At 38.8% G+C, this 114,683-nt stretch overlaps 1 protein-coding gene across 1 annotated transcript; it reads right to left on the bottom strand.

Annotated features, from left to right (window-relative positions):
- Positions 1–29,275: 29,275 nt before the first annotated feature.
- On the bottom strand, positions 29,276–87,494 carry ZNF782 (zinc finger protein 782). The gene is made up of 5 exons (XM_055310510.1): positions 87,345–87,494; positions 85,049–85,104; positions 80,559–80,685; positions 38,281–38,376; positions 29,276–32,542 (listed from the first exon to the last, which is right to left on the bottom strand). Exons 1-5 carry the CDS (start codon positions 87,433–87,435, stop codon positions 30,672–30,674), a joined length of 2,241 nt encoding a protein of 746 aa, XP_055166485.1. The 5' UTR covers positions 87,436–87,494; the 3' UTR covers positions 29,276–30,671.
- Between the last annotated feature and the right edge of the window lie 27,189 nt (positions 87,495–114,683).

Here is a 114,683-nt window from a genome sequence, read left to right as displayed (position 1 = left end):
GAACGTGAATGGGCTTAATGACCGCATCAAAAGGCGCAGGGTGTCAGACTGGATAAAAAAGCAGGACCCATCTATTTGCTGTCTACAAGAGACTCATTTTAGACAAAGGACACCTACAGCCTGAAAATAAAAGGTTGGAGAACCATTTACCATTCAAATGGTCCTCAAAAGAAAGCAGGGGTAGCCATCCTTATATCAGATAAAATAAAATTTACCCCCAGACTGTAGTGAGAGATGAAGAGGGACACTATATCATACTTAAAGGATCTATCCAACAAGAGGACTTACCAATCCTCAATATATATGCCCCGAATGTGGGAGCTGCCAAATATATCAATCAATTAATAACCAAAGTTAAGACATCTTTAGATAATAATACACTTATACTTGGTGACTTCAATCTAGCGCTTTCTACACTTGATAGGTGTTCTAAACACAACATTTCCAAAGAAACGAGAGCTTTAAATGATACACTGGACCCGATGGATTTCACAGATATCTACAGAACTTTACAACCAAACGCAACTGAATACACATTCTTCTCAAGTGCACATGGAACTTTCTCCAGAATAGACCACACACTGTGTCACTAATCAGGTCTGAACCAATACCAAAAGATTGGGATCGTCCCCTGCATATTCTCAGACCATAATGCCTTGAAATTAGAACTAAATCACAACAAGAAGTTTGGAAGGACTTCAAACACGTGGAGGTTAAGGACCATCCTGCTAAAAGATGAAAGGGTCAACCAGGAAATTAAGGAAGAATTAAAACGATTCATGGAAACTAATGAGAATGAAGATACAACCGTTCAAAATCTTTGGGATGCAGCAAAAGCAGTCCTGAGGGGGAAATACATCTCAATACAAGCATCCATCCAAAAACTGGAAAGAACTCAAGTACAAAAGCTAACCTTACACATAAAGAAGCTAGAGAAAAAACAGCAAATAGATCCTACACCCAGCAGAAGAGAGTTAATTCAGGTTCGAGCAGAACTCAACAAAATGGAGACCAGAAGAACTGTGGAACAGATCAACAAAACCAGGAGTTGGTTCTTTGAAAGAATTAATAAGATAGATAAACCATTAGCCAGCCTTATTAAAAAGAAGAGAGAGAAGACTCAAATTAATAAAATCATGAATGAGAAAGAAGAGATCACTACCAACACCAAGTAAATACAAACGATTTTAAAAACATATTATGAACAGCTCTACGCCAATAAATTAGGCAATCTAGTAGAAATGGACGCATTTCTGGAAAGCCACAAACTTCCAAAATGGAACAGGAAGAAATAGAAAACCTGAACAGGCCAATAACCAGGGAGGAAATTGAAGCAGTCATCAAAAACCCCCCAAGAGAAAGGAACTAGGGGTGGTGGAAGGGAGGAGGGCAGGGGGTGGCGGTGAGTGGGTGACGGGCACTGAGGGGGACACTTGATGGGATGAGCACTGGGTGTTATTCTGTATGTTGGTAAATTGAACACCAATAAAAAATTAATTTATAAAAAAATAAATAAAATAAAATGAAAAACAAAACAAAACAAAAACCCCCCAAGACACAAAAGTCCAGGGCCAGATGGCTTCCCTGGGGAATTCTATCAAACGTTTAAAGAAGAAACCATACCTATTCTACTAAAGCTCTTTGGAAAGATGCTGATAGTTTCAAGGGGTCTCTCTTGTAAGAAGTTGCCTTTTTTGTGGCTTTTAAAATATATATTTTTTACATTTGACAATTATAATGTGTATTGACTACCTTTAAAATTTAATTTGGAGACCTTTGACTTTTAAATCTGTGTAACCATTCTCTCTCCATGTTTTAGAAGTTTTCTGCCTTCCTTTCCTCTGCCCCCCTTTTCTTTCCCCATGAAGGGGGGATTATGACTCGAGCTGAAGGCAAATGCTTGACTGAGCCCCCCAGGTGCCCCACGATTATTTTTCTTTTTTTATTGGAGTTCAATTGGCCAAAATATAGCATAACACCCAGTGCTCATCCCTTCAAGTATCCCTGTCAGTGCCTGTCACCCAGTCACCCCCACCCCTCACCCACATCCCCTTCCACCACCCCTTGTTCATTTCCCAGAGTTAGGAGTTCTCTCATGTTCTGTCTCCCTTTCTCATATTTCCCACTCATTTTTTCTCCTTTCCCCTTTATTCCCTTTCACTATTTTTTATATTCCCCAAATGAATGAGACCATATAATGTTTGTCCTTCTCCAATTAACTCATTTCACTCAGTATAATACCCTCCAGTTCCATCCACGTCGAAACAAATGGTGGCCATTTGTCGTTTCTAATGGCTGAGTAATATTCCATTGTATACAGAGACCACATATTATTTATCCATTCATCTGTCGATGGACCCCGAGGCTCCTTCCACAGTTTGGCTATTGTGGACATTGCTGCTAGAAACATCGGGGTGCAGGTGTCCTGGAGTTTCACTGCATCTGTATATTTGGGGTAAATCCCCAGCAGTGCAATTGCTGGGTCTAGGGAAGATCTATTTTTAATTCTCTGAGGAACCTCCAGACAGTTTTCCAGAGTGGCTGCACCAGTTCACATTCCCACCAACAGAGCAAGAGGGTTCCCCTTTCTCCACATACTCTCCAACATTTGTGGTTTCCTGCCTTGTTCATTTTCCCCTTTCTCACCGGCATGAGGTGGTATGTCTTTGTGGTTTTGATTTGTATTTCCCTGATGGCAGTGATGTGGAACATTTTCTTATTTGCTTTTTGCCATGTCTATATCTTCCTCTGTGAGATTTCTGTCCATGTCTTTTGCCCATTTCATGATTGGATTGTTTGTTTCTCTGCTGAGTTTAATAAGTTCTCTATAGATCTTGGATACTAGCCCTTTATCTGAAAGGTCATTTGCAAATATTGATGATTGTTAAGTCCTCTTGCTGGATAGATCCTTTAAGTATGATATAGTGTCCCTCTTTATCTCTTACTACAGTCTTCGGGATAAATTTTACTTTATCTGATATAAGGATGGCTACCCCTGCTTTCTTTTGAGGGCCATTTGAATGGTAAATGGTTCTCCAAACTTTTATTTTTATTTTCAGGCTGTATGTGTCCTATGTCTAAAATGAGTCTCTTGTAGACAGCTAATATATGGGTCTTGCTTTTTAATCATTCTGAAACCCTGCACCTTTTGATGGGTTATTAAGACCATTCACATGCAGAGTTACTATTGAAAGATATGGGTTTAGTGTCATCATGATACCTATTCAGTCCCTGTTTTTGTGGATTGTTACCTTGGACTTCCTCTTTCTTTTACAGAGTCCACCTTAATATTTCTTGGAGGACTGGTTTGGTGGTCACATATTCTTTCAGTTCCTGCCTGTCTTGGAAGTTCTTTATCTCTCCTTCTATTCTGAATGAGAGCCTTGCTGGATAGAGTATTCTTGGCTGCATTTTCTTTTCATTTAGGACCCTGAATATATCCTGCCAGCCCTCTCTGGTTTGTCAGGTCTCTGTAGAGAGGTCTGCTGTTAATCTAATATTTCTCCCCATAAAAGTTAGAGGTTTCTTGTATCTTGCTGCTTTAAGGATCTTCTCTTTATCTTTGGAATTTGCAAGCTTCACTATTAAATGTCGAGGTGTTGAACGGTTTTTATTCATTTTAGGGGGGGCAGTCTCTATTTCCTGGATCTGAATGCCTGTTTCCCTTCCCAGATTAGGAAAGTTTTCAGCTATGATTTGTTCAAATTCATATTCTGGCCCTCTGTCCCTTTTGGCGCCCTCAGGAACCTCAATTAAACGTAGATTTTTCCTTCTGAGGCTGTCATTTATTTCCCTTAATCTATCCTCATGGTCTTTTAATTGCTTTTCTCTTTTTTCCTCAGTTTCCCTCTTTACCATAAACTTGTCTTCTATGTCACTCACTCGTTTTTCTACCTCGTTAACCCTTTTCGTTAGGACCTCTAGTTTGGATTGCATCTCATTTAATTCATTTTTTTTCATTTAATTCATTTTTTATTTCTGCCTGATTAGATCTAAATTCTGCAGTCATGAAGTCTCTTGAGTCCTTTATGCTTTTTTCTAGAGCCACCAGTAGCTTTATAATTGTGCTTCTGAATTGGCTTTCTGACATTGAATTGTAATTAAAATTTTGTAACTCTGTGGGAGAGAGGACTGTTTCTGATTCTTTCTTTTGAGTGGAGGTTTTCCTTCTAGTCATTTTGTTCAGTGAAGAGTGGCTAAAAACAAGTTGTATTGGGAAAAGGAGAAAAAGAGAGAAGAGAAAAAAGAAAAGAAAAAGAAAAAAAAGAAGAAAAAAAAGAGAAAAAGGGGGCGGAGACCAAAGAGAAAACAAATAACAAGGGGGAGTATCCTCTGATTCTATATACTATAAATCCCTCGACTTCCCCTGGAACTTTCCAGTGTTGCTTGGTCAATAACTTTCTTTTCCCCTGTCCGTCTAGCTTGTCTTCTGGAGGAGGTCCTGCTGTGCTGATTCTCAGGTGTCAGCATTTGGGGGAGCTGCTCAGCCTCCCTGCCTCGTTCATGGCTCAGTGGGAGTTGTTTATCCTGTGAGGCCTTTGTGAGGCTCAGTGGGGGTTGTTTATCCTGTGAGGCCCCAGGTAGTACAACAACAGTGGCGGCGGCCAGCTCTCCAGCCCTGGAGTCAGGTCCGGCAGTAACTACCGCAGCTCCCAGTCCGCAGGGGCCTGGATGCTGTGGGGCGGGGCCGCGGATCTGCATAGCTCGGAGCCGCCCAGCGGCAGGAGTGTCCTGGCTGTCCTGGATCCTCCTGGCCTCTGTCCCGGGGGGAGCGCCGGATCCTGGGCTGTGTCCCCCCCCCCCCCGCGTGCCCTGGGCTCTGGGGCCTGAACCGCTGGAATTCCGGTCCTGGGGCTGGGCAGCCCCATCTGCGGGGAGTCGCCGCCTGAGCCTCCTCCCATGCTGCTCCCAGGACTCCGCCGGCGCCTGCTGCAGTCCTTTAGGGAGCTCGTCCTGGTGTGTGGCACACTTTCCCCAGGGGCCCAGGTCCTCTGTTAGTGCCCCTGGGAGCACAAGGGCATCCCCGCCCCTCCTGGGACCCTGCTCCAACTCCCTGCGAGCGCCTTTCCATCCGGGAAGATTGGTGAAGCTCCTGCTTCTCCGGGACTGGACAGGGCTTTCCTGTCCTTGGGGCTCTCGCCCTATGGCCTTAGCCTGGCTCCTCGTGGGGCCCCTCCCCCTTGGATGCTTTTTATTTCTTTTTTCCTCCCGTCTTCCTACCTTGATAGAAGCGCGAACTCTTCTCACTGTAGCATTCCAGCTGTTCTCTCTCTCTTAATTTTTTAAAAAAGATTTTATTTATTTATGAGACAGAGAGAGAGAGAGAGGCAGAGACACAGGCAGAGGGAGAAGCAGGCTCCATGCAGGAAGCCCAACGTGGGACTCGATCCCAGGTCTCCAGGATCAGGCCCTGGGCCGAAGGCAGCGCCAAACCGCTGAGCCACCCGGGCTGCCCACTGTTCTCTTTTTAAATCCCAGGCCGAATTCGTACGTTTTCAGGATGATTTGAAAGTTATCTAGGTAATTTGGTGGGGACAGGTGACTTGGGGACCCTACTCTTCTGACATTTTGCCCCTCTTTCCCCACCATTGTTTCTTTAAATAGATACTCTTCCTGAGATTCTCATAATGAAATATTTTGCTTCATTTTATGCTATTAGTCCTGTAGACTTTCTTTTACTCTTTTAAAATATTTTTTCTCTTATGATTGGATGCTTTTAAATACTTTTTTGTGTTCACTAATTCTCCTGCTTGGTTGAGTCTTTTTAAAAATTTTCTATTGAGTTCTTCACGACAGTCACTCTTTTGTTCACCTGTAGAATTCTGGCTTTTTTGTTGTTTTATGTCTTTAACCTTTGTTCATGTATTGTTTTCCTAATTTCATTTAGTTGTCTAACTGCATATTCTCATTGTTCAGTGAACTTCAAGAGGATTATTCTGAATTATCAGACCATTCATAGATTTCCATTTCTTTAGGGTTAGTTATTAGAATCTTATTAGTCTCCTTTGGTAGTATTAGGTTTACTGGATTCTCTGTAATTCTTATATTCTTGTGTTAGTTTCTGCACACTTGAGGAAATCTCCTCTTCCAGACTTTACAGGTTATCTTTGGCAGCGAAAGACCTTCATCAGTCATCTCAGCTTCGGGTTCTGGCCAGGCTAGGTGATAGTGTCTGTGGGCAACTGGGGTTGCTGTCAAGGTCTCTAGTTGGGCAACTTTACTGCCTATACTCTGAGGCAGGGGGGAGATGCTGGCTGGGTCCTGCAGTAGGGTGGATTTCTGGTTGTGCTCTGTGTTTAAATGGGACTGCTAGCTGTGTTCTGTGGCCAGGTAGAACTATATAATCACTTCTGACTGTGTTTGCAGGTTGTGTTGCCTGGTAGTGCGTTGATGTTTCTTGGACACCCTGGTTGAGTGAGCTTTCAGACTCTCTTTGCAACTCTTCTGGATTAGATGGGTCTGTAGTCTACCAGCCATATAGTGCTTCTGGCTGGACTCCACATTCAGGAAGAGCGACAGGTAAGGCTTTGTAATTGGACAGGACCTCAGGCTGTGCTATGTGATCAGGTGGGGCTGCTGGCTCTACCCTGGGGTTGGGCAGGGCCACAGGTTTGACTCTGAAATTGAGAAGGTTTTTGGGTAAAGCCACTGATAGGCTCCCTGATTTGGGAAGGCCTTAAGCTGTACTCTGCTGCTGGGTGGGACAGGAGGCTGGAGGCTGTGCTCTAGTCAAGCGAGGTCACTGTCTGGGCCTTCTGGTCAGGATGGGAGTGCAAGTTATGCTTTGCAATTGAGTGGGTAACTGGCAGGGATACTTGATGTGGTTGCAGGCTGTATTTGGTAATCAGGTGAAGCCATAAACTGGGATCCATAGCTGACTGGCTGTAGGCTAGGCCATAAGTTTGCCTGGATTCACTATTTGGGCTCTCTGATCAGGCAGGGCTGAAAATTACACTCTGCAATGGAGTGGGGCTGCTGTCTTACTTCCCTGTCTTTGTGGGACCATATAATGGGATCCATAGACATATGTTCTTTTTTTTTTTTTTCATAGACATATGTTCTATTGGCTGAACTCAAGACACGCAGAACTGCCAGTTGAGCTTCATGGGTAGATGGGGTCATCAGCTCAGCACTGCAAATAGACAGAAGCTCTGGCTGGTGTGTTGGCTAAGGTAAGATACCATGTAACAGCAGGCATGTGGTTTGCCAAGATCTTACTGGTTCTTTAAGTCCCGCCCCCTATCCTCATCTCAGATTCCTAGTGATCCAGCCCCAGTGATTCCTCCAGTGATTCCTATAGAATGAGACCCAGGTGAGCACCTTGGGAAGTATCTTGTAATGCCGGAGGATGCTTCATGCTCACCGTGGGCTCTTTTTTCCCTCACTGGAGAAAGTGTAGGCCCAGCAGAAATCTCTAGGCAAGGAGTTATCATGGCCTGGGGGAGAGATGATGTAGTCAAAGGAAAAATGCCCCTCACATCTTTCCAATGTGGTCATTTCCTTTCTCTGTGGTTCAAAGGGGTTTTTCAATCTCACCTCTTGGTTCTGGGATTTTAACAACTGTCTTATCTATGAATGGTTGCTATTTAGTCTTTCTGTGAGAGGGACTGATTTTGGAGACCAGCTATCCTTTTCATCCTGTTGATGCCACTCAAAATTACATCTTTAATGTAACAGAAACTAGAAAAGTAGTTTCTGTTCCATAACTACTTATTTCTTAAATAACAAATGTGACCAACAAATCTCAGTAATTTTACAGGATCCATGACTGTTATTAACAGAAATCAGAGATACTATCATATACCACATACCAATTATTGCACATGAAAATACTGTGTTCATGTCTACTGTGAAATTATAAAATCTAATAAGTCTGACACTAGATTTAGATATTTGATACATTAATGAAGTTCACATTTCTTACTACACTGAAAATCTATATTTAAAAATAATTCTCATTACTTTCTTTTAGTTTTGGTTTTCATTGTAATCCTATATTTTATGCCTTTAAAAACTATTAAGAAGGACCATTGTTTTCACTGAACTACCAAAGTTGTCCATTGCAAAAAATATGTTAAAAAAGCAGACACAAAATTTAGAATGCCATTGCATTAACCATACTAATCCTGAGTTACATTACTCAGTAATATTGGCCTTCACATTTCCCTACTATTTTGGTTTGAAATAAAACATACTGATTTCACACAGTGGACTTACTGTTTTTGTTTGTTTTGTTTGGGGGAGAGGGGTACAGGTAAACGGAGAGTCTTAAGCAGGTTCCGTGTCCAGAAATGGATCCCTAAACAGGGCTCAATTTCACAACTCTGGGATTATGATCTAGCCTCTATCAAGAGTGGGATGTTTAACCAACTGAACAACCCAGGTGCCACTAATTTTAATTAGTACAAGCCAACAAAAAACGTGAAGGAACTATGGTGATTTGTAAAAAAGTAAGAAGGTACTACATTTTCATGAGTTTTTCTGCTCAGTGACTAACAGATATTCACAGGAGTCTTTGGTTTACTATCACTAAACAGCCTTTCCGCAGAAAGGAATGGCACCTGAAGGCCATATCTGATTAGAAAAATAAAAGATGAGTGAGATACCATAAATAAATTTTACCAGTAGTCTAAATGGGATGCACAAGGTAAAGTGAAATTAATATTAACTGATTGCAAGATTACCAGATAATGGGTAGGAACTTTATCTCTCAGAAAATTATTCAATAGAATTAAAATATCTTTCCCAAAGGCCTAAAGAAAAATGTTGTGAGTAAATTAAAGTACTTACAACACAAATCATCTGTCAAATGTTTGACCAAATGGTTTAAAGCTTCTTAGAAACAATATACTGGCTTTTCAGTGATTGGGGATATTGACTTCATCTTTGAAAATTTCCAACCCACAAACTGAAAAATATCCAGAAATAAGCAATAGTACTGAATACGGCTAAAAATGTTGTTATAGAAAGAAAACAAAACACTGTCCCCTAATTATTAACCATACTAAAGTTAAGTAATATGAAAAAGAGGTGGAGCTAGCTGGAAGATGATGGGATTAGGAAGAACCAGGAATCTGCCCCCCTGCCTAGAGGACAATTATGTTAGCAGAATATTCTGATGTAACAGAGGAAGGCTGAGGCCTGTCAATTGCAGTTAATTTCAGTTCTTAGCACCATATCAGGTACCCATCTCCCCATGCCCCTAAACCCACTGCAGGTAGCCATGAATGTGTTCCTGGAACAGTTGGCATGCATCTTGTGGGTTCAGGGTGGGTGATAAGGACCCTGCCATCCAAATGCCAGGGATCTGTATTTTTATTGCTGATTGCTGGTTCTTATCTCAGAGGTGCAGACACAGAGGTGGACAGCCATTGTTGTAAACCATAACTCCATTGTTATAAGCCCCTCCACCTATGGCTGAAGGAAACTTCTGGAAGATTTATCGGGCAGTACCTTTTTTTCCACTTTCATTCCCCCCCACATTGTTTTGGAAGCCAGACATTTAAGGAGTAGTACATTCAAAACAACCACGTATGTAATGAAATTTAGAAAGTCACCATAAATGCCCAGAGAGAGGGACAGGCTCAGAAAAGCTCTGAGAAGACCTTACTCATACCTCAGGGTGACCCCTAGCACAGAGAAACCCTACAACAATTTAAAAACAAATAATACTGCAAACCAGGAGGAAAGAGACGTTGATTTCTAGAATTGCTACATTATAAGACATACATATCTAGTTTTCAACATAGAAAGTTACATGACACACACATACACACACAAAAAGAAGAAAGTATTATTCATTCAAAGGAAAAAATAAATCAAGAGAAATTGACTCTAAAAACCCTGGATAGTTGTTATACTAGACAAAGATTAATTTTTTAAGAGATTTTATTTATTTATTCATGAGAGACACACACACACACAAACTGAGGCAGAGACATAGGCAAATAGAGAAGCATGTTCCCTGCAGAGAGCCCAATGTGGGACATGATCCCAGGACCCTAGGATCACGCCCTGAGCCAAAGGCTGATGCTCAATCACTGAGCCACCCAGGTGTCCTATAATCAAACTTTTGAAAGGCAGAGAGAATCTTGAAAGCAGCAAGACAGAAGCAAAACATCTCATAAAAGGGATCCCAGTAAGACAATAAGCAGATTACTCATCAGAAACTTTGGATGCCAGATGGCATTGATATATTCAAAGAGCTGAAGGAAAAAGAAAACTGTTAATCAAGAATCTTGTATATGTCACAACTATCATTCAGTAATGAGGCAGAAATTAAGGCATTCCCAGATAAATCAAAGCTAGTAACAAAAGTTCATAACAACTAGTCCTCTCTGCAAGAAATGTTAAACGGAGTCCTTCAGGTAAAATGAGACTAGATAGTAACTCAAAGTCAAGTCATATAAAGAAACTGAGACCTCTGGTAAAGATAAACAGATAAGTATTTATATTATATTATTATATATATATTATATATTATTATATAATATATTATATTATAATTTTGATTGATATCTCCACTTTTTGTGAGCCATGATTTGAGACTAATGAATAAAAAACCCTTGTTAGAAATATCAGTGAGGGTGACAGAACATGAGAGACTCCTAACTCTGGGAAACGAACAAGGGGTAGTGGAAAGGGAGGTAGGTGGGGGAATGGGGTGACTGGGTGATGGGCACTGAGGGGGGCACTTGTGGGATGAGCACTGGGTGTTATACTAAATGTTGGCAAATTGAACTCCAATAAAAATAATATACCAAAAAACCCCACAAAACCCTTGGTAGTTTATGGTTTGGGACATACAATGTATGATGAAATTCTGTGACACTAAAAACTGTAAGGGGTTGAGATAGAGTTGTATAGGAGCAGAGCTTTTATATGTCACTGAAGTTAAGCAGATATAAATTAGAGTGGAAGTTAAATGTAATCCTGACGGTAATGACAAAAAAAATAGTTTATAAACAAAAGGAATTGAGAAGGAAATTTAAATGTTTCACTAAAAATACCCCTTATGAAACAAACAAAATGAATATGGAAAATGAAGGAGAGAAAAAAAGCTATAAATCATGTAGATAACACATAGAAAAATGAATTGAAGTAAAATAGAAATAATTCTTCTTTATCAGTAGTTACTTTAAATGTAAATGGATTACATTTTCTAATCAAGAGAGAGTTTGGCAGAATGGATTTTAATAAGAAACCTTGATCCATCTTCTTTATCCATTCATCTTTCGATGGACACCGAGGCTCCTTCCACAGTTTGCCTATTGTGGACATTGCTGCTATAAACATCGGGGTGCAGGTGGATAAAGAAGACGTGGTTTATGTATACAATGGAATATTACTCAGCCATTAGAAATGACAAATACCCACCATTTGCTTCAACGTATTATGCTGAGTGAAATAAGTCAATCGGAGAAGGACAAACATTATATGTTCTCATTCATTTGGGGAATATAAATAACAGTGAAAGGGAATAGAAGGGAAGGGAGAAGAAATGGGTAGGAAATATCAGAAAGGGAGACAGAACATAAAGACTCCTAACTCTGGGAAACGAACTAGGGGTGGTGGAAGGGGAGGTGGGTGGGGGGTGGGGGTCAATGGGTGATGGGCACTGAGGGGGGCACTTGACAGGATGAGCACTGGGTGTTATTCTGTATGTTGGAAAATTGAACACCAATAAAAAATAAATTTATTATTAAAAAAACACCTTGATCCAATTCTATGCTTCAGATGCAAAGACAAATTGGTTGACAGTGAAAGGATAGAAAAGATATTTTATGCAAACACTAACCAAAGGAGAGCAGGGGTACCTGTATTATCAGACAATATAGTCTTTAAATAAAAAATGGTTGTTATGCTAAGTGAAATAAGTCAATTAGAGAAAGACAATTATATGATTTCACTCATAAGTGGAATCTAAGAAACTGTAAACAGAGGATCAGAGGGGAAGGGAAGGAAAAATAAAATAAGATGAAAAGATAGAGGGAGGCAAACCATAAGAGACTCTGAACTCTAGGAAACAAACCAAGAGTGGCTGGAGGGGAAGCAGATGGAGGATGGGGTACCTGGGTGGTGGGCATTATGAAGGGCATTTGATGTAGTGAGCACTGGGTGTTGTATACAACTGAACTCTACCTCTAAAACTAATGATACACAACTAATTGAATTTAAATAAAAATTTTAAAAGGTTGCTAAAATACATTATATATTAATACAAGGTTCAATACAGCAAGAACATATAACAATTATAAACAGTTACACATATAAAAACAGATCAAAATATAAGCAGCAAAAATAGGCAGAATCGAGGGAGAAACAGACATTTCATAATAACCAAGAGATTTCTGTCTGTCAATAATGGAAAGTACAACCAGACAGAAGATAAATAAGGAAACAGAGGACCTGTACAACAAAATAAACCCACTAGATCTAACAAACATTTATAGAATCCTGTACTCAACAAGAGAATACACATTTGTCGCAAGTGCACATGGGGCATTCTTCAGGAGAGACCAAATATTAGGACACAAATTAAGTCTCAATAGATTTAAAAAGAAAGGTATCATACAAAGTCTCTTCTATGACCATAGAAGGATGAAGTTAGAAATCAGTAACAGAAGGAAAACTGGAAAATTCAAATTTGTGGAAATTAAACAACACTCTTAGACAAACAATAGATCAAGGAAGAAATCACAAGGGAAATTAGAAAATACTTAGAGACAATGAAAAGCAAAAGAATATACTAAAATCATGGGATTTGATAAAACAGGGCTGGCAGGGGGTGGAATGGGGAATACATAGCTAAATAATATAAAAACATTGGAAACCCATGCCAAAGAGGAGGCTGAGCCATATTTTCTTTAAAAATTGTATTTTTTCCCACAAAAATATCAAACAATATGAAAACAAATGATAAGTGTATTCAATTTTTAGAAGCATCACTCAAGCACTGCTTTCTTTGGTAAATCTTTGTTAAGAAAGGTGCTGTGCCCGAGCTTAACAAATGTACACTTAGATGTATCTGTAGCTGCTCTTCCCTACTTCAGGTACAGGGGCCAGTCTTGCCCTCAAAGACCATACAGAAAAGAAGGCCCATGAGTGGGACGTGTTGTAAAGCAGCCTTTATCATGCATCAAGTTGACCATCACAGCTGTTATGATCCCCAGGGCCCTGAAGAGCCCAGCACCCTAGCAGCCAGCAAGAAAGAACTCTCTGCTGGTGTCACATGGTTACCAATCCCAGACTGCTCCTCTTCCATGAGGTCAGGCAGTACCAGAAAACACAGAAATCTGGATCCTCAAGTCTTTTACAGGTATGGTCTGAGAAGTTGCTCAAACGTTGCAGTCTGACCTGTGCTTCCAGAGCAGAGCCATTAGGGCTTCACAGGAAGCCCCCAAAGCCTACAGGGTTGGCTTGTTTGAGGACACCAAGCTCTGTACTATTTATTCCAGGAGGCATAGGTCCTGCAGGTTCTGCAGTTGTGGCAAGGCTTCTATGGGACAAGCACCTGGTCCGTGGGTGTATGATAAAGTTTATCCGGGAGGCGGGGCAAGATGGCGGAAGAGTAGGGTTCCCAAGTCACCCGTCCCCACCAACTTACCTAGATAACTTTCAAATCATCCTGAAAACCTACGAATTCGGCCTGAGATTTAAAGAGAGAACAGCTGGAATGCTACAGTGAGAAGAGTTCATGTTTCTATCAAGGTAGGAAGATGGGAAAAAAAATAAAGAAATAAAAAAGCATCCAAGCTGGAGGGGCCACCCCACAAGGAGCTAGGCTAAGGCCGCACCTCAGTGCTCCCAGGACAGGAAAGCCCAGGCCCGGAGAAGCAGGAGCTTTACCAGAAGCAGGAGCTTTACCAACCTTCCCAGGGAAAGGCGCTCACAGGGAGCTTGCGCAGGATCCCCGGAGGGGCAGGGAATGCCCTCAGTCTCCCAGGGGCACTAACAGAGGACCTGCACCCTGGGGGAGAGCGTGCCACACAGCTGGCACTGGAAAGGGCTGGAGCGGGCATGGTGGCGGGGAGGAGCCCAAGTGTTGGCTTGGGCAGCAGCTCTGCCCGAAGGGGGCTGAGCAGCCCTGGGAGCAGTTTAGGCAGTGGCTCAGGGGGCGGCTCCGGGCGGATGGGGCTGCGCCGGGGAGAGCGCGATTCCAGTGGTGCAGGCCCCGGAGCCCAGGGCGCCAGGGGACACAGCCCAGGATCCGGTGCTCCCCCGGGATGGGCGGAGGCCAGGAGGACACAGGACAGCAAGGATGCTCCTGCCACCCAGCGCCCCTGAGCTGTGCAGATCACCATCCCCCCACCCCCGGAGCATCCAGGCCCCTGCAGACTGGGAGACTGCATTAGTTACTGCGGGAGCTGACTATAGGGCTGGGGAGTTGGCCGCCACCACTGTTGTTCCTACTGGTGTCACCTTGTGCCTCAGACTGAGCAGGGGCCTCACAGGATAAACACCTCCTACTGAGCCGTGCACCTGGCAGGGGGCAGGGCAGCTCCCCCAGGTTCACACACCTGAGAATCAGCACAGCAGGCCCCTCCCCCAGAAGACCAGCTGGAAGGACAGGGGAAGAGCAAGTTCTTGACCAAGCAGCGCTGCAAAGCTCCAGGGGAAGTTGAGGGATTTACAGTATATAGAATCAGAGGATACTCCCCCTTGTTTTTGGTTTTCTGTTTGTTCCCCCCCCTTTCTTTCTTTTTTCTCTCTTTTTCTCCTTTTTCCAGTACAACTTGTTTTTAGCCACTGAGCAAAATGACTAGAAGAAAAACTTCACCTCACAAGAAAGAATCAGAAACAGTCCTCTCTCCCACAGAGTTACAAAATTTGGATTACAATTCAAGGTCAGAAAGCCAATTCAGAAGCACTATTATAAAGCTACTGGTGGCTCTAGAAAAAAGCATAAAGGATTCAAGAGACTTCATGACTGCAGAATTTAGATCTAATCAGGCAGAAATTAAAAATCAATTAAATGAGATGCAATCCAAACTGGAGATCCTACTTCAGTTGCTTCAGCCTTTTAGCTATTGTGAATAATGCTGCTATGAATATGTGAGCAAAAAATAAAAAAATGGATTGTCACATGATCCAATAATTCCACTTCTGGACCCTTTTGAGCAACTTCCATACTGTTTTTTACAGTTGTTGCAGGGTTTTACATTCCCATCAAAAATGTCCAAATCTCCCAATTTCTCAACATTCTCACCAAAATGTATCATTTCCTGTTGCATTTCTTTTTTTATATAGTAGCTATTCAAAATTTGTGGGAGGTGGTATATCTAACTGTGGTTTTGAGTTGCATTCTCCTAATGATTAGTGATGTTGAGTATCTTTTTGTCTGCTTATTAACCATCTGTATAAATTCTTTGGAGAAATGTCTATTCGAGTCTTTCACCCATTCTATACTCAAGTTGTTTTCATTGCTGTTACTGTTTTTGTTGCTGTTGTTACTGTTGACCTGTAGGGGTTCTTTACATATTCTGGACATTAACCCCCAAATCAGATATATGACTCAATATTTTTTCCCCATTTCACAGGTTGCCTTTACTCTGTTGACTCTGTCCTTTGAAGCACAGAATAGAACACATGACTTCTTTTACAAGAAGACTTCATAGGATTTGAGGATGTGGGGAGGGGAGTCAGGGGTTAGATAATACAGGATTTTTACTATGCAGAGCTAAATGTTACATACACATCAAATAGAATTCTGCTCCTGACATTGAGGCCAAGGTGAGGGTGAAAACATCAGAACAAACAACAAGGACAGCACCTAGAGGCTTTTTGTCATGGTAATTTGTGCTGAACCCTTTGATTCCTGAAAATTTGTATCCTGCTCACATGGTAGTGAAATCTGAGTTATGCGAGCAGCATAACACAGAGTCTTGGTCCTCAGGGATCTCATGGCCAAGGTGAAGAGATAGGAAACAAAGGACACAACAATGAAGAAACTATATCTTTAAAAATACTGTGGAACTACTGGGGTGTCTGGGTGGTGCAGTCAATTAAACAGCCAATTAAAATCTTGGTTTCAGCTCAGGTATTGATCTCAAGGTTGTGGGATCACACCCTGTGTTAAGCTCCACTTCAAGCTCTGAGCTTAACCCGGAGTCTGCTTGAGATTCTTTCTCCCTCTGCGTCTCCCACACATGCTTTTCTCTCTCTCTCTTCCCACAAAATAAATAAATAAAATTAAAAAAAAAAAACAAATACGAACTGGAGGTCCTAATGGTGAGGGTTAACAAGGTAGAAGAACGAGTGAGTGACAGGGAAGACAAGTTGATGGCAAGGTAGGAAGCTGAGGAAAAAAGAGACCAACAATTAAGAAATCATGAGGATAGGTTAAGGGAAATAAATGACAGCCTCAGAAGGAAAAATCTACATTTCATTGGGGTTCCAAAGGGCACCAAAAGGGACAAAGGGCCAGAAAGTGTATTTGAACAAATCATAGCTGAGAACTTCCCTAAATTGAGGAGGGAAACAGGCATTCCAATCCAGGAGATAGAGAGATCACCCCCTAAAATAAAAAGAAAACCCTTCAACACCCAACATGTAATAGTGAAACTTGCAAATTCCAAAGATAAAGGAAGATGTTTAAAGCAGCAGAGACAAGGGATCCCTAACCTTTATGGGGAGAAGTATAAGGTTAACAGCATACCTCTCCACAGAGACCTGGCAGGCCAGAAAGGGCTGGCACGATATATTCAGGGTCCTAAATGAGAAGAACATGCAGCCAAGAATACTCTATCCAGCAAGGCTCTCATTCATAATAGAAGGAGAGATAAAGAGTTTCCAAGATAGGCAGAAACTGAAAGAATATATGACCACCAAGCCACCACTGCAAGAAATATTAAGGGGGACTCTGTAAAAGAAAGAGGAAGTCCAAGGGAACAATCCACAGAAACAGGGACTGAATAGGTATCATAATGACACTAAATTCTTATCTTTCAATAGTAACTCAGAACGTGAATGGGATTAATGACCCCATCAAAAGCTGCAGGTATCAGAATGGATAAAAAAGCAAGACCCATCTATTTGCTGTCTACAAGAGACTCATTTTAGACGTAAGTAAACCTACACCTGAAAATAAAAGGTTGGAGAGCCATTTACCATTCAAATGGTCCTCAAAAGAAAGCAGAGGTAGCCATCTTTATATCAGATAAATTAAAGTTTATCCCAATGTCTGTAGCAAGAGATGAAGAGCAACACTATATCATACATAAAGGATCTATCCAACAAGAGGACCTAACAATCATCAGTATTTATGCCCGGAATGTGAGAGCTGCCAAGTATATCAAACCATTAATAACCAAAGTTAAGACATACTTAGATAATAATACACTTCTACTTGGTGACTTGAATACAGCACTGTCTACAATTGACAGATCTTCTAAGCACAACATCTCCAAAGAAACAATAGCTTTAAATGATACATTGGACCAGATGGATTTCACTGATATTTACAGAACTTTACATCCAAACACAACTGAATACACATTCTTCTCAAGTGCACATGGAACTTTCTCCAGAATAGACCACATCCTGGGTCACAAATCAGGCCTTAACTGATACCAAAAGACTGTGATCGTCCCCTGCATATTTTCAGACCACAGTGCTTTGAAACTACAACTAAATCACAAGAAGAACTTTGGAAGGATTTCAAACACGTGGAGGTTAAGGACCATCCTGCTAAAAGATGAAAGGGTCAACCAGGATATTAGAGAAGAATTAAAAAGATTCATGGAAACTAATGAGAATGAAGATACAACCATTCAAAATCTTTGGGATATAGCAAACACAGTCCTGAGGGGGAAATACATTGCAATACAAGCATCCATGCAAAAGCTGGAAAAAACTGAAATAGAAAACTTAACCTTACACCTATAGGAACTAGAGAAAAAACAGCAAATAGATCCTACACCCAGCAGAAAAAGAGAATTAATGAAGATTCAAGCAGAACTCAATGAAATAGAGACGAGAACTGTGGAACACATCAACAAAACCAGGAGTTGGTTCTTTGAAAGAATTAATAAGATAAATAAACCATTAGCCAGCCTTAACAAAAAGAAGAGAGAAAAGACTCAAATTAATAAAATTATGAATGAGAAAGGAGAGATCACCACCAATAGGAAAGAAATACAAACGATTTTAAAAACTGATTATGAGCAGCTATATGCCAATAAATTAGGCAATCTAGAAGATATAGACACATTTCTGAAAAACCACAAACTACCAAAACTGGAACAGGAAGAAACAGAAAACCAGAACAGGCCGATAACCAGGGAGGAAATTGAAGCAGTCATCAAAAACCTCCCAAGACACAAAAGTCCAGGGCCAGATGGCTTTCCTGGGGAATTCTATCAAACGTTTAAAGAATAAACGATACCTATTCTACTAAAGCTGTTCAGAAAGATAGAAAAAGATGGAATACTTCCAAACTCGTTCTATGAGGCCCGCATCACCTTAATTCCAAAACCAGACACTTAAGACCCCACCAAAAAGGAGAATTATAGACCAATATCCTTGATGAACACGGATGCAAAAATTCTCAACAAGATATCAGCCAATAGGATCCAACAATACATTAAGATCATTCACCATGACCAAGTAGGATTTATCCCCAGGATGCAAGGCTGATTCAACACTTATACATCAATCAATGTGATAGGTCATATCAGGACGAGAAAAAACAAGAACCATATGATCCTCTCAACAGATGCAGAGAAAGCATTTGACAAAATACAACATCCATTCCTGATCAAAACTCTTCCGAGTGTAGGGATAGAAGGAACATTCCTCAGCATCTTAAAAACTATCTACGAAAAGCCCACAGCAAATATCATTCTCAATGGGGAAGCACTGGGAGCCTTTCCCCTAAGATCAGGAACAAGACAGGGATGTCTACTCTCACCACTGATATTCAACATAGTACTAGAAGTCCTAGCCTCAGCAGTCAGACAACAAAAAGAAATCAAAGGCATTCAAATTGGCAAAGAAGAAGTCAAACTCTTCCTCTTCGCAGATGACATGATACTGTACATAGAAAAACCAAAAGACCCCACCCCAAGATTGCTAGAACTCATACAATTCGGCAGTGTGGCAGGATACAAAATCAATGCCCAGAAATCAGTGGCATTTCTATATACTAACAATGAGACTGAAGAAAGAGAAATTAAGAAGTCGATCCCATTTACAATTGCACCCAAAAGCATAAGATACCTAGGAATAAATCTAATCAAAGAGATAAAGGACCTATACCCCAAAAACTACAGGACACTTCTGAAAGAAAATGTGCAAGACACAAAGACATGGAAAAATATTCCATGCTCATGTTTGGAAGAATATTGTGAAAATGTCAATGTTACCCAGGGCAATTTACACTTTTAATGCAATCCCTATCAAAATACCATGGACTTTCTTCAGAAAGTTGGAGCAAGTAGTCTTAAGATTTGTGTGGAATCAGAAAAGACCCCGAATAGCCAGGGGAATTTTAAAAATGAAAACCATAGCTGGGTCATCACAATGCCAGATTTCAAGTTGTACTACAAATGTGGTCGTCAAGACAGTGTGGTACTGGCACAAAAACAGACACATAGATCAATGGAACAGAATAGAGAATCCAGAAGTGGACTCTCAACTTTATGGTCAACTAATACCCAACAAAGACTATCCACTGGAAAAAAGACAGTCTCTTTAATAAATGGTGCTGGGAAAATTGGACAGCCACATGCAGAAGAATGAAACTGGATGATTCTCTTACACCATACACAACGAGAAACTCAAAATGGATGAAAGATCTAAATGTGAGACAAGAAGCCATCAAAATCCTAGAGGAGAACACAGGTAATACCCTTTGTGAACTTGTCCACAGCAACTTCTTGCAAGATACACGCACGAAGGCAAAAGAAACAAAAGCAAAAATGAACTATTGGGACTTCATCAAGATAAGCTTCTTCACAGCAAAGGGAACAGTCAACAAAACTAAAAGACAACCTACAGAATGGAAGAGGATATTTGCAAATGACGTATCAGATAAAGGGCTCGTATCCAAGATCTATAAAGAACTTATTAAACTCAACACCAAAGAAACAAACAATCCAATCATGAAATGGGCAAAAGACATGAACAGAAATCTCACAGAGGAAGACATAGACATGACCAACAAGCACATGAGAAAATGCTCCGCATCACTTGCCATCAGGGAAATATAAATCAAAACCACAATGAGATTCTACCTCACACCAGTGAGAATGGCGAAAATTAACAAGACAGGAAACAGGATGTGGAGAAAGGGGAACCCTCTTGCACTGTTGGTGGGAATGTGAATTGGTGCAGCCCGTCTGGAAACCTGTGTGGAGGTTCCTCAAAGAGTTAAAAATAGATCTTCCTTATGACCCATTAATTGCACTGCTGGGGATTTACCCCAAAGATACAGATGCAGTGAAATGCCGGGACACCTGTCCCGATATTTATAGCAGCAATGTCCACAATAGTCAAACTGTGGAAGGAGCCTCGGTGTTCACTGAAAGATGAATGGATAAAGAAGATGTGGTCTATGTATACAATGGAATATTACTCAGCCATTAAAAACAATAATACCAAAAAAAAAAAAAAACAATAATACCCACCTTTTGCTTCTATATGGATGGACCTGGAGGGTATTATGCTGAATGAAATAAGTCAATAGGAAAAGGACAAACATTATATAGTGTCATTTATTTGAGGAATATAAAAATTAGTGAAAGGGAATAAAGGAAAAGGAGAGAATATTAGTGAAACTATCAGTGAGAGTTACAAAACATGAGAGACACCTAACTTTGGGAAATGAACAAGGGTAGTGGTAGGGGTGGTAGGCAGGGGGTTGCAGTGTCTGGGTGATGGGCACTGACGGGGGCACTTGGCGGGATGAGATTGGGTGTTATGCTATATGTTGGCAAACTGAACTCCAATAAATAAATTAATAAATAAAAAAAGATAAAGTTTTTCCTCTTATGGGGATATAGATGTTGGATTTTGCTTTTCCCAAGGATGTTACTGAAACAAATGGTGCAAATGAAAAAAATAAGGATTGAAAACCCTCATAATATTTGGACATAAAGCATTAATGCAAGGAATAAGGTTTAGCAATTAAAACTAATGTCAACTTAATGGTTTCTGTTGCAGACTTATGTACAGTGGATGCCATCCTTTCACTATAATCTTCTATAGTGTTTCTCTATATCTTGTGAATACTGTCTTCTGCTGTGTTCCAGTAATTTCAACATAAAAATAAATTATACTATCAAACAAAGAACTAATTTTGGACTCATGCCATCTGATTTCATCTTCTCTGGCTGCTAAAATATTTACAGGAAGGGTCATGCCTACACCACTGAAATCACTTTTAATACAACAGGGAAAAGAAAATACAACAGGGAAACAGAACTTAGGCAGCAGTGGTATCATATGCTGAAAACATTTAGAGAGTGTGTGTGTTACTAGCACTATGCTTAAGTAGGAGTTCTTTCTAGAATGTTTATACATGTGGTATGTGTATACCTGCTAACCTGGACTGTAGCAGAGCACCCAAGTGACAAGACTTCAGCTCAGTTCTGGTTTCTAAAAGCTTCTATCAGAGAGAAGCTTAGCAGGGAAAGGGGAGACATAGAGTCATCGGGGGGAGGGGCTTTTTATGTCTTTGTTCAAAAGCAATTTCCTGGGAACTGGACACTTAATGTTTTGGGCTAAGTCATGTCAGTAAGTTAGCAGAGCTGGAGAGTTCAAGCATTCCAGGAATAGTGTCATTATATAGAGTTAGAAAAATTGTTGCCACCCGTGTGAGGAACTCACATTCAATCAAGGTTGAATCTCCTTTCGGTCTAATTTATCCTTTTGTTTTACTATAATCTTGCTTTAAGGTTTTTAAAGGAACACATTCACTTTGATTTTTAGTATAAGTATACACATATACTTGGATATTTAGTATAAAATAATGATTTGTTATTATCTATTGCTCACTAACTGTGTGACAGGTATGGTTTTAGGTGATTGACATACATTAACTCAGAAAATGCTCCCCAAATGAACTGTAGGTAATTACTATCATTATGCACCTTTCACAAATGAAGAAACTGGGGAGCATACAGGGGAACTGATTTGTCCATTGTCACAAAGCCATATGGAAGAAGGGAATGAATACCCAAGTAGTCAACAAGCCACTTGGCACATGGTGGGTCTCCTAATATACCGAAGTTCACATTTATAATTTTTAAAATAAAATGTACTGACATATAAAGTGTATGCATTTTTTGTACATTTTGATGAGTTGCCTTTAGCTTTGTAAACACTATCAATCTAAATATAGAACACTTCATCACACTAAAACATTCCCTTATTCCTCTACCCCTACTCCTAGGAAACCAATCATCTGCTTCCTATCCCTCTAGATTAATGTTTTTTTCTAGAATTTCATAGAAATGGAATCATACAGGTTCTTGTGCTTGGCTTCATTTCCCAATTTAATCTTAGTGAAATTTATCAATGTTAATACATCCATTAATAGTCCTTCCTATTACTGAGTACTATTCCATTATAAGGTAATATCACTGTTTACATAATTTATCTGTTGATGGACATTCTGGTTCTTTCTAGTTTGGGATTATTATGAATAAAAGCTCCATGAACATCTTAATAAACTTCTTTAAGAAAAGTTGAAAAAAGGGGATCCCTGGGTGGCGCAGTGGTTTGGCGCCTGCCTTTGGCCCAGGGCGCGATCCTGGAGACCCGGGATCGAGTCCCACGTCCGGCTCCCGGTGCATGGAGCCTGCTTCTCCCTCTGCCTGTGTCTCTGCCTCTCTCTCTCTCTCTGACTACCATAAATAAATAAAAAAAAAAAATTAAAAAAAAAAGAAAAAGAAAAGTTGAAAAAAATGTTGGCACACTTTATGTTTCTTTGCGGGCAAATATCTAGAACTAAAACTGATGACTGTAGGTTATATCATTAGCTTTATAAAGAACTATCAAATGAATTTGTAATACTATCACATTAGAATATTAATTTGCACTTCCTTGATGACTAAAAATTTGAACATCTTTTCTAGTACTTATTGGCTATATATCTTCTTTTGTGAAATGCCTGTTTTAATCTCCTGTTTTGCCCATTTTAACTACTACTGCATTATAAAAATTCTTTTTCCATTATTAATATTCTTTATATACCATGCATTCAAGTCCTTTGTTTGACGTAATTATCAGATTAGGGACATTTTCTCCTAAACTGTTTTTTTCTCATTTTCATAATAAAATCTTGAAAAGTACTATTAATAATTCATAAACTCCAATTTATCGTTTTTGCTTTGCTATTCAGTATCAAATTAAAATAGCTATCTCCTGTTTCCTAACAAATTTTGTACTGTTAGCTATCTTGTTTAGGTCTGTATTTTATTTTGAATAAGTAATTATGATGTAAACATGAAGGTATATTTAAAACACATGAATTCCAATTATTTTATTACCATTTTTGAAGACAGTTATCATTTCCCATCAAATTACACTGGAACGTTTATTAAAAATCCACTGAAAACTTACAGTTTTAGCTCAGATACGCAGAGAGCAGGAAAGCAGACTGCTCCCATCCATAAAAGAAAACAGCTAGGCAGACTGTAACAAATTTTCTTAAATGTTACTGAACATTTTCAGAAATTTATCTGAGATTTCAGGGCAAAGAACTAACCTAGACTCTGGAGGGCTAGGTGGCTGCAGGGAGAAGCAAGGGCCCAAGGAGTCAGTTCACTGAGCCAGAGAATGTCAAATGTTGTATGAAAAGACTCTATTGGAATATCTAGACAACATGCTAGATTAGGTAGGTTATTTCAGGAGAGAGATGGAAAGTTTAATAAAATTTAAAAGCTAGAAATAAAAACCACAGTATCATAAATGAACGATGCCTTCAAAGGGCACCTCAGTATACTTCTGCTGAGAAAACAGTAACATTAAAGATGTGTGTGTGTTTATGTGTGGGTATACTTAAATGTATGCTTTTTCATTTTTCATATTTTAATGTTGACAAGCTTAGTATTTACAAGTGTTTACAAGTATACACTCTTAAAAATATATTTACACGAAGTATCCCCTTACCTGTTTAATTGTACAGTCATGTACTCTTTTATTCAACAAATCAGTATTATGAGTTTCAGGGGTAGAACTCAGTGATTCATCAGTTGCATATAACACCCAGTGCTCATTACTTAAGTCCTCCTTAATGCTCATCCCCCAGGTACCCCGTGGCCCACTCCCTCCTTTCCAGCAACCTGTTTGTTCCCTGTAGTTTGTTCCCTGAGTCTCTTAGAGGTGTCTGAGTGGGAGAATTACAATTCAATGTCAGAAAGCCAATTCAGAAGCACTATTATAAAGCTACTGGTGGCTCTAGAAAAAAGCATAAAGGACACAAGAGACTTCATGACTGCAGAATTTAGATCTAATCAGGCAGAAATTAAATATCAATTGAATGAGATGCAATCCAAACTAGAAGTCCTAACGATGAGGGTTAACGAGGTGGAAGAACCAGTGAGTGACATAGAAGACAAGTTGATGGCAAAGAGGGAAACTGAGGAAAAAAGAGACAAACAATTAAAAGATCATGAAATTAGATTAAGGGAAATAAGTGACAGCCTGAGGAAGAAAAACCTACATTTAATTGGGGTTCCCGAGGGCGCCGAAAGGGACAGAGGGCCAGAATATGTATTTGAACAAATCATAGCTGAAAACTTCCCTAATCTGGGAAGGGAAACAGGCATTCAGATCCAGGAAATAGATCCTGCCCTAAAATCAATAAAAACCGTTCAACACCTCAACATTTAATAGTTAAGCTTGCAAATTCCAAAGATAAAGAGAAGATCCTTAAAGCAGCAAGAGACAAGAAATCGCTGATTTTTATGGGGAGGAGTATTAGGGTAACAGCAGACCTCTCCACAGAGACCTGGCAGGCCAGAAAGGGCTGGCAGGATATATTCAGGGTCCTAAATGAGAAAAACATGCAACCAAGAATACTTTTTCCAGGAAAACTCTCATTCAGAATGGAAGGAGAGATAAAGAATTTCCAAGACAGGCAGGAACTGAAAGAATATGTGACCTCCAAACTAGCTCTGCAAGAAATTTTAAGGGGGACTCTTAAAAATAAAAGAGTCTCATAGGTTGCCACCCTCACTTTTCTTTTCTTTTTTTTTACTTTTCCTCTTATTTTTGTTTATCTTTTTCATTTCTTAAATTCAACATGAGTGAAATGGTATGTCTTTCTCTGATTTATTTCGATTAACATAATATCCTCTAGTCCATCCACATTGTTGCAAATGGTAAGATTTCATTCTTTTTGATGGCTGAATAACACACACACACACACACACACACACACATACACACACATACATACACACACCCCACCTCTTCTTTATCGATTCATCTGCTGGTGGACATCTGGGCTCTTTCCATATTTTGTTATATGTTTTAAATGTACTAGTGACCCTGAGATAATACAAAAGTACACAGAAAACATTGGCTTTTTGAAAAGAAACGGTTTAGTAACAATGGCCTTTCCTTTCTTAAATTTACTTATTTATTTATTTACCTATCTATTTATTTATTTTAATAATAAGTTTATTTTTTATTGGTGTTCAATTTGCCAACATACAGAATAACACCCAGTGCTCATCCCATTCATCTGGGTTTTCTATGTAGAGTATCATATCATCGGCGAAGAGGGAGAGTTTGACTTCTTCTTTGCCTTGTGAGAATACGCAAGGGACGATCCGAATCTTTTGGTATGAATTCAGACCTGATATGTGACCTAGTATGTGGTCTTTTCTAGAGAAAGTTCCATGTGCACTTGAGAAGAATGTGTATTCAGTTGCATTTGGACGTAAAGTTCTGTAGATATCTGTGAAATCCATCTGGTCCAGTGTATCATTTAAAGCTCTTTTTTCTTTGGAAATGTTGTGCTGAGAAGACCTTTCGAGTGTAGAAAGCACTACATTCAAGCCACCAAGTATAAGTGTATTATTATCTAAGGATGTCTTAACTTTGGTTATTAATTGATATATTTGGCAGCTCCCACATTCGGGGCATATATATTGATGATTGATAAGTCCTCTTGTTGGATAGATCCTTTAAGTATGATATAGTGTCCCTCTTCATCTCTCACTAACTACAGTCTTCGGGTTAAATTTTAGTTTATCTGATATAAGGATGGCTACCCCTGCTTTCTTTTGAGGACCATTTGAATGGTACATGGTTCTCCAACCTTTTATTTTCAGGCTGTAGGTGTCCTTATGTCTAAAATGAGTCTCTTGTAGACATCAAATAGATGGGTCCTGCTTTTTTATCCAGTCTGACACCCTGCGCCTTTTGATAGGGGTCATTAAGCCCATTCACGTTCAGAGTTACTATTGAAAGATAGTGCCATCATGATATCTATTCAGTCCTTGTTTTTGTGGATTGCTCCATTGGACTTCTTCTTAAAGGGGAATTTTAAGAGTCCCCCTTAAAATTTATTGCAGAGCTGGATTGGAGGTTACATATTCTTTCAGTTCCTGCCTGTCTTGGAAGCTGTTTATCTCTCCTATTGTGAATGAGAACCTTTCTGGATAAAGTATTCTTGGCTGCATGTTCTTCTCATTTAGGACCCTGAATATATCCTGCCAGCCCTTTCTGGCCTGCCACGTCTCTGTGGAGATGTCTGCTGTTACCCTAATACTCCTCCCCATATGAGTCAGGGATTTCTTGTCTCTTGCTGCTTTAAGGATCTTCTCTTTATCTTTGGAATTTGCAAGCTTAACTATTAAATGTTGAGGTGTTGAACGGTTTTTTATTATTTTTAGGGGGGATCTCTCTATTTCCTGGATCTGAATGCCTGTTTCCCTTCCCAGATTAGGGAAGTTTTCAGCTATGATTTGTTCAAATACATATTCTGGCCCTCTGGCCCTTTTGGCGCCCTCGGTAACCCCAATTAAATGTAGATTTTTGGGATCCCTGGGTGGTGCAGCAGTTTGGCGCCTGCCTTTGGTCCAGGGCGTGATCCTGGAGACCCAGGATCGAATCCCACGTCAGGCTCCCGGTGCATGGAGCCTGCTTCTCCCTCTGCCTATGTCTCTGCTCCTCTCTCTCTCTCTCTCTCTGCGTGTGACTATCATAAATTAAAAAAAAAAAAAACGTAGATTTTTCTTCCTCAGGCTGTCACTTATTTCCCTTAACCTATCCTCATGATCTTTTAATTGTGTGTCTTTTTCCTGTTTTCCTCTTTGCCATCAATTTGTCTTCTATGTCACTCACTTGTTCTTCCACCTCGTTAACCCTCATCATTAGGATCTCTAATTTGGATTGCATCTCATTCAATTGATTTTTAATTTCTGCCTTATTAGATCTAAATTCTGCAGTCATGAAGTCTCTTGAGTCCTTTATGCTTTTTTTTAGAGCCACCAGTAGCTTTATAATAGTGCTTCTGAATTGGCTTTCTGACACTGAATTGTAATCCAAATTTTGTAACTCTGTGGGAGAGAGGACTGTTTCTGATTCTTTCTTTTGAGGTGAGGTTTTCCTTCTAGTCATTTTGCTCAGTGCAGAGTGGCCAAAAACAAGTTGTATTGGGAAAAGAAGAAAAAGAGAGAAGTGAAAGACGGAAAGAAAAAGAAAAAAGAAAAAAGGAAGAGAAAAAAGATAAAAAAAGAAAAAAGAGAGAATAGAAAAAAAGGGAAAAAAGGGTGGGGGGAAGCAAACAGAAATCAAACAAAACAAAACAAAACAAAACAAAACAAAAGAACAATGGTGAGTATCCTCTGATTCTGGATACTGCAAATCCCTCGACTTCCCCTGGAACTTTTCAGTTCTGCTTGGTCAATCATTTGTTTTTCCTCTGTCCGTCTAGCTGGTCTTCTGGGGGAGGGGCCTGCTGTCCTGATTTTTAGGTGTTAGCACTAGGGGGAGTGCTCAGCCCCCTGCCTGGTGGAGGGCTCAGTGAAAGATATTTAAGCTGTTTATCCAGCGAGGCCACCGTGAGGCTCAGTGGGGGGTTGTTTATCTTGTGAGGCCCAGGGGGAACAACAATAGTGGCGGAGGCCAGCTCTGGAGCCCTGGAGTCAACTCTCGCAGTAACTCCGGAGCTCTCAGTCTGCAGGGGCCTGGATGCTCCGGGGGCGGGGCCGCTGATCTGCTCAGCTCAGGGCAGGAGCGTCCTTGCTGTCCTGTATCCTCCTGGCTTCTGCCTGTCCCGAGGAGTGCGTCAAATTTTGGGCCGTGTCCCCGGCGCCCTGTGCTCCTGGTCCTGTGCTGTTGGATTCGTGCTCCTGGCCCTGCAGCCCCTTCCCCTCGAAGCCTCTGCCGAGCCGCCTCAGAGCTGCTCCAGCCCCGCAGCCTCCTCCGTGGGGAGCCACCACCCGAGCTGCCCCCAGCTTCCCCCCGGGGCCCCGCAGACCCTCCACGCGGAGCCTCTGTCAGAGCCGCCCGGAGCTGCTCCTGGGGCGCGCAGCCCCCTCGGCCCTCGGAGCCGCCGACCGAGCCTCTCCGAGCTGCTTCCGGGTCCAGCCGTGTGCGGGCTGCAGCCCTTTAGGGAGATCGGCCCGGAGTGTGGCGCGCTCTCCCCGGGGCACAGGAGCTGTTAGTGTCCCTGGGAGCCTGAGGGCATCCCCGCCCTCCTGGGGTCCTGGTCTAACTCCCTGGGAGTGCCTTTCCTCCCAGGAAGATTGGTGAAGCTCCTGCTTCTCCGGGATGGGGCTTTCCTGTCCTGGGGACACTCCACCCGGCCTTAGCCCGGCTCTTGCGGGGCCCCTCCCTCTTGGATGCCTTTTGTTTCTTTCTTTTTTCCCCGTCTTCCTACCTTGATAGAAGCGTGAACTCTTCTCACTGTAGCATTCCAGCTGTTCTCTCTTTAAATCTCAGGCTGAATTCGTAGATATTTCAGGATGATTTGAAGATTATCTAGGTAATTTGGTGGGGACAGGTGACTTGGGCACCCTACTTCTCTGCCATCTTGCCCCACAATAGCCTTTCCTATATACACATGTCCAGAAGGCATCAGGAGAAATAAAATGTAGTATGGGATTCTGAGTTTTCAGTTACTTCCTGTAAAGGTTTACTTGTTATTAATCTACATGTGAAAGTATAGCTGATGTCATAATAGTTACTGAGCAAGGGGTACATAATTCTATTACAGTGATGTTTAGTTCCAATACACATATAAATACCTGGCATGCATGAATACAAACTCACGTAGATTAAAAAAAGAACTCAGAAAATATTCACATACATTCAATGCTGTTTAGTTTATGCAATTTATTTCTTATTCTTTTAAAGTGTCTTATTCTAGTGAATGTCTGTTATCAGTATTGTGTTTCATTAACTGTTTTAATAATACACATGAAACAGTTTTATAGAACAATTTCTATGTAGATGCTATTACTTACCTTTCTCAAATTGATAGATTCTCCCCCTGTAACACATTCTGAGAAAGATTAAAGTTTGATGACTTTTTGAAAACTCTTATACATTTACAATTCAATTATCAGATATTTAATGAGATGTTATTTTTTGGTAAATGTTTCCTACATATGTTGAAATGTTGAATTTCTTTCATTGATATTTACCTGACTGATGAGGAGTTGTGGATAAAAACTATTGTCAGGGGTTTCTCCTGTTGTCAGGTTTCTGATATATGTTGAGTTCAGATATCCACAGAAATCATATTCATGGGCTTTATTAGTTAAGGGTTGGTGAGTATATGTCAGTATAAAGTATACTCAAACCTGCAGAATCTCAGTAGAGAACAAGTTTATTTCCTTGCTGCAAAAAGTCTGTGTATGCGGAGGAGAAAATTCCATTCCACAGTCACTCTTTACCCTGTTTCCTAGTGACTTGTACTCTCCGATTTTCATTGCATGAGCCCAGAGTTTCACTGAGAGTAATCTCCACTCCATTCTGCTAAGGGACAGGAGAAAACATTGAGAATTTGAGGGATGTACTAAGTGAGACGGGTCATTGACCACCACATTCTAGTACCCAGAGGTTATTAATAGGACCCCATTTGGATGACACTGGTTGAGAAATGTAGACTAGGTGCAGCATGAAGGAGAAGAAATTTTTTTGGTGAACAATTAATAGTCTTTATATGGCATACAGGAATTACTTCCGTGTAAGCCCAATTGAGGGCTGATTTATAATAGAAGAGTTCCCCACATCCACTACCTCATTGTTTGTGAGGTCTCTAACCTCCATGTATTTTCTGTTGAACTGAGAAAGCTGGCTTTTGGCAAAAGCTTATCAAAATGCTTATTATATGTTCAGTTTTTTCATTGTATCATTTCTCTGATGAGTAAATTTTGATTACTGACACAAAATTTTCACATTTTTATTACATTAAACTACTTTTCTGCAGTGTAAGTTTTCTGATGATTAAGTACAGAGTATTTTTCACATTAATTATCTTTGTAACTTCTTTGCTGAGTGATCCATAATGAGGACTGCATTCTGGATGAAATACAGCCCATATAAAATATATTCCAAGAATTTCTCTCCTGCGTAAGTTTCCTGATGCAAGGCTAGCATCTTGCAGAAATTTGCAAATTGTTTATTCATATGGTTCTCTCTCTCTTTTATATTGTGAGATTTGATTTCTGGTTCAATGGTTTTCCAAATTCTTTACATTCATACGTTTAACTCCCTGTGTGGGCTTTCTGATGTTCTCTAAGGCTTGATTTCTGGCTGAAAGTTTTCCCACATTTCTCACATTTATAGGGTTTCTCCCCTGTGTGAGTTCTCTGATGTACTCTGAGGTTTGACTTCTGGCTAAAAGCTTCTCCACAGTGATTACATTTATAGGGTTTCTCTCCTGTGTGAGTTCTCTGATGTTTTCTTAGGACTGACTTCTCACTGAAAGCTTTTCCACATTCATTACATTCATAGGGTTTCTCCCCTGTGTGAGTTCTCTGATGTCCTCTGAGATTTGATTTCTGCCTGAAAGTTTTTCCACAATCATCACATTTATAGGGTTTCTCCCCAGTGTGAGTTCTGTGATGCACTCTGAGGTTTGATTTCTGGCTGAAAGCTTCCCCACAATGATTACATTTGTAGGGTTTCTCTCCTGTGTGAATTCTATGATGTCCCCGGAGTTGTGATTTCTGACCAAAAGCTTTCCCACATTGGTTGCATTTATAGGGCTTCTCCCCTGTGTGAGTTCTATGATGTTTTCTGAGACCTGACTTCAGTTTGAAAGACTTCCCACATTCATCACATTTGTATGGTCTTTCCCCTGTGTGAGTTCTCCGATGATTCCTTAGGCCTGACATGTGGCTGAAAGATTTTCCACATTCATTACATTCAAAGGGTTTCTCCCCTGTGTGAGTTCTCTGATGTACTATAAGGATTGATTTATAGTTGAAAGATTTCCCACATTCATTACATTCATAGGGTTTCTCCCCTGTGTGAGTTCTCTGATGTATTCTTAGACCTGACTTTGCACTGAAAGCCTTCTCACAATCATCACATTTATAGGGTTTCTCTCCTGTGTGAGTTCTCTGATGTTTTCTTAAGCGTGATTTCTCACTGAAAGCTTTCCCACATGCATGACATTCGTAGGGTTTCTCCCCTGTGTGATTTTCCAGAGGCTGAATCAGGAATGAATTCATAGAACAGGATTTTCCACATTCATTACATTCATAGGGTTTCACTGTTATGTGAGTTCTCTGATGTATGTTGAAACCTGACTGGGAAGTTAATGTCTCTGTACATGTGTTATGATCAGAGGATTTGTCTGTCATGTGGGTTCTCTGATGCACTGGGAGGGCCAAATTAGGACTGAACTTCTTTCCATATTCAAAGGGTTCCACTCCTATATGATTTTTCTGATGTTCTCCAATGTGTGAATTTTGGCTGACAGACTTACCTTCTGTATCAGTTCTTTGTGTGATCTTACTGAAATTATTTCTGTTTTCAGTACATTCAAATTCATTAAACTCATAATGATTTTTCTCTGGATTACTGCTATGAGAGATTATAAGAGTTGGTTTATCACATTGTTTTCCCCCATATTTACTGAATTTATAAGATTTCACTTTGGGGTAGGTACTCTCAGATGTAATAAGGGCAGTCTTTTCAAATAAAGCGTTTCCACATTCATTGTACTCAGAAGCCCGCTGCAAAGTCGGAATTGTTTGATGTTGAATGACTTTCTCTTTATAACTGAAGGCTTTCGCATTTTTACTATAAACAAATGATTTCTCTCTGGTATTAATTCTGCCCTCCTTAATACTGAGGAGCCATTTCTCACATACATTAAGCTCATGAACCTTCTTTCTTGAATATTGACAGTGTGGAGCCAATGAGCTGAGATGCAGGTAGGTAGGTCCTGCAGTGTCAAATTTATAGGGCATTGCTCTTGCACGTAAAATGTTTATGTCCAGATTACATGGTTTTCCTGAAATCTCTTCCTCTGTAGGCAATGATTTATTGGTGAATAAAACGTGCCACAAATATTTTCCTTGGCTTTCTAGGCTCTTCTTTGAAAGATGATTAGGTTGGGAGTCTTCTAAAAATGAGAAAATTAAAAATACTTTATGATATTTAACACACTTATTATGCAATGGGACTTATGCCCTATTATGTATTTGATGCTTTGGTTTCTGGATCAGTTTCCCAACAATAAAGTAATTCTAAGCACATATTCTCTCTTTTTTTGTTAAAAAACCAACAACAACCCAAACCTTTTGTAGTAGAAAGAAAAGAAACTAGAAATAAATATACACATGTATTTGGCATCATAAAGTATAGTTTTCAAAACTGGTTAAAGAAGAAAATATAAAGGAAAGGAACAATTGACAATTGAGAATATATTCAAGAGAATTGGATCTTGGGAACAGAAAAAACAAAAGTAGTGAATGGGATGAATTCAAAGGTTAATCTAATTCAAAGTAGATTAAAGGTTTCCAATGGATTCATTTGAAATAGAATTTGCATTAGGGAAAAATGTGAGTCTAGATTCTTAGTCAAATATAGATTAAAATGGTAGCATAATCATTAGTCTCTATGATTCCCCTTGGAGCTCCATTTTTTCCAGTCTACAAAACACTAAAATTAATTTATAATGGCACCAACTTCCTCATGGTAAAAGAAAAGAAATTCTATTTGCCATGCTTTGATTTTCTCTGTGGTATCATTCACAGAAACATTAGTGTATCAGTAGAAGTTTAAAAAAAAAAAAGATAGGAGATAAAAGTAATTTTTCCACCTATATTGGAGTCAATGCTCTATCCTGGTTCTGGTACCTTGGTATTATATCAGGGTTGTTCAATAGTGAATATCTCTTGGTCATCACACCTCATCTTTTCTCTTTTCTACTTGCTCATTTTCCCCAAACTAGTCTTCCTTGCCCAATCATCAATTCTGTTTTCCAACCTATCTAGTCTTGACTGTGAGAATCTTAAGGATCATGTTTCAAACTGTCCCTAAAAACTACAAGTATCTTTTATATTTATTCACCATAAGTGTCTTGTACATATTTCACTGTTGTTGCCCTGCTACTACACAGACTCCTAGTAAAAATGTCAGGCCTATGCTAAAAATATTTGAAAGCCTTGAATACACTGTCCTAAGCAACAAGAGATGGAAGATTTAAGTGATTCAGGGAAACAAAGTTTAACACTAACTGCATGTTCATTATGCATTGTAGTTACCATTCCACCAGTCCACAGTATTTTCTACTCTAATCTTGATGTCAGTCTTCATTACACTTCCAGTAGTAACTTTATACACACATTCTTTCCCTAATTTACCCTCTATTCTAGCCTTAGGACTATATAGCAAAGCTATCTTCCCAAAACTTAACAAGAAAAAGGCTTCTCATAGCTTCTCACAAATTTAAGCAACATTTATTTAGAAATAGGAAAGAAGTATCATCATGCGTGTATCATTCATTTTAACAAGAAATATATAGAAAGCACCCATATTTGTGACTCATGATTTTTAAAGTAAATGACCATAATCAAACTCAGGATGCATCTTCAAATTGATGGCAAGTGCATAGGTGAATGGACAGCATGTTCTCTTTCTTGGTTGTATTCAAAAGTTATGTGGTTGTACTTTAATCAACAGCCCTTATATGATATGAAATGTATTTTATACAGCTTTTCCCACTTTTCCAAAATGAAACCCTTACTGTGATATTCTTTGCATCCTTCTGTAGTGTAAGTTAAGTCAGTGGTCCATAAAAAGCAGTGTGCCTCAGAATTACCTAGAGAGCTCTGCATAAACAAGGGCCCAGAATGATTGCTCATCTACACCTAAGGATTAAAAAATCCTAGAAATTTGACTTGGGCATTGCATTTATGAAGAGTGTCTTCTGTATAAATCAATATGAGATAGTTATCTCCATCTAGCTTCAGAATCAATCCACAATGTTATTAAAAATATTTATTATATGATACATACTAAAGTAAGGAAGAAAGAAATAGACCATTCTTTTGGAGGAAAACATAATCCAGGTGAGTAAAGAAGGTCATTCAACAACCGTATGTTATCTGGCACAGATATCTCATTGTTTTTTGACATGTCCATCAAATTAAAGAGCTTACAAAATAGAGAAAATATAGGGTAAAGTATTCCAAAATTATATTACAGAAGTAGGAATATATCATAAAACTTATAATGAGTAATAATGCTTTCTTTCCTTTTTTTAGCTGAGGTTAGTATTATATTTTATTTCAAGAACTACCTTTTGCTTTATAATTTATACCACTATAGTTTTTATTACATCTTTTACTTTACTTAAGCTTTATTTTACCACTTTCTTGCTTGTTAAAAAAAAGTATACCTGACCTGTGTTTTCAAGATCAGCTGGTCAAAGAGTGCCAACCACCCCTATGCACAGAGAAAATCTGTGTATGACTTCTGACTCCTAAAAGCCTTAACCACTAATAGCCTATGGTTGACCGGAGGCCTTAACAATAAGATAAACAGTTGATTAACACATATTTTATAATTTACATGTATTATATACTGTATTTCTACAATAAAGTAAACTAGAGAAAAAATGCTATTAAGAGGAGAAAATACATCTACAGTACTTTATTGTATTTATTGAAAAAACCCATGTATAAGTAGATCTGTGCAGTTAAAACCTGTGCTGTTCAAGGGTAAACTGTATTTGAGATAAAAAATTCTTCACTGCTCTATCTACTGTCCAAAGGTGGTCATTTATAAAAAAACGTTTTCAATAAAATTTTTTTTCTAGATACTGTATAATTTTGATTTACCTTTTGATAAAATAGGTTGTTGAAAGATATATATTCATCACTGATTTTAAGATAGAGGGATTTTAGCTTGAGGAAGACACAAAGAGATAGAAAAATATTCCATACTCATGGATTGTAAGAATTAATATTGTGAAAATGTCAATGTTACCCAGGGCAATTTACAGGTTTAATGCAATCCCTATCAAAATACCATGGACTTTCTTCAGAGAGTTGGAACAAATTATTTAACATTTGTCTGGAGTCAGAAAAGACCTCAAATAGCCAGGGGAATATTAAAAAAGAAAACCATACCTGGGGGCATCACAACGTCAAATTTCAGGTTGTACTACAAAGCTGTGGTCATCAAGACAGTGTGGTACTGGCACAAAAACAGACACATAGATCAATGGAACAGAATAGACAATCCAGAAGTGGACTATCAACTTTATGGTCAACTAATACTCGACAAAGACTATCCACTGGAAAAAAGACAGTCTCTTCAATAAATGGTGCTGGGAAAATTGGACAGCCACATGCAGAAGAATGAAACTAGACCACTCTCTTGCACCATACACAAAGATAAACTCAAAATGGATGAAAGATCTAAATGTGATACAAGATTCCATCAAAATCCTAGAGGAGAACACAGGCAACACCCTTTTTGAACTTGGCCACAGTAACTTCTTGTAAGATACATCCACGAAGGCAAAAGAAAAAAAGCAAAAATGAACTATTGGGATTTCATCAAGATAAGAAGCTTTTGCACAGCAAAGGATACAGTCAACAAAACTAAAAGACAACCTACAGAATGGGAGAAGATACTTGCAAATGACGTACCAGATAAAAGGCTAGTATCCAAGATTTATAAAGAACTTATTAAACTCAACACCAAAGAAACAAACAATCCAATCATGAAATGGGCAAAAGACATGAAGAGAAATCTCACAGAGGAAGACATAGACATGGCCAACATGCACATGAGAAAATGCTCTGCATCACTTAGCATCAGGGAAATACAAATCAAAACCACAATGAGATACCGCCTCACACCAGTGAGAATAGGGAAAATTAACAAGGCAGGAAAACCACAAATGTTGGAGAGGATGTGGAGAAAGGGGAACCCTCCTGCACTGTTGGTGGGAATGTGAATTGGTGCAGCCACTCTGGAAACCTGTGTGGAGGTTCCTCAAAGAGTTAAAAATACTTCTTCCCTACGACCCAGCAATTGTACTGCTGGAGATTTACCCCAAAGATACAGATGCAATGATATGCCAGGACACCTGCACCCCGATGTTTCTAGCAGCAATGTCCACAATAGCCAAACTGTGGAAGGAGCCTCGGTGTCCATCGAAAGATGAATGGATAAAGAAGATGTGGTTTATGTATACAATGGAATATTACTCAGCCATTAGAAATGACAAATACCCACCATTTGCTTCAATATGGACGGAACTGGGGGGTATTATGCTGAGTGAAATAAGTCAATCGGAGAAGGACAAACATTATATGGTCTCATTCATTTGGGGAATATAAAATATAGTGAAAGGGAATAAAGGGGAAAGGAGAAAAAAATAAGTGGGAAATACCAGAAAGGGAGACAGAACATGAGAGACTCCTAACTCTGGGAAAGGAACTAGGGGTGGTGGAAAGGGAGGTGGGTGGGGGGTGGGGGTGACTGGGTGACGGGCACTGAGAGGGGCACTTGATGGGATGAGCGCTGGGTATTATTCTATATGTTGGCAAATTGAACACCAGCAAAAAGTAAATTTATTAAAAAAATAAAATAAAAACTTCTTTAGCTTTATCAAAATGTCCTTTTTCTCATCTGTTTTTGACATGATTTGAACCTTAAGTATTAGCTAGGTAAATAAATATTGAGTTTTATGCCTTTGGCTTAACAATTGATGACTATATTTCATACTTTGTATATTACTTTGTAGACATATCTCTGATAGAATCTGATGGCATATTATTTTAATAGGTGAATTTAATTCATTTCTATTAATTGATATGGCAGGTGTGTTTACCTTATTGTATATTATGTGGTGTGTTTACATAGCTTTTGTATAAAACATTTAACACAGCAGGCCTGAGACTGTTAACCCTTAGATGGTTGGCTTTTAAGATTCGCCCCTGGCTGACAAATGTGAACTTAGATTTTGAGATGGTTCCCAAAAACCTAATGTCTAATGAATTTTCCAAGTAGACAACATTTCGTATGTGTTGTCACATTCACCGCTCAGGATCTTGGAAGTTCACACCTGGTTTCCTCTGGACTTTGTCCGGTTTCTCTTTGCTGATTTTGCTTTGTCCCAATCATTTCACCTTATAAATCTTAGCTCTGAGTATGACTATATGCTGAGTAACAAAGAATCAATGAATGTGATATGTGGTGGTTGTCCTGGGGACTCTTTTCTTTTTGTTTTTGTATTTGAAGTATAGTTGACATACAAGATTACTGGGGAAGACTCTATTCAGCTTTGTAAGAAACTTTTCTAGTAACAGGTCTATTATCTTTGCTCTGGCAAACATATTTAACTTCTAATAATTAGGAGGGCTACAGTTTGCCCTAATAGTCATCCTTTCCAATTATACAATTCCTTAATCATCTATATATTTAGATGGCATCTAGTAACTCATTATTATATAATGATAAAATTATGGTTCCTTTCTCTGATCTGATGATTCTTAATTTTAGTTGCTTCATTAACTTTTCTTAGTTTTTATCTTTTTACTGTTAATTATATGGAGTTTATTATTTAACTTTTCAGCTTCAAATGGAATACTTAGTTCCCATTGTTACAGATGAGATTATTAACATGCTTACAATCTACTTCTTGTGCAAACTGGCCCCTTCCACATTTTATTAGATCTATTATTTTTATAATTTCAAATGCAAAAGCCTCTAAAAGAACAGTGTTGAAAAATTCAAACTGTTCACTTCTAGCTGATTGCTCTGTTTTGTTCTGTTTTTTTTTAGCTCATCACTTTGGATCTAATTTTCTTGGATGTCTTCTACCAGTATTCAATAACTCACCTGGGGAACTTTCTTTTAGAAATTCTTTCTTTAGTAACCATGGATCTTCTCCTTGTTCCAATGTGAAGATCAGTTCTGGTTTTGTAAAGCAGTACCCTGTAAATGGAAAATAATTTAGCACTTGAATTTTCTGCATAGGTTTCGCTATTTCTGAAAATGAAGGAAGGTTCAAAAATGGCACATTCAGGGTGCTCACTACAACTTTTCTGGGAGGCGATCATAAAAATATTTTCTAATGTTTATAAAGGATCAATCTTCTTAAACCCCCCAATCACAAGCCTAAGTAATGTTCAATTCTAAAATGGTCAATGTCTATGTTTTAAATAAGAGATTTCAGAAGAACTTCCTAAACTGGCCCAGTAGAGTAAAAGGAATTGATTTACCTCTCCATATCACACATCTAGTGTACAAATTATATACTAATGGGTTTCAAACTTTAGACACCAGGCAGTGCAAACAGGGATACTTGAAAACAAAAATGAATGAGGTGAGTCCTATTGTTATCGCATGTTGATGTAAAATGAACATAAACTTTAAAAAATTTTAAAGAGAAAGGAAGAGGTTTTTTTGAGCCCAAGTCAGGACAACTGCTAGGGGTGTACAATCTTTACAAGCAAGAGAGTGGTCCAGAGAATGAACATTTAGTGCAGGGTTCTTTACATAAAGAGTTACAAATCCTCAAGATGAAGGATATTCCAGAAGGTTAGAGATTGCATCTTATGTTTTTATTATATTCAAGGCTATGTGATTTTAATCTTATGGGAACCAGAGAGAGTTTTTTGCTTTGTTTTTCGTATTTTTATGTTTGGAATGCTCTTTTTTTTTTTTAAGATTTTTTTCATCCATTCATGAAAGACACAGAGAAAGACAGAGAGAGAGAAAGAGAGAGAGAGAGAGAGAGAGAGAGGCAGAGACACAGGGAGAGGGAGAAGCTGGCTCCACTCAGGGAACCCGATGTGGGACTCAATCCCAGGACTCCAGGATCACGCCCTGGGCTGAAGGCCAGCGCGAAACCACTGAGCCACCCAGGGGTCCCCCCCACCCATTTTTAAAGCAGATGTACAATGTGTGCATGGGGCAGAAATAGAGCTCAGGTTTTGAAGTTTTGCTGAGTCATTTTGGCCTTAATAAATGTTAAAGCATAACTTTCCTGAGAGCTCAGGAGGAGGGCCCATAAACATTACAAACTGAAAATTTCTCTTATCACACAGCCTACTGCAAAGAAGAGTTTACAGCCTACAAACAATAAGAACCAAAAGAGCCTACCTGACTCAGTAACCTGAAATAACATAAATGAATTAAAGGAAGCCATGATAACTGGAATTGTTAAGGATGAAATACTAAAGAAGGAAAAGGAGCACTGATACTGAGTCTTAAATATTTGCAAAAGAGTCTCCTAAATACTAACTGGTATAAATTAACAAAAATACTCAAGGATGGGGAAAGACCAGTGAAAAGGGCAGACTTAAAGAAATCATCAAAGCCATACACAGATGTAAGAAGTTTCTGTTGCCACTAGCCAGGGTAGAAAAATCTACTTCATGGCCAATGGAGAATACCAAAAAGATGTTTATTGCTTAATAGTGGAGCCAAATTAGTCTTAAAGTAAGCTCTAATCTAACATAACAAAGATTAAAGCAACCCTTAAAATGATCAAATCAATTCCAAATAACTTAACTAATTAACCAGAAAAGGTCTCAAAAGATTTAAAATAATAAAACAAAAGTAGTAGCTAATAATATAAAATTCACAACACTCTTCACCAATAAAAAAATACCTAGTTATGAATAGAAGTAGGGATATACAACCCTTACTGGAGAGAAAATTAATTAGTAGCAGCAGAGTAGGAAATGCATATGATAAAGCTAATAATAAAGGCTATTTGAAACAGTAAATATGTATCATATGTTCAAGAAGAGAAAGAAAACATTAACATGATGAAAACAAACAGGAACTTACTTAAAAAGTTCCTGTTTGAAGAATATATAAAATGAGAAAACGAACCAACCAACAAGAAACAAGAAAACATTAAAGAGGATTAAGATACCATATAAGAAAAGATAAATAACATAATGGATGACTTTAAGGCATGAAAGAAAAAGAAACCCACAGCGAATAAAGACTGTAAATAATAGTAATAGTAATAATAATAATAACAGAATTCTGTGACCCATGTGATAATATCAAGTAATTTAACACATACGTAATAAATATTTCAGAAGAAAAAAAAGATATTTGAAGAAATAATGGACAAGTGTTCAAACTTTGATGAAGTGTACAAAAAAATCCTAAAAGCTTAATGAATTAAGGAGAAGAAACATGAAGAAACCCACACCAAAGTATACTGTGATCAAACTGCTAAAAACCACTGATAAACAGAAAATCAGCAATTCTATACGTTATTGAGTGCTATATAAAATAAATGTTCTCTTGATCCCTGTTATCGATTTCATCCTTCTCTTTACCAACCTCCCTTCTGGCAACCACTAGTTTCTTTTTTTTTTTTTTTAATTTTTATTTATTTATGATAGAGAGAGAGAGAGAGAGAGAGAGAGGCAGAGACACAGGTAGAGGGAGAAGCAGGCTCCATGCACCGGGAGCCCGACGTGGGACTCGATCCCGGGTTCCAGGATCGCGCCCTGGGCCAAAGGCAGGCACCAAACCGCTGCGCCACCCAGGAATCCCAACCACTAGTTTCTTCTCTGTATTTGTTTGTTCTTTTTCTTTGTCCTTTTTTGGACTGTTCATTTGTTTTGTTTCTTAAATTTCAATATGAGTGAAATCATATGGTAATATCTTTTACCTGATTGTCTCGTTTCACTTAACATTATACCCTCTCGATCTATCCATGTTATTGCAAATGGCAAAATCTCATTTGATGAAGAGAAAACTTAAAGTAGGCAGAGATAGGTATAGTGTATATTAAGGAAAAAAGAATGCTTACTTCTTGTCAGCAATTATATATGCCATAAGACAATGAAGTGACAATTTTAGAGAACTAAAAGAAGGCAACCTATAATTCTATATTGAGCAAATATAAGACATTTTCAGACAAACAAAAGCTGAATTTATCACCAATTGACAAATATTACAGGAGAAGCTAAAAAAAAAAAAAAACTTCAGACAGAAGAAAAATGGTATCAGGTGGATATTTGGATTTATACATGGAAATACAGAGCACCACAATCTGGAAACATGATGATAAATATAAAATGCACTTTATTCATTTTTAGAACTTTTTATTTATTTTTTAGTTTTTAAAATATTATTTTTTTAAGATTTTATTTATTTATTCATGAGAGACACAGAGAGAGAGAGGTAGAGACACGGGAAGAGGGAGAAGCAGGCTCCAAGCAGGGAGCCCGATGTGGGATTCAATCCTGGTTCTCCAGGATCACACCCCCTGGCTGCAGGCGGCACTAAACCGCTGTGCCATCGGGGCTGCCCCATTTTTAGAAATTTTTTAAAAATGGTAAATTATCTCTTAAAATAACAAAAGCAATATACTGTAAGGTTTGTCACATATATACATATCATGTATATGTATGTGTATGTAAAATATATGACAACAGCACATAAGATGAAAGGTAAAAAGTGGGCAATTACAAAATTTTCATAAATGTAGTAAAACAAATTATTTGAAGGTAGATTGTGTTAAGTTAAAGATGTGTGCTGCAAATGTTAAAGCAACCACATATCCATAGGAGAGGCAAAGCTAGTTAATTAATGATATAAATGTAATGAAAGCAATAAGAACATACAGTTAGGGGATCCCTGGGTGGCTCAGCAGTTTAGTGTCTGCCTTTAGCCCAGGGTGTGATTCTGGATCCTGGGATCAAGTCCCAAATCAGGCTCCCTGCATGGAGCCTGCTTCTCCCTCTGCCTTTGTCTCTACCTCTCAATCTCTCTCTCTGTGTGTGTCTCTCATGAATAAAGTCTTTTAAAAAAATAAATAAAATCATACACTTAACCCAAAGAAAGCAGCCAAAGCAGAAAAATGGAAAAAAAAATAGCAAAAATAGTAAATAGCCATATATGGTACATTTACTATAAAATGGAAGTGGTCTAATTGTTACTTTTTTTAATAATAAAATTATTTTTTATTGGTGTTCAATTTACCAACATACAGAATAACACCCAGTGTTCATTCCGTCAAGTGCCCCCTCAGTGCCCATCACCCATTCACCCCCACCCCCACCCTCCTCCCCTTCCACCACCCCTAGTTCGTTTGCCAGAGTTAGGAGTCTTTATGTTCTGTCTCCCTTTCTGATATTTCCCACACATTTCTTCTCCCTTCCCTTATATTCCCTTTCACTATTATTTATATTCCCCAAATGAATGAGAACATACAATGTTTGTCCTTCTCCGATTGACTTACTTCACTCAGCATAATACATTGCACTTCCATCCACGTTGAAGCAAATGGTGGGTATTTGTCATTTCTAATGGCTGAGTAATATTCCATTGTATACATAAACCACATCTTCTTTATCCATTCATCTTTCGATGGACACCAAGGCTCCTTCCACAGTTTGGCTATTGTGGACATTGCTGATAGAAACATCGGGGTGCAGGTGTGCCGGCGTTTCATTGCATCTGAATCTTTGGGGTAAATCCCAACAGTGCAACTGCTGGGTCGTAGGGCAGGTCTATTTTTAACTCTTTGAGGAACCTCCACACAGTTTTACAGAGTGGCTGCACCAGTTCACATTCCCACTAACAGTGTAAGAGGGTTCCCTTTTCTCTGCATCCTCTCCAACATTTGTGGTTTCCTGCCTTGTTAATTTTCCCCATTCTCACTGGTGTGAGGTGGTATCTCATTGTGGTTTTGATTTGTATTTCCCTGATGGCCAGTGATGTGAAGCATTTTCTTATGTGCTCGTTGGCCATATCTATGTCTTCCTCTGTGAGACTTCTCTTCATGTCTTTTGCCCATTTCATGATTGGATTGTTTGTTTCTTTGGTGTTGAGTTTAATAAGTTCTTTACAGATCTTGGATACTAGCCTTTTATGTGGTATGTCATTTGCAAATATCTTCTCCCATTCTGTAGGTTGTCTTTTAGTTTTGTTGACTGTATCCTTTGCTGTGCAAAAGCTTCTTATCTGGTGAAGTCCCAATAGTTCATTTTTGCTTTTGTTTCTTTTCCCTTCGTGGATGTATCTTACAAGAAGTTACTGTGGCCGAGTTCAAAAAGGGTGTTGCCTGTGTTCTCCTCTAGGATTTTGATGGAATCTTGTCTCACATTGAGATCTTTCATCCATTTTGAGTTTATCTTTGTGTATGGTGCAAGAGAGTGGTCTAGTTTCATTCTTCTGCATGTGGATGTCCAATTTTCCCAGCACCATTTATTGAAGAGACTGTCTTTCTTCCAGTGGATAGTCTTTCCTCCTTGATCGAATATTAGTTGACCATAAAGAGAACTTCTGGGTTCTCTATTTTGTTCCATTGATCTATGTGTCTGTTTTTGTGCCAGTAACACACTGTCTTGATGACCACATTTGTAGTACAACCTGAAATCTGGCATTGTCATGCCCCCAGCTATGGTTTTCTTTTTTAAAATTCCCCTGGCTATTCGGGGTCTTTTCTGATTCCACACAAATCTTAAAATAATTTGTTCTAACTCTCTGAAGAAAGTCCATGGTATTTTGATAGGGATTGCATTAAACCTGTAAATTGCCCTGGGTAACATTGACATTTTCACAATATTAATTCTGCCAATCCATGAGCATGGAATATTTTTCCAAATCTTTGTGTCTTCCTCAATTTCTTTCAGAAGTGTTCTATAGTTTTTAGGGTATAGATCCTTTACCTCTTTGGTTAGGTTTATTCCTAGGTATCTTATGCTCTTGGGTGCAATTGTAAATGGGATTGACTCCTTAATTTCTCTTTCTTCAGTCTCATTGTTAGTGTATAGAAATGCGATTGATTTCTGGGCATTGATTTTGTATCCTGCCACACTGCTGAATTGCTGTATGAGTTCTAGCAATCTTGGGGTGGAGTCTTTTGGGTTTTCTATGTAGAGTATCATGTCATCGAGGAAGAGGGAGAGTTTGACTTCTTCTTTGCCAATTTGAAAGTCTTTAATGTCTTTTTGTTGTCTGATTGCTGAGGCTAGGACTTCCAGTATTATCTTGAATAGCAGTGGTGAGAATGGACATCCCTGTCTTGTTACTGATCTTAGGGGAAAGGCTCCCAGTGCTTCCCCATTGAGAATGATATTTGCTGTGGGCTTTTCATAGATGGCTTTTAAGATGTTGAGGAATGTTCCCTCTATCCCTACACACTGAAGAGTTTTGATCAGGAACGGATGCTGTATTTTGTCAAATGGTTTCCCTGTATCTAATGAGAGGATCATATGGTTCTTGGTTTTTCTCTTGCTGATATGATGCATCACACTGATTGTTTTACGAGTGTTGAACCAGCCTTGTGTCCCGGGGATAAATCCTACTTGGTCATGGTGAATAATTTTCTTAATGTACTGTTGGATCCTATTGGCTAGTATCTTGTTGAGAATTTTTGCATCCATGTTCATCAGGGATATTGGTCTGTAATTCTCCTTTTTGGTGGGGTCTTTGTCTGGTTTTGGAATTAAGGTGATGCTGGCCTCATAGAACGAATTTGGAAGTACTCCATCTCTATCTTTCCAAACACCTTTAGTAGAATAGGAATGGATTCTTCTTTAAACGTTTGATAGAATTCCCCTGGGAAGCCATCTGGCCCTGGACTTTTGTGTCTTGGGAGGTTTTTGATGACTGCTTCAAATTCCTCCCTGGTTATTGGCCTGTTCAGGTTTTCTCTTTCTTCCTGTTCCATCTTTGGTAGCTTGTGGCTTTCCAGGAATGCATCCATTTCTTCTAGATTGCCTAATTCCTAATTTATTGGCATATAGCTGTTCATAATATGTTTTTAAAATCGTTTGTAGGGATCCCTGGATGGCACAGCGGTTTAGCGCCTGCCTTTGGCCCAGGGCACGATCCTGGAGACCCGGGTTCGAATCCCACATCGGGCTCCCGGTGCATGGAGCCTGCTTCTCCCTCTGCCTGTGTCTCTGCCTATCTCTTGCTCTCTCTGTGACTATCATAAATAAATAAAAATTTTTGAAAAAATTAAAAAGGAAATGGAAATTATTTAAAAAATAAAATCGTTTGTATTTTCTTGTGGTTGGTAGTGACCTCTCCTTTCTCATTCATGATTTTATTAATTTGAGTCTTCTCTCTCTTCTTTTTTAATAAGGCTGGCTAATGGTTTATCTATCTTATTTATTCTTTCAAAGAACCAACTCCTGGTTTTGTTGATCTGTTCCACAGTTCTTCTGGTCTCAATTTTGTTGAGTTCTGCTCGAATCTTAATTAACTCCCTTCTTCTGCTGGGTGTAGGATCTATTTGCTGTTTCTTCTCTAGCTCCTTTATGTGTAAGGTTAGCTTTTGTATTTGACTTCTTTCCAGTTTTTGAATGGATGCTTGTATTGCGATGTATTTCTCCCTTAGGACTGCTTTTGCTGCATCCCAAAGATTTTGAATGGTTGTATCTTCATTCTCATTAGTTTCCATGAATCGTTTTAATTCTTCCTTAATTTCCTGGTTGACCCTTTCATCTTTTAGCAGGATGGTCCTTAACCTCCACGTGTTTGAGGTCCTTCCAAACTTCTTGTTGTGATTTAGTTCTAATTTCAAGGCATTATGATCTGAGAATATGCAGGGGACGATCCCAATCTTTTGGTATTGGTTCAGACCCGATTTGTGACCCAGTATGTGGTCTATTCTGGAGAAAGTTCCATGTGAACTTGAGAAGAATGTATATTCAGTTGCGTTTGGATGTAAAGTTCTTTAGTATCTGTGAAATCCATCGGGTCCAGTGTATCATTTAAAGCTCTCGTTTCTTTGGAGATGTGCTTAGAAGACGTATCGAGGGTAGGAAGAGCTAGATTAAAGTCACCAAGTATAAGTGTATTATTATCTAAGTATTTCTTCACTTTGGTTATTAATTGATTGAAATATTTGGGAGCTCCCACATTCGGGGCATATATATTGAGGCTTGTTATGTCTTCTTGTTGGATAGATCCTTTAAGTATAATATAGTGTCCCTCTTCATCTCTCACTACAGTCTTCGGGTAAATTTTAGTTTCTCTGATATAAGGATGGCTACCCCTGCTTTCTTTTGAGGACCATTTGAATGGTCAATGGTTCTCCAACCTTTTATTTTCAGGCTGTAGGTGTCCTTCTGTCTAAAATGAGTCTCTTGTAGAGAGCAATTAGATGGGTCCTAGTTTTTTATCCAATCTGAAACCCTGTGCCTTTTGATGGGGTCATTAAGCCCATTCACATTCAGAGTTACTATTGAAAGATAGGAGTTTAGTGTCATCATGATATCTATTCAGTCCTTGTTTTTGTGGATTGTTCCACTTAACTTCTTCTTAAAGGGGAATTTTAAGAGTCCCCCTTAAAACTTCTTGCAGAGCTAGTTTGGAGGTCACATATTCTTTCAGTTCCTGCCTGTCTTGGAAGCTGTTTATCCCTCCTTCCATTTTGAATGAGAGCCTTCTGGAAAGTATTCTTGGTTGCATGTTCTTCTCATTTAGGACCCTGAATATATCCTGCCAGCCCTTTCTGGCCTGCCAGGTCTCTGTGGAGAGGTCTGCTGTTAATCTGATATTTCTTCCCATATAAGTCAGGGATTTCTTGTCTCTTGCTGCTTTAAGAATCTTCTCTTTATCTTTGGAATTTGCAAGCTTAACTATTAAATGTTGAGGTGTTGAATGGTTTTTATTGATTTTAGGGGGGGAATCTCTCTATTTCCTGGATCTGAATGCCTGTTTCCCTTCCCAGATTAGGAAAGTTTTCAGCTATGATTTGTCCAAATACATATTCTGGACCTCTGTCCCTTTTGGCGCCCTCGGGAACCCCAATTAAACGTAGGTTTTTCTTCCTCAGGCTGTCGTTTATTTCCCTTAATCTATCCTCAGGGTCTTTTAATTGTTGTCTCTTTTTTCCTCAGTTTCCCTCTTTGCCATCAATTTGTCTTCTATGTCACTCACTTGTTCTTCCACCTCGTTAACCCTCGTCGTTAGGACTTCTAGTTTGGATTGCATCTCATTCCATTGATTTTTAATTTCTGCCGGATTGGATCTAAAATCTGCAGTCATGAAGTCTCTTAAGTCCTTTACTCTTTTTTTGAGAGCCACCAGTAGCTCTATAATAGTGCTTCTAAATTGGCTTTCTGACATTGAATTGTAATCCAGATTTTGTAACTCTGTGGGAAAGAGGACTGTTTCTGATTCTTTCTTTTGAGGTGAGGTTTTCCTTCTAGTCATTTTGCTAAGTGCAGAGTGGTCAAAAAAAGTTGTACTGGGAGAAGGAGAAAAAGAGAGGAGAGAAAGAAGAAAAGAGATAAAAGAAAAAAGAGAAAAGGAAGAAAAAAAAAGAAAAAAGGAGAAGAAAAAGAGAAAGAAAAAGAAAGGAAAAAAGAGGTGGCGGAAGCAAACAGAAATCCAAAAGCAAAAACAAAAACAAAAACACGGGGATGTATCTTCTGATTCTGTATACTTTATATCCCTTGACTTCCCCTGGAACTTGTTCGTCTAGCTGGTCTTCTATGGGAGGAGCCTTTTGTGCTGATTTTCAGGTGTTATCACTTGGGGGAGCTGCTCTGCCCCTGCCTGGTGCAGGGCTCAGCGGGGGTTGTTTACTCCGTGAGGCCCCAGGAGGAACAACCACAGTGGCTGGGCCAGCTCTGGAGCCCTGGACTCAGCTCTCACAGTAACTACGGGGCTCTCAGTCTGCAGGGCCTGGAGGCTCCGGGGGAGGGGCCGCTGATCTGCTCAGCTCGGAGCAGGAGCGTCCTTGCTGTCCTGGGCCCTCCTGGCCTCTGCCTGTCCCGGGGGAGGTCGGATCCTGGGCTGTGTCCCAGCGCCCTGTGCTCCCGGGCCTGCGCTGTTGGGATTCGCGCTCCGGCCCCACAGCCCCCTCTCCACGGAGCCGCCGCCCAAGCCCCTCTGAGCTGCTCCCGGAGCCGCGCAGCCCCCTCCGCTCGGAGCCTCTTCCTCTGCCCGAGCCCCTCCGAGCTGCTCCCGGGGCCGCGCAGCCCCCTCCCATGGAGCCTCTTCCTCTGCCCGAGCCCCTCCGAGCTGCTCCCGGGTCCCCCCGTGCGCGCTGCAGCCCTTTAGGGAGCTCAGTGCACTCTCCTGGGCCCGCAGGTGTCTGTTAGTGTCCCAGGGAGCCTGAGGGTCCTGCTCTAACTCTCTAAGAGCCCCTTTCCGCCCGGGAATATTGGTGAAGCTCCTGCTTTTCTGGGCGGGAGCTCTCCTGTCCTGGGGTCACTCGCCCTGGCCTTAGCCCAGCTCCTTGTTGGGTCCCTCCCCCTTGGATGCCTTTTGTTTCTTTATTTTTTTCCTGTCTTCCTACCTTGATAGAAGCGTGAAAGCTTCTCACTGTAGCATTCCAGCTGTTCTCTCTTTAAATCTCAGGCCGAATTCATAGATTTTCAGGATGATTTGAAGGTTATATAGGTAATTTGGTGGGGACAGGTGATTTGGGGACCCTACTCTTCCGCCATCTTGCCCCCCGCCCGGTCTGATCATTACAATTAAAAGGCAGAGATTTATAGACTGAATATAAAAGCCAGATGCAAATGTATGATGTCTATGAGGATAGGAAGCAAAATTGCTAAATATCCTGTACCCAATTTTCCCTACTGTTAACATTACTAGCAGATTTGTCACAACAAATAATACAATGTTGGCAATTATTAAATAAAGCCCATACTTTATTCAGATTTTTCCCCTTAATCTCATTTTTCTGTTCCACAATTCCATCAAGGATATCACATTACATTTGGTTATCATGTCTCCTTATATTTCTCTAGATTATGAGTGACTTGCCTTGGTTTTGATACCCTGACAGTTTAGAAGATATTGTAGAAAATCCTACACTGTAGTCTTGTCTGAAGTGTTTTGGGGATAAAAATGGAGTTCGTGTTTGGGGATAAAGACTAGAGGCAAAAGGACTGCTATCCTTATCCTGTCTTATGTTATCAACATGACATCATTTTCTTTTAACTTTTTATTTAAATCCTAGTTAGTTAACGTAAGGTGCAATACTGCATTCAGAAGTAGAATTCAGTGGTTCATCACTTACACACAATACTCAATGCTCATCATAACAAGTGCCCCGCTTAATACCCAACATCCAAATGGATGAGGCTATCGTCTGCACACTTCCCTCTTTCAACCCTGTTTGTTGTTGTTGGCTTTTTTTAGATTTCATTAATTTGAGAGGGGGAGAGAGTGAGAGAGTGAGCAAAGCAGGGGGAGTGAGAAGCTGACTCCACGCTGAGCAGGCAGCCCCATGCAGGGTGGGATCCCAGGATTCCAAGGTCATGACCTAAGCCCAAGGTAGATACTTAACTAAGCCACCAAGGCTCCCGTCTTTTTTAAGGTATATGTTCACAGCTACAAATTTCCACCTTAGTGTTACTGTTACCACATCCTGTAAGTTTTTGTATGCTGTGTTTTCATTTTTATTCTGTTAAGGTATTTTGATCTAATTTCCCTGGTGATTTTTCTTTGACTCATTGGTTGTTTACAAGTGTGATGTTTATTTTCCATTTATTCATGACATTCATTTTCCTTCTATTATGCTTTAGTTTAATTAATTGATTGATTGGAATAAATACTGCATGTGATTAAAATCTTTTTCAATGTATTAAGACTTGTTTTGGGGGGGCGCCTGGGTGGCTCAGTGGTTGAGCATCTGACTTCATCTCAGGGCATGATCCTGGGATCGAGTCTGACATCAGGCTTCCCATGGGGAACCTGATTCTCCCTCTGCCTATGTCTTTGCTTCTCTGTGTCTCCCATGAATAAATAAACAAAATCTTAAAAAAAAAAAAAAAGGCTTGTTTTGGTCTATCGCAGAGAATGGACCATATGCACATGAAAAATACGTAGTGTACTGTAGCTGACTGGAGTCTTCTATACATCTGTTAGGTCCAATTAGCTTCTGGTGTTGTTCAAGGCCCCCCATTTTTGGTTGTTCAATCCATTATTGAAAGTGATGTATTAAAGTGTTTATTGCTGTACAAGTATGTGTTTCTCTCTTCAGTTATGTTCATGCTTGTTATATAATTTGGCGTTCTGATGTTTGGTGCATAGTTCTTATATCTTCTTTGTGAATCAACACTTCTATCAATATATAATGTTCTTTTTCATCTCTTGTAACAGCTTCCTACTTAAAGTCTATTTTGTCTGATATTATTATAGCCTCTACTCTCTTTTGGTTACTCTTTGCATAATATATCTTTTTCCATCTTTCATTTTCAACTTCTTTGTGTCTTTAGCTCTAAATTGTCTCTTGTAGACAACACAGTTTGATCATTTGAAAAAAAAATTCTGCCAATCTCTTAATTTTTTTTCATTTAAATTCAACATACAATGTATTATTAGTTTCAAGGGTAGAATTTAGTGATTCATCATTTGCATGTGACATCCAGCACCCATTACATTAACTGCAATCCTTAAAGACCATCGCCCAATTACCCTACCTTCCTGCCCACCTCCCTACCAACAACTGTTCCCTATAGTTAAGAGTCTCGTATAGTTTGCCTCTGTTTTTTTTTCTTCCCTTACCATATGTTCATGTTTTGTTTCTTAAATTCCACAATGACTGAAATCATATGGTATTTGTCTTTCTCTAACTAACTGATTTCACTTAGCATAATACATAGTGGTTCAATCCACATCATTGCAAATGGCAAAGCTTCATTCCTTTTGATGGCTAAGGAATATCCCACACATACTCCCTCCTCCCACATCTTTATCCATTCATCTGTTGATGGACATTTGGGCATTTAGCTACTGTGGACATTGCTGATATACACACTGGAGTACGTGTGCCCCTTTGAATCTCTATTTTTGTATCATTTGGTTATATACCAGTACTGCAACTGCTGGGTTGTAGGGAAGATCTACTTTTAACTCGTTGAGGAACCTCCACACAGGTTTCCAGAGTGGCTGCACCAGTTCACATTCCCACCAACAGTGCAAGAGCGTTCCCCTTTCTCCACATCCTCTCCAACATCTGTGGTTTCCTGCCATGTTAATTTCCCCCATTCTCACTGGTATTAGGTGGTATCTCATTGTGGTTTTAATTTGTATTTCCCTGATGGCCAGTGATGTGAAGCATTTTCTTATGTGCTCGTTGGCCATGTCTATGTCTTCCTCTGTGAGATTTCTGTTCATGTCTTTTGCCCATTTCATGATTGGATTGTTTGTTTCTTTGCTGTTGAGTTTCATAGGTTCTTTATAGATCTTGGATACTAGCCCTTTATCTGATAGGTCATTTGCAAATATCATCTCCCATCCTGTAGCTTGTCTTTTAGTTTTGTTGACTGTTTCTTTTGCTGTGCAGAAGCTTCTTATCTTGATGAAGTCCCAATAGTTCATTTTTGCTTTTGTTTCAAGAGATGCCTTCATGGATGTATCTTGCAAGAAGTTACTGTGGCTGAGTTCAAAAAGGGTGTTGCCTGTGTTCTCTTCTAGGATTTTGATGGAATCTTATCTCACATTTACATCTTTCATCCATTTTGAGTTTATCTTTGTGTATGGTGCAAGAGAGTGGTCTAGTTTCATTCTTCTGCATGTGGCTGTCCAATTTTCCCAGCACCATTTATTGAAGAGACGGTCTTATTTCCAATGGATAGTCTCTCCTGCTTTGTCGATTATTAGTTGACCATAGAGTTGAGGGACTACTTCTGGATTCTCTACTCTGTTCCACTGATCTATGTGTCTGTTATTGTGCCAGTACCACACTGTCTTGATGACCACAGCTTTGTAGTACAACCTGAAATCTGGCATTGTGATGCCCCAAGTTATGGTTTTCTTCTTTAATATTCCCCTGGCTATTGGGTTATTCTTGGCTGCATGTTCTTCTCATTTAGGACCCTGAATATATCCTGTCAGCCCTTTCTGGCCTGCCAGGTCTCTGTGGAGAGGTCTGCTGTTAACCTAATACTTCTCCCCGTAAAGGTTAGGAATTTCTTGTCTCTCGCTGCTTTAAGGATCTTCCTTTATCTTTGGAATTTACAAGTTTCACTATTACATGTTGGGGTGTTGAATGGTTTTTTTGATTTTAGGGGGTGATCTCTCTATCTCCTGGATCTGAATGCCTGTTTCCCTCCTCAAGTTAGGGAAGTTCTCAGGTGTGATTTGTTAAAATACACTTTCTGGTCCTCTGTCCCTTTCAGTGCCCTCTGGAACCCCAATTAAATGTAGATTTTTCCTTCTGAGGCTGTCATTTATTTCCCTTAACCTTTCCTCATGATTTTTTAATTGGTTTTCTCTTTTTTCCTCAGCTTCCTTCCTTGCGATTAACTTGTCTTCCATATCACTCACTCATTCTTCTACCTCATTAACCCTCATCGTTAGGACCTCCAGTTTGGATTGCGTACCATTTAATTGATTTTTAAATTTCAGCCTGATTAGATCTAAATTCTGCAATCATGAAGTTTCTTGATTCCTTTATGCTTTTTTTCCAGAGCCACCAGTAGCCTTGTAATTGTTCTTCTGAATTGGCTTTCTGATATTGAATTGTAATCCAAATTTTGTAACTCTGTGGGAAAGAGTACTATTTCTGATTCTTTTGTGGTAAGTTTTTCCTTCTAGTCATTTTGCTCAGTGCAGAGTGTCTAAAAACAAGTTGTACTGGAAAAAGGTAGGAAAAAGGTAAAAAAAAAAGAAAGGGGAAAACAAAAACAAAAAAACAAGGAGGGGTATCCTCTGATTCTATATACTGTGAGTACTTGACTTCCCCTGGAGCTTTCCATCACTGCTTGGTTAAGAACTTGCTCTTCAAAAAAAATAAAAAATAAAAAAAAAAAAAAAGAACTTGCTCTTCTCTTGTCCTTCCAGCTGGTCTTCTGGGGGAGGGGCCTGCTGTGCTGATTCTCAGGTGTGTGCACCTGGTGGAGCTGCCCTGGCCCTAACAGGTGAACGGTTTAGTGGAAGCTGTTTATCCTGTGAGGCCCCTGCTCACTGGCAGCCCGGCTCAGACCCAGGCACAAGGTGACACCAGGAGGAAGAACAATAGTGGCAGCAGCCAGCTCTCCTGCCCCAGAGTCAACTCAGTAGTAACTACTGCAGTTGCCAGTCCACAGGGATCTGGATTCACCGGGGGCGAGGCGCAGATCTGCACAGCTCAGGGGCGCTGTGAGGTAGGAGCGTCCTTGCTGTCCTGTGTCCTGGCCTCCGCCTGTCCCAAGGGGAGTGCCCGATCCTGGGCTGTGTCCCCTGGTGCCTTGGGCTCCCACGCCGTGCGGCCCCCTCCACACGGAGCCACCGCCTCAATTGCTCTCAGGCCACGCAGTCCCCTCTGTGAGTAACTGCCGCCTGAGCTGCTTCCAGGCTCGGCAGACCCCTCCGCAGACCTGCTGCCTGAGCTGTGGCCCTAGCTGCTTCCGGGGCACACAGCCCCCTCCGCAGGGAGCCACCGCCTGAGCTACTCTCAAGGTACCATGGAGCGGGTGCTCCAGCCCTTTCAGAACCTCGGCTGGCGGTGTGCTCTTCCCAGGGCAGTTTCTGCGTTATTGACCCAGGGAACCTGGGGGCTCCACTGCCCCTCCTGGGATCCTGCCCAAGTTCCCTGTGAGCGCCTTTCCCTCCGGGAGGATTGGTAAGCTTCCTGCTTCTCTAGGACTGGGCTTTCCTGTCCAGGAGGCTTTTGCCGTCCTGCCTTAGCCCGGCTCCTTGCGGGGCCCCTCCCCCACTGGATTTATTTCTTTCCGTCTTCCTACCTTGATAGAAGCGGGTACTCTTCTCACTGTAGGATTCCAACTGTTCTCTCTTTAAATCTCAGGCCAAATTTGTAGGTTTTAGGGATGATTTGAAAGGTATCTAGGTAAGTTGGTGGGGACAGGTGACTTGGGGATCCTACTCCTCCACCATCTTGCACATATAGTGTAATTATTGAGAAGTATGTACTTACTGCTATTTTGTTGCTTTTGTTGTTCTTTGTTCCTTCCTTCTTTTGCTCTCTTCTCTCATTCTCACCAGCTTTCTTTAGTGATATACTGGGATTCCTTGCTCTTTCTTTTTTGCATATCTGTTACTGGTTTCTTATTTGTGGTTACCATTCAGTGTGTACATCATGTCCTATGTATATAGCAGTCTATATTAAATTGATGTTTTCTTAAGTTTGAACCCATTCTTGACTCCCTCCCACTCACCTACCTCTTTTTAGGTATATGGTGTCATACTTTATCTCCTTTTATTTTCTAAGTTTCTTGACTGATTTTTATAGATACTTATTTTTATTGCTCCTGTGCTTCCTGCTGTTCTTACTCCTACTTATGGCCTCTCCCCTTGACTCAAAGTCTCCTTTAACATTTCTTGCAGAGCAGATTATCGAATTCCTCTAGCTTTTGTCTTACAAACCCTAATTCTTCTTCTATTCTGAATGATAGCCTTACTGGATAGAGTAAGGCTTGTGGCCTCCAGAGTTTCTGCTGAAAACCCAGATAATAGCCTAATGGGGTTTCCCTTGTAACTGTTTTTACTCTTGCTGCTTTAAAAATTCTCTCCTTATCACAACTTCTTGCCATTTTAACTACTGTGTTTCTTGGTGTGGACCAACTTGGGTTGCTTTTGTTCAAGGCTCTCTGTCTCCTGGATCTGGATTTCTGTTTTCTTCCCAGATGTGGTAAGAGATTTCTTCAAGATTTCTGCCTTTTCTCTCTTCTCCTTCTGGGATCCGTGAAATGGGAGTGTTATTATGTTTCATGGTGTTGCTGAGTTCCCTAAATCTATTTTCATTTTCTCACTTTTTCAGCTTGATTGCTTTCCTCCAGATTGCTGATCCATTCTTCTGCCTCCTGTGGTCTACTATTAATTCCATCTAGTCTATTTTTAATTTCATTTATTGATTTCTTCCTCTCTGATTAGTTCTTTTTTATGTTTTCTATCTCTATTAAGGTCATTCTTAAGTCTTCCACTTTTTTTTAATCAATCCTTTGAGTATTTTATAATCATTAATTTTTTTCCATCAGACATAATAATTATCTTCATTTTGCTTATGTCTTTTGCTGTGATTTTGTACTGTTCTCACATTTGGAACATATGCCTCAATGTCCTCATTTTGTCTAACTTTCTGTGTCTGTTTCAAGGGATTAGGAAAGTCAACTACATTTTGTGGTTTTAAAAGTAGTTCCCTTATAAAGAAGAAGAGATTCTATAGTGCCCTGCAGTGAAGTTTCCCTGGTCACCAGAACCTATGTCTGTTCCTTGTGCTTTCTTCTGTGGATGAGGCACCTTTTCCTTTAGTCCAGTTGTGTGCAATGTCTCTCTGCCTCTGGTGGGCAGGGTTTAGCTTCTATAGTGATAGTGGTCACTTTGGGGCTGCTGTGGGCTTGATCTGAGTTAGACCAAGTATTTGCCAGAGATGTAGTAGCACTAAAGTACAGGGCACTTTCCGTTTTGTCCCCTGAAAAGTTTTCCTTGGTGGAGGGGCCTGCTGTCAGACCAGCTGTCTGTCCCCAGCCCACTGCTGGGGCCATAGTTTGACTGCTGTTATGTGGTTATCTTTTCCGCCCCATTGCTGGCCTTTGTTGTGGCTGCTTGCACTCTGCCAGGCTTGTCACAGTAATTTGGTTGGGCTCTAGCCAAAAGTGTAGTGGAGGGGGTGGATCCGCAGAGTTGCAGAGGGTGGAGGTTAAGGGCGGGGATACATAATGTTAACAAGGGTTAGGAGGATCCTCTTTCTGGAGGGGGCATGTCCATAGGGAAACCTGTGTGTGGGGACATTGTTAGCAAGTTAGGTAGCAAGTATTGACACTGCGCTGGTTCCCATAGGTTGCTATGCTGGGGGTGGGGATGGGGGAGGGAAATGGTGCTGGCCTACTCCTTTATTCCTGGAGAAGGCTCTGAATGATCCCTATCTCTCCAGCACAGGCTCTGACATTAGTAAACAAATCTCCCTGCCATATACCCCAGCATATTTTCAAACTGCTACTCTTTTTTTTCATACATGTATTTTTTATTGGTGTTCAATTTGCCATCATACAGAATAATACCCAGTGTTCATCCCGTCAAGTGCCCACCTCAGTGCCCATCACCCAGTAACCCCCACCCCCCGCCCACCTCTCCTTCTACCACCCCTAGTTCGTTTCCCAGAGTTAGAAGTCTCTCATGTTCTGTCTCCCTTTCTGGTATTTCCCACTCATTTTTTCTCCTTTCCCCTTTATTCCCTTTCACTATTTTTTATATTCCCCAAATAAGTGAGACCATATAATGTTTGTCCTTCTCTGATTGACTTATTTCACTCAGCATAATACCCTCCAGTTCCATCCACGTCAAAGCAAATGGTGGGTATTTGTAGTTTCTAATGGCTGAGTAATATTCCAATGTATACATAAACCACATCTTCTTTATCCATTCATCTTTCGATGGACACCGAGGCTCCTTCCACAGTTTGGCTATTGTGGACATTGCTGCTAGAAACACTGGGGTGCAGGTGTGCCAGCGTTTCACTGCATCTGAATCTTTGGGGTAAATCCCCAGGAGTGCAATTGCTGGGTCATAGGGAAGATCTATTTTTAACTTTTTGAGGAACCTCCACAGTTTCCCAGAGTGACTGCACCAGTTCACATTCCCACCAACAGTGCAGGAGGGTTCCCCTTTCTCCACATCCTCTCCAACATTTGTGGTTTCCTGCTTTGCTAATTTTCCCCATTCTCACTGGTGTGAGATGGTATCTCGTGGTTTTGATTTGGATTTCCCTGATGGCAAGTGATGCAGAGCATTTTCTCATGTGCATGTTGGCCATGTCTATGTCTTCCTCTGTGAGATTTCTGTTCATGTATTTTGCCCATTTCATGATTGGATTGTTTATTTGCTGTTGAGTTTTACTCAGGTTCATGCTTTGCCATCAACTTGTCTTCTATGTCACTCACTAGTTCTTCTACCTCGTTAACCCTCATCGTTAGGACCTCTAGTTTGGATTGTATCTCATTCAATTAATTTTTCATTTCTGCCTGATTAGATCTAAATTCTGCAGTCATGAAGTCTCTTGAGTCCTTTATGCTTTTTTCTAGAGCCACCAGCTTTATAATCTTGCTTCTGAATTGGCTTTGTGACACTGAATTGTAATCCAAATTTTGTAATTCTGTGGGAGAGAGGACTATTTCTGATTCTTTTGAGGTGAGGTTTTCCTTCTAGTCATTTTGCTCAGTGCAGAGTGACCAAAAACAAGTTGTATTGGGAAAAGGAGAAAAAGAGAGAAGAGAAAGAAGAAAAGAAAAAGAAAAGAAAAAAAAGGAGAAGAAAAGAAAAAAAAGAAAAAAACAGGGGGGGGGAGCAAACAGAACTCAAAAAACAAGGTGGAGTATCCTCTGATTCTGTATACTGTAAATCCCTCGACTTCCCCTGGAACTTCCCAGTGCTGCTTGGTTAATAATTTGTTTTTCCCCTGTCTGTCTAGCTGGTCTTCCGGGGGAGGGGCCTGCTGTGCTGATTTTCAGGTGTTAGCACTTGGGGGAGCTGCTCAGCCCCCTGCCTGGTGTAGGGCTTAGTGAAAGATGTTTATCCTGTTTATCCGGTGAGGCCACTGTGAGGCTCAGTGGGGGTTTATCCTGTAAGGCCCCAGGAGGAACAGTGGCAGCGGCCAGCTCTGGAGCCCTGGATTCAGCTCCTGCAGTAACTACAGAGCTCTCAGTCTCCAGGGGCCTGGATGCTCCGGGGGCAGGAGCCGCTGATCTGCTCAGCTACGCTGCCTGGAGGCTGGAGCGTCCTTGCTGTCCTGTGCCCTTCCGGCCTCTGTCTGTCCCAGGGGGAGCGCCGGATCTTGGGCTGTGTTCTCCGCGCCCTGTGCTCCCGGGCCTGCCCTGTTGGAATCGCGTTCCCTCCCCGCGGAGCCTCTGCCTGAACCGCTCCCGAGCTGCTCACGGGTCCAGCAGTGCACTGCAGCTCTTTAGGGAACTCGGTGGCGGGGTGCGGCGCGCTCTCCCCGGTGCAGGTGTCTGTTAGTGTCCCTGGGAGCCTGAGGGCATCCCCGCCCCTCCCGGGATCCTGGGCCAACTCCCTGTGAGTGCCTTTCCGTCAAAGATTGGTGAAGCCCCTGCTTCTCCAGGACAGGGCTCTCCTGTCCTGGGGGCACTTGCCCAGGCCTTAGCCGGCTCCTCGCGGGGCCCCTCCCCCTTGGATGGCTTTTGTTTCTTTCTTTTTCCCCACGTCTTCCTACCTTGATAGAAGCATGAACTCTTCTCAGCATTCCAGCTGTTCTCTCTTTAAATCTCAGGCCGAATTCCTAGATTTTCAGGATGATTTGAAGGTTATCTAGGTAATTTGGTGGGGACAGGTGACTTGGGGACCTGACTCTTCCACCATCTTGCCCTGCCCCCTCAAACTGCTAGTCTTATGTTTAATCACTGCAGGCTGCTTGTGGTGCTGTCTGTAAAAGAGTGGGGAGACTCAGTCCCTGATCTCTAGGCAATCAGCTACTGATTTTTAAAGTTCTGAGTGTTAAGTCCCACTAATTTTAAGAACTCAGGAAATTTGGTCCTCTGGTTTTCAAAGCCAAGTGTTATGGGCATTAATCTTTCCTGTGTGTCCTCCTCAGTGTGAGAGTCTGTTTCACTCCCCTCTCCACACCCTCGGAGAGGGGCATCCTTCCCTTCCCATAGGCAGACCCATGGGCTGTTTAGCTCCATACTGCACCTTTGGCTTTTGTATCCTCTTTGATATGGCCTCTTCTCTACTTTCTGCCAGGCTTCAGTTTGTTTTCTGGGTTATTTACATTGATGTGAGCATCATCTCGTTGTATCCATGGGATGAGGTGAGCTTAGCGTCTTCCTACTCTGCCATGTTCCCTGAAGTCCTAATGAAGATTTCTGAAATATTTTAATAATTACCAAAATGTGATACAGAAAATGCTGTTGGAAAAATGGCACCAACAGACTTGCTCAGTGGAGGGTTGCTACTAGTCTTCAATTTATGCAAGAAGCAGTATCTGTGAAGTGCAATAAAGTAAAGCACAATAAAATGTAGTATGCCTGTATTTGTGTGTGTATATACACAGACTCTAATGTTAGGTGTGTATTTAATTGTTATATCTTCCTGTACAATTGATCCTTCCCTTATATAATGACATTTGTTTCTAGAGAGTTTTTTTTTACTTTATGTCCATTTTGTTGATATTAAGTATAGCAGCCATGCTTTTTTCTGGTTACTATTTACATGAAATACCTTTACCCAACCATTCTCTTTCAGTCTGTATGTATCTTTAAGTCTAAAATGAGTCACTTGTAGACAGCATTATATCTAGATCCTGTTTTTTAAAAATTATTCAGGTATCCTATGCCTTTTACATTGGGGGTTTAATCTGCTTACATTTACCTATTGGTGGCCTGGTTTCCGTAGTGTAGTGGTTATCACATTCGCCTCACGTTTACCTATTGGTAGGTGAGGACTTATGCTATGTTATGTCATTTTCTGTTTTGCAACGTTTTTTTTTTCTTTTCTTCCTGCCTTGCTACCTTTATTGAACATTTTTTTTATGTTGATTTGCTTTGTTTCTTTCTATCTTTTGTGTATCTATTACAGGTGTTTTGTTTGAAGTTACCTTGACTATCACATACAATGCCTTGTAATCATAACCATCTATTTTAATAACAGCTTAACATCAGTTGCTTATAAAAATTCTGTACAATTTATGTTCTTATAATCAGAGTTCTTTTTACATTATGTATCTATTTAATTTTTAAAGTAATTTACATACCACTATTGCAGTGTTACATTATTCTGTATTTGACTATTTTTATTCATGAGGTTTATGCTAACATATACTTTAGTGTTTTCATTTTGATTTGAAGAACTCTGGTTAAGCATTTATGTAATGCAGGTCAATGGCAATAAACTCCCTTGGTTGTTCTTTCTGTGAGAAAAACTTTTAGCTCTTCTTCATTTGTAAATGGTAATTTTGCCAGGTATAGTATTCTTGGTTGGAAGGCTCTTTTTTTAGTGTTTTGAATATATCATCCTACTGTCTCCTATCCTGCAAGGTTCCTGCTGAGAAATCTAAGTCTTATGCATGTTACCTTCTATTTGATGAGTCACTTTTTGCTTGCTGCTTTCAAAATTCTCTTTATGACTTTTGATAGTTTGATAATAATGTGCCTTGGTGTGCTCTTATTTAAGTTTACCTCATTTAGGGATCCCTGGGTGGTACAGCAGTTTGGCACCTGCCTTTGGCCCAGGGCGCGATCCTGGAGACCCGGGATCGAATCCCACATTGGGCTCCCGGTGCATGGGAGTCTGCCTCTGCCTGTGTCTCTGCCTCTCTCCCTCTCTGTGTGTGACTATCATAAATAAATTTTAAAAAAATTAAGTTTATCTCATTTAAGTCCTTGGAGCTTCACGAATCTGGATGTCCATTTCCCTCTGTAGATTTGAGAATGTTTTAGCCATTATTTATTTAAATAAACTTTATGTTTTTTTCTTTTTTCCTGAGACTCCTAGAATGTGTGTACTGGTTCTTTTGGTGGTATTCCCTAACTCCTAAAGGTGTTCTTCATTCTTTTCATTGCTTTTTCTCCTCTGACTAGATAATCTCAAATGACCTACCTACATATTTACAGATCATTTCTTCTTGATGAAGCTATTACATTCATTGTGTTCTTCAGCCCCCCAATTTTTTTTTTTAATGATTTCTATCTCTTTGTTGAACTTCTCATTTTGTTCATGAAATGTTTTCCTGGTTTCACTCAGCTAGCGGTCTGTTTTTTTGTAGCTTACTGATCTTCCTTAAAACAATTACTGTTAGTTCTTTCCCAGCCAATTCGTGGATCTCCATATCTTTGGGGTAGGTTACTGCAAATTTATTCTTTTCCTTTGGTAGTATAATGTTTGCTTGGCTTTTATTTCCTTTAGTTTTGTGTTGATGTCCTTTGTTAGGATCATTCACTTCTTTTAAACTCTACAGACTGGATTCAGTGAAGAAAGACTTTCACCTAAGGGTGGGTATGAAGGGACTAGTTAAGTCAAGTGTGGCAGCTCCATCTCTGTGAGGGGCAGCAAGGTGTGGACTTCAGGAGCTCCATCAGCTAAAGTCAGCAAGTCAGCACTGGGGTTTGTTAGCAGTGAAGGCTGTAGGTATCTACAGCAGCAGCAAAGGCTGCTGGACTACTCCTGGTCTCCTGTGCCCCATAGACGGATGTCATGGGCAAGAGATTCTCTCATGGTGCCGGGGTGCAGACACACAGAATGGCAGCATCAAAGTTCAGGACTCTAGCATGTTCATGATGTTTCCAAGGTGTCATGGCTTCACCCCCAAAGAGAACACAATAGTGTCTTCTGTTCCAGAGGATCACAGCAGCATGGACTCCAGGCAGCTCTATCAGCTAGGGTAACCATAGGCAAAGACTATATGTGTCCTCATTAAAGAAAGTTGCAAGGTGTCTTGTGACAGTGAGGACTGTTAGAGTCCTTGGTAACAAAGGATGCAGGGGCCCTTCTGCTCTTCTTTGCCCCAACAAAGGAATATAGGTAACATAAGTCCTCTTGGCACCAAAGGCTGCCAGGCTGGGACATGGGTGGTACATGTAAAATGTTTTCTATGCTTTTCTAAGCCACTGTCCTCAGTTTTGCACTATGCTAGGTTGCTGCAACATGTTAATTGTACTCTAGAGATGACCCAGGTCTATTTTCCTCAGTTGATAGTTGTTAGATCATTACTGGGGAACAAGAGCTGGGAACTCCTAATCCGCCATCTTACACTGGACTCTCCTTCACTTTTTTCTATGATTACATTCTCATAACTTATTTTGTAAATGGAGGTTTGTACCTTTTAACTCCCATCACATATTTCAAGTTCCCCTACCACCTGCTGCTGGCAACCACCAATCTGTTCTCTGTATCTATGAGCTTGGTTTTTGTTTTTAGATTCCACATGTGAGTGAGATCATATGCTGTTTGTCTTTCTATGTCTGAATTATTTTACTTAGCATAATGCCCTTAAGGTCATGTCACAGATAGCAAGATTTCATTCTTTTTGGGGGGCTGAATAATAATTCACCGTAAACAAGTAAATAAATACAAATATATATAAATATACATTTCTTAAAGTCCATTTACCTGTCAATGGACACTTGGGTTGTTTCGATTATCTTGGCTATTACAATGCTACAGTGAGGGATACCTTGGTGAATCAGGAGTTGAACATCTGCCTTCAGCTTGGGGCATGATCCCAGGATCCTGGAACCAAGTCCCATATCAGGATCCCTGTGGGGAGCTTGCTTCTCCCTCTGCCTATGTCTCTGCCTCTCTCTGTTTCTCATAAATAAATAATAAATCTTAAAAAAAAAAACTACAGTGAACATGTAATATATCTCCTTAAGTTACTGTTTTCATTCAGATAAAGACTCAGAAGTGGAACTGCTAGATCATATGGTAGTTCTATTTTAATTTCAATACTGCTTTCCATAGTGATTGTACCAATTTACATTCCCACCAATAGTGCAGAAGAGATTTTCTTTTCTTCACATCCTCGACAACACTGTTATTTCCTGTCCTTTTGATAAAAGCCATTCTAAGTAGTGTGAGGTAACACCTCGTATTTTTTATTTGCATTTCTTCAATGATTAATGATGTTGAGCACCTTTTCATGTACTTGTTGGCCATCCAAAATGTCCTCCTCAGAAAAAGATATATTCAGATGCTCTGCCCATTTTATTTTTTATTTTATTTTAAATATTTTATTTATTTATTCATGAGAGAGAGGCAGAGGGAGAAGCAGAGAGAGAAGCAGGCTCCATGCAAAGAGCCCAATGTAGGACTTAACCCCACTCCCAGATCATGCCCTCGGCCAAAGGCAGACACTCAACTGCTGAGCCACCCAGGCATCCCATCTGCCCATATTTTAAATGAATTGTTTGGTTTTTGCTGTTGAGTTACAGGAGTTCTTTAAAGACATATGGTTTTCAATTATTTTCTCCCAGTTAGGTTGTTTTCATTTTGTCGATGGTTTCCTTATTGTGCCGAAACTTATGTTTTATGTAGTCTCACTTGATTTTTGCTTTTGTTCCCCCCAAAAAATAACCACAAAGACCAATATCAAGGTACTTGCTGCCTTTGTTTTCTTCTAGGAGTTTTATGGTTTCTAGCCTTACAGTGAAGTTTTTAAATACATTATGAGTTAACTTTTGTGTACGGTATAAGATAATGTCCATTTCATCCTTTTGCACGTGGCTGTCCATTTTCCAAACACCTATTTTAGAGATTGTCCTTTCTGTATTGCATTCTTGGCTACTTTGTCATAAGTTAATTGACCATATATGCATAGGTTTATTTCTGGGCTCTCTTTCATTGATCTGTGTGTCTGTTTTTATGCCAGTACCATATTACTGTGATTACTACAGCTTTGTAATATAGTTTGTAATCAGGGGGTGTGATGCCTCCAACTCTGTTCTTTCCCAAGACTGTTTTAGCTATTTTTTATCTTTTTGTGGCTCCATGCAAATTTTAGAATTGTTTTAACATTGTTTTTGTTTTAACAGAACATTAGTTCTGTGAAAAATGTCACTGGAATTTTGATAGTGATTACACTGAATCTACAGACTGCTTTGGGTAGTATGAGTTATTTAATGATATTAATTCTCCCACTCCATGAACACAGAATACTTTTCTATTTATTTCATTTCTTCAATTTTTTTCATCAATGTCTTGTTGTCAGTGTACAGGTCTTTCACCTTCTTAAATTTATTTGTAGATATTTTATTTCTTGTAAGTGAGATTTTTTTTCTTCTGATAGTTTCTGTATATAAACACAACAGATTTCTATACAGTGATTTTTATATTCTGCAGTTCTATTGAACTGATACATTAGTTTTTCTGTAGAGTCTTTAGGGTTTTCTATGTGTAGTATCATGTCATCTGCATATAGTGACAGTTTTACTTCTTCCTTGCCAATTTGAATCCCTTTTATTTTTTTTTCTTGCCTAATTGCTGTGGTACGACTCCCAATAGGATGTCAAATAAAAATGGTGAGAGTGGGTATCCTTGTTCCTGATCTTACAGGAAAAACTTTCAGCTTTTCACCATTCGGTATGTTAGCTGTGGGTTTGTCATATGTGGCCTTCGGTATGTTTAGATACATTCCCTCTATACCCATTTTGTTGAGAATTTTTATCATAAGTAGATGTTGAATTTTGCTAGATGTGTTTTCTGCATATTGATATGATCACATGATTTTTATCATTTTGTTAATGTGGTATGTCTTGTTGATTGATTTCCAGATAGTGAAGCATCCTTCCATCTCTGGAATAAATTCCACTTGATCATGCTATATGATGCTCTTATATTGTAAATTAAGTTTGCTAACATTTTCTTTTAAAAGATTTTATTTATTTATTTGAGGGAGAGAAAGGGAGAGAGACAGTAAGAGTAGGGGTAGAAGTAGAGGGAGAAGCAGAGTCCCTGTTGAGCTGTAAGCCCGATGCAGGACTCAATCCCAGGACCTGAGCTGAAGACAGACACTTAACCTACTGAGCCACCCAGGCACCCCATCAGTTTGCTAATATTTTGTTAAGGACTTTTGCATATATGTTCAGGATACTGGCCTGTAATTTTCCTCTTTGTGGTGTTTGTCTGGTTTTGGTATCAGAGGAATGCCGGCCTAGTAAAATGAATCTGGAAGTGTTCTAGCCACACTTCTTCCTTCACATTGTTTAACTGGATTTTTTTTTTAATCTTTGAATTTTATGACTTTATAGTAAGTTTACTTTGATATATATGATTTGCATATTTCATATTAGTCTGTGACTTGTCTTCTCATCCTTTTTTTTGCAGTCTAAATTTTTAATTTTTTAAAAAAGATTTTATTTATTTATTCATGAGAGACACAGAGAGAGAGGCAGAGACAGAGGCAGAGGGAGAAGCAGGCTCCATGCAGGGAGCCGAATGTGGGACTCAATCCTGGGACCTCAGGATCATGCCCTAAGTTGAAGGCAGACTCAACTGCTGAGCCACCAAGGTGCCCCTAAATTTTTAATTTTGATGAAGTCCAATTCATCAGTGTTTTTGTTGTTGTGTATCTAAGAATGCATCATCAAGTTTTTGGTCCAAAGATTTTCTCCAAAAATATTAAGATTGTATTTATTTATTCATGAGAGATACACACAGAGAGGCAGATACATAGGCAGAGGGAGAAGCAAGCTCCCCAATGCAGGACTTGATTCCCAGGCCCCAGAATCATGCCCTGAGCTGAAGGCAGATGTTCAACTACTGAGCCACCCAGGCATCCCTGATTTCCTCCAAATTTTAAAAATTATGTCATTTTATATTTACATTTAAATTTATGGTGCATTTTGAGTTAATTTCTATATAGTGAAGTTTAAGTTGATATCACTTTTTTGCCTCTGGATATCCATTTGCTTTGTAACATTATCTTTCTTCCACTGAATTGTTCTTTCCTTTGTCAAAAATCAGTTGGCTGTATTTTCATGGGTTAATTTCTGGGTTCTCTAAATCCGGTAGAGTGATACTTCCCACATTATACTTCTTGTTCGACATTATTTTATCTGTTCTAGTTACTTTGGCTTCACTTGTAAATTTGGAATAATGTTGTGTTTTTTAAAAAGGTTGCTTGGTCTAAGATTTACATTTAATGTATCAGTTACCAATTTTGTGAGATTTAATCCCTTTACTGCAATCCATAAACTATATACACTTATTTAGATATTTGATTTTTTTAAATCAGCGTTTTGTAGTTTTCAGCATTAAAGTCCTATACATGTTTTTTTCAATTTATATCTTAGTATTTGATTATTTTGAGTGACTGTAAATGGTGTTGTAAGTAACTTTGTTTTCTCATCAGTTGCTAGTTTATAAAATATTTTTATATATATTTTTTATGCTGGCAACTTGGTGAACATTCTAGGGAAGCTCAGCATTCCTGGGGTAAATTAAAATTAATCTACATAAACAAACGTAGCTCTGCAAAATTGCTAAGCACCAGGAAACAAAAATATACAATCCAATTTGACTTCAGGGAGCTCAAAGAAACCTTTCTATAAAAAATGTGTGCCATTTTTTGAAGTTGGGTGGGGAGGGATTCACTGGACTATTTACTATTTTGTGAAAGTTTTCAAACTCAAAGAAAAACAAATGTTAAGATAAAATGAAGCTTGAGTAAATCTTTAAGGAAAGTATAGGAATAACCGAAATAAGGAAATATGAGCATTCCAGAGAAAAGAACAAGTACCAAGATCCTTGTAAGAAAAGGAAACAGTGTGTACATGGTTCTAAAAACAGATGAGTAAGGCTGGAACAAAGAAAGCAAGAGGGCATATGGTAGAAGATGTGGAGACAATCGAGAGAATATATTTTCTTGAAGCCATATTTTGACATTTTTAAGCAATCAACAGCCAGTGAGTGTTCTAAGTAAGGTACTAATACAATCACATCTATCTTTAAGAAATATAAATTTAGGGCACTAAAATGTTTTCAGATTCATTAGCTTTTACCCAACATCTCATTTCTAGGAGTTTATCTTAAAGGTATACCTGCACAGGTACAAAATGATATATGTACAAGGTTATTCAATACAGTATTGCTGGTAACAACAGCAAAATATAAAACCTCAAATGTTCATCATTGACTAGTTAATAAACTTGTGTTGCATCTACCCACAAGTGAAGACCATAAATTCATAATATAGACAAGAGCTTATACATAGGCAATGAGTAATATTCAGTATAAAATAAAAAAAAGAGAAGCAGGATACTGTGCAGAGAAAGCTCTCCTTTGATCAAGAAAGGAAGAGAGACAGGAATTATATAATTGCTTATATTTGCAAAAAGGAAACACTGGCAGAAAAATCAGAAAGTAATAAAAGTAGGACAGGAGGGGAAAGAATGAAGGGAAGAAGAATGGAAATGAGGCTTTGACCTTATCTTTGAATATAGTTTGGGTTTTTGAACTACATATATATTTCACATATTTAAAAATTACACTAAACTTAAAAGCAATTCTTAAGTGAAAATTTCAGAGGCTGATGGTTCCAGGTAAGATTAATTAGACATACTTTATTCTGTCCCTCCCCTTAAGACCATCTTATATCCTAGACATTAATTACATATAAGGCAAAAATACAGAGACTTTGGACAGTGGAACAAAGGAAAGAAATTGGCTAATGATCCCTGAATCTAAGAATGAACACCTAGTTTCCTGAGTTTTATTTTTGCCTAACATATATAAATTCAATACTGGATAAAAGCAACCCAAACAACCCAATCTGTGCAAGCAAATGTACACAGAAAAAAAAAAAAATCCCATTAAAGATTGCTTTCTCTACACAAGTAAAAGGAAAGGGGTAGCCTAGAAAGAAAATTTTAGACAACTGCTTTACTTTAGCTGTATACCATGAGAAAACATTGATGCCTGCCTCTATCAGTAAAGAGAGATTTCTACAACCATTCTGCAGTAACAAAGTACCTTTCCACCTTTCCAGTGGGGTGATGTCAGAAGAGGACTAGTACAGAGCCAAGACTTTCACCACAGACCAGCAGCAAAAACTGGCCCCAATCCCTAACTCATGGTGTCTACACAGGCTAAGTAGAGAATCTGGACTCCAAACCTTACCTGGCAGTAAGAAACAGTATTTTCCTGTCTCCAGCTGCCAGAATGCCAGAGGAAGGTGAAACTGAAGGTGAAAAAGATTTAGAATCTCATAATTCCTAGAATGTCCAAGATAAAAATAATGATAACAATAACAATCTATGAGATGATTATAGCATAGGAATAACTTAATGATAACATTAGCAGAAGGGATGGCAAGGGCCACAGTTATGATACATAGCTGTTACATGTGTACTATGTGTGAAGTGGTATGGTTATGTGTGAAGTGATAGTCTTATGGTTATAAGATGGACATAGATTACTTAAAAAGGTATAATGTAAATATCAAGCAACCACTAAAAAGATTTTAAAATAAGTATATGTGATACATTAAGAAAAGGAATAAATTGGAGTCATATAAAACGTTCATGAAGGCAAAGAAGGCAAGAAGAAAAAAAGGAACTGGTAGGGAAAATCAAAGAATAAATTCAATGAAAAGTTAAAAAAAATTTTTTTTAAATTTTATTTATTTATGATAGTCGTACACAGAGAGAGAGAGACGCAGAGACACAGAGACACAGGCAGAGGGAGAAGCAGGCTCCACGCACCAGGAGCCCGACGTGGGACTCGACCCCGGGTCTCCAGGATCGCGCCCTGGGCCAAAGGCAGGCGCCAAACCGCTGCGCCACCCAGGGATCCCTGTCAACACGATTTTAAAAAAGGTAGAAGGGAACTCTGTGCTGACTGTAAGAAATATGTTTTATATACAAAGACTCAGAATGGTTAAAAGGTAAACGATAAAGACAAATATGCCATGCTAATACTAATCAAAGAAAGAAAACTGAAATGCATTAACTCAGAGAAAGTCAAACTTCCACCTCAAAACATGGAAGATTACCAAACATCATACACATTACCAGGATATTACCCTCTATAAAAGGGTCTACTCTCTATGAAGACACAACAATTCTAAATATTTATTCACCTAAAAACAGAGCTTGAAAACATATCGGGCAAAAAACTAAACAACATATACACAAAACTTCCTGTTAGATTTGGATCCTTGAACTCTGCTCTGTCAGTATTAACAAATCAGGAAGGCAGATCTTTACTAAGGATGTAGACAGCTTGAACATCACTAGCAATGAACATGGACCTACTGACATATATTAAGACTATTCCAACAATAGAAGAACACACATTCGCCCAAAGTATACATGAAATACTCATCAAAATAGAACATATTCTAGGTCAAAAAGCATATTTTAACAAATGTGTGTAGAAATTAAAAAATATGTCCTCAGATTACACCAGAAGTAGATAAGAAATCAAGTACAGAAAGATAGCTAGAATATTCCTAAATATTTGGAAATTAACCAATATACTTCTAAATAATGCATCAAATAAGACAGGAGAAATTCTGAAATTATTTTTAGATGAAAATAAATTTGTGTGTTGCAGTTAAGCAGTACTCAGAGAATAGTTTATAGCACTAAGTGCACATAATAGAAAAGAAGAAAAAAATAAATAACCTAAGATTTTTTTTCTTTTTTTTTTTTTCTTTCTTTTTTTTTTTTTAGATCAGGCTCTTTTTTTTCTTTTCATCTTTCCCCCCTCCTCTTTTTTTGGAATCAGGCTTATAGTTTTTCTGATTGTCTGCCTGGGTTTTTGTTGTTGTTGTTCCTTTTCCTTTTCTCTTTTTTAGGATCAGGATTTTTTCTCTTTTTTCCTTTCTTTCCTTTTCAGATTTTTTTTTTCAACAAATCAAAGCCACCTAGATGAACTGCAAACACTCCCCACTGCAATCAAGGAGGAACTCTGCAGGGGATGGGCCAGTAGGAAAGAAAAGCCAAAACACAACAGCAGAGTGCACACAGCATACACCAGAAACACTTCCCAAATGGCTGGGCCCTGCACAGTGTTTGACCTCTTTTTAATATAGCATTACTCTGAGATGCAGGAAACATAATAAGCTTCCATAACATGAAACAGATAGAAACTTAGCCAAAATGACAAGATGGAGAAATTCTCCCCAGAAGAAAGGTCAGTAAGATATCACAGCCAGGGACTTGCTCAAAGCAGATATAAGCAATATACCTGAACAAGTATTTAGATCAACAGTCATAAGATTACTAGCTGAACTTGAAAAAAAATATAGAAGACACCAGAGAAACCTTTGCTGAAGAGCTAAAAGACCTAAAAACTAGCTGGAGAGAAATAAAAAATGCTGTAACTAAGATGCAAAAAGACTGGATAAAATCAGTATGAGGACTGAAGTAGCAGAGGAGAACATAGGTGATACAGAAAATAAAATTATGAAAAAAAAATGAAGCTGAAAGAAAAGGTGAAGAAAACTATTAGTTTATGAAGGTACACATAGAACTCAGGGATTCCACAAAGCGAAATAATATCTATATCATAGGAGTCCCAGAGAAATAAGAGCAGGGAAAAGGGGACAGACGGTTTGAACAAATTACAACTGAGAAATTCCCTAATCTAGGGAAGGAAACAGGCATTCAAGCCCAAGAGGGACAGGGAATGCCCCCTAAAAATCAACAAAAGTAGGTAAACATCATGACATAGCATAGTGAAATTTACAAAATACAAAGATATAGAGAGAATTCTAAAAACAGCTCAGGAGGGAAGGGTTTTAACCTATAACAGTAGGCATATAAGGCTGGCAGCAGACCAATCCACAGACACCTGGCAGGCCAGAAGAGATTGGCAAGATATATCCAATGTACTAAATGGAAAAAACATGCAGCCAAGAATAATTTATCCAGTAAGGCTGTCATTCAGAATAAGAGAGATAAGGAGTTTCCAAGACAGACAAAAACTAAAAAGGAGTTTGTGAACACTAAACCAGCCCTGCAAGAAATATTAAAGGGGATTCTGTGAGTGGAAATAAAGGCCAAAAGTAACAAACACTAGGAAGGAACAGAAACAATCTACAGGAATAGTAACTTTATAGGTAATACAATGGCACTAAATTCACATCTTTCAATAATTACTCTGAATTGCAAATGGACTAAATGCTCCAATCAAAAGACATAAGGTATCAGAATTAATACAAAAACAAGACCCATGCATATGGGTCACAGATTAGGACTCATCTGGTACAAAAAATCAAGAGCATACCATTCATGTTTTTGAACCACAGTGATATGAAACTTGAAGTCAATCACAAGAAAAAATTTGGAAGGACCATAAATACATGTAGGTTAAAGAACATCCTACCAAAAAATGAATGGGTCAACCAGGAAACTAAAGAATTAAAAACATAAATGGAAGGAAATGAAAATGAAAATACAACAGTCCAAACCCTTTAGGATGTAGCACAGGTAATCCTAAGAGGGAAGTATATAGCAATACAGGCCTTCCTCAAGAAGCAAGAAAAGTCTCAAATATATGACCTAAACTTACACCTAAAGGAGCTAGGAAAAAAGGGCAAATAAAGCCTAAATCTAGCAGCAGAAGGGAAATAATAGGGTAGAAATCAACGATACAGAAATTTTAAAAACCCAGTAGAACAGATCAATGAAACAAGGAGATAGTTCTTTGAAAGAATTAACAAATTTGATAAATCTCTAGGCCAGCTTTATTAAAAAGAAGAGAGGACTCAAGTAGATAAAATCATGAATAAAAGAGGAAAGACAACAACCACCACCACCGATACCCAATTACAAAAGAATATTATGAGCAACTATATGCCAACAAATCAGGCAATCTGGAAGAAATGGATGCACTTCTGGAAACATATAAACTACCAAAACTGAAACAGGAAGAAATAGAAGACTTGAATAGACCCATAACCAGCAAAGAAACTGAAGCAGTAATCAAAAATCTCCCAACAAATAAAGAGTCCAGGGCTGGATGGTTTCCCAAGGGAATTCTACCAAATATTTAAAGAAATTTAATACCTGTTTTTCTGACACTTCAAAAAATCAGAAATGGAGTAAAATTTCCAAACTCATTTTATGAGGACAGCATTACCTTGATCCCAATACCATACAAAGACACTAAAATCAAGAATTACAGACTGATATCCCAGTGAACATGGATGCAAAAATTTTCAACAAGCTACTAGCTAATTGGATTTAACAGTACATTACAAGGATTATTCACCAAGACCAAATGGGTACAAGGGTGGTTCAACATCTGCAAATCAGGGATCCCTGGGTGGCGCAGCGGTTTGGCGCCTGCCTTTGGCCCAGGGCGCAATCCTGGAGACCCAGGATCGAATCCCACATCGGGCTCCCGGTGCATGGAGCCTGCTTCTCCCTCTGCCTGTGTCTCTGCGCCTCTCTCTCTCTCTCTCTCTGTGACTATCATAAATAAATAAAAATCAAAAAAAAAAAAAACATCTGCAAATCAGTCAACGTGATACATCACATTAAAAAAAAAGAAGAAGGGATCCCTGGGTGGCGCAGTGGTTTAGCGCCTGCCTTTGGCCCAGGGCGCGATCCTGGAGACCCGGGATCGAATCCCATGTCGGGCTCCCGGTGCATGGAGCTTGCTTCTCCCTCTGCCTATGTCTCTGCCTCTCTCTCTCTCTCTGTGACTATCATAAATAAATAAAAATCAAATAAATAAATAAATAAATAAATAAATAAATAAATAAATAAATAAAAATAAATAAAAAAGAAGAAGAAGAAAAAAAAATGGACACCTGGGTGGCTCAGTGGTTGAGCATCTGCCTTTGGTTCAGGTTGTGATCCCAAGGTCCTGGGATCAAGTCCCACATCAGGCTCCCTGGACGTAGCCTGCTTCTCCCCCTGCATATGTTTCTGCCTCTCTCTGTGTCTCTCATGAGTAAATAAATAAAATCTTTAAAAAAATAAAAATTTAAAAAAGAAAGGACTAGAACCATTGTGCCTCTCCGTAGATGCAGAAAAAAGTACTTGACAAAATATAGCATCCTTTCTTGATAAAAACCCTCAAGAAAGTAGGGGTAGAAGGAATATATGTCAACATCATAAAGGCCCACAGCTACCATCATCCACAATGGGAAAAACTGAGAGCCTCCCCCCTAAGGTCAGGAACACAACAGGGATGTCCATTCTTACCACTATTTATCAACATACCACTGGGAGTCCTAGCATCAGCAATCAGGTAACAAAAAGAAATAAAAGGCATCTAAATTGACAAAGAGGAAATCTAATTTTCACTCTTCACAGATGACATGACACTCTATGCAGAAAACCCAAAAAACTACACCGAAAAAACTGCTTGAAATGATACAGGAATTTAGCAAAGTTGCAGGATATGAAATCAACATAGAGAAATCTGTTGTATTTCTATACATCAATAATGAAGCAGTACAAAGAGAAATCAAGGAATCCACCTCATTTAGAATTGCACTAAAAACCATAAGATATCTAGGAATAAACCTAACCAGAGAAGAAATGACTCTATCTATACTCTGAAAACTATAGAGCACTTATGAAATAAATTGAGGAAGACACAAAGAAATGGAAAAACATCCCATGCTCATGGTTTGGAAGAACAAATGACACATTCAATGTAATCTCTATCAAAATAACAGCATTTTTCACAGTGCCAGAACAAACAATTCTGAAATTTATATGGAACCACAAAACACCCCAAACAGCTAATACAATGTTGAAAAAGTAAAACAAAACTGGAGGCTTTATAATTCCAGACTTCAAGCTGTAATATAAATCTGTAATCATGAAGACAGTATGGTATTGGCAGAAAAACAAACCCATAGATTGATGGAACATAATAGAGAACCCAGAAATGGACCCTCAACTCTACAGTCAAGTAATCTTTGGCAAAGCAGGAAGGAATATGCAATGGAAAAAGAAGTCTCTTCAACAAATGGTGTTGGGAAAACTGGACAGCCACATGCAAAAGAATGACACTGGACCACTTTCTTACACCATATGCAAAGATAAACTCAAAATGGATGAAACACCTAACTGTGAGACAGGAATCCATCAAAATTCTAAAGGAGAACATAAGCAGCAACCTCTTTAACCTCAGCCACAGCAACTTCTTGCTAGACAGATTTCCAGGGGAAGGAAAACAAACGAAAATGAACTATTGGGAGTTAATCAAGATAAAAAGCTTCTGGACACTAAAGGACACAATCAACAAAACTAAAAGGCAATCTACAGAATGAGAGAAGATATTTGCAAATGTCTTATCAGATAAAGGGCTAGTATCCAAAACCTATGAAGAACTTACCACACTCAACGCCCAAAACCAAAAAATCCTGCCAAGAAATAGGCAGAAAGTATGAACAGACATTTCTCCACAGAAGACATATAAATGGCTAACAGACACATGAAAAAATACTCCACATCACTCAACATCAGGGAAATACAAACGAAAACCACAGTGAGTTACCTCCTTACATCAGTCAGAATGGCTAAAATTAACAACTGAGGAAACAACAGATGTTGATGAGTGTTAGAAAAAAGGGGAATCCTCTTACACTTTTGGGGTAATGCAAACTGGTGCAGCCACTCCAGAAAACAGTATGAAGGCTCCTCAAAATGTTAATAGAGCTACCCTAAGACCCAGCAACTGCACTCATAGGTATTTATTCTAAGGATACAACAGTGATTTGGAGGGGCATATGCACCCCAATATTTATAGCAGCAATGTTCACAATGAGCAAAATATGTAGAGAGACCAGATATCCACTGAGTGATGAATGGATAAAGAAGAGATGGTATATTTATACAATGGAATATTACTGAGCCAACAAAAAGAATGAAATACTGCCATTTGCAATGATGTGGATGGCACTAGAGTATATTTTGCTAAGTGAAATAAGTCAGAGAAAGACAAATACCATATGATTTCATTCATAGGAGGAATTTAAAAAACAGATTGAACATAGGGGAAGGGAAGGACAAAATAAAGTAGGATGAAAACAGAGAGGGAGACAAACCATAAGAGACTTTTAACTCTAGGAAACAAACTAAGGTTGCTAGAGAGGAGGTGGGGTGATGGGGTAATTGGGTGATGGGCATTAAGGAGGGTACTGTATGAACTGATGAATCACTAAACTCTACCCTTAAAACTAAGATAAAAAATAAAATAAAATAATATTGTTATAATTTTAAAAATAAAGGTAAGAGCAGAAATAAATATCATGGCGACTAGAGAAAGCAGCAAAGCCAACAGTTGGTATTTTGAAATAATAAACAAAATGAACACACCCTTAGGCTAGACTAAAAAAAGAAAGATGACTCTAATAAAATTAAAAATGCAAAGAGGAACTCCAATAAGAAAATATACAAAAATAATGCAAAGAGGAGATATTATAACAGATTTCTCGGAAATAAAAAGGATCATGAGGAACTAATCTAAATAAATGTCAATGAACTGATTAATGTAGAAGAAATAAATAAATTCCTAAAAATATACAATCTATCACACTTGAATCAAAAAGAAAGAGAAAGCCTAAACAGACTTATGACAAATAAGAAGATTGAATAATTAATCATAAGCCTCTTGACAAAAAAAAAAAAAGGCTCAGGGTCAGAGGGCTAAACTGCAGAATTCAGTCAGACATTTAAGGAATACCAATCTTTCTTCAGCCTTTTCAAAAAATGGAAAAAAGAACATTTCCAAATTCATTTTGTGAGGCCACCATCACCTTGATTCTAAAGCCAGAGAAAGACATCACAAGAAAACTACAATCTAATATCCCTGATGAACATAGATTAAAAAAATTCTCAAAAGACTAGCAAACTGAATTTAACAGCATATTTAAAGGGATCATATATCATGAACAAGTGAGATTTATCCCTAGGATGCAAGGTTTATATGCAAATCAATCTATGTGATACAACACATAAAGAAATTATAGGGAAAAAACCCCCATGTGATCATACCAAAAAACAAAGAAAAATCATTTCACAAAGTTTCATTTGTAAACATTCATTCATGATTAAAATTCTCAACAAAACAGATCTAAATACATCAATTATGCTCAATACAATAAAGCATATACGAAAAGCCCACAGTAAACACCATAATCAATGGGGGAATACTACGTTTTCCCTCTCGGATCCAGCACAAGGCAAGTATGCCCACTCTCACCAATTCTATTCAATATAGTATTGGAAACCTTATCCAGTGCAATTAGGTAAGAAATAAAATGCATCTCAACCTGAAGGGAAGACGTAAAATTATCTGTCTGCAGACACAATTCTCTATGTAGAAAACACTAAAGACAAAAAAGAAATGTTAAAATTAATAAATTCAGTAAAGTTAGAGGATGTAAAATCAACAGTTTCTATATACTAACAATGAATTATCTGAAAAGAAAATTTAAAAGTACTTAGGAATAAATTTAACCAAAGAACTGAAAGACCTGTATACTAAAGATTACAAAACATCAATAAAAAAATTTAAAGAGGATACAGACAAATGGAAAGACATCCCATGGATTGGAGAATTAATACTGTTAAAATGTCTATACTACCCAAAGTGATCTACAGATTTAATGCAATTCTTATTCAAATCCCAAAGGTATTCTTTACAGAAGTAGAAAAAAATCCAAAAATTCATATTAAACAACAAAAGACCCTAGATAGCCAAAGCAATCTTGAGAAAGAACAATGTTAGAGGCATCACACTACCAGACTTCAAAATATATTATACAAAGCTATAGTAATAAAAACATCATGGTACTGGCATGAAAACAGGCATATAGACCAATAGATTAGTACAGAAGCCCAGAAATATATTCATACATATAGAGTTGACTTAAACAATGGTGCAAAGAATATGCGATGGAAATAGAACAGTTTGTTCAATAAATGGTGTTGGGAAAACTGGATATCCACATGCAGAAGAATGAAATTGGGCTGTTATTTCAAACTACATACAAAAATCAACTCAAAATGGATTAAAGACTTAAGCATAAGAATGAAAAATCATAAAATTCCTAGAAGAAAACATAGGGAGATGGCTCCCTGGCATCAGTGTTGGCAATGGTTTATTGGATATGATACCAAAAGCACAAGCAACCAAAGCAAAATTAGAGAAGTGAGACTACATCACACTATAAAGCCTTTGGACAGCAAAGGAAACAAGAGTGCAAAGGCAACCTATGGAATGGGAGAAAATATTCAAAAAGTAATGAATAAATCAAAATATACAAAGAAGTCACAAAGTCACACAGCTCAATAGCAAAAAACAAAACAACATATAATCAGATTAAAATAATGGGCAAAGGACCTGAGCTGACATATCTCAAAAGCAGCTATACATATAAACAAGTTAATGAAAATGTGCTCCACATCACTAAACATTAGGGAAATGCAAATCAAAACCACAATGATATATCACTTCACACCTGTTAGAAAATAGTGATTATCAAAAAGACAAAAGATAACACATGTTGGATATGGAGAAAACATAACCCTTGGGCACTACTGGTGGGGATGTAAATTGGGACAGCCCTTATGGAAAATAGTAAGGTGGTTCCTCAAAAAGCTAAAAAGAGAACTACCCTGGGGTGCCTGGGTGTCTCAGTTGGTGAAGAATATGTGACTCTTGATCTCCAGGTTGTAAATTCAAGCCCCATGCTGGGTGTAGAGATTATTTAAAAATAAAATCTTTAAAAAAAGTAGAATTACTCTATAATTCAGCAATTCCATTTCTGGATTCTATTTCTGGATTCCATTTCTGGATATATCCAAAGGAAATGAAATCAGGATCTCAAAAAGATATCTGCATTCCCATGTTCTTTGCTGCTTTATTCACAATAGCCAAGACATAATCTAAATGTCTGTTGATGGATAAATGAATAAAGATGTGTACACACACACACACACACACACACACACACACACACACATTATTCAGCCAAAAAAGGGGAAGGAAATTTGTCCAACATGGATAAATCTTAAAGGCATTATGCTAAATGAAATAAACCACATATAGAAAGACAAATATTGATCTCACTGGACCTAAAACAGTCGAACTCCTAGAAAATAAAAGTAGAATGGTGGTTGTCAGGGGCTGGAAGATGGGGAATGGGGAGATGTTGATCAAGGGGTGCAAAGTTCAGTTATGCAAGATGAGTAAGTTAGGAGATCTAATGTAATCTGAGTTAATAATACTGAATTGTTTACTAGAAATTTGCCAAGAGGGCAGATTTTTAAGTGTTCTCATCACAAAGAAAACAAAGGTAACTAGGTCAGGTCATGGATATGTTAATTAACTTAATTGTGGCAATTGATTCACAATGTGTACATCCATCAAAACATCAAATTGTATACCTAAGATATATAATTTTTGTAATTATATATCAATAAAGATGGAAAAAATGCACAAAAGCCATAAACAGATATTTTCCTAAGGATATATATAGATGGCATAGGAACATTAGGAATATTTAACATCACTAGCCATTAAGGAAATGCAGATTAAGACCATGATGGGCTACCATTATATACCCATTACAACCACTAACACAAAAAATACTGATGATACTATATAGGGAGAAACTGGATTTCTCATACACTGCTGGTGGAAATGCAAAATGGTGGTAAGCCATTCTGAAAAACAGTTCGGCAGTTTCTTTTCTTTCTTTTTTTCTTCTTAAAGATTTTATTTATTCATGAGAGAGACAGAGAGGCAGACACATGGGTAGAGGGAGAAGCAGGCTCCCTGCGGGAAGCTGGATATAGGACTTGATCCCCAGACCCTGGGATCATGACCTGAGCCAAAGGCAGATGCTCAACCACTGAGCTACCCAGGAGTCCTAGTTTGGCAGTTTCTTAAAGACTGAAACATATATTTACCATACAACCCCAATCATACTAAGCATTTATCCCAGAGAAAAATAATTTATGTTCATGCAAAAACTTGAACAGGAATGTTTACGGCAGCTTTATTTATAATAGCCTCTAATTAGAAACAACTAAAATACTAAAAAAAATTCAAATGACTAAAAATGTTTTTCAACAGGTGAACGCCTAAATAAATGTTATATATTAGGGGATCCCTGGGTGGTTCAGCGGTTTCACGCCTGCCTTTGGCCCAGGGTGCGATCCTGGAGTCCCGGGATCAAGTCCCACATCAGGCTCCCGGCGTGGAGCCTGCTTCTCCCTCTGCCTGTGTCTCTGCCTCTCTCTCTATGTCTATCATAAATAAATAAAAATAAATCTTAAAAAAATAAATAAATGTTATATTCATAAAGCAGAATACCAGGTAGATGAAGAGTGTATTAGTAGCTGGTAGAGATTAGGGATGGTGTGGGAGAGGGGATGGGTATGATTATAGAGGTGGTATGAAAGAAATCTTTAGGATAAGACAGTTCTGTATCTTCATTGTTGTGGTGTTTACATGAATTTCCACATGATATAAAATGGCTACAGCTATTCATATACACTGTATCAATGTCTATTTCCTGGCATTGATATAGTATAGTTATGTACTATGTACGATATAAGCATTAGAGGAAACTTCTGACGAATAAAACTGTGCCATTACTATCATATAAAGTTTCTTCAAAACTATATGTAAAATAATTGGAAAATATTTTTTCTTAAAAAGGCAAGACAAGGGCAGCCCCAGTGGCCCAGCGGTTTAGCACCGCCTTCAGCCCAGGGTGTGATCCTGGAGACCGGATCGAGTCCCACGTTGGGCTTCCTGCATGGAGCCTGCTTCTCCCTCTGCCTGTGTCTCTGCCTCTCTCTCTCTCTGTGTGTGTGTGTGTGTGTGTGTGTGTGTGTCTCACGAATAAATAAATAAAATCTTAAAAAAAAAAGGCAAGACAAAGTTTGCAAAACATATATTAGACAAAGGTCTGAACTTCTGAGAAGATGAAAAAAAAAACAAAAAACTAAGCTAAAAATGGAGCTGAAAATGTGATCACTTCATTAAAGAAGATTATTACTGGTAAAAAAGCACATGAAAAGAGGTTCCATACTGTTAGTCATAAGGGAAACACAAATTAAAATGTCATTATAAGTGATACTACCTAGAATGGTTAAAAATAGTAAGACTTATCAAACTAAATGTTGGTAACCGAAGAACATGAGAATCTTCAGACATTGCTAATAGGCATGAAAAACAGTAGAGCCAACTTGGAAACATCTGGCAATTTCTTATGAAGTTATATATAAGCCTACCAGAAGACCCAGCAAACCCACTCCTCAGTATTTACACAAGGAATGAAAACATGTTGATACAAAGACTTATATAGATCATTCATAGTTTTATTCATAATAGCCCCAAACCGGAAAAAAACCCACGTATCTATCAACTGAAAGAATGACACACATGTCCATGAGTCTCAAAAGCATTTATGCTAAGTGAAAGAAGCCAGACAGAATAGAGTATATGCTTTATGATTCCACTGATATAAAATTTGAGAAAAGGCAAAGTGCTTACATTAGAAAGCATGTCAGTGACATAGCTGAGGGTCTGAGAGTTAGGGATGGACATAGGGGACTCACTGCAAAGGGGTACAAGAATCTTTTAGGGGTGATGGAAACATTCCAAATTATGAGTTTGACGATGAAAATATACTATATAATTTTTCAAAATTCACTGACTTGTACACTGAAAAGTCCTAAATGTTATTATCTGTTAAACACACCTCAACAAAAGTGATTAACATTTTAAAAAGAAAAAAGAAAAACTAGAACATGCAGTCAAAAGGGAGTCACATAGTAAGGTCTGCTCACCCACTGAGACGAGGTGGCTGTAATTCTCCAGCATCACATCTCTGTACAGGGTCCTCTGAGCAGAGTCCATCTGCCGCCACTCCTCATGGGTAAATTCCACAGTCACATCCTTGAAAGACACTGATGCCTATAACAGCACAATTGTGATCAATCTGAGGGCCAGAATCAGGGACATGGAAAAATATTTTTGGAAACTAAGTGTTACTATGTTTAGTATTTAGAGTTTAAAACAAAATACTATAAAGGATGACTATCACGGTCCTAACTCTGTCTTACACATTGGGGATATGTACACGATTAGTTAAAAAAAAAACCTCATATTCTTATTTATTTATATTTACTTTTAATTTATACACATATATTGTCACTTAATATAATAAGAAAACTTAGGGCCTTATTTTTTTAGGTAAGGTTATTATAAATAGGATTCCTGTATACATTTCCCACACACCAACAGATTATGCTGAGCACTCTGTACAGTATACAATATCAATCTGGAGATCTCTGCTGGGGTAACAGAAAACTAATGAAGAGATACATGTAAGACTGGGGAAGTATTTACATACTACCAGATTCATATTTCAGGAGCAATGCTTTAGAACAGGATTTTTTCAACTTGGCACTACTGACACTATGGATAATGCTATTTTTGTGGAAGACTGTCCTGTGTACTTCAGGATGTTTATCAATATCCCTGTCTCCTACTGATTAGATGCCAGCAATAATCCCAGTTGTGACTACCAAAAATATCTCCAAATGTTGCCAAATGTCTCCCGGGGAGCAAAATCAACTCTAGTTAGGAACTACTGCTCCATATGGAAAGGTGGACAGTTTTAAGTAGCAAAACAAAAGACCAATTTAAGAGATGACTTACATTAAGGCCAAGATAAAGAAGGGGAAACTAATCTTTTACAGGAACAAAATCTGGTCATTAATTTCCTGTGCAGCTATATACAGAAATGCTGCAAAAGCAACTGGGTAGATACGGATGTCATATGTAGAGATTGGAAGAATAAATAAGAGTCAGAGGTTGGGTCATCATGAGGTAGATGTTCTTCAAAATATCTGTGGAAAATAGAGATGGAATTATTTAATTCATTGTTGATTGCATGATCTGGGGCCAGGGTCCAAAATTAAAATAAGGATCTAGGAGATACCAGTTATTAAGATGGCTAACTGAAGTCATTTGAGAAAAAGGAACAGCTCAAAAATGACAGAAACAGGAGAGAAAAGGACCAAGTAGAGAATTCAAGGGAAGAGTAAAATTTAAGAGGTAGGTAGAAAAAGGAAGTACATGACGGCTGAGAAAGAATTCTGGAATAGTAGAAAGAAAAACTGGAAAGATTATAGTACTAGAAATTAAGAGAAGACAGAATTAAAAGTATGATTCCTGTAGTTTAAGGGAAGAGATGGAACATACACATTTACTTCCATGCCTCAGAAAACACACTCAGGTAAAATACGAAACCTACTATAAAAGTTCGACAAAAGGGGAATACTGAGAAACATCCCAGCAGAAGGCCCCAAAATTTGAACAAATTCTGGAAGATAGAGGATAAAACAGTATTAGATAAGCAAAAAGGACAATGTTGGCCACAATCTAACACAAACACAGAAGTGAGCAGAAGGAGCAGGGAAGTGATGAGAGCCTAAAAAGGCATCCTAGCTTAAACTGAACAGGACCTAGAACCAGTGTGTAATAGGAAGAATGATTAACAAAATACATTTCCTATTTGAATATAGGTGACATTCAAATGCATAAGGAACGTATGGACACAAAAATGTCACGGGGTAACTAGCTGGCCATCTGGGAAAATAAATATCTTGTACCACAGAGCAGGACAAAAATTAAAGTATATTCAAGATCTAAATGTAAAAAAAAGATCAAATTCCAGAAGATCACATAGAACAATTACTTTACAACATTAGAGTGGGAAATGCCCAATTAGGACTGAAAATCCAGGAATGTTAATGAAAAAACTGCTAGATTTGACACAAAAATCAAATGCTTTTACAACCAAAAAAAAAAAAAAAAATCATGAGCAGGTCAAAATTACAAAAAACTTCAGGGAAGTTGTGCAATTTATATCACAGGAAAAGGGCAATAACAATATAGTGGATACAGTAATTAAAATCAGCACATCAATAGGAAAACAGGTAAGGGATAAATAGTTCAACAAAAAAGAAATATAGGTTATTACAAACAAAAAAAGATGTTCCACATCTCACTTATGAGAAAAGCTTATAAAACTAAACAGATTATTTTAACCACATTGGTAAAAATTCAGAATTTGACAGCACACTCTATTTGCAAAGTTGTGGAAAAGAAACACACATTCTCAGACTGCTGGCTCTACCTTAAATTACATCCAGAGTTTTATCACTTCAAAATAACTAACACCGTTACGATCATCCTTTCTTGCTAGGATTATAGAAATAAGCTCCTATATTGTTCCTGCTTCTAGTCTAGAGTCTATTTTCAGACAGCAGACAGTGTTATTTTTGTAAACTGTAGTCAAAACTATCTTTTTAACACAAAATGATAAAACTCAATACCCTCAAAGTCCTCCATATCACCTAAGTGAATGAAGATAGACACTGTATTCATGAATTGGAAGACTCATTAATTATCAAGATGTTAACTCTGACCAACCTGATCCCTGCACCACAGGATTCTAATGGATTCAGTGCAAGCAAAATCTCAGCAGACTTTTTTGAGACAGACAAGAGGATTTTCAAAACTTTCTATAAAGAAGCAAAGGACCTACAATATCCAAAACAGTTTTTAAAAAGAACAAAGTTGGAAGACTCGCATTGTCTGATTTCAAGAATTACTGTAAAGTATGGCACCCTGGTAGCTCAGACGGACGGTTGGGCATCTGCCTTCAGCTTTGGTCCTGATCCCAGGATCCTGGGATGGAGCCCCATGTGGGTTCCCTGGTCAGCAGACAGTCTGCTTTTCCCCCTCCCTCTGCCCCTCCCCACTGTTTCTGGGTACTCTGTCTCTCAAATAAATAAAATCTTAAAAAAAAAAAAAAAGGGGTTACTGTAAAGAGACATTCATTAAGATACCGTGGTATTAGCAAATGCATTAACAATGAGGATCAGAAGTGAACAGAGTCCAGAAACAGACCCTACATACCTACTAATTGGTTTCCCACAGAGATGCCAAGGAAATTCAATGGACAAAGTATATTTTTGCCAACAAATAGTGCTGACAGGTGGGTATGCAAAGGTAGAGAGTACAAATATGACAAGTATATGTCCGTCAATTCCCACTATTTGGAGTCTACTGCCCAGAGTCTACAGAATATTAAGACCTTCAGACCCTGAAATTTTAGGTTTCAGATTGAGACAACTGGAACATATTTTGTCTTCTTCTGATTAGCAGCCTTTATGCCAAAATAAAATTAAGCTGATCAAAAAAGGAACTACTGATAGAACAGATAAACACCTTGAAATCCTAAGAAAATGCTATTAACAAGCTCATGAAAGTACATTTAAAAATGTAAATAAAAATGAATAATTTTTTAATGAAATGTAATGTCAGAAGTTATATTAAGAAAAAGTACATGAGTACCTGGGTAGCTTAGTCAGTTAAGCATCCAACTCTTAATTTCAGCTCAGGTTATAATCTGTGTTGTGGGATTGAGTCCTGCATTGGGCTCTGTGCTCAGCAGGGAGTCTGCTTGAGATTCTCTCTCTCTCTCTCTCTCTCTCTCTCTCTCTCCCCCTCTCCCAATGCTCCTCCCCACCCCATGCTTTCTCTCTTTCTAAAATAAATAAATAAATCCAGAAAAAAAAATACAAATCCAATATAAGCTTATGACTAATAAATCAACAACCAAAGTCTTCATACAAAATGCCTTCTAAAGGTCCAAATCTATATGTAATTTCACAAAAATCCTCACGCATTACAATTTTCTCATCTAAATTGCTAGAAAAGGAGCAGAAAAGTTCTCTGTTTCCTTTCATGAGACTATGGCCATACTACCATAATTGGACAGAGAAACAAGAAAGTATAGTCTGATCCAACTTGTGGATACAGAAATAAAAACACTGAATATAGTATTAGCAAAAGGCCTGAGGGAAATATGTAAGAAGCAATTTACCACGTTTGTTAGCAACTAGGGTCTTTACAGGAATTTAAATTAATATTAGAAAATATGTTACACTATTTACAGTATTCACAGATAAAAGAAATAAGCTCTAGTTTTATTCCAATACATACACCAGAGGCAATCAATAATTCAATGCACATTCATGACTAACATGAAATTTTAGCAACCTGGTATATGGAGGGAACTTAACCCTACTCTAACCATGGTTACCTACCAAAAGCTGAAAACAAACGACGGCTGATAGTCAAACAGTGTATATTTTTGCTCAAGAATGAGGTTTCTATTTCTCCTTTTCCATTTAATGCATGGATCCTTCTAAATCTCATAAATCCATTCCAATACAAAGTGGGGAATAAATGAAGAGCTCACCTGAGGTGTGTTCATTTTCTGTGGATCTTGGGAGAATGTAGAGACCTGTGGTGCAGCTGAGGGGACAGAAAGAAGACAGGGGTCACCAGATCTGTCCTAATAGCTCTTACATTCACCTCCCCAAATTCAGTACCCCAGTAGAACATCATCCTCCCCGTGGGCATGGGGCCCTCTGGACCTTGAAAAGGAATGAGAAGAATCATGTACAGGCAGTATCACCTGTCTTTATGTAACTCTGAAATGATCATGGGCTTAAACCTGCAGTTTTTTAGTGAGCAAACATTAAAATTTTCTTGACTGATTTAATAATAATACATGTGTCCTTCTGACTAAACACAAAACAACAGAAGATTATTTGAATTAGAGTACACCAAAGGATGAGACACTATTCTTTCAGTAAAATTAACTTAGCAGACAAATACTCTCAGCATGCATCATTTGCATATTTTTCTCAGTAATATTTAATCCCTGGCATAGAAATCATGGCAAGCCTAGTTTAAAAAAAAAAAATGAGATGCTTCAAGACAGGAATTTTTTATTGTTTCAGCTGTGATGTATTTTTCAAAAGTCCCCTTTGATAAGATGCTTTTGGTGACTTACTTGTGAGAGAGTAAGCTATACTCTTTCCTGACTCTCTTCTCACAAACCAACTAGGTTTTCCCCAGTAAGTCACTGAACCTTTCAGGTTCAATATCTTAAAGCTTTCAAAAGAGAAGTAGATGACTTTGGAAAACACTGCCCTTATCAGCATTCTGGGATCCTGTGAGGTCACAATAATGTCACTAGTGTCACATGTGGTGATGGACAATTGGAACAGCAGTGCAACCTCTGCAGCATGGGGGTCATTTCTGCCTGGTTATCCCTTACTCCCCACCTCACCCTCACAAGCTCTCCAAGAGTGGCCTTTCCTGAGCAGCCTGCCCCTGGACCACCCTCTTTTCACTCTTCTCAAGGCTGGCCCCAATTCCCCTATCACATAGTGAGGTGGCTTCTGAAGGTGATGTGACCACTAAATTTAGCTTATTCTGGGCAAGGGTATCAGGAACTGCTTCTGATCTTGCAAACCTATGATCTGCTCTTTTTTGGGCCCTTCTGTCTCTTCTCTGAAGCTCTGGAGAGAGGTCAGAGGAGTGCTCTCTTCCACGTAAGACTCCTAGTCACAGAGGTCCCCTGCTTCCTACCTACCTCTAGAGGCTTGCTTTGTTTCAAGGTAATTGGGACACGCACCTAAGAAATAATTCATTCTAGTGGCAAAACCATGACTCTTGGAATTCATTATAATATCAGATTTAGGGGATCCCTGGGTGGCGCAGCGGTTTGGCGCCTGCCTTTGGCCCAGGGCGCGATCCTGGAGACCCAGGATCGAGTCCCATGTCGGGCTCCCGGTGCATGGAGCCTGCTTCTCATTCTGCCTGTGTCTCTGCCTCTCTCTCTCTCTCTCTGTGACTATCATAAATAAATAAAAATTAAAAAAAAATTAAAAAAAAATAATATCAGATTTAATAGACAGCCTGATAATACAGAAGGGGCCAGGAACCTGTGTCTGACCCAAGGGACCTGAAGAGACATTAAAACATCAGAATATATCTGACATACGGTCAGATTCCATCTACATTCATCTTCTTTTATATCCTTGGGGACCTGGGGTCAGGCTACACTTACTAAGTGCTCTGAAGGCTAGTTTTAGGCAGCCGTGATGGTTAGACAATGCCTGAGGTTGGAAGTAAAGCACATCTGCCCTTGAATCCAGACTCCCTCACTGCTAGCTTGTGACCTGGATGTATCGTTCCCCCAACCTGAGCCTCGGTTTTTTTTTTGTTTGTTTGTTTTAAGTGGTCGTGAGGTTATGTGAGATCACCCAACGAAAAGAACGGTGTCTTTTAATGATAACTCAGGGCCAGTGCCCGGCAATTGTTTAAATACTTTACAAGTAAGGACTTAGAAGTTCAAACGAGCCCATGGAACAGTCATATTAATACAGTTTTGAGAGGAGAAAGCTGACTCTCACCCGGTTTCCTCCTATCGCCTCTGCTGGAATTTCCCCGAACTCAGGCTCTCACCGCAGACGCATGGTCGCCATCAGCGCTGTAAACGTACGTTCCCTCCCACCGCCACTAAGTCGGGCTGCAGGCGTGTCCAAGCATAGTGTCCGCACACACCCAGGCCTGCACCCAGCACCTGCTCAAGACGGGCTCAGCCCCGCGGCCCGCCGGAAGCCCGAGGGCCGGGGCTCTTCCCCTGCCCCCCTGACACCCCCACCAGCCTCCTGTTGGCCGAGGGCCGGCCGGGCGCCTACCAGAGATGTCCCAGAGACTTCCCGCTCCCATCCCCAGACACCAGCGCGCCCTCAGAGGAGGCCCCGCAGCACTCTCACCGCAGGCGCGCATCCTCCTCTTCCCGAGACCTTCGGGCTCCAAGACCGCTTTCCCGCAGTCCCCAGCGGACGAATGAGGAGGCGGGGCTACGACTGCGCTTGCGAGAAGGAGCCCAGAAGCCCCTTCCCAGAGTGCCCCGCAGTGAGGCCTAAGGATTCAGGACTACATTTCCCATAGACCTCCGCAGCAAGGTTTGAAGTCACTCTTTCGGCATTTCCGCGTTTTAGAAAGCGGGAGGCTGCTTGTTCTTGAAAGTCTCCCGCCCATCTGAGCCAGAAGAGGTTGAGGATGAAACTTGAACTCTTCTGCCAAATACAAAGAGCGCCCCTCTCTTGGCTCCGTATTGAAATAGCATTTTCTCCCTTAGGTTATTTGTAAACAATGGGAAAACTTGAATATGGATGGGATACTAAAAATACTAAAACTACGGTTAAGTAGGTGAAGTGTGAAAAAAAAACTTTGAAGTTATGTAGGAAAATTGATTTTGCAAAAAAAAGAAATGTTATGACAAATGAGGCATTTAGGATTCAAATAATAAAGCTGTAAACCTGTAATCTTATAATTTTTCAACCTGAGACTTCCACCCTGTCCAAGCCACAGGACTGACCAATCTCTGAGGCTCTGTCCTGGTGCCCTTGGAGTCTAGTGTGGAGTCAAGACGGGTGCTTCAGGTGTAGATGTATATAGGATGTTTTTTGATGAATTCTCCTTTTCAACAAATTTTTATATTAATTATCTTATATTTCCATGTGCATAATGACAAATTTGCTTTTTTGCTAACATTTATAATTCTTTGTCATTCTTCAAGGAATGACAAAGAAAAGCACAAAAATGCTGGTCAAACTATATTAAATCAATAATAATTTACTTTAGCATAAAGATCACTAATAGAGGGAAAGTAGTCACTACATATGTTTATTTAAGACACATTTATCTTGGGACGCCTGGGTCATTCAGTGATTGAGCGTATGACTTTGGCTCAGAAAATGATACCTGGGTCCTAAGATCGAGTCTCACATCAGACTCCCTGCAAAGAGCCTGCTTCTCCCTCTGCCTATGTCTCTGCCTCTCTTTCTTTATCTCTCATGAGTGAATAAATAAAAAAAAAGTTTTTTTTTTTAAAAAAAGAAACATATATCAAGATGCTGGGATAACAACCTCAGGTAGAAGATTAAATTCCTATCCCAGATCATATCAACAAGAGAAAAAACAAGAACCATATGATCCTCTCAATAGATGCAGAGAAAGCATTTGACAAAATACAGCATCCATTCCTGATCAAAACTCTTCAGAGTGTAAAGATAGAGGGAACACTCCTCAGCATCTTAAAAGGCATCTATGAAAGGCCACAGCAAATATCATTCTCAATGGGGAAACACTGGGAGCCTTTCCCCTAAGATCAGGAACAAGACAGGGATGGCCACTCTCACCACTGCTATTCAACATAGTACTAGAAGTCCTAGCCTCAGCAATTAGACAACAAAAAGACATAAGAGGCATTCAAATTGGCAAAGAAGAAGTCAAACTCTCCCTCTTCACCGATGACATGATACTCTGCATAGAAAACCCAAAAGACTCCACCCCAAGATTGCTAGAACTCATACAGCAATTCGGCAGTGTGGCAGGATACAAAACCAGTGCCCAGAAGTCAGTGGCATTTCTATACACTAACAATGAGACTGAAGAAAGAGAAATTAAGGAGTCAATCCCATTTACAATTGCACCCAAAAGCATAAGATATGTAGGAATAAACCTAACCAAAGAGGTCAAGGATCAATACACTAAAAACTACAAAACATTTCTGAAATAAATTGAGGAAGACAAAAAGAGATGGAAAAATATTCCATGCTCATGTATTGGAAGAACTAATATGATGAAAATTTCTATGCTACCCATGGTAATTTACACTTTTAATGGAATCCCTATCAAAATACGATGGACTTTCTTCAGAGATTTGGAAAAAAAACATCTGAAGATTTGTGTGGATTCAGAAAAGACCCTGAATAGCCAGGGGAATGTTAAAAAAGAAAACCATAGCTGGGGGCATCACAATGCCAGATTTCAGGTTGTACTACAAAGCTGTGATCATCAAGACAGTGTGGTACTGGCACAAAAACAGACCCATAGATCAATGGAACAGAATAGAGAATCGAGAAATGGCCCCTCAACTCTGTGGTCAACTAATATTTGACAAAGCAGGAAAGACTATCCACTGGAAAAAAGACAAGTCTCTTCAATAAATGGTGCTGGGAAAATTGGACATCCACATGCAGAAGAATGAAACTAGACCATTCTCTTACATCATCCACAAAGATAAACTCAAAATGGATGAACGATCTAAATGTGAGACAAGAAGCCATCAAAATCCTAGAGGAGAACACAGGCAACACCCTTTTTGAACTTGGCCACCACAACTTCTCACAAGATACATCTATGAAGGCAAGGGAAAGAAAAGCAAAAATGAATTATTAGGACTTACTCAAGATAAAAAGCTCTGGGGAGATCTATTTTCTGCACATTTTAGAATCACCCCTAAGTGAGACTGCAAATGCAGCAGCCATAATTTCCCAAGATGACACTATATACTCTTGGGTTAAAGGAGATTCGACTGGCCTCCTTGGAGATTTGGGGGTACGAATTAATTGTATATACTTATGACTAAGTAATGAGGAATTCTGTCAAAGTAACTCAGTTTGCCCTTCAGTCAAAGCCTCATATATATAAAGCAGGATATATCAAGGACTAGGAGAGAGGATCTGAAGCCCTATTATAATGACTTGTGTTAGTTTCTCCCCATGAGATCCAGAATTTTATATATAGATATATATCTTAAGAAACATCTTGGTATGGGGCACCTGGGTGGCTCAGTGGTTGATTATCTGCCTTGAGCTCAGGTTGTGATCCCAGGATCTGGAATCAAGTCCCACATCAGGCTCCCTGGATGGAGCCTGCTTCTCCCTCTGCCTATGTCTCTGTCTCTCTCTGTCTTTCTCTGTGTGTCTCTCATGAATAAATAAATAAAATATTTTAAAAAGGAAGGTATTCTTGTATTCAAACTTTATCTAAATGGGTACTTGACATAAATTCCATCTATCAAGAGCCCAAGTATATTGGATCATTTTTAAGCTGTTCAGACACCTCCATCTGGGAACTCTTCCTTTTGATTTCTGTAACTACAAATTTGTTTTGTCTTCTCTAGAATTTCATAAAAAAGAAATCGCATAGTGATACTCTTTTCTAGTGGCTTTTTAAAAAATCAGGGTAATAATTTAGAAATTCATCTGACAGTTGACTTCTAGCAAGGCAGAAACAGAGACACATAAAGAGAAAAAACTGCTTATGAGATCGAGGGGTACTTAAGGTGCCCAAAGGTTAAGGCTATATCTGAATCCAAGATATGTAAACATTCCAATTGTCTGGTTCTGAGACTTTCCCAATAAATGTCTCACATTTCATCTAATATAATTCCTCAAATTGTGGATCCAATAGCTATAATTTTTTTGAAGAAATAGGGAAAAATGAAAAGGCAATGGAATGAAAATATTATTCAAAATACTGAAAGAAAAAACTGCTAATGGAGAATTATTTATTCAGTGAATATCTGCCAGTTATAAAGGTAAAATAATGGCATTCTAAAATTTAAAAAGATTGAAAGGACTCCTTGATATCAGAACTGATTTATGACAAATACTAAAGAAAATTCTTTGGAATCGGGAAGAAAGTGACACCAGATGGTAGCTCAAATTAACTGGAAGAAATGAAGAGCATGTTAGTGATAAATATTCATGTATAAAATAAAATAGTCTAAATATATTTCATATTCTGGTAAATTCTTAAAATATGTAACTTTGTGTAAAGAGATAATTATAACACTGTAATATTGGTTTTGTAAGATATAGATGTAATACATATGAAAATAATAAAACAGGAAGGGAAAAGAACAGAGTTATTTTGGAGAAAATAATTTATATTTCATAGGAATCAAGTTGACATTAATTTGGAATAAACTATAATGGGGTTAGATGCATATTGGAATTTCTAGAGCAGACATCAGTAAAATAGCTTACAAATATAGTAAAAAATAATCAAGAGAGGAATTAAAATGATATACTAGGGCAGCCTGGGTGGCTCAGTGGTTTAGCGCCACTTTCAGCCCAGGGCCTGATCCTGGAGACCCGGGATTGAGTCCCATGTCAGACTCCCTGCAGGGAGTCTGCTTCTCCCTCTCTCCCTCTCTCTTTCTGTGTCTCTCATGAATAAATAAATAAAATCTTTAAAAAATAAAAAAATGATATGCTAAAAGATTTATTTAATACAGAAGAAGGTAGTAAAGGAAGAACAGAGGAACAAAGAAGGCTAAAGACATGGAAAACAAATAGCAAATTGGCAACTGTAACTCTGACACTATTTTTTTTTACTCTGACACTATTAATAACTGCACTAAATAGGAACAATCCAAACAACCCAATTCAACCCAATTAGAAAGTAGACATTGGAAAAATATATAAAGTAAGATCTAAATATAATGATTTACAAAAGACAGATGTTAGATTCAAAGACACATAGGTTGAAAACAGAAGAATGCAAAAGAATGGAAGATGATGGAAGAGTAGGGGACCTTTGTTTTATATGGTCACTTGAATTCAGCTAGATAACTCAAATCATTGTGAAACTTATTAATTCAACCTGATCTGGGAACAGAATAGCTGCAATTCTGCAACTAGACAAGCAACCACTCTTTGCAATTGGCACAGAAAGCCTTCAGGGAACAAAAGCCACATAGAGCAACCTGAAGCAGCTTACACTGAGCCTGGCCCACGGGCAAGGGGTGGTGTAACTTCCCCCAGGTAGACACCTAAGAATCAAAGCAACAGGCTTCTCTCCCAGAAGACCAACAGGAACATCAGGCTAATATCAAGTTTATGGATCAAGAACTGAAAAACTTGTATGATAGGGGAAAATAGTACATAGAATTTCTCATGATTCTTTTTTTTGGTATGTTTTTTTATTGGAGTTCAATTTGCCAACATATAGTATAACACCCATTGCTCATCCTGTCAAGTGCCCCCTCAGTGCCCATCACCCAGTCACCCCATCCCCCTGCCCATCCCCCTCACTAAGTCTTGTTTGTTTCCCAGAGTTAGGAGTCTTTCATGTTCTGTCACCCTCTCTGATATTTCCCACTCATTTTCTCTCCTTTCCCCTATAATCCCTTCCACTATTTTTTGTATTCCCCATATGTGTGAAACCATATAATGTTTGTCCTTCACCAATTGACTTACTTCACTCAGCTTAATACCCTCCAGTTCTAACCATGTTGAAGCAAATGATGGGTATTTGTCATTTCTAATGGCTGAGTAATATTCATTGTATATATAGACCACATTTCATGATTCTTTAGTCTTTCAGATTAAAATTTCCTTTTTCTTTTTTCATTTTATTCCCTTTTCAACTAGTTTCTAATTTTATCAATTCCTTTTTAAAAAATCTTTTTAAAATTTTCACTTTTACATTTACATTTTACAGATATATAATTCATTTTTGCCTTCCTTTCACCGTAATCAGTTTTATTTTTGTATATATATATATATACACATAGTTTTATATATAAAATATGTAAAATTATATATATACACATAATATAATTTTATATTTTTTTCTTGACAATTTTGGGATTTACTGTCTTCTCACAAATAGATCAAAATATACCCAGGATTAAGTGTACAGGATCACCCTATTTTGTCCACCTGTGAGATTAAATTCTGTCTTCTTGGGCACCCCCTTTTTTTCATTTTTGGTTTCTGATCTCTTTGGATTTGTCTAGGATATATTTTGCTGAGGTCAGAGTTGATAGTTTTGAGTTTGTTCTCTCCATCTATGATTCTCTGGAAAAATGACTAGTCGGCGAAATTCACAACAAAAGGTAGAACTACTTTCTGCCATAGATTTAATCAGTATGGATATAAGTAAAATATCAGACCTAGAATTCATAATGATTATAAATACTCTAGTTGGGCTTGATAAAAGCATACAAGACACTAAAGAATCCCTTAGTGCATAAATAAAAGAACTAAAATCTAATCAGGCCAAAATTAGAGATGATTCAACTGAGATGCAGTCTAAAGTGGACACTCTTATGCCTAGGGTAAATGAGGCAGAAGAGAGAGTCAGTGACACAAAATGCAAAATGATGGAAAGTAAGGAAGCTGAGGAAAAGAGAGAAAAACAACTAATGGATCATGAGGGGAGGCTTCGAGAAATCTGTGATACCATAAAGCAAAACAATATTAGAATTATTGAGGTCCCAGAAAAAAGAGAGGGAGAAAAGGTATATCCAAGCAAATCATGGCTGAGAATGTCTCTAATCTGGGGAAGGAAACAGGCATTCATATCCAAGAGGTAGAACACCCTTTCAATATCCATAAAAATAGGTCAACACTCCGACATATAATAGTGAAGCCTACAAGTTTCAGAGATAAAGAGAAAATTCTGAAAGCAGTTTGAGACAAAAGGTCCTTAACATACAAGGGTAGAAACATTAGACTGGCTGCAGACCTCTCCACAAAGACTTGGGAAGCCAAAAAGGGGTGGCATGATCTATTCAGGGTAATACATGAGAAAAACATGCAGCCAAGAATATTTTACCCACCAAGGCTGTCATTCAGAATAGAAGGAGAATTAAACAGCTTCCAAGACAAATAGAAACAAAAATAACTGTGATCACTAAATAGCCCTGTAATAAATATAAAGGGAATTCTGTAAGCAAAGAGAGAGCCCAAAATAACAGATCAGAAAATAATAGAGACAATATACAGAAACAGTGACTTTAAAGGTAATGCAATGGCAATAAATGAATATCTTTGAATGTTTACTCTGAATGTAAATAGGCTAAATGCTCCAATCAAAAGACACAGTGTATCAGATTGAATAAAAATGAGAAGACTCATTCTAGACCCAAAGGTACATCCAGATTTAAAGTGAGGGTGTGGAGAACCATTTATTATGTGAATGGACCTCAAAAGCAAGCTGGGGTAGCAATCCTTATATCAGATAAATTAGATTTTAAATAAAAGACTGTAGTAAGGGATGAAGAAGGACACTATATCATACTTAAAGGGTTCATCCTACAAGAAGATCTAACAATAACAAATATTTATGCTTCTAATTTGGGAGCAGCCAATTATATCAACCAAATAATAACCAAAGTAAATAAATAAATAGATATTAATATATTAGTAGTAAGGTACTCCAACACCCCACTCACTGCAATGGACAGATTAAATTCCTGTCTAATTTCCTGGTTGACACATTCGTTTTTTTAGTAAGGTGCTCTTTAAACTCCAAGTATTTGATTCGTTCCATATTTCTTCTTGTGATGAGTTCAATTTCAAAGAATTGTGGTCTGAAAATATGCAGAGAATAATCCCAATCTTTTGGTATCTATTCAGACCTGATTTGTGACCTAGTGTGTGATCTATTCTGAAGAAGGTTCCATGTGCACTTGAGAACAATGTGTATTCTGTTGATTTTGCATGGAATGCTCTCTATGTATCTGTGAAGCTGTTTTAGTCCATTGTGTCATTCAAAATCCTTTGTTTCCTTGTTGATTTTCTGTTTAGATGATCTGTCCATGCAGTGAGTCCTTCCTCATTTACCCTAGCATTTGCACAATAAACACCCCACCTTTTTATTTTTAACATCACTGTGTCTTTATATTTAATGTTTAAGAGACTATGTGTGCAGGTTTTATTTTATAAGCCAGTACTATTATCTCTGTATTTTATTTAGAGGACACAGTTTACATGTATATACAGTTGAGTGGCAGTTGAAAATCCATGTATAGTTTTTGACTCTTCAACCTAATGACTGAAACTTAACTACTAATAGCCTCCTGTTGACCAGAAACTTTACCAATATTATAAACAGGCAATTAACACATATTTTGTATGTTATACATAATATATTCTATATTCTTATAATAAAGTAATCTAGAGAAGTGAAAATGTTATTGAGAAAATGATAGGGAAAAGAAAATACATTTGTAGTACTACTGTATTGTATTTCCCAGTACCCTAATTTTACATCATCTCTTTACAAGATGAATCATCTGTCAGTACCTACATCAATATTGTCTTATATAATACAGAACACTGTAGATGTTATACATATTACTGACACTAGACTAGCTTTTGAATTTCTCCAAGATCCATATCTTAAAACCCTGCACCCCCACCTTTTTTTGCCATGTCCATAATCTCTCTCATAATTTCCCAGATTAGCTCTGTTGTAAATCTTGTGAGGAATCTTCATACTTTTTTCTATAGTGACTGCTCCAGAATATAATGCTTAGTGAAATAAGTCAGTCAGAGAAAGGCAGAAGCTCTGTGATTTCACTCATTTGTGGAATTTAAGAAGCAAAACAAGCAAAGGAGAAAAGGGGAAAAAATGAGAGAGAAAGAGAGAGAGAGAGAGATAAAAAATAGACTCTTATAGAGAATAAACTGATGGACACCAGAGGGAAGAGGGGTGAGGAAAGAATGAAATAGATGATGGGGATTAAGGAGGGCACTTGTGATGAGCACAGGGAGATGTATGCAAGTGTTGAATTACTACATTGTACACTTGAAACGAATATAACACTGTATATTAACTAACTGGAATTAAAATCGAAAAGAAAGAAAAAAGCCCTTTTGTAAAAGTGCATGCACACACACACAGACACATTTCACAAAAAGTGCAAGGATTTTGTGCCTGCTGGCATAGCTGCAGCAAAAGCTTCACCAATATTCTTTGTTTTTTAGAGCTGGCCTTATGCTGGATTTATCTACCTTGAAATTGCAGGCAACTGCTGTGGCAGCCCTCAGTCTATGGTAATAATAACATATCAAGCAATTCAACTTTTTCTTACAATGTCATGAACTTTGCTTCTTGGGAGCACTTCCAGAATCATGTTAGCACTTTCTATGGATCTCTTGGTGTTATTTAAGGTTTATGGTATTGCACTAAATGTGATGAAAAATACACAAAAAGTGGGAAATATCAATCTTCTAGAGATAAGCTGCTCAGGCAGAGATGATTATGAGAGTCCTAAGGCATTTTAAGCAGGTGCTCACATTTCTTTACCTCTCTGCGTTAGCCAAAGAACAAAAGAAAGTGGCTACAAAATTATTACTGTTGCACAGTACTGTTGTACAGTATGTACTACAGTTAATTTTATGTGGCTATGATTTAATACTGCATCTTTACATTTGTTTACATTTCTCTCAACTGTGAATAGTGTAATGCAATGGACTAAATGCATGAGCAAATTTTGATAAATTTTAAATTTTATAATAATATATTTGTGTACATTTTACGGTAGTAAAGGATAAAATATATTAGTATCTACATATATTCTATGTGTTTATGACCTACTTAATTTTTTCTCATTTTTCCCTATTACTAGTCTCCATGTTTTATCTGAGTTCTTTCAAATTGTCACAAATCTCCAAAAAAATTTTCAATATATTTATTGAAAAAAATCCATGTCTGATTTAATCTGTGCAGTTCAAATTTGTCTTCTTCAATGGTCAACTGCAATGTAATTATTAATATGATTCAGTTTAAATCTATCATCTTGCTATTTTCTCTTCCTCCTATCTGATCATGTCCCATGAAGTCATGTCAGCTCACGTCTTTTGCTTTTTTTCTGTAACATTTTCTTCTCTATTTAAAAAATTTACATATCTGGGATATTAACCAATTATCTATGGTATATGTTACTAATATTAAATTTCTCATATGTACTTTTTAACTTGTCCTGAGGCCTTCATGGAGCAAAATAGCACCACCTAGTGGAGGCTGGCACAGTCTACACCAAGCCCTGCCCCCCTGCGCCCTGGAGATGCATTTCCCCAGAAACAAGTCAGCCTTAAAATCAGCAGTGCAGTGCAGGCCCCTCTCCCAGAGTAGTAGCACAAACAACTTACAGCACAAATTTTATTGATCATAGAGTCCTGCAAAGCTTCAGCTCTACAGGAAATAGGATCTATTTTCCAATTACTTTTTAGATTTTTATTGTTAAATTTTAAAGATTTTATTTATATTTTTTGTTTTAGGGTCTAGATTCTTTTAACAAGCAGACCAAAACACACACAGGATCCAGGTGTCTTTTTTTTTTTCTTGTTTATTGTTTTTGTTTTCTTTGGTTTTCTCTCTCTCACTCCTCTCTCTTTTGTTTGGTTTGTTTGTTTTTGTTCTTTTTTTTATTTCTTCTCTTCTTTTCTGGACAAAATGATGAGATGGAGGATTTACCCTAAAAAAAGAAGATGAGGTAGAACTCATGACCAGGGATTTAGTCAATTCAGATATAAGTAAGATATCTGGAGTAGAATTTAAAACAATGATTATAAGGATATTATCTGGGCTCAGGAAAAGCATAGAAGACACTAGAGAATCCCTTACTACAGAGATAAAAGAACTAAAATCTAGTCAGGCCAAAATAAAAAATACTATAACTGAGATGTAGTCCCAAGTGAAGGCCATAAAAATGAGAATGCATGAAGTGGAGGAGTGAATCGTGATATAGAAGATAAAATTATGGAGAATAATGGAGCTGAAAAGAAGAGGAAAGAAAGGTAATGGACCAGGAAGGTAGAATAGGGAACTCAACAACTTACTAAAATATAATAACATTCATATCATAGGAGTCCCAGACATGAAGTGAGAGTGAGCTGGTTTATTCAAACAAATTATAGCTGAAAACTTCTCTGATGTGGAGAAGGATACAGACATCAAAATCCAAAAAGCACAGACCTATTCAATTCCACAAAATCCAGCCTTCTTCAAGGTATTTGATAGTCAAATTCACAAAATACGCAGACAAGGAAAGAATCATGAGGGCAGGAAGGGAAAAAAAAGGTCCTTAACCTAGAAGGGAGGACAGATCAGGTTCACAGTGAGCCTGTCCACAGAGGCTTGGTAAGCCAGAAATAAATGGAAGGAAATCCTCAAAGTGCTGAATTGGAAAAATATGCAGCCAAGAATTACTTATCTGGCTATCATTCGGAATAGAAAGAGATAAAGAGTTTTCCAGACAAAAACTAAAAGAATCCATGACTGTTAGACCAGCCCTGCAAGAAATTTTGAAGAGGACTCCTCTGGTGGAGAAAAAAGACCAAAAGCAACAAACACTAGAAAAGAACATCACCAGAAACACCAACTCTATAGGTAACACCATAGCACTATATTCACGTCTTTCAATAATCACTCAGAATGTAAATGGACTAAATGTTCCAATCAAAAGACATGGGGTATCAGGACTGATTAAAAAAAAAAACAATATCTAGGGGAGGCGGGGCAAGATGGCGGAAGAGTAGGGTCCCCAAGTCACCTGTCTCCACCAGCTTACCTAGATAACTTTCAAATCATCCTGAAAACCTACGAATTTGGTCTGAGATTTAAAGAGTGAACAGCTGGAATGCTACAGTGAGAAGAGTTTGCGTTTCTATCAAAGTAGGAAGACGGGAAAAAAAAGAAATAAAAAAGCATTCAAGGGGAAGGGGGCCCCATGAGGAGCTGGGCTAAGGACACGGCAAGTGCCCCCAAGACAGGAAAGCCCAGCCCCAGGGAAGTAGGAGATTTACCAACCTTCCCGGATGGAAAGGCAGGGAACTGGGGCAGGATCCTAGGAGGGGCAGGGATGTCCTCAGGCTCCCAAGGGCACTAACAGAGGACCTGTGCACTGGGGGAGAGGCACCACACCCCACTGGCCAAGCTCCCTAAAGAGCTGGAGCAAGCTGGCCGGCTGGGCCCAAGAGCAGCTCTGGAGGCTGCTACGATGGCGGCTCTGTGCAGAGGGGGCTATGCAACCCCGGGAGCGGATTCCAGCGGTCCAAGCCCCAGAGCCTGGGGCGCTGGGGGACGCAGCCCGATAGCCGGCTCCCCCCAGGACAGGCGGAGGCTGGGAGGGCCCAGGACAGCGAGATGCTCCTGCCGCCAGGCAGCCCTGAGCTGTGCAGGATGGCGCCCCCCCCACCCCCGCCCCCGGAGCTTGCAGGTCCCTGAGGACTGGGAGCTGTGGTAGTTATTGCAGAAGCTGACTCCAGAATTGGAGAGATGGTCACCGCCACTGTTGTTGTTCCTCCCGGTGTCACCTTGTACCTGAGACTGAGCAGGGGTTTCACAGGATAAACAGCTCTCACTGAGCCATGCACATTGCAGGGAGGCTGCGCAGCACTCCCAGGTGAACACACCTGAGAATCAACACAGCAGGCCCCTCCCCCAAAAGACCAGCTAGAAGGACAGGGGAAAAGCAAGTTATTGACCAAGCAGCACTGGAAAGTTCCAGGGGAAGTCATGGGATCTACAGTATATAGAATCAGAGGACACTCCTTAATGTTTTTTGTTTTGTGTTTGTTCCCGCCCCCACCCCCGTCTTTTTTTTTTTTTCTTTTCTTTCTCTTTATCTCCTTTTTCCAGAACAACTTGTTTTTGGCCACTCTGCACTGAGCAAAATGACTAGAGGAAAAACTCACGACAAAAGAAAGAATCAGAAACAGTACAGTCTCCCACAGAGTACATAATTTGGATTACAATTAAATGTCAGAAAGCCAATTCAGAAGCATAATTATACAGCTACTGGTGGCTCTAGAAAAAAGACGCAAAGAATCAAGAGACTTCATGACTGCAGAATTTAGATCTAATCAGGCAGAAATTAAAAAGCAATTAAATGAGATGCAATCCAAATGGGAGTTCCAAATGAGGAGGGTTAACGAGGTAGAAGAACAAGTGAGTGACATGGAAGACAAGTTGATGGCAAGGAAGGAAGCTGAGGAAAAAAGAAATAAACAATTAAAAGACCATAAGGAAAGGTTAAGGGAAATAAATGACAGCCTCAGAAGGAAAAATATCTACATTTCACTGGGATTCCAGAGGGAGCCAAAAGGGACAGAGGTCCAGAAAGTGTATTATGAACAAATCATAGCTGAGAACGTTCCTAAATTGGCAAGGGAAACAGGCATTCAGATCCAGGAAATAGAGAGATTCCTCCCTAAAATCAATAAAAACCGCTCAACACCTCAACATTTAATACTGAAGCTTCCAAATTCAAAAGATAAAGAGAAGATCCTTAAAGCAGCAAGAGACAAGAAATCTTTAACTTATATGGGGAGAAATATTAGATTAACAGCAGACCTCTCCACAGAGACCTGGCAGGCCACACAAGGCTGACAGGATATATTCAGGACCTAAATGAGAAGAACATGAAGCCAAGAATATTCTATCCAGCAAGGTTCTCAATCAGAATAGAAGGAGAGATAAAGAGCTTCCAAGATAGGCAGAAACTGAAAGAATATGTGACCACCAAACCAGCTCTGCAAGAAATGTTAAGGGGGACTCTGTAAAGGAAAGAGGAAGTGCAAGGAAACAATCCACAAACACAGGGACTGAATAGGTATCATGATGATACTAAATTCATATCTTTCAATAGTAACTCTGAATGTGAATGGGCTTAATGACCCCATAAAAAGGCACAGGGTTTCAGAATGGATAAAAAAGCAAGACCCATCTATTTGCTGTCTACAAGAAACTCATTTTAGACATAAGGACACCTACAGCCTGAAAATATAAGGTTGGAGAAGCATTTACCATTCAAATGGTCCTCAAAAGAAAGCAGGGGTAGCCATCCTTATATCAGATAAATTAAAGTTTATCCCAAAGACTGTAGTGAGAGATGAAGAGGGACACTATATCATACTTACAGGATCTATCCAACAAGAGGACCTAACAGTCATGAATACTTATGCCCCTAATGCGGGAGCTGCCAAGTATATGAATCAATTAATAACTAAAGTTAAGACATACTTAAATAATAATACACTAATACTGGGAGAGTTCAACCGGGCACTCTCTGCAAATGACAGATCTTCTAAGCACAACATCTCCAAAGAAACGAGAGCTTTAAATGATACACTGGACCAGATGGACTTCACTGATATTTACAGAACTTTATATCCAAAAGCAACTGAATACACATTCTTTTCAAGTGCACACGAAACTTTCTGCAGAATAGACCACATACTGGGTCACAAATCAGGCCTTAACTGATACGAAAAGATGGTATCAGGGATCGTCCCCTGCATATTTTCAAACCATAATGCTTTGAAACTACAACTAAATCACAAGAAGAACTTTGGAAGGATTTCAAACTTGGAAATCCTTGTTGTTTGGATTGGAGGCTAAGGACCATCCTGCTAAAAGATGAAAGGGTCAACCAGGAAATTAGAGAAGAATTAAGAAGATTCATGGAAACCAATGAGAATGAAGACACAACCATTCAAAATCTGTGGGATACAGCAAAGCAGTCCTGAGGGGGAAATACATCGCAATACAAACATCCATCCAAAAACCGGAAAGAACTCAAATACAAAAGCTAATCTTGCACCTAAAGGAGCTGGAGAAATATAGCAAATAGATCCTACATCCAGCAGGACAAGAGAATTAGTAAAGATTCGAGCAGAACTCAATGAAATAGAGACCAGAAGAACTGTGGAACAGACTTACAAAACCAGGAGTCGGTTCTTTGAAAGAATTAATAAGATAGATAAACCATTAGCCAGTCTTATTAAAAAGAAGGGAGAAAACACTCAAATCAATAAAATCATGAATGCGAAAGGAGAGATCACCACCCAAAGCAAGGAAATACAAATGATTTTAAAAACTGATTATGAGCTGCTAGCTATATGCCAATAAATTAGGCAATCTAGAAGAAATGGACCCATTTCTGGAGAACCACAAACTACCAAAACTGGAAAAGGAAGAAGTAGAAAACCTGAACAGGCCAACAACCAGGTAGGAAATTGAATCATCCATCAAAAACCTCCAAGACACAAAAGTCCAGGGCCAGATGGCTTCCCTGGGGAATTCTATCAAACATTTAAGGAAACCATACCTATTCTACTAAACCTGTTCGGAAAGAGAAAGAGATGGAATACTTCCAAACTCGTTCTATGAGGCCAGCATCACCTTAATTCCAAACCAGACAAAGACCCCACCAAACAGGAGAATTATAGACCAAAACCCCCGCTGAACATGGATGCAAAAATTCTCAACATGATACTAGCCAATAGGATCCAACAATACATTAAGAAGATTATTCACTATGACCAAGTGGGATTTATCCCCGGGATGCAAGGCTGGTTCAACACTCGTAAAGCAATCAATGTGATAGATCATATCAGCAAGAGAAAAAACAAGAACCGCATGATCCTCTCAACAGATGCAGAGAAAGCATTTGACAAAATACAGCATCCATTCCTGATCAAAACTCTTGAGAGTGTAGGGATAGAGGGAACATTCCTCAGCATCTTAAAACCATCTACGAAAAGCCCACAGCAAATATCATTCTCAATGGGGAAACACTGGGAGCCTTTTCCCTAAGATCAGGAACAAGACAGGGATGTCACTCTCACCACTGCTATTCAACATAATGCTCGAAGTCCTAGCCTCAGCAATCAGGCAACAAAAAGACATAAGAGGCATTCAAATTGGCAAAGAAGAAGTCAAACTCTCCCTCTTTGCAGATGACTTGATACTGTACATAGAAAACCCAAAAGACTCCACCCCAAGATTGCTAGAACTCATACAGCAATTTGGCAGCATGGCAGGATACAACGTCAATGCCCAGAAATCAGTGGCATTTCTATACACTAACAATGAGACTGAAGAAAGAGAAATTAAGGAGTCAATCCCATTTACAATTGCACCCAAAAGCATGGATCTGGATCTGTTTTCTCCAGTACTGTATGAATGTGTTACTCAGGAGACCCCAGAGATGTTGCCTGCATACATAGCAATGGATCAGGCTATGAGAAGACTAGGAAGAAGAGAAATGTCTGAGACATCTGAGCTTTGGCAGATAAAGTTGGTGTTAGAGTTTTTCAGCTCCAGGAGCCATCAGGAGCGACTGCAGAACCACCCTAAGTGAGGACTCTTTATGAATTCTGAGTTCCTCCCTGTTGTAAAATGCACTATTGATAATACTCTGGACCAGTGGCTACAAGCTGGGGGTGATGTGTGTGTGCACACCTACCTCAGTGGACAGCCCTTTGAGGAATCTCAGCTGAGCATGCTGGCTTGTTTCCTTGTCTACCACTCAGTACCAGCTCCATGGCACCTGCCATCTATAGGACTAGAAGGGAGCACAAGCTTTGCTGAACTCCTCTTCAAATTTAAACAGCTGAAAATGCCAGTGCGACCTTTGCTAAGATTGGCTCCTTTACTTCTTGGAAACCCACAGCCAATGGTTATGTGATCATGTCTGTTGGTAAACCTACCCTGAAACGTGACTTCTGCACAAAAACATGACCAAACAACAAAGCTAAAGAAACATTTATAAATTTTATAATATAACTAAGATATGTAGGAATAAACCTAACCAAAGAGGTAAAGGATCTAAACCCTAAAAACTACAGAACACTTCTGAAAGAAATTGAGCAAGACACAAAGAGGTGGAAAAATATTCCATGCTCATGGATTGGAAGAATTAATATTGTGAAATGTCAATGTTACCCAGGGCAATTTACACGTTTAATGCAATCCCTATCAAAATACTATGGAGTTTCTTCAGATAGTTGGAAAAAATCATCTAAAGATTTGTGTGGGGGATCCCTGGGTGGCACAGCGGTTTGGCACCTGCCTTTGGCCCAGGGCGCGATCCTGGAGACCCGGGATCGAATCCCACATCGGGCTCCCGGAGCATGGAGCCTGCTTCTCCCTCTGCCTGTGTCTCTGCCCCTCTCTCTCTCTCTCTCTCTCTCTGTGACTATCATAAATAAATTAAAAAAATTAAAAAAAAATAAAGATTTGTGTGGATTCAGAAAAGACCCCGAATAGCCAGGGTAATATTAAGAAAGAAAACCATAGCTGGGGGCATCACAATGCCAGATTTCAGGTTGTACTACAAAGCTGTGGTCATCAAGACAGTGTGCTCCTGGCACAAAAACAGATATAGATCAATGGAACAGAATAGAGAATCCAGAAGTGGGCCCTCAACTTTACGGCCAACTATTATTCTACAAAGCAGGAAAGACTATCCACTGGAAGAAAGACAGTCTCTTCAATAAATGGTGCTGGGAAAATTGGACATCCACATGCAGAAGAATGAAACTAGACCATTCTCTTACACCATCCACAAAGATAAACTGAAAATGGATGAACGATCTAATATGAGACAAGATTCCATCAAAATCCTAGAGGAGAACACAGGCAACACCCTTTTTGAACTTGGCCAGAGTAACTTCTTGCAAGATACATCCACGAAGGCAAGAGAAACAAAAGCAAAAATGAACTATTGGGACCTCCTCAAGATAAGAAGCTTTTGCATAGCAAAAGGAACAGTCAACAAAATTAAAAGACAACCTACAGAATGGGAGATGATATTTGCAAGTTACCTATCAGATAAAGGGCTAGTATCCAAGATCTATAAAGAACCTGTTAAACTCAACAGCAAAGAAACAAACAATCCAATCATGAAATGGGCAAAAGACATGAACAGAGATCTCACAGAGGAAGACGTAGACATGGCCAACAAGCAAATGAGAAAATGCTCCGCATCACTGGCCATCAGTGAAATACAAATCAAAACCACAATGACATGCCACCTCATATCAGTGAGAATGGGGAAAATTAAGAAGACAGGAAACAACAGATTTTGGAGAGGATGTGGAGAAAGGGGAACCCTCTTGCACTGTTGGTGGGAATGTGAACTGGTTCAGCCACTCTGGAAAACTGTGTGGATGTTCCTCAACGAGTTAAAAAACAGAACTGCCCTAGACCCAGCAATTGCACTGCTGGGGATTTACCTGAAAGATACAGATGCAGTGAAATGCCGGTGTCCATTGAAAAGTGAATGGATAAAGAAGATGTGGTCTATGTATACAATGGAATATTACTCAGCCATTAGAAATGACAAATAGCTTGATGTGGTTGGAACTGCAAGGTATTATGCTGCGTGAAATAAGTCAATTGGAAAAGGACAAACATTTTATGGTCTCATTCATTTGGGGAATATAAAAATTAGTGAAAGGGAATAAAGGGAAAGGAGAGAAAATAGTTAAAATATCAGTGCACATGACAAAACCTGATCGACATCTAACTCTGGGAAATGAACAAAGGGTAGTGTAAGGGGAAGTGGGTGGGGGTTGGGGTGACTTGGTGATGGGCAATGAGGGGGGCACTTGGAGGGAGGAGCACTAGGCGTTATGCTATATGTTGGAAAATTGAACTCCAATAAAAATAATAAATTAATTAATCAATTTAAAAATTAAAAAACACAATTAAGTGGTATTTGGGGTTAAGTATACTGACATCAGTAATTGACTTTGAAGTACATCAAAAATGTAAGAGGGATGGATGGAAGGGGAGAGTGATGTGTACATGAGCAAATATGTGATAAAGTACAGAAAATTGGTAACTGCAGCATGTAAATAACGGATATATAAACGTTCACTAAAATTTTAAAAAAATTTGTTAATATGATGAATTACTTAGACTGATTTTCCAATATTGAACCATCCTTGCATTCCTGGGAAAAACTGCCCCAATGTATCATCCTCCTGTTACATTGTTTGATTCAATTTGCTAACCTTTTATTTAGAATGTTTACATTTGTGTTTATGAGAAACAGTGATCTGAGTTTTCTTTACTTTTAATGTCTTTGGCTTAGTGTCTGCATAATGTTGGTTTTATATAATAAATCTTGAAGTATTTTCTCCTCAAAAAAAAAAACCCAATATCTATCTATATGCTGCTTATCTCATTTTAGTCCTCATATAGATCCTCAGTTTGAAAGTGAGATGGAGAACATCTATCATGCTAATGGGCATCAAAAGAAAGCTGGAACAGCTATATGTGTATCAGACAAATTAGACTTAAACTCAAAAACTGTAACAAGAGATGAATAAGTGCAACATATCATAATGAAGGGGCCTATCCATCAAGAAGATATAACAATTGTAAATATTTATGCCCCCAACTTGGGAGCACACAAATATATCAATCAAATTAAAACAAATATAAAGAAATTCATTGATAATAATACCATAATAGTAGGGGACTTTAACACCTCACTTACAACAATAGACATATTATCTAAGCAGAAAATCAATAAGGAAACAATGACTTTGAGTGACACACTGAACTAGATAGATTCAACAGATATATTCTGAACATTTCATCCTAAAGCAGCAGAATACACATTTTTCTCGAATGCACATGGAACATTCTCCAAAACAGACTACATACTGGGTTACAAGTCAACCCTTAACAAGTACAAAAAGATTGGGATTGTCCATGTATATGATCAGACCACAACAAATGAAATTGGCCAAAAACAGGCCAAAACCTTTGGGATGCAACAAAGGCTGTCCTAAGAGGGAAGTTTACTGCAATAGAGGCCTACCTCGAGAAGCAAGAAAAGTCTGAAATACACTACCTAACTTTGTAACTAAAGGAGCTAGAAAAGGAAGAGCAAATAAAGCCTAAAGTCAGCAGAAGGAAAAGAATAAAGATCAGAGCAGAAATAAATGATATAGAAACAAACAAAAAAACCCACAGTAGGACAGATTAATGGAACTAAGAGTTGGTTTTTTGAAAGAATTAATAAAATTGATAAACCCCTAGCCAGACTTATCAAAAAGAAAAGAGAAAGGACCCAAATAAATAAAATCATGAGAGAGGAGAAATCATAGACAACACATAGAAATAGAAACAATTATAAGAGAATATTATGAAAAATTATATGCCAACAAACTGGGCAACCTGGAAGAATTGGACACATTCCTAGCAACATACAAACTACTGAAACCAAAACAGGAAGAAATAGAATATTTGAACAGACCATAACCAGCAAAGAATTAGATCAGTAGTCAAAAATCTTCCAATAAACATAAGTCCAGGGCCAGATAGCTTCACAGGGGAATTCTACTAGACATTAAAGAAGAGTTAATACCTACTCTTCACAAACTTTTCCAAAAAATAGAAATGAAAGGAAAACGTCTAAACTCATTCTATGAAGCCAGCATTATCTTGATTCCAAAACCAAAGACCCCACTAAAAAAGATAATTATAGGCCAGTATTCCTGATGAGCATGGGTGCAAAAATTCTCAATAAGATACTAATTAATCAAATCCAACAGTACATTAAAAGAGTTGTTCCTCTTGGGGCTCAGTTGGTTAAATGTCTGTCTTCTTCTCAGGTCATGATCTCCAGGTTTTGGGACTGAGCCCCCATCAGGCCTCCTGCTCAAAAAGAATTCTACTTCTACCTCTCCCTCTGCCCTTTCCCACTGCTCATCTCTCTCTCTCTCTCTCTCTCTGAAATAAATAAGTAAAACCTTAAAAAAAAAGAATTGTTCTTCTTGATCAAGTGGGATTTATTTCTAGGCTGCAGGACCAGTTCAATATTCACAAATCAATCACATAAGACACCATATCAATAAAAGAAAATTTAAGAACCATATGATCCTCTCCATAGATGTATATAAACCATCTGACAAATACAGCATCCTTTTCTGATAAAAACCCTCAACAAAATAGGGATAGATGGAACATACCTCAACATCATAAACGCCATACATACAAAAGACCCATTGATTATCCTCAATCAAGAAAAAATGAGAGCCTTTCCCCTACAGTCAGGAATGAGACAGGGATGTCCACTTTCACATTACCAATTAACAGTAATGGAAGTCCTAGCTTCAGCAACCAGACAACAAAAAGAAATAAAAGGCATCCAAATTGGCAAGGAAGAAGTCAAACTTTCACTATTTGCAGGCAACATGATACTCTATGTAGGAAACCTGAAGAACTATGCCAAAGCATTTGTTAGAACTCATACAAGTATTCAGCAAACTTGAAGGATATAAAAGTAATGGGCACAAATCGGTTACCTTTCTGTAAACCAATAACAAAGCATAAGAAAAAGAAATCAAGGAATTGGTCACCTTCACAATTACACCAAAACCACTAAGATATCTAGGAATTAAAAAATGATACCTAGAAATAAATCTAACTAAAGAAGTAAAAGTTCTGTACTCTGAAAGTAAAGAATTCTTATGAAAGAAATTGAAGAGAGCACAAATAAATGGAAAAGCATTCTGTGCTCATGGATTGGAAGAACAAACACTGTTAAAATGTCCATACCACACAAAGCAATCTACACATTCAGTGCAATCCCTATAAAAATTCCACCAGCACTTTTCACACAGCTACAACAAATAATCCCAAACTTTGTATTTAAAACAAAAGATCTCGGGATCCCTGGGTGGTGCAGTGGTTTAGCGCCTGCCTTTGGCCCAGGGCACAATCCTGGAGACCTGGGATCGAATCCCACGTCAGGCTCCTGTGCATGAGCCTGCTTCTCCCTCTGCCTATGTCTCTGCCTCTCTCTCTGTGTGTGTGTGTGTGTGTGTGACTATAATAAATAAATTTTAAACAATTAAAAAAAAATAAAAGATCTCAACTAGCAAAAGTAATTCTGGAAACAAACAAAAAACTGGAGGCATGACAATTCTAGATTTTGAGATATAGTACAAAGCTATGATAAAGACAGTACTGTACTGGCACAAAAAAGACAATGGAACAGAATAGAGAACCCATGGACCTCAACTCCATGATCATGACAACTAATCTTTGACAAAGCAGGAAAGAATGTACAATAGTAAAAAAGAACAATCTCCTCAGCAAAAGGTGTTGGGAAAACTGGATATAACATGCAGAAGTGTAAAACTGGATTTTCTTATACCATACACAAAAATAAATTAGAAATGGGTAAATGCCTTAAATGTGAGACAGGAAACCATCAAAATCCTAGAGGAGAACACAGGTAGCAATCTCTTTGACCTCAGCCGCAGCAATTTCTTGCTAGACATCTTACTGGAGACAAGAGAAAGGAAAGCAAAAATGAGCTATTGGGATTTCATCAAGATAAAAATCTTTTTTTTATATAGTGAAGGAAAAATGAAACTAAAACGTAACCTATAGAATGGAAGGAGATATTTCAGACACCATATCTGGTAAAAGATCAATATCCAAAAATCTACAAAGAGCATATCAAAGTCAATACCCCAAAAAACATCACTCATCTTCAGGGAAATGCAAATCAAAACCACAATCTCTGTACATCCATCACAATGCTAAAATCAAAACCTCAAGAAACAACAAATCATGAGCATGTGGAGAAAAAAAGAACCCTCTTGAGCTGTTGGTAGGAATGCCACCTGGTGCAGCTGCTGTGGAAAACAGCATGGATATTCTCCAAAAAATAGATCCACTAACCACACTACTGGGTGTTTGCCCAAAGAATACAAAAACACTAATTTGTAAGGATATATGTACCCCTATGTTTATAGCAGCATTATTTATACAACAGACAAATTATGGAAACAGCCTGACTGTCCATGATAGATGAATGGATAAAGAATATATGGTACATTTATAGAATGGATATTATTCAGCCATAAAAAAAGAATGAAGTCTTAACATTTGCAACAACATGGATGGATCTAGAGAGTATAATGCTAAGCAAAAAAAGTCTGTTAAAGATAAATTGCCTTTCGAATTCTTAACTTTGATTCCCATCTACTTTTCAATATATATAGTCTTTATTATCTATAATCTTTAGAATCATATTCCATACTATTCCAAGAAAATTTAGAATTATTAGCATAGAGCTTATTTAGCATAAAAGTTCTTTAATAAGTTTGGCTATTATTGCGCTGGTGCTACTCACAGTTCCATAAATAATGCCAGACATGTGCTAAAAATCGAAGATGTTCCTGACCCCAGGGCATTTTTATCAACCAATAAGAGTGATAAAATATTTGCCAGAAAACAAAATTTTATATTGATTGCATGCACAATATATATTAACTAGAGTCTTTTTTGTTTTTAATAAGGCTGGCTGATGGTTTCTCTCTATTATTAATTCTTTCAAAGAACCAACTCCTGGTGTTGTTGATCTGTTCTACTGTTCTTCTGGTCTCTATTTCATTGAGTACTGCTTGAATCTTTATTAACTCCTCTTATTGGTATAGGTTTTATTTGCTATTCTTTACCCAGTTCCTTTAGGTACAAGGTTAGCTTTTGTATTTGGGTTCTTTCCAGTTTTTGGATGGATGCTTGTATTGTGATGTATTTCCCCCTTAGGACTGCCTTTGGTGTATTCCAAAGATTTTGAACGGTTGTATCTTCATTCTCATTAGTATCCATGAATAGTTTTAATTCTTCCTTAATTTCCTGGTTGACCCATTCATCTTTTAAAAGGATGGTCTTTAACTTCCATGTGTTTGAAATCCTTCCAAAGTTCTTCTGAATGAGTTCTAGTTTCAAAGCATTATGGTTTGAAAATATGCAGGGGACGATCCCATTCTTTTGGTATTGGTTGCCTGACTTTTGACGCAGTATGTGGTATATTCTGCAGAAAGTTCCATGTGCACTTGAGAAGAATTTGTATTCAGTTGCTTTTGGATGTAAAGTTCTGTAAATATCAGTGAAATACACCTGGTCCAGTGTATCATTTAAAGCTCTTGTTTCTTTGGAGATGCTGTGCTTAAAAGATCTGTCATTTGCAGAGAGTGCCGTGTTGAACTATCCCAGTATTAGTGTATTATTATCTAAGTATGTCTTAACTTTAGTTATTAATTGATTGATATACTTGGCAGCTCCCACATTAGGGGAATAAGTATTCATGACTGTTAGGTCCTCTTGTTGGATAGATCCTTTAAGTATGATATAGTGTCCCTCTTCATCTCTCACTACAGGGTTTGGGATAAACTTTAATTTATCTGATATGAGGATGGCTACCCCAGCTTTCTTTTGAAGACCACTTGAATGATAAATGGTTCTCCAACCTTATATTTTCAGGCTATAGGTGTCCTTATGTCTAAAATGAGTTTCTTGTACACAGCAAATAGATGGGTCTTGCTTTTTTATCCATTCTGAAACCCTGCGTCTTTTGATGGGATCATTACACCCATTCACATTCGGAGTTACTATTGAAAGATATGAATTTCATGTCATCCTAATACCTATTCAACCCCTGTTTTGTGGATTATTTCTTTGGTCATCATCTTTCTTTTACAGTCTCTCTTAATATTTCTTGCAGAGCTGGTTTGGTGGTCACATATTCTTTCAGTTTCTGCCTATCTTGGAAGGTCTTTTCTCTTCTTCCATTCTAAATGACAGCCTTGCTGGATAAAGTGTTCTTGGCTGCATGTTCTTCTCATTTAGGACCCTAAATATATCCTGCCAGCCTTTTCTGGCCTGCCAGGTCTCTGTGGAGAGGTTTGTGGGTTTTTTTTTTAACTTATATTTTATTGGTGTTCAATTTGCCAACATATAGCATAACACCCAGTGCTCATCCCATCAAGTGCCCCCCTCAGTGCCCGACACCAAGTCACCCCCATCCCCCGCCCACCTCCCTTTCTACCACCCTTGTTCATTTCCCAGTTAGGGGTCTCTCATGTACTGTCTCCCTTTCTGATATTTCCCATTCATTTACTCACTTTCTCCTTTATTCCCTTTCACTATTTTTTATATTCCCCATATGAATGAGACCATATAATGTCTGTCCTCCAAATGACTTTTTCACTCAGCATAATACCCTCCAGTTCCATCCACGTCAAAACAAATGGGGTATTTGTCGTTTCTAATGGCTGAGTAATATTCCATAGTATACATAGACCACATCTTCTTTATCCATTCATCTTTCAATGGACACTGAGGCTCCTTCCACAATAGCCATTTGGCTATTGTGGACATTGCTGCTATAAACATCAGGGCCCAGGTGTCCCAGCATTTCACTGCATCTGTATCTTTCAGGTAAATCCCCAGCAGTGCAATTGCTGGGTCTAGGGCAGTTCTGTTTTTTAACTCGTTGAGGAACATCCACACAGTTTTCCAGAGTGGCTGAACCAGTTCACATTCCCACCAACAGTGCAAGAGGGTTCCCCTTTCTCCACATCCTCTCCAAAATCTGTTGTTTCCTGTCTTCTTAATTTTCCCCATTCTCACTGATATGAGGTGGCATGTCATTGTGGTTTTGATTTGTATTTCACTGATGGCCAGTGATGCGGAGCATTTTCTCATTTGCTTGTTGGCCATGTCTACGTCTTCCTCTGTGAGATCTCTGTTCATGTCTTTTGCCCATTTCATGATTGGATTGTTTGTTTCTTTGCTGTTGAGTTTAACAGGTTCTTTATAGATCTTGGATACTAGCCCTTTATCTGATAGGTAACTTGCAAATATCATCTCCCATTCTGTAGGTTGTCTTTTAATTTTGTTGACTGTTCCTTTTGCTATGCAAAAGCTTCTTATCTTGAGGAGGTCCCAATAGTTCATTTTTGCTTTTGTTTCTCTTGCCTTCGTGGATGTATCTTGCAAGAAGTTACTCTGGCCAAGTTCAAAAAGGGTGTTGCCTGTGTTCTCCTCTAGGATTTTGATGGAATCTTGTCTCATATTAGATCGTTCATCCATTTTCAGTTTATCTTTGTGGATGGTGTAAGAGAATGGTCTAGTTTCATTCTTCTGCATGTGGATGTCCAATTTTCCCAGCACCATTTATTGAAGAGACTGTCTTTCTTCCAGTGGATAGTCTTTCCTGCTTTGTAGAATAATAGTTGGCCGTAAAGTTGAGGGCCCACTTCTGGATTCTCTATTCTGTTCCATTGATCTATATCTGTTTTTGTGCCAGGAGCACACTGTCTTGATGACCACAGCTTTGTAGTACAACCTGAAATCTGGCATTGTGATGCCCCCAGCTATGGTTTTCTTTCTTAATATTACCCTGGCTATTCGGGGTCTTTTCTGAATCCACACAAATCTTTATTTTTTTTTAATTTTTTTAATTTATTTATGATAGTCACAGAGAGAGAGAGAGAGAGAGAGAGGGGCAGAGACACAGGCAGAGGGAGAAGCAGGCTCCATGCTCCGGGAGCCCGATGTGGGATTCGATCCCGGGTCTCCAGGATCGCGCCCTGGGCCAAAGGCAGGTGCCAAACCGCTGTGCCACCCAGGGATCCCCCACACAAATCTTTAGATGATTTTTTCCAACTATCTGAAGAAACTCCATAGTATTTTGATAGGGATTGCATTAAACGTGTAAATTGCCCTGGGTAACATTGACATTTCACAATATTAATTCTTCCAATCCATGAGCATGGAATATTTTTCCACCTCTTTGTGTCTTGCTCAATTTCTTTCAGAAGTGTTCTGTAGTTTTTAGGGTTTAGATCCTTTACCTCTTTGGTTAGGTTTATTCCTACATATCTTAGTTATATTATAAAATTTATAAATGTTTCTTTAGCTTTGTTGTTTGGTCATGTTTTTGTGCAGAAGTCACGTTTCAGGGTAGGTTTACCAACAGACATGATCACATAACCATTGGCTGTGGGTTTCCAAGAAGTAAAGGAGCCAATCTTAGCAAAGGTCGCACTGGCATTTTCAGCTGTTTAAATTTGAAGAGGAGTTCAGCAAAGCTTGTGCTCCCTTCTAGTCCTATAGATGGCAGGTGCCATGGAGCTGGTACTGAGTGGTAGACAAGGAAACAAGCCAGCATGCTCAGCTGAGATTCCTCAAAGGGCTGTCCACTGAGGTAGGTGTGCACACACACATCACCCCCAGCTTGTAGCCACTGGTCCAGAGTATTATCAATAGTGCATTTTACAACAGGGAGGAACTCAGAATTCATAAAGAGTCCTCACTTAGGGTGGTTCTGCAGTCGCTCCTGATGGCTCCTGGAGCTGAAAAACTCTAACACCAACTTTATCTGCCAAAGCTCAGATGTCTCAGACATTTCTCTTCTTCCTAGTCTTCTCATAGCCTGATCCATTGCTATGTATGCAGGCAACATCTCTGGGGTCTCCTGAGTAACACATTCATACAGTACTGGAGAAAACAGATCCAGATCCATGCTTTTGGGTGCAATTGTAAATGGGATTGACTCCTTAATTTCTCTTTCTTCAGTCTCATTGTTAGTGTATAGAAATGCCACTGATTTCTGGGCATTGACGTTGTATCCTGCCATGCTGCCAAATTGCTGTATGAGTTCTAGCAATCTTGGGGTGGAGTCTTTTGGGTTTTCTATGTACAGTATCAAGTCATCTGCAAAGAGGGAGAGTTTGACTTCTTCTTTGCCAATTTGAATGCCTCTTATGTCTTTTTGTTGCCTGATTGCTGAGGCTAGGACTTCGAGCATTATGTTGAATAGCAGTGGTGAGAGTGAC

Source organism: Nyctereutes procyonoides, unplaced genomic scaffold, assembly GCF_905146905.1.
Source record: "Nyctereutes procyonoides isolate TBG_1078 unplaced genomic scaffold, NYPRO_anot_genome, whole genome shotgun sequence".
NCBI classification, from domain to species: domain Eukaryota; kingdom Metazoa; phylum Chordata; class Mammalia; order Carnivora; family Canidae; genus Nyctereutes; species Nyctereutes procyonoides.
Note: the sequence above shows the minus strand (reverse complement) of the source record. Positions and strands in the feature narration are given on the sequence as shown.

Excerpts from the sequence above, each read along its gene's own strand:
- ZNF782 (XM_055310510.1), bottom strand. The coding sequence starts at position 87,435 with ATGCGCGCCTGCGGTGAGAGTGCTGCGGGGCCTCCTCTGAGGGCGCGC. Across the intron at positions 80,686-85,048 it reads AGAAAATGAACACACCTCAG|GCATCAGTGTCTTTCAAGGA; the intron begins GTGAGCTCTTCA and ends GTGCTGTTATAG. Across the intron at positions 38,377-80,558 it reads CAGCCACCTCGTCTCAGTGG|GGTACTGCTTTACAAAACCA; the intron begins GTGAGCAGACCT and ends TTCCATTTACAG.